The sequence below is a fragment of the Kogia breviceps genome, chromosome 2, assembly GCF_026419965.1.
Source record: "Kogia breviceps isolate mKogBre1 chromosome 2, mKogBre1 haplotype 1, whole genome shotgun sequence".
Taxonomy (NCBI): Eukaryota; Metazoa; Chordata; class Mammalia; order Artiodactyla; family Physeteridae; genus Kogia; species Kogia breviceps.
The window spans coordinates 130,466,140-130,604,465 of NC_081311.1; the positions used below are offsets into that span (position 1 = coordinate 130,466,140).

Genomic DNA, 138,326 nt, shown 5'->3' on the forward strand with positions numbered 1-138,326 from the left:
GGGAGGCGGCATTTAGCAGCCTACAGCCCACATTTAACATCCTACACCCCAAGTTTAATAGCCTACAGCCCACATTTAACAGCCTACACCCCACACTTAACAGCTACACCCATTTAACAGCTATACCCCACATTTAACAGCCTACAGTCCACATTTAACAGTGCACAGCCCACATTTAACAGCCCACAGACCACATTTAATGGCATACAGACCAGATTTAACAGCCTACAGTCCACATTTAACAGCGTACAGACCACATTTAACAGTGTACAGACCACATTTAACAGCATACAGCCCACATTTAACAGCCCACACCCCACATTTAACAGCCCACACCCCACATTTAATAGCCTACACCCCACATTTAACAGCCCACAGACCACATTTAACAGCGTACAGACCAGATTTAACAGCCTACAGTCCACATTTAACAGCCTACAGCTCACATTTAACAGTGTACAGACCACATTTAATAGCATACAGCCCACATTTAACAGCCCACACCCCACATTTAACAGCCCACACCCCACATTTAACAGCCTACAGTCCACATTTAACAGCCTACACCCCACATTTAACAGCCTACTGTCCACATTTAACAGCCTACAGCTCACATTTAACAGTGTACAGACCACATTTAATAGCATACAGCCCACATTTAAGAGCCTACACCCCACATTTAACAGCCTACAGTCCACATTTAACAGCCTACACCCCACATTTAACAGCCTACTGTCCACATTTAACAGCCTACAGTCCACAGCTCAGAAGACTTCATATGTTGGCCCAAGTAGTGACTATCTGACCACTGTCCACCATCCTGGTCTCATGTAAAACTATACTCATTTAGTACTAGAGCGTCCTAGCCCAGCTATTAAAAGAGGCCCTTACCACTTAAGTTCCCTTGCTGTTTAGCTGTGTTGGCTTGAGTCTGCTGCTGTATAATGAAATTTAATAAAAGGGAGAATTTCTATTTATCACATTTCATTTAATCCCTGTTTCTCATTCCCTCTGAATAAGGGGAATGAATAATGAGGTTTTTTTCCCAGTTAGATTTCCATAAAATGAGGCTGATATAAAATCATTATGAACAACATTTAAATAAATTTACCCTCTTGAGAGATCAACTTTCTCCTGGAGTTAAAGAATATTAGTGGTGGGATCGCTTCTCTCGTATCATGTCCCTTCAAGAAGTGCTGGAAGAGGGCTTCCCTGGTGGCGCAGTGGTTGAGAGTCCGCCTGCCGATGCAGGGATCACGGGTTCGTGCCCCGGTCCAGGAGGATCCCACGTGCCGCGGAGCGGCTGGGCCCGTGAGCCATGGCCGCTGAGCCTGCGCGTCCGGAGCCTGTGCTCCGCAATGGGAGAGGCCACAGCAGTGAGAGGCCCGTATACCACAAAAAAAAAAAAAAAAAAAAAAGAAGTGCTGGAAGAAATGGGTGTGGAGAGGTGAAGAGAGTGATTCAGAGGACTCTTGCTTGCTTTGGGAGGATTCGGGGTCTTCCATTTGGGGGGGTTTCACAAGAGTATTTCAGGGCACGACTGTTTCTGATGTTGAGGAGGGTTAAACCTGAACCAGATTAAATGCACCATGTGGGCTCAGCTGAAATCCCCATGGTGCTGGGCCTTCTCATTCTTGCCTTGGAGCCCTGCAGGATGCCTTCGTCAGGGGAACAGCAGGCCCCAAAGGATGAATACATTTAAAATGAACAGCCAACCACTCCCGCCCCCATGTATCTCATTCTCAATATCGCCCAGAGTTGCTGTCCCAAAAACTTTCTCTTCCCTTTCCCCCAAAACATCCTGCCTCTTCCCCAAACCTAGCTGGGTAAACATTTTGTTGCTTTCCCCTCCTCTTAATGGCTCAACTCAGATAGACTTATTCTTGCATTCTTCTTTTAACATTTCTGTTTTCTTAATTACCCAGGTTTAGCTGCCACTCTGGACTTGGGCACAGGACTTGTTGTGGCCCCCGACCCCTGGGGAGTTAGGTGGAAGCTGGGGCTCTACCCCAAAGGGAACTGTGTGAGTAGGTGTTGGAGCAACTCCCAGCTTAGATCCAGGGAACAGGTGGAGCCAAGGGGATCTGGGACGTGTGTAAACTGGATCCAGTACCCTGATAGTGTATACTTATTTGTTTATTTTCTTCTCCCTGACTTGGGAGCATAAGGATTGGATATTTTGTTCATCGCTGAATCCCTATTCATAAGAAATGTGTCTGGCATATATTAGGTACTCAACAATACTGATTGAATGAATTTATTGAGCCCCTGCTATGTGTTGGGGATTGTTATAGGTGCTAGAAAAGACAGGAACTGCCACCATCTAACAGATGGAAAAACTAAGGAGAAAAGTAACTTTCTCAGGGCTATTCAAAATGGAAGCAGTCTCTGGATTTCCAGACATCTGGCCTTTCGTCTACAAGAAACAGCTTGTTTCTGAATATTAGAACTCTTGACTTGACTTCCCCTGTCTTTTTGTAAAGAGACGGTCTTTCTGAGTGAAAGGATTTTTTCTAAGCTGACTCCTTTTGTGAGCATTTGGTCTTTCTCTGCTTAATTTTTCTGATTTGGAAAATGAGCATGGCATCATGGAGTCTATTGGGTTGGCAAAAATTTTCTTTCGGGTTTTTCGCATAGCATCTTACAGAAAAACCCAAATGAACTTTTTGGCCAACCCAATACAGATGGATGCTCAGGAAGACAGCACTACCTGACTGTATTAGTTTGCTGGGGCTGCCATAACAAAATACCACAGACTGGGGAACCTAAAAATAAGAAATTACTTTTCTCACAATTGTGGAGGCCAGAAGTCCAAGATCAAGTTGTTGGCAGGTTCTTCTGAGGTCTCTCTCCTTGGGCTGTAGATAGCCGTCTTCTCCCTCTGTCTTTATGTGATCTTCCCTTCCTGCATGTCTGTGACCTAATCTCTTCTTATAAGGACACCAATCATGCTGGATTAGGGTTACCTCATTGTAACTTAATTACCTCTTTAAATTTCTTATCTCCAAATGCAGTCATATTCTGAGGTACTAAAGGTTAATACTTCAGAATGTGAATTTTGGGGTGAGAATCACAGTTTGGCCCAAAACACTTACCCTAAAGAACTTGGTTTTAGGGCTTCCCTGGTGGTGCAGTGGTTGAGAATCCGCCTGCCGATGCAGGGGACGCGGGTTCGTGCCCCGGTCCGGGAGGATCCCACATGCCGCGGGGCGGCTGGGCCCGTGAGCCATGGCCGCTGGGGCCTGCGCGTCCGGAGCCTGTGCTCCACAACGGGAGAGGCCACAACAGTGAGAGGCCCGCATACCGCAAAAAAAAAAAAGAACTTGATTTTACAAAATGTGAGGTAATGTCCAGGCCTGTTTAAAAACCTTGTGATGTCAGTATTGTAAACATGCAGCAAATTACTGCCCATGCCCTGCTGTCTCCTGCCTTTGGTGGCTGCCTCTTTCTGCTCTTCTCCATGGCCCCAGACTGAGACGAGCAAGGCAGTCAGAACAGGTCACCCAGGGATCCAGAAATCCAAGAAGAGGGTTTTGTGTCACGTAAATAAAAGGAATTACCATTCATCTAAGGTTCATTGTTTAAATTACCATGTTTATTATGTCAACACAAAATACAATAAAACAACTTACAAAAAACCCATTTTATCATCACGTAACATAACTCTTCAGTGAACAGAAGTACTACTGTTAATGTTTTGGCCTTTTCAAGGTCCAGCCTTGGGTCAAAACAGTATTCAGAGAGATAGCAGATTCTTTTCTACCTTCCCCAATATACACGCAAAGGAAATTTATATATTCTAAAATCCCATTCCAGTAATAATATAAAAATATCACATGTAGAGATGAATACCACTATTGTGTCATTGGTATTGCAACTTCCTTCTTGCTCTAGATTTCCCACTGACCCTGAGCTTCAGTCAGAACGTATGGGTACATCAGCCCTTCAGGTTTCCCAAGTGATTAGTAATTCTTTTAGTATAACTGTATACTACCCAAGTGTCTAATTTACCTGAGTTATTTAGAAGCCTGAAAAACAAAGTCTCCAAGTGATCAAATGTGTACCAAGCTAACTGATAGAATTGAAGAGACTTACTGTAGATTAATCTGTGCCAGTTCAGTGGATAAATATGAAGCCTCCATTACCTAATGAAGTACTCACCTAGTAAAAGGCTTCATATTACAATTTACTCAAAGGTAATAAACATTGCACAAAAGTACAAGACCTCACCTACATTCCAGTAGTTTAAGTGCTATTTGCTTAGTCACTGACATTGTCAAACAAATGGTAGTTATCACTTACCTAACAAAATCTTTCTATCATTTCACTGACGAGAGTCAGTCTCACCCTGTGGAAAGAAGCAATGGCTTGGAGCTAGAAGACCTCAGTTCTGGACCAGTTCTACCCACTCTCTGAGGCTTAGTTTCCTTGTGAGGATCAAATGAGATGGAAGTGTTTTGTAAAGCAGTATTAACTATAAAAAATTATATTCTTCAGAGTTTATCTCTTCAGTTAACCTATGGATCCCTAATTACCCACATGTATTTTGCAAGTAAAATTTTACTTTTTAAAGTAACATATTCACCATATGCAACTGAGATGTGCAAGCTGTGTTATGCAAATGAGAAAAGAATATAGATTTAAATAAGCCTGTTACTCATGAGAGACTTGTGTACTCTTGATGTGTTTGATTTAAAACCACTAAAAATTTTATTCTGTTTAACCCATGGTCCTTTTGTATATTATTGGAGCTCTTTTTGAATAAGCTATCTAACCATTTAAGGTAAATTTTTTAACAAGAAATTAAAACTTTCACATGACATTTTACAGGGTTTACATGACTGTGAAACTGAGTAAAATGGGTTGAGAAATACAGGAGTAATGGTTTGAAAACTTAGGGTCAATAGGGAAACTGAGTATAGGAGTTTATTTTCAGGTAATTAAACATAATCTAATGATAGGCTTGTTATTTTTGTTTTTTACTGGTGACTTCCTAATTTATAAATTACTTCTTCTTCATCTGTAAAACAAAATACTTGACTTTTGGGTACATTCAAATCTGCAGAAATTATTAACACTTCATTTTCATTCTTACATGTGGGACATTTTTGGAAGAATTGCATCCTATGGCTGAAATAAAAGTCAGCATCTCATTTTTTCGTAAATTAACAAAAAATCCTCCTTTAGGAAAGGGCAGATTTACTAAAAGTTTAGAATTCATTGGCAAGTGTGAGTATATAATGTGAACGTATGGACTTTGTGACTTTGCTGAGATAAAGACGTCAGGTATTCCTGCAAGAAATGAGATTCTAATTTCAAACATTTTTCAAATGCAAATCAGGTCCCCATGAATCATTTTGATGATTTTTTGAGGCATTAATGCAACAGAGTTAGTATTCCTGAAATGATCCCCCAAATCACCCCTTTTTTAAGGATATGTCTCTTCTTGATCATTTTGAACCTGCCAACATAGTCTCTAATCTTCACACAGAGAATGACTGATCTCCAAATGACCTATTATTATCTTAAACCAACCTCATTTTGAAACAACAAAGAAACAAGAATTAAATAGTGCATTAACATTTCATATCAGTGAAACAGACTTTTTCCGTGCGTAAAGTAGTTCTATCCATCCGTGGAAAGGTCTACCTTTTGTTTTTCCCTGTGTTTATAGGTTACATTTTTAAAGGTACTGGTGGAGCCTCTGTACAGTGGATTGGTTCCCTAAAAAAAAAAAAAAAGGTCCAAATGAAAGTATGTATATTATGTTATTACATGGTTTTAATATAGCTAAATAATTTCATTGTATATTACAGATTGGAAGATGAGAGTCAGGCTCAATCTTGAAAGCCATTTGAATAGTTTTGATTAATTTGATATGTCATAATTCTAGCATTTAAAAATATATACATCTTTACTTTTTTTTATTATGAAGAACCAGTCCCATGCGTGCAACCTAGAAATCTTGCCCTTTTTGGAAATGCACTAAATCGTGACTAGAAAGCAAGACTTTGGCTGTTTTGGTCACTGCCGTTTTATCAGAGCTGAAAACAGTTCAGCTAGCTCACAGTAGGCACTCAGAATTTATTGGATGAATAGAATGAACCAATAGGGGACCCAAAAGTGAAATGTAAAAAATAAAAATGGTTGGTGTGGGGGAAAAAAAATAATAAAAATGGGAAAAGCGAACTGGTAGAAGCACACAAAGATGAACGACATAGTATCTGTCTTTAAGAAATGTGCTGCTGGTGAGAGGCATCAAACAAGGGCACAAATAATCTTGCTAAAATGAGATCAAAATTCAGAAAGAGTGACAACTAGCTGCTTGAGAGAAAGATCCCCAGGACAGCAAACACCTGATGTGGATAGTAAAAGAATTCAGTGGCTTTTCCTTACTAGAGAATAACAGTGTGGGAAGGAGGGAATCACAAGAGGCTGACATGTGGGATGCTTGGGCTCATGAAGGAGTACAGGTCCCAAGGCAGGCTGGGCAAGACAGCTTTGCCCTTGGGGCAATAGAAAGGTCGTGTGCCAAAGCCTGGATAATTCAGTTGTGCTATTTGGCTGTAGATGTGTTTCCAGGTGCCGTCACCAGGACCAGAAGGACCAAGGCTCTCTAGGTGTTTGGAGGAAAGCCCAGCCTCATCCTTCCACTTCTCTCCTTTGGTTTCATTGTTCCAGGCAGGAACAATGTCTGGGTAAGGAGCAGTTTCTCCCTTCCCATTTCCCAAGGTAGACCACACAGGCTGTGGCATCACACAGTCTGGGTTTCAGGCCAGCTCCACCACAAAACCTTACCTAAGCAATTCCGAGCTTTGGTATCCTCATCCATAAGAGAGATTACCAAAGTGCCCACCTGGTCCATGAGGTAACGTACTTCAGCAGGTGCCTGGCACATAGGAAGTGTTTAATAAATGCTGCCTCTCCTTATTAGTACTTACTTATAAGTCTTCTTCACATTTGGAATTTCCTTTTCTTTTAGGTCCTAGAGAGGGTACTAAAGATACTTCCCCCCAGGGCTTTGGGACTCAACATTTCCAAGCCCATTTCGGAGTAGTATGGAGTCTGGGTACCACCTCTAACCCTCCAAATTACTAAATGTTATGCATTGGTCTCCTTATCGCATGAACTGCAGAGATGGTAGCAATTTCTAGGCATAGATTTGAAAAAAACACAATTGTACTTGTCTCCTCAGTACGTTTCTCTTGCCTCTCAGAGGAACTGAATATAACTGAAAACCATTCCCTGGGCTCTCCCACTTGTTGCCCTTGGATTCACTGCAGTGTCTTCATTGTGAGGAGGAACCACACCTTCACCTGTTTCTACATTGCCCAGAGCCAGTGGCCTGACCTCTAACTGAGTAACACGTTACCTTTGTCCATGTGCCTTTGGAGAGAGATGCTATCTCAGTAATGAGGGCAAAAAGAGAAGAGGTTACCTGGTGGTGGATGATGAGTGAAGGCCAAGTCACCATATTGCTTCTACTCCTGAGGTCAGCCTGGATAATCATGAGGACCCTACAGTCCTTATTTAGTCTTACTACGATAAGAACTTAAGTTTTGGAGGGTGTAAGGCAGCCTGATGTGGTCTTAGATGCAAGGGGAGTCTTGTTTGCAAACAAAAATCATGGGTAGAAGTCTATTAACTTTAAGAGATTGCAAGCTATTACGTTTAAGTTGGCTACAGAAGAATAAAGGACTCAAAGAGGAAAGACGGAAAAAGTAAGATGTGTAGGCTGGGAATGATGGGTGGGGTACTGTCCTGGAGGAATAGAAGGACTTAGGAAACTGAAAGGACACTCGGTTAAGAGTAAATAGTCTGTGAGCAGGGTCAGAGAAGATCTTTGTAGGACTAGGAGTTCTGTTGTGGGCCCCATCCCAGATCATGTCAAACATCCCACACTAAAAATAATTTATATGCACGACAAAGGAGGTGCCTTGAGTTGCAATTGACTGAATACACCAATGCTATTTTGCAGACATTTAGCTGAATGTTTAATTTTGATTATGCAGTTTTCATTCTGTGTTTTGAAGCAACTTTGTTTATCAAGGTCTACAATATTTGTGGTGGGGGGAAAAGCTAGTTATAGGGCCTGGGCATGCTAATAGGATTGAGGGATAAAGCAGATCACACCACAGTAGGAGGGTAAGGTGGAAGCTTAAAGTGGGGAAAGAGCAAGTATACATTGTCAGGGGGCAGTAACGTTTCCTGTCCTCAGCTGATGATCAGAATTCAGGAGAATGAGCTCATACAGGATTTTGTTGGCAGGAGAAAGTGTGGCAATGTCCCACACAGCCTCCTCTAGTGCCACATAGGTGGCAACCTCCCTACCTAGGATTTCCAGCTGAGACACAGGTTTGGGTCTGGCTCCATTTCGGGTGGGTCTGCACTCCTGCACTGTTTAGACAAGGTCAGGTTTCCCTCAACCATCTGGGGTGACCAGGCTGATTCCCCCAGGAGTCTGGGGGTTGCTAATTTAGGCTGTGGATTTTACAAAGGCAATGGCACATTTTTAGAGCTTGAAAAAGTGGTATTAAGAAAGCTCTCTGTCACGACCCACAGCTCCCTTAATGATTGCTTAACTGCCAAACGCAGACCTGATTTGCTTAGCACAGTACAAAATCAATCCATGACTGCAACGAATGTCAGACTGAACATTTTTTGCCTCTAGTTAATGACTTGTCATCCTAGAAAAAATGTTTAATCAAAAATGGATTTAAATATCTTCCCTTTGTGTTTTCATAAAGAATATGGATGGGGGGGTTATTTCTAAAAGCATAATAAAAGGTAACCTTTCTTCATAGCTACGATGAATGAAATGTTTCAGGAGGCAAGAACAAAGCTCTTTCTCATCCTGAGCTCTGTCACCTTTAGAGTCTAATGGGGGCCTAGGGGTCAGAGGTCCCACTACTGTCCCCGGAGATCCCCAGGGGGTTGAAGACCAAATTCAGTTCTTCAAGAAGAAATAGGTTTTAGATAAAAACAAGATCAAATCGAGCACCCCAAAATGGATGCACTGAGCAATATTCTTTTTTTTCCAATAGGACATATTAGTGAAATTTGAATTGAGTTATTTGAATTAAACCTCTTTTGCATCCAAGTGAATAATTATGACCCAATCATTATCTAGTCCAGAACATCAAACACTTGTTATTCAAAGAAACTCGATTTAACAGGGAATAATATTTTTCTTTTATGCCTTTATCTGTTTAATGCATATTTTTGTTCCATTTTAGGTGAAGAGACAGCAAAAATTCAGCATTTGAATTTCAGTCATGTTCTACATCCTGAGGGAAAACAATTCGTGTTTTGGGGGAAATTAACTGTTAATTAAAATGTTATTTTAAAGATATTAATTATTTTTCAGTATTCATGCCTTTGTAGGAGAATATGAAAGTATGCTGGTTAGTAGATACACATCACATAATTGCCCGAGCGTTTGTTTGTGAACACCTACCTATTCCTTCCAGGAGGGTCAAGGCTGTGCTTGGAAGAGGCTGCAGTTAGGATTTTAGCTCCACTATGGACCAACAGTTTGAGAAGTCTCTTAACCTCTCTGAGCCTCAGTTTTCTTACATTCAAAGTGGGAGTGTCAAGACTACTTCACAGGGCTGGTGGTTGTTGAACTAACTGCTGCTATTGTGTTTTGTGCCAACTTAATCACATTCTTTTTTGTTTGTTTGCTTGCTTCTTTTTCAAATTATTTTCCCATTTAGGTTATTACAGAATATTGAGCCGAGTTCCCTGTGCTGTACAGTAGGTCCTTGTTGGTCATCTGTTTTATATATAGTAGTGTGTATGTTATCGTTACAAGGGGAAAGGGTGGGGTAGGGGAGGAACAGACTGGGAGTTTGGGATTGAGGAGTACACACTCATCAGATTGTTTTGCCTGGTTGCCTTCTGACCCCTGCCAGGCAGTGGTTGAGAGTTAAAAACAACATCTGTGGCCAGGGGGTCGGGTGAAGTTAATTGCTCCAACACTTTGGCCTCATAGTACTAGATTCTAAGTCACCAAACTAACCTGTCAGGTTACATTTTTACCTTGTTAGAGATGGATACATTATATCCTCATTGCAAATCCTCACTTGACATTCCTAAGGGTTTTGTTTAATTAGGAAAAATACACACACACACACACAAAAGAAGAGGAAAGCTGTATCAAGAACCTCTGTAAACACAGATTCAATAGTTATGAAGATGTTGCCACACTTGCTTAACTATTCCTCTCTCTCTCTCTCTCTCTCTTTTGGCTGAATTATTTAAAAGCAAGCCCAGCCTTCACTCCTTTTTCACTATAAACCTTAATTATTTTCTAGCAAAGCCTCATGCCATTATCATACCTAATTGAATTAACCATAATTCCTAGCTATCAGTCTAATAATCAGTCTATATTAACTTTTTTCCAGTTGTCCAAAAATATATATCAGAGTGTTCAAATCAGGATCAAAACAAGATCCATACATTGCATTTGGTTGTTCTGTCTAAAGGCATTTTTAATGGGAAGATAAAGTAGATAAAAATTTTCATCGTCCATTGTCCTGCACCATATATTATAGTTGTTTCAAAATAGCTGCACAAGATATAAACATGCCTTATCAAGATAAATTTATCCAAAACAGAAAATTCCATTTGCTTTAGGTATTGAAGATATTATAGACCTAGAGAAAAAAGTGTTAACATCAATTTACTTAGGGAGATGAACCCAGAGGAGCATTGTATTTGCCTGTATTGCCTCCAGTGATATTGCTGTTTTTAGAATCAGCAATGTAAGATAATTGCTATCAGATAGCTGGACACACCATTAGAGAGACAGAGATGAAATTAAAACCATGAAATTGTTTCTGTGGGCCTCTAGAAATGGAATTATCTCTCCTGTGGAAAAGAAACACGGAAAATTGGAGTCCTGTTTTGTGTTTGCCTGCTGTGAAGAGGAGACACATAAGTTACATTTATTGAGTACATATATTTAAAAGTTGATACTTTGGGGTTTTTTTTTCAGGTAGCTGTTTAAAATTTATGTTTTTCAGAAAAACTAACTGGATGGTATTTTAAAAATCTTCTTGACTTTGTAACTTATTATGAATAATGAGTATTTCCATGGAAATTGGCATGAACTGTCATACTACTGATGAACATCATTCCATTAGCTCTAACAACCGATTTATGGAAATATTTAGATACAGCACCTATACTTTATCAAATGGGGCCTGCGGGATCCTCCTGGTGGTAAAGAATAAAATGCATTTCCTTGATGTTCCTAAGTAGCTATACAGTGTAAGGAGTTTCACGAGACGCTTCAGAGTAGGGGAAATCCTCATTGCACTGAGAGACAAATGTATGCTGTGAGGGCTATCTGGGTCCCAGATAATGGACAGAGGTCCCTTTGTCCCCAAAGCAGAACAGAAATCAGCTGTTGGGGATGTGGTGAGAGGAGTAGAGAAAGAACATCACATTCTAACTCTCCCAGCGCAGAAGAAAGCCGACATCCCATCTTTTGCACAAGAAAAGGAGTAGCCCCTAATGTGCACATACCGTTTGCCACTTGGCCTTGGACCTTTCTGTTTCAAATTTGGCAACTTCTTTCCGATCATGAAATGACACCAGCAGCTTCCAAATGCACAGTAGGACGACTCCAATGAGAAGAATAGCCAGCGAAACCCCCAACATGATCATGGGAATATTCGGAGGTTTTGGACAGTCTGTGGAAACAAAGAAAATTATGTTAAGAAAATGGTACAATTAATGTTCTGATGTAGCGAAAACACTTCTCATGAAATTTTCCAACCATACTTTTTCTCCTTTTGTAACACCTTTTGTTTTGTTGAATAAAAAAAAAAGTTACTTGTTGAAGGGTAGCCCTATTCATTCAACGTATAACAAAAGATAAAGTAAGTTTGGTTATTCAAAGCAAATGGATAGACACTTGAAAGGCTGACTCAAAAAGAATTCAAATTCAAAATAGTGACAATTAACACACATGGAACATTTAAAGGATCAATAAAAAGACTATAGTTTACTAAAGATGGTCTCTTCTGGGTATATGATAAAGCAGAAATGGAACGTGTTCACACAAACACACACACACACTTTTTCATGGATTTTCTTGAACCGTATAGGAGATTATACTCTATATTAAATACAACCTACCCCTGGGAAATATACTACTTGCGCTTCCTTTTTTAATATATAGACAGAAGACAATCATGGCTTTCAGTTTTATTTCAACTCTAATGCAGTGCCCTGGTGTCCTGGAAAATTCCTGGACTGGGTTCAGGAGAGATGGGTTCCATTCCCATCTGATGGACAGTAGTTGCCTGAAACCATCAAGTCCCTCCCTCTCTCTGAGCCCCAGTGCCCTCATCTGTAAAACAAAGATGTGGGACTTTAGTGTTTCCTTAACTTCCTGATAAGTTTAAGCCCAGGTGCTCGTGCTTATTAAACCCACCCCTGGAGCTTCCCTGGTGGTGCAGTGGTTGGGGGTCCGCCTGCCGACGCAGGAGACGCGGGTTTGTGCCCCGGTCCGGGAGGATCCCACGTGCTACGGAGCGGCTGGGCCCGTGAGCCATGGCCGCTGAGCCTGCGCGTCTGGAGCCTGTGCTCCGCAACGGGAGAGGCTGCAACAATGAGCGGCCCGCGTACCGCAAAAAAAAACAAAAAACAAACAAAAAACCCCCCAGCCCTGAAATTGCTAGACCGAACCCCTGAGATTCTGATTCGGTGGGTCTGGATGGAGCCACAAATTTTTTATTATTAAAAGTATCCCAGGGCTTCCCTGGTGGCGCAGTGGTTGAGAATCCGCCTGCCGATGCAGGAGACACGGGTTCGTGCCCTGGTCCGGGAAGATCCCACATGCCGCGGAGCAACTAAGCCCGTGAGCCATGGCTGCTGAGCCTGTGCGTCCGGAGCCTGTGCTCCGCAACGGGAGAGGCCACAACAGTGAGAGGTCCGCATACCGAAAAAAAAAAAAAAAAAAAAAAAAAAAAAAAAAAAAAAAAAAGTATCCCAGATGATTCTTATCTTCAGGGAAGTTTGAGGAATTAGGTGTTCTGTATAGTCCTTTGTACTTGAACATTCTATGAAATGTTATTTTGACTCTATTGATGATAGTAATATAATTTTGCAATTACTCAGTACCTTCTCTCATTGACAGCAGAATGACTAATAATACTTGTAATATGCCTGGGAGATGATACATTTCTTAATGAAACATTATAATTAAGCTCCCCCTTTGCTTTCATGGGAGAAAAAAATCCCACACAAAAATTATCATTAAATATCTGTTTCCCTCTGCAAGAAGTGAGGCAAATCCATGGTATCTTGGGAGGAAATGAATCATGCTTAGTTTATCCTAACTCTTATTGCTTTTAGATATTTAAAAAGGAGGGTTATACACACAGGACTAGTCATGCTGCTTTCAAGGTAAGATCTATAGCTGATCTGAATTTGAGCGGAATTAATGGCCCCCTAACAGCATGATGCCTCGCCTCACACACTTGTTTTTGGCCAAAAAACCGTGTAAGGAGATTATGCAGAAATAAGTAAAGGAGCTAATAAAACAGGTACTACAGTATGAAGATCTAAAGACTGTTTCTAGCATAGCAAATGAACCATGGCTGCTTCTAATAAGTTAGCAACACTCCTGCAAAGAAAGTGGCAGGCCTGTGTCAATGAGAATATATACTGGCTACTGACTGTGAAATGTCTGGGGTGGGGCATAGGATGTTCTTGCTCGAAGCAAGATGAAGCTTGCTGAGACCCTGCAGTCAGAACATGAATTAGGAGAGCTCTCCAGTAGGGAATAAATAATGGAGAAACAGGCATGGCCTGGTGGAGATAATTATTTTAAGAACTTAGAGTCATTGGGAATTAAACACTTCTCAAGAAACGATTTTGGCCCAAGCTCCAGAGCAGGTATTACACAACAGAAATTTCCACTTTCCATACTGTCTTTAGTATTTCTTGATATGTCAGAAATATGTCAGACTAAAGACATGTTTTTAGGTGGGACAAAATGTTTTCTCCATTGTTTTCTCCATCCATCCATTGTTTTCTCCATCTCACTGTGTTCCGTCCAGGGTTGCCTATTGAGTCTGGGTCAGCGCTGCGCCTAATTCTAAGGTGCTGAGTTTCTAATGCTGCCAATCTGGTTGCACTGCCACATGTGGCTATTGCTCAATAGTCACTAGAAATGTGACTTTTCAGAATTAGGTTTTGTGTTAAGTGTGAAATACACACTGATTTTGAAGACGATATGAAAAAAATAAAATATCTCATTAATAATTTTATATTGATTGTACACTGAAATAACAATATTTTCGATGCAATGGATTAAATAAAACATTATTAAAATTAATTTATTTTATGTTTTTTAATGTGGTTACTAGAAAATTTTAAATTACAACGTGGCTTGCGTAACATTTCTATGGGAGAGTGCTGATCTGACATGGGAGTGCTGATCTGACCTATTTTGGGGATTCAGATATTTACGATACTCGTACAGCCAGTAAGAGGCAGTATAGCACAATAGTTAAGAGCACGGGCTCTGGGCCAAACTGCCGGAGAGCCCCAATCAGGGCTGGTACTTAATTGCCGCAGGAACTAGCAAATTATTAACTTCTCAATTTCCTTACCTGCAAAATGGAAATAATAGCAATGTCTGCTTTATAAGGTTGTTGAGGGTGTTAAATGAATCAATACATGTAAAACATATAGCATAACACCTGACATATGGTATTAGTAAGGGCTCAATACATGAGAGCTGCTGTTATTATTATTATTATTACAACAAATGCACCCTTCTCGCTTTTCTGTCCTCAAGACCTCAAGGGCTTGGAATCTCCAAATTGGAAACTGTGGGTGTAACATCCACACCCATATCCCTGCTAGGAAGGCTCCCCAACTATCAATCACTGACTGCGGCTCTCATGAATGTGGCTGAAAGTTCCTCCGGAAAAAAGACGAGTGAAGCTCTCCCTATGTTCACACACACTGATGGTGACCCTTCACTGGGTTTTTTCTATTTGTTTGAAGAATACTGGGCATCCTTAACCTTCACATCCTCTTTTCTCATTTTGCCTCTTTTCTCTCCTTGCTTCCAGCCAGCTGCCCTGGGATTCTCTGGTCTTAAAGCTGTGAGAGGGGATTACAGATTCCTGGGGACGGACTCTGTATTCAGGGCCCCTGGAAGCTCCGGGCCAATTGAGGAGTTCGAACATTTACCAGGAAAGAAGCATCCTTGAAGCCGTCAGGTGACTCCTGTTAAACTTCTGGGAGGTCATTTCCCCCTCACTTTTCCCTGCTACAAAAGCATAGGGAGAATTAAAAGCTTTAATAAAAAGATATCAGGGCATCTGAGGGCGCTCAGAAAGTTGGCGTGTTGATGCACCACTCATATTGTGTGGATGAATAAAAGAAGAAAAACCCAACAGTTCAGTAATGAGGAAGCATTTATCAACCAAAGGCATGTTTCACAAGAAAAAAAAAAAAATCAAAATCAAACCATCTAGATACAAAATCCCCTGAATTAAAAACAGAACCTACTCTGGAAGTTCATTTCTGTTTGGAACTTGCTTTTCCAATGGAATCAATATTATAAGGAATGGCTTTGATTTCAGGAGAACTTGCTAAAGCCACTGCCACGGTCACAAACAGAAGATGGGGGTGTAGTTGAAGAATCTGACTTTATAAAATACATAATGAGGAGGCCGGTTTTCGTACTGTAAAGTATTTCTTCCTTGTACAGCAGGATTCACCTTAGATTTTCTTAACTAATGACCTCTACAATGCCTTTTACATATGCATTTCGAAGAAGTCAATTTACAGAAGCTTTTCAAGAGCGAGTCTCCTGGTGCACTCTGCCCACCTGAGTGGCAAGGTCACCATCATACACTTGTCTCTTGCACTGTGCCCACCCCTCCCTCCCTGACCCTCAGCACTGCAATGTGATACTTTTCTAATCGTGTTTGCTTCGTTAGTTCATAATGTCTTGAACTTACTTTTTGGTAATTTTGTCACTGCTTTTCACACTCTTAAGTGATGGCAGCTTGGTACTCTTGGTTTCTAATTCAGGACTTAATACTTTGTCAGCCCACCGATAGACAAGCACACGCAACAAAACACATCTGTCTTCTAGCCTGTCCTTGCTGCTATTGTCTGGGCTGGAACTTAGGCCTCAAGCTTTTGAGGGAAGGAGGAGGGGGCTGCTGACGAGATCTGGAGAGGTCTGATTTAACGCAGCTGTCACTTCTGCCAGAAAGGTTTAGGGACACATCATTAACTGAAGAGAGAAAAGGTGAGGCACCTGTGCGTATCTGAGAAGGCAGCCAGGGCTTTTAGGGCAGAGTCACTCAGAGGAGGTCTGGAAGCCACCTGTATCCGAGTTGCCTGGAGAAGTGTTAAAATGCAGAGTCCTGGGCCACACATCCAGCCTGCTGACTCAGGAGGCTGGCAGTTTAACAAGCTCCCCAGGTGAAACTTACTAAAATTTAAGAACTTCTCAACAAAAGTATCAATACCTTCCCCACTATTTTATTTTCTACCTGCTACAAGTTTCCCTCTCCCCTTCACTGAAGATGAGATTTTTATTTGAGGGTTCCCTGAGTCCCAAGCCGACTCCATGAATTGGTACGAAGAAAAACTCACAGAAGCGACTCATAGACTCTCACTTCCTTTACAGATCACTTCCTTCCTTCCTTGTCGCTTCACATCTTTCCTGACTCAGCATTATCATTTAAAGACCCATTGGGTAGGTTATGAACTGGTACATATTTTACATGCATTATTTCATTTAATCCTTGACTCAACCCTTAGAAGAAAGTACTGTTATTTTTCCCATTTCACAGATGAGGACATAGAGACTCGGAGAGACAATTATCTTCCAGAATGTCAAGGAAGTGGTGGAGCAGGGTTTGAGCCAAGGTTTGCCTGAGTCAAAACTCGTTCTCTTAGACTGCTATTTTCCTCTTCCCTGTTAGTCTTTCCGAAAAACATACCTTTTGCTTTCATTGCATTTAATAGGTCCACCTTTCTACAGTTCATCAGCCAGCTTTCGGGCATTGGTACAAAAACACTTCTCTTGTTCTTTGGTCTTAATAAGAGACATTGGAACATATCAAACCTTTCAACAAGTATCTTTCAGTCATTGGGAAAGTAGAGGCACTCCATCAAAATTTGGAAATGTCTTTCCTGGCAAGCTACCCAGAGCATCTTTCTGGTTGTTTTCTCCTCTCCCATGTAATATCTCTTACCACTGGCAAGGGAAGGCATGCCACCCACCTTTCTCATTAATGCTGTGAATGATGGTTTTCCCTTCATTATCTGTAGTTATTAGGAATGTAATAAGACATTCATTTTCTCCTCGCCGAGAACAGGAAACAGAACTATCCTTTGAGAAATCTGTAGATAAAAGAGTCATTCATTAGGTTAAATGAGATTCCAAAGGAGATTTTTTTAAAAGCAAAGTAGCACTGAGTTTTATTATACAAATAGGAATTTTCAACATTGCAGAATAGGAATAGAAAAGACATAGAATTTTCCCTACCCACTGAGGTTTTAGTTTCTACTTCTGTTCCAGAAGAACAGTTCCAGGTGTGGTCAATCAGGACTGACCATCGAATGCACCCATCAAAATGATGGTGGTAGGATTTCAGTAGAGTGAAGTACTTCAAGGCAGGTACGCTTAGCTGTCTTGGGAATAGAATGGCTCTGATTACGGTAATGAGGAAGCTATTCGTTCTCCTTGGCTGAGAGCATTTGGGAGGAAGCTGAGATTATATTTCAGAAAGGGACTACACAGTCCTAACTGACCGTGGTATTTCTAAAGGGGCCTTTCTCACAATGGCATAGTCAAGATTGCTGGCCACGTAGTGTCAAAACAGTAAATATAAATTAATATGAGGAAATGGAAATTGAAGTGTTATGTAGCTCAGGGACCATCAGGACAGAGGTAAATCCCAGAATAAAAGGAGACCAGGATGACAGTTGGCCTACCACTCACTATAGCCCTTTTCTCAGTCAAAAAAAATTCAGTTTTCCCCAAATCTTTTCCAAGTAGAAGAAAAATTTTGAGCTTATTCAAGACGCAGGAAAGGAATGTCATGACAGAAATTGATAATATAGTAAAATGGTCAGTCTAAGATGCTGATACTATTTATGAGCCATTTTAGTGATCTGGCACCTATGCCAAAATTATGTAGGATTTTTCTAATTAAAAAAAAAAACCTGCTTGGGCTTCCCTGGTGGCGCAGTGGTTGAGAATCCGCCTGCCGATGCAGGAGACACGGGTTCGTGCCCCGGTCCGGGAAGATCCCACATGCCGCGGAGCGGCTAGGCCCGTGAGCCATGGCTGCTGAGCCTGCGCGTCCGGAGCCTGTGCTCCGCAACGGGAGAGACCACAACAGTGAGAGGCCCGCCTACCACAAAAAAAAAAAAAAAAAAAAAAAAAAACCTGCTTAAAGTTCTCCTATCTTCTAAGTTAGAGACTTTTCAATGATACTGTTACAAACGCTTTTTTTCAGAAACCTGTAAATAGAATGACCTTTTGCTCTTATCCTAAAATTTTAAGACATATGATCCAAAATTAGTGTATTATGACACAATGGGTCAGAATACAAAACTGGGACTGTCCCAGATAATCTCGGACAGTCTTGTTAGACCTATAACTTTTCTCATTAGCTTCAACATAAAAATATTTTAATAAAACAGAATCTATGTGTGTTCCTCTGATTCTAACAAAGAAATATTAAATAATAGTCTATTTTTTGGTTCAACAATGCTATAGCCATAGCAAGATAGAAAATTAAGTTGTTTTTGCATTTAATTTATAAGTTAAACATCTCATCAGAGTCTGTAAGAAGCATGCCTGTATTATCTATCACAACAAGGACTAGTAAAACATTTGGCATTATTAATAAGATTTCAGAGGATAAATTTAGGTGAACAAACTGTCTTTGAATCCATTAGAAGCATCTATTTACACATGAATATTAAGAAATCTAATTACAAATTATTCTCATCTGGTCCTAAATGTTTACCATCATCTAAATCACCTCAGAGTTCTGCAGTGATGGATTCCAGGGACCCACCCTGGCTATTCTGATTTGAGAAGTCTGTGGTTTGGACAGGAGCTTGCATTTTAGTGAATTGTTAGTAGTATTTTTAATGAGGTGATTCTGATGAAGAGGTTTGGGCACCTCTGGGCAGCACCTGATTAGTGAAATTTGTGTTATTTCATGTGTTTGACAGCAACAGAACTGTATATGTAATTCATACTTTGGTCATTTTTAGACGACCTCCACCACACATTCTCCTACCAAACCATCTAGTTAGCAAGGATTCATGAAGTCTCTGGGAATATGCTTTTTTTTGTTTTGGAGTGTTTTTTTCTTTCCCTCCCCGTCTCTGCCGTGACAGTGGACACCCGCCCTGCTCCTCTCAATCTTACTTAATGGAACATTTTATTCTCAGGTAGAAAATATGTGGACAGCTCATAATACTCCTTTCAGTAATATTAATCCTGCTTTTTTATTTTCCCTTAAAGAGCTACACTGAAGCACAGGGAGGCTTAATTTACTTGGCCAGGATTTTTAAAGTTTTAATGGAACTGCTAATATGACCTTTGAGTCACGACTCCCTTCTTGCTTTAATTACTTCACCACTCCTTTTCATGACTGTTATGACTCTAGATTTAGCCTGTTTTGTAGTGTTTGGGTATTAAAATGCATTATTGAATGTGCAGTGAAAAGGTCCAGCTTGGGCTGGAGATTTGCATAATTAGCTGCTAAGGTTTTCTTTTGCTGTTCATTAGAAATGGACCTTTCTTTTTTACCCACTTTTATGAGTGCTAGCAGTGCTGTTCTAGAATAATACGATGAAAATAAGATCTCAGGCAGTCCATGAAATCATACTTAGAAAAGGAAGAAATGTGAGAATGGAGGTGAAAAGGCTGGGGTCTGGGAAGGTCCAGAAAAGGTGTGGAAAATATAAACTGTCTGCACCATTGAATCAAGATAACTATGTGTTTAAGACCTCGCCTCTGGGGCTAAGGCAGTAGTTCTCAGAGAAAACAGTTTCCCAAGGGGGGAAAAAAAAAAGAGTTCTGTGGTCAAATAAATTTGGGAATCCCTCCTTACTCTAATTCCTCCCTTTGCTTCTCCTGTAAATTCACAATGCACATTTAATTTAATATACATGACAACTCTCAGTCTTGCAAAGAAAACAAAAAGCTTAGCTTTCCATTTACAAAATTTATATGACCATGGGTGCTTTTGTCCATTTAACACTTTCAGAACTAGTGTTCCATGGAACGCACTTTGAGTAACAATGCTCTGAGTACACGATTATTGGGGTAAATTAAAAACTTCTACTTCAGTAAAGTGGAATGAATAAAGTTAAACCACATGTCCTTAGAAATACTCACACTAGTCTCCATAGCATAGGTGAGGAATAATTTATTCAGATTATGAAGTTTATGATTATCTTACTTTACTCTCCATGTCCTTATTAGGGGAAGAATGGGCTGATAAAAGACCCCATGGAAGAGCAAATATGTTGTGATAATTTCAAGATGGTATGATCACTAACACAACTGGGTGAGTAACTTGAAATAGGACTTATAAAAAGGCCCATTAGAAGAGTGACTTTTTTAATTCACAGGCTGATAAAGATAGTTTTTCTCTCGAATTCATCAAGATTAGTGCTTTAAATGGTACTAGTAATCCAATTATTATTTTTGATTTCTGAGTTAGAAATAGTTGTAGTCCCCTATTTTGAAGGTAATTTAGTCAATTATACAAGAAGAACAATGTAAAAATTTTAAATGCCACTTGAGAATCCTGTCTTCCTCTCAAATCCAAGCATTTATGATAACCTATACTCAGAAAACTGTGTATTTAAATATAGTAATTCCCTGTTCATGATTTACATGTTTCCAAGGTTTACTTCTTTTTTCCCCTCAGCACATTAGATTTCTCACGCTGCTAGTCAATTCAGTTCTAGTCATTTGCAGGGCATTTTCTGCAATTTTTAGTCATTTCTTTAAAACACTTGGTAAATATCCCAACTGTTTGCTGTGAAATGAAGCCAGAAGGATATGCTGAGATTTTGTACTAGTTACTAATGTGGACAGGCCACAATGCCACTTTACTCGGTGCTTTTACCGCATCTTACCTTCGGTATTAGTGTAAGGTACATACCATCTTGTCCAATTTACGGCTATTTGGCATATTTATCTGAGGCACCAGAAAAGCACAGGCGAGGGGTTTCATAAGCACTAATCATGCCCCTGCATACAGGGTTTTTTAACTGTGTACAGTCAGAAACCTCAATTTTAAAACAATGTTGGTAAGTTTCAAAACAATATAAATATCACTAACTTATTTCACTTTGGAAATGGATTAATTTCTGTATTCTAGCTTCGTCTATTCAAGATACGTATCCTAGAGTGTCATAAATTATCGTCTTGGTTATTCCATTCCTGAGATGCACCGTGGCGGTGCCTCTGAGGTGTGCAGAACAAATCCTTACCTGAGCAGTGGAATAAGGCAGGGGGTTTGTGATGATGGAAAAACAAATCCCCCCAGATGGTCCCTTTGGGCGAAGTCAGTCATCGGCTTTGTTTTAAAGTTCACAAGTTATTTTTTAAACACCTTCCCAGCTAAAATACAACCAATTTACAGATTTGACCTAATATTTTGCCATTAGAAAGAATCTGATTTTAAGTAAGCAACTTCAAAAATGGCAGGTGGAGGGCTTCCCTGGTGGCGCAGTGGTTGAGAGTCCGCCTGCTGATGCAGGGGACGCGGGTTCGTGCCCCGGTCCGGGAAGATCCCACATGCCACGGAGCGGCTGGGCCCGTGAGCCATGGCCGCTGAGCCTGCGGTCTGGAGCCTGTGCTCCGCAACGGGAGAGGCCACAACAGTGAGAGGCCCGCGTACCTCAAAAAAAAAAAAAAAAAAAAAAAAAGAAAAGGCAGGTGGAAGCAAGAGCAGAGTTTGCTTAGTAGTTAAAGGTAACAGGCCCTTCTTGTAGTTTGGGACCAAGGCAACAGGGAATTAAGGATGACCATGTAATGCCCATGTTTGGAAAGCTGGGAGTAAAAGCATATGGAGGGGAGGGCAGGAAAAATGGCCACTAACCAGAAACTGCCTGGTGACTTGAGAGTTGCTATCAGAAAACCCACATTATACCTTACTTTGTCCTATCGTGAAATAAGGTAATCGGACGATAGAGGATGATTTCAGGTTTGGAGGTTAACATTTAGCTATTTCTTCAATTTTCCACTCTTCTAATTCAAAAAAATATAGCATTCTGGAATTCTCTCCAATTGCATGTGTTAAGCAGAGATGAATTTGCAACAGAGCAAATAGCATAGCCGGGACTTTAAACTGCTTGCTTCCCAAACCATCAAGTCTTTAGCTTTCTGGAATGCATTTACTCTTAAAAATGAATGCGAAGGAATTAACACCCTAGTACAAATGAGGTTGAGCTACTGAAAAACCCTCCACCGAGTTTCTGCCTCTCCAAAAGTGTGCAAAGGAAAGGAAAGCAATTTCAAACAAGGAGAACCTTCTTCTTCATTGATGGTCGCACCAGCTAATTTGCATTTGTCAACACAGTCTTCTCGGTCCTGGCCATCTGCAGACAGGTAGCATTCAATGCAGCTCCTGTGAACATTATTCAACAGAGTTGATCAGTTTGTGTTGGTGGAAAATAGATACGCAGTTGGGATATTGCTTTAATGCTGTTACTATGGTTCTGGCTATAGGAGTGTCTCAGAGAGGATATTGTGTTTCGTTACTTTCAGAAAGATGGTTGGCTGATGTCCAAGAGGAAACTCCTTTATTCTGAATTCCATTCAGTAATCAGTGTTCCATGAGCCAGCCTTGATAATAGCTACTATCCTCATTCATCTGTACTGATCGCTTCTGATTGGTTAGATTAAAATTGTTTTTCCCCAACAACAACAAAAAACCCAATTATTTTGGTATTTGATTTAGCTATATTTTCATTAAACATTTTCCTGGGAAGGATTTAGTCCCGCCCTTCTAAAATATGAAGCGTGGTACTAAAATATGATTAGAGACTAGACAAAGTGTGACTTTCTTAATAGAAATGGTCTGTGTTTTAATAAGAATTCCAAGAATTCTCATATGTCCTGAATGCCTATTTTAAAGATTCACTTTTCTGTAACTCTTTTGAATGCGTCCAAGCCTTGATAAGGATATTTTCAAAAGCTGAGGACTACAGCCTGGATCCTCATTAATGCAGGTTTTTAAATAAAGGATTTCTACTTATAGAAAAGTGTATTTCCAAGAACATAGCCCAGGAATTAAGCTGCTCTAAAGATGTCTATACAGGAAAGTAAAGCTTAGACCCTGAACTAATCTTGCGCTGAAAATCACTTTACAGCTGGATAGTGTTTGGAGTAACCCAAAGCTGCCAAAGTTTTCTTACTGTGGGCACACATTATGCTGCCCCAGGAAAGGTGTGCTCCTCTACGTGCTGGAAACATTCCCCAGGTCCACCATGCCTCATCAAATCTCAGCTGAAACAGCTCTTCCTTAGGCAAGCCTTCCCTAATCCTTACCAGTTAGTTCCCTTGTAGTGGAAGCCTCTGAATTCCTCTGCTGGAAGGGTTTAGGAGCAGCAATCTATGTGGAGTAGGGATAGCAGTCTTACCTGGAAGTTGCCTTTGCACTGCAACCACACTGCACTTATCTGGGTTATATATTTACTTGGAGTGGTTTTGCAGTGGGGCTGCTTGAGATTGCCGAAGCCCTTAAAAGCTCTACACCTTTGTGCATCCCACTGATGGCTGCCCGAGCTAGTCTGGTAGCTTAATCTCCTGCCATATAGTTCCACTGCACCCTCTCTATCACTTATTGTAACTGTTAGCCCAGATATCATTATAATTACTTTTTAAAATGTTCTGTCTTTCCCAGTAGATGCTCAGCAGCTGTGACAGCAGCAACTGTAACTGTTTCAGTATCACTGTATGTCTATGGCCTAACATGATTCCTGGCCTATAGTAAGTACTTAATACCTATTTGATAAATAAATGCATGAAAGAATAAATAGAATGGTTTCATCTCAAAACTAACAAACACCAGGGGGATCACTCTATCCGATTTCTCAAATTCAAACTCCTTGGACTACTAATTTCATGTCTTATAAACCTGATTTAAGATTGAATCATGTTTGACAAAGAAAACAAACTTCTGGTTACCAAAGGGGAAAGGGGAAGGGGAGAGATACATTAGGAAGTTGGAATTAACATACACACACTACTACATATAAGATAGATAAACAACAAGGATTTACCATATAGCACATGGAACTATATTCAATATCTTGTAATAACCTATAATGGAAAAGAATCTGAAGCTGAACACCTAAAACTAACACAATATTGTAAATCAACTGTAGTTAAATAAAAAAAATTTTCAAAGAAGATTGAATCATGTTTACAGAGAAGATAAAATAGAAAAATAATAGAAGAGATACCTTGAAATGACATTTTATATTAAATTCTATTCAAGTAAGTCTAAACTTGTGCCCGTGCTTCTCTTGGCATATGTCCAGGCACAGTGACAGAGAAGTTTTGACCCCTGAATAGTGAGCAACCACTGAATGAATACTGATACTGATTTTCTTACTTTGTTTACATTGGAAATGCACATGTCCCCATTTTAGGTACCAGAGTTAATGAAAGTATGAACTGCTTAAGCACGTTTGCTGTATAATACATTATACCTGCAATGTCCTAACACAGCCAATTTGGAGATTTGCTTCACTTAACCTGCAAATGTTGCCCCGCTTTCATTAAGAAGTTAGCTGCCAAGGAAAGAAACTTTTCTTTTTTTTTTACTGGAAAATAAAAACAATGTGGTTGTTTTTTTGCTGTTGTTCACATTGTATAAAAGAAAGTGTCAGTCACAATAGCTGTGTAGAATGACAACCAAAGAAAGGTGCCAAAGAGCATGAGTGGTAAAGAAGAGGGAACGAATGGAAAGCCAAGATCATCTTTCTGCCTCTTTGCCTTTATGAGTTTATAGATAGGAAAGAATCAGTAAGGTCAGGCTATAAACGTCTAGATAAGAAAGAAGCTTGTCTGTTTCCCTTAAAAAAGTACTGAATGTGAGTGTCCTCAGCCTACCCCCAGGGCATTCCTGATGTGTGGTTGGTACTGTAAGGGACAGACTATCGACGTTATCAGCGTGGGACATCAGCTCAGCTTCCCCGCTAGGCTCTCTTGCAGAAATATGACTTTGTGGCCCTGGATCATCAGCGCTGAGAGGCAAGGGAGAGGCTGACGTTCCAGGCTGAGGATTGCAGGGGCCCTGCGGGTTTGTGTGTTTTGATGGAGGCTTGGAGACCAAAGCCAGCAAGAAAAATCTGAGGTCTGAGTGTATAAAATGTCATTATAACTTTGATCACCATGAACCCTATGGACAGGAAGCACTGGTGAGCGTAGAGACATTACCATTTAGAGTTACAGGGATCGCCACAGGTGGGACAACGTTCGCAGGTGGGTCCCGAGGCTCCGGGGTTCGTGCAAACGCACTTGCCGCACACACAGCCCCCTCGCCCGCTGCAGAGCGCCCCGTCTTCGGAGATGCAGGGCTCCGTGCTGGTGGTGCAGTTACAGTACTCGCCCGTCCAGCCGCTCCTGCACACGCACTCGCCGCAGTCACAGTCGCCGTTATCTGCAAAACAAAGCCCTGGGTTTCTTAGGGCTAAAGCCATTTCCGGATCTTGGGGGCCATCTTTTCTCTTTGCCTTTGAACACCATCAAAAAGACTGAAGAAATAAAACGAGAAAAAAAGTGAGTGCGTGTGTGTGGGTGCGGGGGGAAGTGAGCGTAGATATATTTTATGGAACGTATTTTGCGAACTGTATATATTCATTGATCTGGTCTCTTAACTGAACCAACTTGGTTGCCTGATGTTATATCCAACAGAATTTATAACCAATTGAAATAAGATAATCCAGAAGCCTATAATAGCTACTTGGTGTGTGTGTGTGCAAGTATGTGTGTGTATATACAGTTGGCACTTGAACAACGCATGGGTTGGGGCACTGACAAACCCCCCCCCGCCCCACTCTCACCCGTCCCCCCAGGCCAAAATCTGAGGGTAACTTTGGACTCCCTCAACTCTTAACTACTTACAGCCTCCTGTTGACTGGAAGCCTTACTGATAATGTAAACAGTTGATTAACACATATTTTGTATGTTATATGTATTGTATACGTACAATAAAGTGAGCTAGAGAAAAGAAAATGTTAGTAAGAAAATCATAAGGAAGAGAAAATACATTTACAGTACTGTACTGTATTTATCAATGCCGTAAGTTTACAAGACGAATCGTCTGGCAGTACATACATCAATATTGTCTTATAACACTGTAGATATTATACAAATTACCAACATGAGACATAAAAAATGAAAAGATAATGTGAAAAGGAAATTCATATTTATTTACAGATATAGCTATTCATGCCTTGATAACAAAGAAGCAGCAATATGATTGCTTTATGGTAGCCTAGTATAATTGATATAATTGCTTCCCAGTAGCCTAGCCTATATACCAATGAATGAATTGTTAAAAATGCTTATGGCATACAGTATTATAGATATGTTCATATAGAAGCATGATTACATTGTCTAAAAAAACCACTTACCTGTAATGGTAGGCTGATATGCAGTTTCTCCAATTATGAGAAAGGCATACTGTACAGTAATGTAATGCTTTGAAAGCAAAGTTATAAAACAGTAAGAAAACTAACACATTATTAATTTTATATTAAATATCACTCACCTTATGCCTATGTAAGAATAGATTAGTATCTATATATACTGTATGCATTCATGACATACCTAAATATTTTTTGATATTTCTGGCTATGCAGTTCATCTGTGAGTATTTTCAAATTGTTGCAAATCTCCAAAAATTTTTCCAATATATTTATTGAAAAAAAATCTGCATATAAGTGGACCCATGCACTTCAAACCCGTGTTGTTCAAGGGCCAACTGTGTGTGTGTGTGTGTGTGTGTATAGATATATATATATATGTAGTTTTTTAAATTTTTTGCTTTCAATTAAGGTGCCGTAGGATAGAGATACAAGATAGACTTTAGTAGTCCCACCTCTACATCACTCAAGCTGAGTAATCATGAAAGCCTCATCTATAAAGTAGAGGGAATAAAAGCTGCTTCCAATGGTTGTGGTCAGATGAGATAATGTGTAAATCTCCTAGCTTTGTATTCACCAAATAGATGTCCTACAGGCATACAGTGAGTGCCCAACAAATTCACTTATTTAACAAATTTTAATTGAGCATATATCATGTGCCAAAGATTGTTTTAGGCTTGAGGATACAAAATTAAATAAGACAAGGTGGCTGAGCTTATAGCTTAGTCTAGGAGACAGGCAAATAGATACTACTGCTAATAAGTACAACGTGATAAGTGCAATACACACAGAGGAAGTTTCCAAATTAGACAAGAGATTTGGGGAAGTTTCCAGAGGAAGTGATGCTTGAGCTGAATTTGGAAGATAAGGATAGAAGATAGAAGAAGAGGGTTATGTGCATTATAAGCAGAGAAAAAAGCATAGGTAAATGACAGAAGTGTGTAATCATGTGACCTGCTTAATACCCATAGTAAAGTCACATGAATAAAGCCAAAGGTGAGTATGGGGTGTCCGTAAGGATAGGAGGAAAAGGTCAACAAAAATCAGAAATCACATCATGAAAAGCTTTATGGACTAAAGTAAGAGGTTTTATCTTGAAAGTTATGAAATTTTAAGTAAGGGAGAGACCTGAAGAGATAGCTATGTGTCTAGAAATGTCCTGGCATCAGTAGAGAGGGTCAAACTAGACACAGAAAAGCAAGTAAGGAGGTTCTCCCAGCAATAGAGGCAAGAAGATATGAGGCTCTGAACAGTGTCCATGGGAGTGGAAAGGAAAGGGGATGAAATTCATGGCATGGGATGCCCAGGGTGGCAGGGGAGGGGAAGAGAGAGGATGGAATCCTCCCCAGGTCACCCCCTTGGGCTGCTAGCTGGATGGGGCAGCTGTTTACTGCCTTGGAATGGAAGTAACTCATGCGGTGCCTTATCCCCAGTGCCTGGCACAGAGAGTGCTTAATTGTTAAATGAATAGATTGTTCTGAGGCAGAGGAGGAAGAGCAGCTTAGGATGGGGAAGACAATGAGTTCATTTTTGGTTTGAGTTTGAGGGACCCATGGGTGGTTGAATACGTATATATAGCCCTGAAGTTTGGGGTTTGGAATGCATCAGTGATAGATGGCGGTTGAAGCTGATGTCGATGAGATCATCTAGGGCAAGCAGATAGAGTGAGGAAATCCCTGGAGAGCATCAGCATTTAACATGTAATCAGATAATGGGATCCTCACAGAAGAGGCTGAGAGACAAGAGGGGCTCCTGAAGAGCTCCTGACGAAGTGGCCACAGAGTAGTGTCTGAACTACTATAAAATGTTAAATAAAGTGTTTCAGGTAATGGGCTTGTGTGTTCTTTCATAATATTTTTTGGGTGCCTGCCATGCCCAAGATTCTAAATTGACTTTTGCTATTCCAAACAAACAGCATTTACTTACAAATTTCGTAACTGACACTTTTCTTCAGAAAAGGAAATGCACACCAGCTATCACCTCCCAAGTTTTGCTCTTTGGCAACATTCCAAAGGCATGTGGGCATGGTGGTGGTGGTTGAGTACCTAATGGGTGAGTGCACAGGTGAGGAGCCAGACAGCACATGTTTGGGTCCTGGCTCTGGTACGGGCTGGGCCAAGTTGGGAAAATTACTCAACCTTTCTATGTCTCAGTTTCCTCATTGGTAAGGAGGGGTTATTAATAGCACTACTTCATCGGATTGTTATGATGATTACCTGAGATAATATATAACAATGTTTAGAACGGTGCTTGGCCCATAAATAAGCAATATATAAGTTATTATCATTACTCCTAAACACTATCCAGTAAGAAGAATCTGATAGCAAAATTATCCATCAGTATTAAAACTCCTGGAATTATACTGAAAACAAAACAGCTGTAAAAGAAATCACAAGTGAGGCAGGTTTCCATTTGTAGGAGGCACTGCCACGTTCATTGTAGAAAGAAGGATTCTGGGTTTTCTCTTGTAAACTTTGGTCTAGAAGGTCGTTACTTTTCTATCTTCATGACCTGGCCTTAAGAGACATAGAGTAGGAAATCACAGAACAGAGGATAAACCACAAAGATTTTGAAGCTGGATTCTGACTTCTCCTGGTGTATGTGTACCTGTATCTATACCTATATCTATATTTATATATCTACATCTGTATCTGTATCTATATCTGTATCATCTATATCTATATAGAGAGGGTAATATAGTAATTTGTACATATATATACTAAAAAGACTTACACTTCTCTAATGAAAGATGAGTTGAAATTTATCTGGATCCATGACATTAAGACTGCATTTCATAACCTATTTAATTCATAATTGAACTAATTAATTCAAAGCTAAGAATAGTTAGGTTATTTAGGCCAAAACCATTCATTTAATTTTTATATGTAAGCTAACCTCTAAAGTACAATTGCTTTTTGTTTCTTCCTCAGCAAAAGGGGAAACTTACTTTCATGATCGGGAGTGATTTCCATATTGGAGTTTATTCTGAAAAATGTATACAGTATATAAATATTGTCAAATGAAATGTGCATTTCCAAAGCCTTTGAGAATGCCCAAGTGTATCACTGCATATAAGAATTACTTGGCAGAAGTTTTAGAAAACCCTTCCAAGAGCTCCTTTCAGAACTTAGAAACACTCCCTTTCGGTGGGCCTTCCAGAACCATTAACCCAGTCACAAAAGTTGTTAATTGATATCCACAAACAACCAATTATCTAAGGTACCTGTTCATACAACAATAACAACAACAACAAAACTTCATAATGGCTTCATGTAGAGGCAAGATGATAACCAAAGATCAAGAAAAAATTATCAGACTCTTTTGAGAGGGAGAGATCTTTCTGGAATGCCATTGACTGATAACTAAGTGCACAATGGCAGGAAGTTTTTTTCTGTAGTGCTGTTTGCCTGTTAGAGTTTCCAGTCTCTTAGAATCAAAATTTAAAAGACTAATGGGGGCTTCCCTGGTGGCGCAGTGGTTGGGAGTCCGCCTGCCGATACAGGGGACACGGGTTCGTGCCCCGGTCCGGGAAGATCCCACTGCCGCGGAGCGGCTGGGCCCGTGAGCCATGGCCGCTGAGCCTGTGCGTCTGGAGCCTGTGCTCCGCAACGGGAGAGGCCACAACAGTGAGAGGCCCAAGTACCGAAAAAAAAATATAAATAAATAAAAGACTAATGGAATTTGGGCAAGGGAAAAATCAATGGAGCCCTCTATCTTTGAGTTTTTACAGATGGATGGAAGAAAGTGCATGAAAAGAACATTGTGATAATGGCCCTTCAGAGAAGCAGCACATTGCAGAGTATGTTAGTTGTAAAATAAGTGAGATTTACACGAGAAATGAGGCTGTAGCATAGTCAGGCCTCTGTGACAAACAACAGCAACAATAGCATGTGTGTTCACAAGGCCAGGATCAGTTTTATCCCTACGCTAAGCACAATGCCAGGCACATAGTAGGTGCTCCATTGCTCTTCACTGAATTTGAATGATTGTACTTTTATTATACCTTTTAAAAGAGAAAGTTACTAATAATAGAGGAACATCCCTTGAGATGTTACTGAACACAAAAACGCTTTTGAGAAACAGTCATGGTTGAGGATGGGAAAGTACCCCAATGTATGAAGGAAATGGGCATTGGTGAAGTTTTCTGAGTCCAAATGAAAAAAATTGTATTTTCGAAATAGAATTTCTTTAGCGATCACTGTATCTGATTCAAAGAGAGGCACTGTTGTCAGACCACCTGAACTACAAATGCACAGATCAAGTTGACTCTGAATTTATGTCCGTCCGCATGTGTGACACAAAAGCAACTGAAAGACCATTAAAAAACGGGAAGAACTGTGTTGCTGAACGTAACCCATCAATTTACACAGCCTTAGACCTCTGACTTCAGATCTAAAGGGTGAAATACAGGTGGGGTCATAATTGCTGTTATACTGTATTTGATTACACTTTGGAGTTCTTTCTTTTTGAAAGGCAATTTCAAATGTCTTAGGCACATATTCTATTAAAGATTTCTATTAGAAATGCAATCTGGGGTTCCGCTGAATAGATTCTTTTTGAGACTTGGTGATGGCCTCTGGCTTCAGGCTGTGTTCTGTCTGCATTGTGTGAAAAGAAGACCAATGTAGGTTTGGAAACACACCCATTAGATAAGAAAAAACACCTTTGAATGAAAGGGGAGAGAAATGTATCTCAATCTGGACAGACCCTAAACTTTTCACTCTTTGGTGGGGAAGAAAGAAGGCAGCCTCAGAAGAGTCTATTGGCAGCAACAGCAAGAGCCAAGAAATGAAACGGAGGTGCACTTCTAAGGGTATCAGATGGTTTTCAAAGGCCTTTTCCCCTGAAAATCAGTCTCTTTTATATGTTCCCGACACTGTGGTTTGAAAACGTAACTTGCTTAGTTTTCTGTAAAGATAATGGCTTTCTGTTTTGAAAAGCTATCTGCTCACACACTGTGAAAAAAAAAAAAGACATGAGCTTAAATTCAGCATTCGGTTACGATTTCAATTGTAACACAAATCTGTATCATTTAAAAGTATATTAACACATTTGTAATTCTTGTCTGACTAGATTGTACTTAAATATGTATGTGCATCTCTCAGAATGATTTTATAATAGTCATGTTATATGTAATATAGTTTTAAACTAAAGCGATTTTTACATCTACAAAGGATGTTAGAACATAAATATTTCTGCTACTTAAAATTTATCTCAGCCTCAAAAAATTCCAAGGACTTTTCATTTTTACCCTTTCCATAGCCTTCTTCGCATATGTCCTTATTCATCTTTATTATATCCTGTGCCTAACATAGTATCCGTTACATAACAGGTGTTTAATAAATATGCATGGAGTGAATGAAGGCCCTGAAAGTCCATTTAGAATTTTTGTGTCCCTCGTCCTTTGTAGTATACTCCTTAAGTAGCCTGGCTTTTTATCTTTCCAAAGTAATAAGCATTTAAGAGTTGAGTCAGATACCAAGAGCCTGATCCAGAATAGTCTGGAAGATAATGGAGTTCAATTACATGCAGTTTTGTGGCATCTGGGTAATAACCAGAGAAGGCATCCATCGTTTACCTCCTTACTCCCAGGGAAATAATAATAGAGATGTAAGTTCAGCTGGCAGAGATCTCACCCCTAAGGAATGTCAGAGCCAGAAAAAAACATAAGGGAGGATCAGTTACCTTAGCCTAAAGGTCAACCCACTCAACTGATCAGCAAACATTTATTGAGCATCTACTGTGCCCAGGTGGCTGTGGAAGGTGCAAAGGATGCAAAGCCCTTCCTAGATATGTGCACAGTCGCCCTGTAAGGTGGATTTGGACATGGCCTACCTCCACAGAGCAGCCCTCTGTGTCTCACGCAGGAGAAATTGTCACACTGGCAGTAAGGGCCGTAAATGTCTCCATAGGGGGACAAGTGACAGATGCACTGCCCGCAGTAGCAATCGCCTCTTCCACTGCACGCGGGGAGTCCTGGGGCCTCCTTGCAGGAGTCAGTGCTCAGCGTGTCCTCCCCACACTCGCAGTGAGGACCCATGTGGCCAGGGTGGCAGGCGCACACTCCACACTGGAAGGAGCCGTTCCCGTTGCTGCATCTGGAGCTGTTCACCTCCACTTCCTTCTCACAGTCACAGCTGCATTCCGGACTGACAAGGATCTCCAGGGCGTCCCCCAGCCCCACAGGCTTTATGATAATGTGCCTACTTCTTCTCTCACAGTTTGGTATACTCACAGTCACATTGAACGAAGCCTGGAAAAAAAGAAAATACTAATTATCTTCTTCTAGTCGCCAATATGCATGGGAAGGAACAAAGCTGCATGGGGATCAGCTTTGCGAAAGCATTTATTAGGAAATCTTTGAAAATCGCTTTTGAAATCCTTGAAAGGAAAAGTCCAGCTTCAGTGCACTAAGGTAACTTCTGACAGATCATCTAGATGTTTGTTCAGATGACCTATGGGACACCTACTTACTGTGTCTCCCACCTTCATGTGAGAGCATTTCTTTTGGTGTGGAAAGGGGGTCCCGGTATTGCAGACAGCTGTGAATGACAGGTTGAGTCCTTCTGTGTCTCCTAACACCTCCAGCTCCACCTCAGACCGGAGTTCCTTTAGATAAGACATAAAGAGTTGAACAAAGTCACAACCAAGAAATAGAGCCAGAAGAGAAGAATCTGTGAATCATGTTCATTAAACAACAAATAAATAAAATTAAATTGGGTCTAAAAGAAATTCACCGTATCACCAATCAAGCAAGAAAGCAAGCAACACACACACACACACACACACACACACACACACACACACACGTCATATTTTATAGAATCTAAGATGCCATCAATTATAACGTACACCATTATTTTATGACAATTAAACTATGACAAATTACCTTGAGATCGTTCGGCACTACATATGAATCAAACCTGTCTGTCTATCATTGCTTTAAAAATTATTTTATCCATTTTGAGGGTTTGACAAATTTCTCCAGTCCTGAATTGCATTGCTTGGCATATAAAAGTCAAATCTTTTGCTTGTATCTCAGTAACAAAATATAACAATAGCTTGCTTTACTTGTATTCTAAGTATCAACATTTTTAGGTCCCATAAAGCAGCTGGTTGTTACTTTATAAGGAATACAGATCATTCTCCAACAATGAATATTTGCTTCGCTGGTATCAGTACTTGCTTCCCTCTTATTCTGTTTTGTTACATTTCTGCACAAACAATAACTTTTCAGTGTTGAGTGCAAACCTGGAAGATATTTTAAAATAGCAATTGTACTCAACACTTACAGTACCAACAGTGTACTTAACAGTGTACAAATTGAAATGACAATAACACATACAGTTACTGCCAAATTTATACACGTGCAGACCATGGAAACTACATTGTGACTTCCATTCTGTTGAAAGCATTGGTAAGACATGACTAATTATAAAATGTATCCCAATTTTAGAGATGTTAAAATGTGAGAGAAACTGTGCCTTGAAATCAGTGCTGGAATTTATAGACTCCCTATTGTACATTTAGTATAGAGCCAGGTCTGGGGGAATGGGTGTAAGACAGGATTTCTGCCCTCAAGATGATCATCTTGCTGAAAAAAATAAGATGGAGCCAAGTGAAGCAGTTAACATACAACGTCAGTCAATGTACCATTAACTTAGAAAAAAAAATTGTGTAATACATAAGGGTTTGGGAGAGTTCAGGAAAGAGGGTGGTCAGTGAAGGCTGAAGTATTAGAAGACTGGTCCTCAATGGCTGTGTTGGATTTAGATGTGTGGAGGGGATGACAATGGTATTTCAGGAGAGGGGACCAAAAGAGAGAAAGCTCAGTGCTTTCTTTTCTTTTCTCAATGGAGAAAAGAGGCGCTCAGCCCAAGCCTGCACCCCTACTGTCCGGGGAGACACCAGACCACAAAGAACCCTGAGGTTTGGAGAGATGAGTTAACACCTGCGGGAAATATTCCATGAAGCTTTTAAGCAGCTGCCAGATTTACTGAAAAGGCAGCTCCAGGGAGGTTGTCTGGAAGTTATGTGCAGCACAGGCTAGAGGAGGGGACAGGAAGATTTAAGTCAAGGAGGCCGGCACGTTGCTGCATTCACCATGAGTGTCAAGGAAGGCGAAGGGAGAGCTGTTTTGCGGGGGGAAGCTAGTGTTATCATTCAGACCTTTATTCCTCTTTCTTTTATAGAAGAAAAGCCTGTATTGGGGGGATTTCAAAACCAAATTAATTTCAAATTAATTTCAAAACCAAATTATTTTTAAAAAACAGAATAAAAACAAATTGTAAAATACTAGGAATTAAGTTATACTTCATCTAAAAGGATTTGAGTCCCTATACCCATTTCATTGATAGAATTTTAAAAGCATATTCTGCTTCAAACTTTCCTGAAATATAATTTTGCCAACTTCATGGTACGATGACCCTGCCTTCCTCCTAATTCTAAGTTGCTGACTGTAAATTCTAAGTCACTCCTCTTCCCTGCTTTGTTATTTGACCCACATAGTCACTCCTTCCGTAAATGGGCACAGGCTGACTTTTCAGAATGTAGTCTTTGTCAGAGATTAAAGTGTCATTTCGCAGTCCTAAAGATTATTCCCATCGTGTCTTACGATTTCAATTTCTGCCAATTTAGCATTAAAATATACCCTTTAAATCTGTTTTCTCTCAACTAGTTACATTACCAGTTTATTCATTCAGAAAATATTTATTGAGTGTCCACTAGGTACCAGACACTGTTCTAGGTGCTTGGGAAACAAAAACGTCTAAAATAGCTTACTCCTTGATTGAGTTTATACTCCAGTGTGGGAAGACAGAAAGGCAACCACACAATAAATAAGAAAATTAGGTAGTACCAGGAAGGTGATAAATGCTATGGAAAAAAGTTAGGGTGGGATAATGAAGATTAAGAGAGTGTGAGCAGGGGTTGTAGGCTACAATTTTTAAAAAGTGGTCAGGGTAGGATTCATTAAGAGGGTCACATTTCAAGAAAGTGAGAGGAAATTAACCACGCAGATATACGTGAACAGAGTGTTTCAGGAAGAGGGTGCAGCCAATGCAGAGGCCTTAAGGCAGGACCATGTCTGGCTTGCTCTGGTAGCAGAAGAGCGAGGAGGGCAGGTTTGCTGCACTGGAGCAGAATTAGAGGAGAGTAACGGGAGGTGAAGTCAGAGGTGATGGGGTGGAGGGGAAAAGACCTGATAGGATCCTCGTAGGCTGTTATAAAGAATTCGGCTTTTATTCTACGTAAAATGAGAAAGCAATTAGGGTTACCAACAAAAGAGTAATAGGAGTTGACTTAACATGTTTCATGAAAATTCTGGCTGTTTTGTTGAAAACAGAATGTAGGAAACCAAAGGTGGAAACGGGAAATATCATTTAGGAGGCTTTTGCAATAATTCAGGTGAATGAGGATGGTGTCTCCAACTAGGATGAGGACAGTGGACGCAGCAATTGGATCAAACTCTAAATAAATTTGAGCGTAGAGTCAACAAGATTTCCTGATGGATTAAATGTACAGTGTGAAAGAAAGAGAGGGAGTCAAGGATCGTTTCAAGCTTTTTGGTGCTAGCAACATGAAGGATGGAATCACCATGAGTTGAGAAGGAGAAAACTATGGCAAAGTATGTTTGGGAGAGTCCAGGTTACTCTGCTGATTTGCCAACTAACATATCAACTGACTCCTAGATCTCTCCATTTGGATGTTTACTAGAGAAATATAGCATGGTTGCTGGGCAGCATTGAGGGCCAGCTTGAAGTCCGTGATCATGAATTTAAAGTGAGATCCGGTAGCATGATTGTATGTTTTTCCCATTCCCATTCAGCGGTGCAGAGTGGACAGTTGGATTTTACCAGGTCCACTATTGGCCAACCACCTCAAAGGAGTGATAAGGTGCAGGGGAGTTGAGAGTGTGTCTAAGGAGTGACCACAATGTTTGAATTTAAGCTGAGGGGCCAGATGAGAGAGGACCTCAAGGGGATGAGGAACTGTACACAGAGGACAGGGTCAATTAATTGGAGATCCTGATGGGTTGGAAGAAATATTAGGGGAACTAGCAAGAGTGAGGTGAAAAGATTGGAAATGGTGAGCAGAGAATGGAATGTATGTAACTGAGACTATTGGCAATGATAAGGTTTAAGGTATGACAAGAGTGTGAAGCTATGAGGAGGTAATTAAGAGGGAAGGGAACAAGATCATTTCAGAAGCAGAGTTCAAGAAACTGAGAGTCCAGGGTACGGGAAGGATCATATATATGTATACATATGGGCTGAAATCATCAAGAAATAAGACAGGAGTGGTGTTGGAGACAGTGGCACTGTGAACTAAACGAGAAATGAGGGATATGACCTGAAAGTTTGTAGCTGACAGCAATTAGGACTAGTGAGTGACATAATCTAACCAAAATGAAGGAAATCTCAGCAATGATCTAATTGGAATATCATATTGCAAAATTCACCAGGAATATTTTAATGTGAATTTCCCAAAGAAAGGACATAAATGTTTGTTTGTATATTTCATCTTTTCACTCATTCATTTATTGAGCATATACTATGAACCAGGCAAAACAAAACAAGTCACTTCCCTTCTGGAACTTAAATGCCAACAGAGGACTTCACCTTTGGGAGTATGGATATTTCAGCAGCTTTTATTATGTGGTTAGGGAAGGAAGGAAAGTAGTGAATGATGGCCAGGTGAATACACATCTGGTATTTAAGTCTTTTTAAATGTCAATACAGCACTGTAAAATACTGAGCTGAAGTTTATCATCACTAATCTTAAATACAAATTGTTTGCCTCTGCCCCACTACAGGTCAGAAGTGTTTTATGTTTTCTCTCAATATAGTCTCTTTACTTCTCTTTCTTTTTTATAGGTTGGAAAGAAATCTAGTCTATGGATCCCCGTATTTTAAGGTCCTTTTAGGACACATTTAAAAAATAACACAACAGATCTGTTGCATACTCACAGTGACTCACAGAGCTTCAATCATAACTCCAGAGCAAGATGGTTTGATATAAGAATAACAGACACTTCATATTTTTGAGACAGTAATATAAAGACACAAGATTCACTTCAAATGTTTGATGTCTTGATTTCAACTACTCTGTAAATTATGTGAGTGATTGGGGATGTAAAGTGAGACATAAACTCTGACAGAGCAAGCAGGGGCACAGACAGGGCTGGTCAGACAGGAGGGGAAATATTTTTGACAATTCACTGTTTTCTACTTTGCTTAACTCCTTTGAAAAGATTAGTGACCAGCACTTTTGAGAGTCCTGAGTTAAAGAAAATTGAGTGTGTTCTAATTCAGTGAAGAATTGCCATGTGATTTTACTTGATTCTACACATTAAAACTTTACTGCATGAGAGGGAGGAAGGTTTTTATAGTATTTTGTTGACAAGCTTTCCTGTCTGGAAGAATTTCAAGCATGAACTAGCATGGTGATTAAATTTTTATGTGAGCTAAGAAAACTGAAGTTTCTGAGGGTATGAATTAAAAAAAACCCCTCATCCTATAACTTTAATGGACCATGTGTATTTTCTTCTTTGAGAAAATGTATTCGAGAAAAAATAACTTGCTTTTCCCTATGAAGGTGAGTTTCAAAATTGGTGGGGTGATGTCAAAAACACTGGGTTTTTTTTCTCAAAATACGTGACTCTTCCTTCCCTTAAAATTCTACCAAGACATCTGTGAGAGGAATCTGGACACACCTATTTTTAAAAAACTTTCCAGATGATTCTGAAATGTCAAGGAACACTGGTTCAGTATATGCCAAGTATTGGCATAGAGTGCATATGGGTCATTTATTTGTCATTTTAAAGGATCAAAATTAGAATTTTATTCATTTGCTATTATGTAACTCTGTTTAGAGCAAATATTAGAGCTTTACTGCTTTATAAAAGTTTATTTTTTTCATTCCTGTCCTAATTTAGAGCTTCATCTTTGTGTGTGTGTGTGTGTGTGTGTGTGTGTGTGTGTGTGTGTGTGTGTGTTTCTTTGTAAGTAAAGGCAAAAAGTGGGGATGATAATGATATTTAGGAACCAAAATAAAAAAGAGTTGGCAACTGGTCATCCACTGTTGATTGAGTTATAAAACGGTGACATAGAGAGAAAACATGGCAACCCTGAAGGTATGTATCTTATTTTAAGGGAAGAACTCTGTCCTCAGGCACTAATTTACAAAGACAAGGCAAAAGAAAAAAAATGTATTTATGTACATATATGACATAAAACCAGTGGAAAATTTCCTTGGTTCTCAAAAGCAGAGAATCTACAAAGTGGTTCCTGGTGTGCTTTGGTGTTTTTTCCTTGTTATGATTTAGTCTCATTAAGCCTGTGGAGTTAGTTCTCATAGCTCTGTTACTCGTTGGCAATTTAAACTTAATTTTTTTTTCAGGCAGAGAAGAGGGAAGCTTAATTGTACCACTCATGAAGCCTTTTCAGTCAAATTAAAATTTTGCAGGTGACAGTGCTGTTGTTGGTTATTACTATAAAAACAACCTTTATGATCAGGTTTATGATTTTTCTACATTCTGCCCCACCTTCTGGGAAGAATATCTGCAAATAAGGTGAACAAAATTTATACTTTGGATATAATTTTTTATATCCATTAATGCAGAGAGATTTTCTTTGGATAAGCACTGTCTCTACCAACAAAGGAGAGTGCATTTAACAGCCTAAAACATATCTTAGATTTTAAATACCAAAGAAATGCAAAAAGAAAACCCAACAGTAAAATATCATACTTCATAAGCCGAGATGATCAGCTGGAGAATGTTTCCAGAGTCCTTCTGAAGGACCCCTACGGTAGCTCCAGGAATGAGTTTTGCATAATTCTGTAAACAAAAAAGAATAAGTCAATCTTTGCTCACTGTAATTGACAAGCATTAAGTGTGGGTTCAACCTGCTGGTTGAGATCACCTCTCTTTAACTGGCCAGGAGAAACAGGCTCTGGATAATAAACGGGTGTTTCTCCTGAAACTGTAGCCCTGTCTGGTGCTGCTTCCTGTTTTCAAGTGGAAAAATGAAAAGGCCAGAGCTGCTGCTAGGGAAATCTAGCACCTGTGGTGGCCTTGGTCTAGGGCTGTGATTTACATCACAATGGGAGTCAAATCTCAAATAGAAATAACACTTATATAACATCTTCCATTCGTAGAGTATCCTTTGTCTAAAAAGCTCTGAGCATACTACCAGGAACTGTCTTCTCTTTTTTGTAGCATTGCGGAAACTAAGGTTTGGGTCATGTGGGTCCCTCACTGCTCTCAGGTCACCCTGCAGGTCATTCAGTCCAGAGGTCTTAATTGTCAATCATTGTCAATCGCTTGGTGGAGCAAAGGAGTGAATTGTTTGGATGCTTACTGTTAACTGCCCCTTTCCTAGCAGTTATGAGTATGCTTTTAGGGATGTCAGCATGGTACTGGGGTTGGTTGGGATCGCTCCCCACACATCATGACCCTGTGAATCAGCACCTCCCTTTTTTTTTTTGCTGTACCTGTACGCGGGCCTCTCACTGTTCTGGCCTCTTCCGTTGCGGATCACAGGCTCCGGACGCGCAGGCTCAGCGGCCATGGCTTACGGGCCCAGCCGTTCCGCGGCATGTGGGATCTTCCCGGACTGGGGCACGAACCCGCGTCCCCTGCATTGGCAGGCAGACTCTCAACCACTGTGCCACCAGGGAAGCCCAGCACCTACCTTTAAACTATCTGCATTCTCCACCTACATTGCTTCCCCTGAGATGTTGTTCCTACCAGAGGAGAACTCACAATATTAGCTCATCCCTTCAAGTACCAAACATGGCCAAGGACTGAAGCATTTCAAAGAAGGCAACTTTCTAGACAGTTGAAAATTATCCCTTCCTTAAGTTTTATGTTTTAAAACTTTATTTTCAAACAAACTTTTTGAAAATGTACAGGACACATTCTTGTCTTCATAAATAAAGACATTCAAGCATACCTTGACTTTTTTCTTGAAGAAATAGTCATACATATCAATATTAACTATAACTCTATAATTGTCAAAGGCTTCTATCCATAGAATTTGCAGATAGATCACATCCTCACCAAGTGGACCCCAACTGCTATGCTTTTGTTTCATTTATTTGTTTTTAAATAGTTTCTGTCTTCTCCTTGTTAAGCTGTGAGGTATCACTCACCTACCAATTCACTCATTTATTCATTTACTGTTGCATTCACCAACATCTATTAAGTAGGCTTAATATGCTGTGCTACATCAAGAAGAAACAATCACTCATTTTGTCAGCTGTTCTCTTCTAAAGTTTCCGTGTATTGTGAAATCCGATGACTGAATTTATTACAATTGTAGGTAAAAAAAGAAAAATAAGCTTTGAGTGAAGAATTCAGGGCATCTCCTAAAGTTCAAGCATAATGATATCCTATCTTATTCCAAAGAAGATTTAAGTAGTTTAGAAAATGCACAAAACTAAATTAGAATTAATAATCATGATACTAAGTAAATAAATCAGGATGAGGGGAACCCAAGAGAGGAACAAACGAAGCCAGGGTGATGTGGGAACACCAACATGTTTGGGCAAGTCCTGGGCACTTGCAAGAGGTGGGCACCCGGCTCAAGTCCAAACCTACTCCTCATTTATGGAAAAATGGGCTTTGGTTTTAATTTGTGGGTTTTGCAATGTTCTACTTATTTCACCATTCATAATTGTGTTTAAGTTTGAAGTTGATGGAAAGCTGAACTGTTAAAAAAGTGTCAGTCGTCCGTCTGCCTTGACACTGTGTTTTATTATTGAAGGGGCTGTGGATAATAATCCAGGTAACATCCCTCCCGTTACTTTGGGCCCCTCCATCACTGCCTATTGATGTGGGTCCCCCAGTCAGATAGAACTTGTCAAATACGAGGAAGGCATCAGTTCATCAATTCACCTTTTCAAATAAACACATGTCAAAAGGGCCATGAAGCGTGAGACCTGTGGTTAACAGCAAATACCTAAATGGGAACTTGAATTTCACTCAAGTGGAACTGGAATGTGTGTAAATTTGACTGGTTCCAGAAGAGAAGGTGGAGGGAAACTTTAGAGTTTGACAAAGAAAGGTGTAGAGACTTTTGAAAAAGTATTTCGAGGCCCTTAGCTTTGTATGAAACTGCTATCCTTGAAAAATGTCCTGGTATCCCCAAGGCCAAGACATAATGGGTATTTTCCAGACACAATAGTTCAAGGGGCCTCCAGATTCTGGGTTAATTCTTTTTTTTTTTTTTTTTTGTGGTACGCGGGCCTTTCACTGTTGTGGCCTCTCCCGATGCGGAGCACTGGCTCCGGACGCGCAGGCTCAGTGGCCATGGCTCACGGGCCCAGACGCTCCGCGGCACGTGGGATCCCCCCAGACCGGGGCACGAACCCGCGTCCCCTGCATCGGCAGGCAGACTCTCAACCACTGCGCCACCAGGGAAGCCCTGGGTTAATTCTTGGTTAACAAAGCCAAATCCATCTACTTCCTAAAGCATAATTATGATCCTGCATGTGGTGTGACATTTGGCTTTTGGCTACTAGGACAAATGGTTTAAGATTAATCACATTTGTTGATTGTCACCGGAGTGAGGGTATAAAGTAGTTGGCATCTAGGAGCAGTACCCAGGGATGACACTGATCATTGTGGAGAGGAAGACTATTAATTAATTTCTGGATGCTGATTCCCCCCAAAAGCATTGCAAATAACTAACTAAGAACATGGACAATTTGGCTTCTTGATCTAACACTGTAAAAAATACACTTTAAATCTTGTAGTATTATGATTACTGTAAATATCGTGTGTCAAATTCATTTCTGTCACTAAAGCCCTAAAGTGTTATTATAAATTGTCCTGATTAAACATGTTTAATGTTAGAAAAAGGATGATTTTGCATGCCTGGATGTGATAAATTATAGTAGTGTGACTGGAAAAGAGAACTCTTGGATATTAGAAATGATGAACCCTGAAAACACGATGTGGCATGAGCTGATTAGAAATGCAAACTCCTATGCTTGGACTTGAATTTCTTGGGCCTATGCTCCCTGTTATCTGTCCATGGATTATCTTAATTATGGATTTTCTCACTTTCCTCCCCACCATGCCACCCAGGAGTTCCTGAGGTTGCTTTTCTCACTCCTGTTTGCAAGGTTGGCTTTTTCTGCTCACCTTCGTTTCCTTAACTTCCTTCATCAAGCCCTATTTTTTCGTTCACGTTGCCCCAACCTCAAAAAAGATTTTGTATTTGTCCAACAGTCTGCATTTGCTCCCTAGAAATCTCCTGTTTGTCAAGGGTAGAGGGTCAGAAGTGGAGAGGCCGTGATTTAGCCGGCAGGCATCGAAGGCTTCAGAAGATAGTGCCTGGATTCACACCTGCACACTTCAGGTTCCTCTGAGAGAGCATCTCTAAGTTCAGGGCCTCTGGGTGTCTGGCTGCCAGAAATCAGGGGTGCACTCCTGCTCGGCTGAGGGCAGAGGAGCTGCAGCCCCACACACCTGCAGCCCCAGGTAGCCGTGGACCGGCTGTTGGTTGGTTTTCTCTTTAAAGAGACTCAGGTTGAGGACCTTGGCAGCCTCTCGGCTGCTCTTGGTGCTATATTGCTGTTCTCCGCATGGAAGAGACAGCTCCCGACGGGCCTTCGTTTCTGCTTTGACTGCACTTCCTGCTGGGTTCACTCTCATCCTCAGGTTCAGAGTCTGGCTCTGTTCTGGGATACAGTTTATTATTAGCTGTATCCTTGCTGGGCATTGTGATTGGGTTTTTGCCTTGGATGGTGACTCGAACGTGCTCTCATGTCCTCCTCTGGTGACATTTCTGCTGTAGCATCATGGTTTCCTCACCACCTCAGACCACACGACTCATGTGCCTCGTCAGAGGGGGGGAAGTCAGAAGTCAACTGGCCCTATATCTGCTAGTAGCATTTTAATAAAGAATTTGTAAAACCAAATATTTAGAGCAACCTGCTGAGTCTCTTTCGGCTTTGTGCTTGCTTAACTCTTTCTGTGGGGCCTCACTGATGTGGAGGGATTTTATGCTCAGCGCCGTTTATTTTCAACATTATATGATTAACCAATGCCACTGTTCTTGTTCTTTAACTATACTTACTAAATGTTTTTTTGCAAAATATATTTATTAAAAGGTTGGCTTGTATAGATTAAGAACCTATGATCTTATGTAAGCTTCTCACAAATATTTTCTCTAATCTTTCACAGTATTTTTTTGGTCATCATCTTGTGATGACCCACCTTAGTTAGTGGCTCCTGTTTCTGCATTCTCCCTCTCTCTCTCTCTCTCTCTCTCTCTCTCTCTCTCAACTTTAGTAGCAGTATAACACACATTCACAATGTACAAGGAATAAGTATACCGTTCAATGAATATTTTAAAAGTAAACAAGCAAGTATAACCACCACCAAGATCAAGAAATAAAACACAATCAGCCCCTAGAATCCTCCCTTGTACTGCTTCCTAGTCTTTACTTTTCCTGTAAAAGCCTACCCATTATTTTAACTTTTATCACTGTAGAAGTCGGGGGAGATATCTTTGTTGCCTTAGGGATGACAAAAATGTCTTAAGTAGGACACCAAAGCACAACCTATAAAGGAAAAGACTGATAAATAAAATTAAGAATTTCTGCTCTGAAAAGATGCCTTTAAGAGACTGAGAAGAAGCCATTGAACGGGAGAAATATCTGTAACACATGCATCTGGATCAGCACCAGAATGTTCTAACAACTCCTACACACCAGCAAGGAAAAGACATCTCTTTATAAAAAATGGATATGTCAGAGGTGAAAGATTATGTGAAAAGTGTTCAACATCATTAATCATTAGAGAAATATACCTTGAAATCACAATGAGATGCCAGGGTGCACCCACTACAATGGCTACAATGGAAAAAAACTGATGATGCCCTTACACTCTTCCCGCTGGAGTCTAAATTGATACAACCACTTTGGAAAACTAGTAGTAGCTACTGCAGCTGAACTTGACCTAGCAGTTCCACTCTTAGGTGTATCCGCACAACAGAAATGAACCCACAGTGTATGGCTGTTCTGAGATGAGCAAATGTGCAGAGAGGCATTCATTCTTGTTGCCATCAAGAGGATGCTTCTCAGTAATCAAGATGTCACCTAAATCGGAAAAAGTGCCAGTAATTCTGAAACAGTCTCAGATCCTTCAGGTGTTTGGCCATAAGGAGTAATCATTTCCTACCTGGATGCCTTCTACCTGGGGGTGGACCCAGGGGAAGTGTATACTGGGCAAACTTCTCGGCATTCCCAGCACAGCCTGCCTCTTTCTTAATCTCACTCCTTCCACAGGAGCTGGTCCCAGGACCGAGTCCTCCTGAGCTGCAGTTACCAATTCAGGGAACCTCGTAACAGGGTAGAGAGGTCCTCATAAGCTTCCTGACATCTACAAGCACCTCCTGCTTTTCAACACCCGCATCCTCAGAAACCCAAGGCTCCTGGAGCATCTGTCGTGTGGAGACTCTGGGGCAGCACCAGGGAAGTGGCAGGAATGCTGAGGAGGGGATCACTTTGCTCTTTGTCTCCTCCATTCTACATCCACTCACTGGTCTGGTATGATGAGCACATCCTGCTGATAGGGCTAAAAGCACTAGAGCTCGCCTGATCTGCTGAACTACCATGATCTGGGAGAGAATAACTGGCACTGACATTCCTACCTGACAGTGTCATCTCTTTCATTCTCCACAGAAGTTCTATTTACTGTACTTAGGTACCATTATTATCCATAATAATATCCATTATTATACCAAGATACTGAGGCCAAGAGAGTTTAGGTAACTTGCCTGAAGTCAACCAGCTTGGAAGTAGTAGAGCTCGACCCACCTGCCATGCTCTGTCCTGGAGTTAGATCTCTTAACCAGGCCACTGACAGTAGGTGCCTGGAAATTGCTCTCCTGGTCTGGTGATATCATTGGTGAGCCAGAGAGAGGTTAATGAGTAAACCTAAGTTAACTGAATGTATTCGCTTCCTGGGGCTGCTGTAACTAAGTACCACAAACTGGGTGGCATACAACAAAAGAAATTAATTGTTTCACAGTTCTAGAGGCCAGAAGTCTGAGCGCAAGGTGCCTCAAGCTCCCTCTGAAACCAGTAAGGGAGGGTCTCTCCTTGCCACTTTCTCGCTTCTGGTGGTTTCTGGTAATCCATGGCTGTCCTTGGCTTGTAGATTGTCCTCCAGTCTCTGCCTCCATAGTCACATGGTGACCCCTTCTGTGTCTCTGTCTCTGTGTCTCTTCTAAGAACACCAGTCATAATGGATTAAGGGTCTACCCCGCTCAAGTATAACCTCATCTTAACTAATTACATCCACAAAGCCCTATTGCCAAACAAGGTCATGTTCTGAGGTTCTAGGTGTTAGGACTTTAACATATCTTTGGGGCAGGGTGGGGTGGGGCACAGGCACAATTCAACCCATAAGATTCTGCTAGGGCTCTTTTGATTTCTTTAACCTTTAAAGATACATATTTTTTGATTTATTTATTCGACTTAGTTTTGGCTGCATTGGGTCTTCGTTGCTGCACATGGGCTTTTCTCTAGTTGCGGTGAGCGGGGGCTACTCTTCTTTGCTGTGTGCAGACTTCTCATTGTGGTGGCTTCTCTTGTTACGGAGCGCAGGCTCTAGGTGCACGGGCTTCAGTAGCTGTGGAGCGCGGGCTCAGTAGTTGTGGCTCGCGGGCTTAGTTGCTCCGCGGCATGTGGGATCTTCCTGGACCAGGGCTTGAACGAGTGTCCCCTGCATTGGCAGGCGGATTCTTAACCACTGCGCCACCAGGGAAGCCCCTAACCTTTAAAGATTTTAAGCCTTCGTTTTACCTGGAAAAGTGAGTACCTTGCCCGGTCACAGGGCTAATAAGTGGTAGAAAGAGGTCTTGACTTTAAAGCAAGCGCTCACTTGGCTCTACCTGTTCACTGTGCAAATGCCAACAGCCATGGCGAGGGAGTCTCATTGGGAAGTTAAGGTAATAATGCCTGGTATTTATATATATATATAGGGGTTTAGAGATTACAGAACACTTTCCTACTCAAAGCAAAAAGAAAGGAAGAAAAAGCGTTGTGTCCGTAATCACTTTCACATTGAAAGGCTACATCTTGAAAGAAATGTAAGAAGTCGTGAAACCATAGAGGCAAAAACATTTTTTTTTCCTGGGGTACTGTACTGCACTTTTTATCTGGTCAAAGTAAAACAGCTCTTTGGAGGTGAAAGCCCACTTTTGTCAGGAAGTGTGCTTCTTGCAGAGCTGGGGGCCGGCTGGGTTGGCTGAAATAAGTCCTTCTGAACGTAATCAGAAGGCTTTCTTCCCCTGAGGTCTTTCATTCTTGTGAGGTTTTATTCTCCTGTTCATTATCGGTAAACGCAGGGCTCCCGGTATTATGCAAAAGTTTACCCCCAGGCTCGACTGTGTTACTAGGACTCCCAAGATTCCAAAAAGAATATGTAATTGTTTCTGGCACTAGGTAGCGTGAATGTCTGTCTCTGGGTTGCCTGATATCGGCTTTGCCTTCAGGCTTTTAATTGTCAGCATTCCACAGTCAGACGGGCAGCGATGGGGGTGTGCTAATTAGATCAGGTGCTTGATCTTGAAGTCTGTACCAGCGATGACTAGGTCGTCGGCTTCGGAACTTTTGAGCACTCCCTGTCTTTCTCCCAGTCTGCCCTGGAATGTAATTATCTTGTCAGCCGAGAAGCTGCAGCGCACAGCTGAACGAGTGCTCGGCAGCAGTCACAGCGCGATAAGGGAAGACAAATGGCCCACCGTGCGTGACTGTTCTGAGACAAACAAACGCACAGAGAGGCACTGGAGAATGGAGGCTGAGAGAACAAAGGGCCTACACTGTGTATTTGTTCCTGAAGATACTTCAGATCTTCTCTTAATAAGATTACCCTGCCTTTTGAGAGGGATTGCAGCCCTTTGCTGGTGAATGCAAGTCCCAAGGCTTTGGAAAGCTGCTTTCAAAATGGGAAGAAACCTTGGGCTCAGTAGCTAGCAACCTATGTGCTCTGCAGACCAAAAGTCAGGTAATAAACCTTTGAAGGATGACTGGTAGGAGCACAGTGAAGAGGACCAGAAAATAGAAAGCAGGTATCTAGGTGAGGACTGCTAAAGAGGTGATGGCCCTGCTACTCCAAGAGTGGGGGTGGACTAGTAGCATCAGTGTCATCTGGAAGCTCGCGAGAGATGAAAAATCTCATTTTTAACTTTTTGAGGTAACTCCATACTCTTTTCCATAGTGGCTGCACCAATTTACATTCTCACCAACAATGCACGAGAGTTCCCTTTTCTCCACCACCTTGCCACACTTGTCATTTCTTGTCTTTCTGACGATAGCTATTTCTAACAGGTGTGAGGTAATATCTTACTGTCGTTTAGATTTGCATTTTCCTGATAATGAGTGATGTTGAGCATCTTTTCATGTGCCTGTTGGCCATTTGTATGCCTTCTTTGGAAAACTGTCTCTTCAGGTTCCCTGTCCATTTTAAAATCAGATTTTTTTTGTTTTCTTTTGTTTTTGTACGGCCTCTCACTGTTGTGGCCTCTCCCGTTGCGGAGCACAGGCTCCGGACGCGCAGTCTCAGCGGCCATGGCTCACGGGCCCAGCCGCCCCGCGGCATGTGGGATCTTCCCGGACTGGGGCTCGAACCTGTATCCCCTGTATCAGCAAGCAGACTCTCAACCACTGCGCCACCAGGGAAGCCCAAATCAGATGTTTTTAAAACTATTGAATTGTATGAGTTTTTTGTATATTTTGGTTATTAACCCTTTATCGGGTTGCAAATATTTTCTCCTATTCTTTGGTTGCCTTTTCATTTTGTTGATGGTTTCCCTTGCTGTGCAGAGGTTTTTTAGTTTGATGTAGTCCCACTTATTCATTTTAACTTTTGTTACCTTTGCCTTTGGAGTCAGATTCAAACAATTACTGCCAAGACTGATGTCAAGAGGAACTTACCACCTATGTTTTCTTCTAGGAGTTTTACAGTCTTAGGTTTTACATTTAAGTCTTTAATCCATTTTGAGTTAATTTTTGTGTATTGTGGAAGATAGTGGTCTAGTTTCATTCTTTCACAGGTGCATATCCAGTTTTCCCAGCACCGTTTATTGAAGAGATGTTCCTTTTCCCATTGTATATTCTTGCCTCCTTCATTATAGTTTGATTGACCACACATGAGTGGGTTTATTTCTATCATATGATCCAGCAATTCTACTTCTGGGTATTTATCCAAAGAAAATGAAAACACTAATTTGACAAGATACATGCACTCTATGTTCATTGCAGCATTATTAAAATAGCCAAGATATGGAAGCAACCTAAGGGCCCATCAATGGCTGAATGGATAAAGAAGATACTGTATACATACACGATGGAATATTACTCAGTGATGAAAACGAAAGGAATCTTGCCATTTGCTACAAGAATGGACCTTGAGGGCATTATGCTAAGTTAAATAAGTCAGACAGAGAAAGACAAATACCTTATGATTTCACTTACACATGGAATCTAAAAACAAACAAACTAATCAAATCAGAACAAAATAAACAAACAGAAAAGCCAAGTTCATAGATTCAGGGAACAGATTGGTGGTTGCCAGGGGTGGGGAGGTGAGGGTGTGGGGAGGAAGTGTGAGTGAAATGAGTGAAGGAATCCAAAGGTATAAACTTTCAGTTATAAAATAAGTCATGGGATGTAATGTACAGCATGGTAACTATAGTTAATAATACTGTATTGCATATTTGAAAGTTGCTAAGGTAGTAAATCTTAAAAGTTCCCATCACAAGAAAAAAATTTTTTAACAGTGTGATGACAGGCAGTAACTAGACTTATTGTGGTGATCACTTTGGGCTGTGTATACAAATATTGAATTGTTATGTTGTACAGCCAAAACAGACATAATGTTATATGTCAATTATACCTCAATAAAAAAAATAGAAAAGAAAAAAATGCAAAATCTCAGGCCTCAGCCCAGACCTCCTAAATCAGAGTCCATATTTTAACAGACTCCCTGGGTGATTGGAGACACCAAGGGAGATTTTTAAAAATACTGATGCCTGGGTCTCAGCCCCCGAAGATACTGATTTAATTGGATCAGGGTGTGACCTGGGCCTTGAGTTTTTTAGAAAGCTTCTTAGGTGATTCTAATGAGCGCCAGAGTTTAAGAATGTCTGGTACAGAATGACCTGTCCACACCATTCTTGTTGTCAGGAGGATGCTTGCAGGAATAGCTCTGGCAATTTGGAAAATAAAGGTGTTATGTTTTTAAAACTATACACCTGTAATCCATACGGGGTCCTCAGTTTGTCATACACCTGTGACATCTATTTTCTACTCAACAGCAAAAGTGGTGTTTTCAAATGCCTTCTACCCATGGAATAGCACTATGCTTGCCTCCCTTGGCCTTCAAGACTGGGGGGGTCTTGTTTTAGCCTACCTTTCCCACTCCAACCCCTTCTATCCCGGCTCACATCAGGCTGACAAACCTCTTTTCAGTTTGTCAAACACACTGAGCACTGAGTATTTTGCTACCTCAGGGCCTTTGCACACTCCTTCTCCTCTTGACCACTCTTAACCTTCAGGTTGCTGCTTTATTCATCACTTCTTAAAAAGGGTCTTCCCTGAAGATACTATGGAAGTAAGGTCTCACACTCTCCTCTTCCATTATTCCCCATTGCTGTATACTCTTTTCCATTTTCTTAGTAATTCTTTCAAAGCTTTTAGTATGTGGCCCAAATATTTCATGAACATACTAAAACATAAAAAATTATTTGTCGTTTAGAAATTCAAATTTAATTGGACATCCTGTATTTTTATGTGCTAAATCTGGCAACCCTATAGAAGATGTATGCCAACCCCTGAATTAGTGAATAAAATGTGCCCAAATTGTTCAAGCTCAACGAAATTTTCTATTTCAAAAAATTTCTGTTTACTTTTTGAAGATTCAAGACTGTAAGGGCAACAAGATACTGAACTATGTTGTAACTAACAGTGGCCCCGTTGTAGCATAGTTTGAGCTCTTTCAGATAATGAGCCATAAAGTTAAAACATACAATACTCTCAAATTTCTCTTATGTTTGGGAGCTGTCAGTTTAACTTGTCCCTTGTGCCTTGATGTCCTCTGTAATTGTGTGAAAGGCTGTGCCATGTGGAGAATGCATGGGTACAGTTAAACTCTGCATGCTAGTCCAAGAAGGGGTGAGCTTCCTTTAATCATAGCTGTAATTTGGTCCAGCCTCACAGATACAGAGTGGCCACCTGCAGCCATAGGAAAGGCTTCAGGGGATAGATGGGCAACTGAGTCCCCTCACACTGTGGACCCTCCTAGGAAGGGAAGTGTAGGTACACAGCTTTGAGCACTTTGCAGCATGGAGAAGAGCCTTTGAAGGAACTGAGTTTGTTCACAGATGTCAGAGTCCTCACCAGTAGGGCACTTTCAGGGGATAAGAAAATGGGTACTAGAAATAATTTGTTGGTCCTATTAAAGATGTTGCATGAATGTATAAAAAAGTAACCAAGTATCATTGGAATATGTAAAAAAATTGACCTGGTAAGTAAAAGCGTAGTAATTGTGGATGTTCTGGGGCTGCTAGCGGTGGGCAGCAAGTTTTGCTTTCATTTTAAAACACACACCCTCTAAGTCTGGCAACCACAGATTCAGAATTCTGTAGAGTGACCCCGATTTCATCTAATGCTATTCTTATTAGTAAAAGTGGTTGTTCAACATATAACTAAGTGCAACTTAATTTTTATGCCCTTTTAAGACTGTAAATATATAAACACATTCCAAAAGTTTGAACATACTTAATGTGTACAATCTGATACCAGTTATGTTAAAACATGTAAATGCATGTAAAAACAAAAGAGAAGGCATTCTAAAATGTCAAGAATGGTTAGCTGTGTCTGAGTAGTGAGTTTATGAGTGATCTTTATTTTCTTCATTGTGCTTTTCTGTATCCCCCTCTTTTTTTTAAAAAAATAATGTATTAATTTTATCATCAGAAAAAGAGTAATTTAATGTGTGGTTTTTCTTTTTTCTGTTTTGTTTTTGGGGGTTTTATATTTCCACACTCCCATGTTTTTGATAGGAGAGTAACTGAGTAAGTGATACAACCACTTTGGAAAGCAACTTGGATATACCCGGGGGATTGAGGATGTCACTCCCCTGTGACCCAGGGGCTTCACTTCCAGACATGGATCCTCAACAGAGAACATGCCTGCAAGGATGTGCATGGCTGCAACCATTGTAATGCTGCAGGGTTGGAAATGATCTGAAGCCCTCAGGTACAAATGAACATGCTACAGTAAATACACGTAATGAAATACGTATAGCAGTGGAACAGAGTAAACAAGAGCTCTAAGTGTTTCCACGGATAAGCCTCAAAAACGTAACTTTGAGCACCACAGTGTGAATATACTTGATGCCACAGAACTATATACTTAACCTATAAAATGGTAAATTTTATGTTGTGTATATTTTACCATAATTTAAAAAAAACCCAAACATAACATTGAGTCAAAAAGTAAACTATAGCTGGGCCTGCGCGTCCGGAGCCTGTGCTCCACAACGGGAGAGGCCACAACAGTGAGAGGCCCGCATACCGCCCCCCCCCCAAAAAAAAGTAAACTATAGAAATAATACATACAGCATGAAATTAAACTTGTGAGCCCAAACTATGTAATTAGTTATGGGTAGACATATGTTTTAATGCTTCACATAATAAACATGGAGATGATAAACACTAAGTTCAGGATACTGGTTACTTCTATGGAAGGAAAGAGGGATGTGGGCAGTAACACAGCAGGCAACTGGATCTGAAATGTTCTATTTCTGTAAAATATCGGAAGCAAATATAGTAGCAAAATGTTAAGATTGGAGAAAGCTGGGCAGGAGGTACGTGGGTGTTCATTGTGTTTATTTTTCCATGTGCTTGAATGGTGTCATCATAAGGGGTCTACAGCCTGTGTCAGACCACGTGTCCCCTATTCCCCCTTTGGCCGAAACCTCGATAGCGGTCCCCTTAGAGACTAGCTGTTTTTGGTGGGTTGGCCAATGGCATAAGCTCCCTAACTGTGGGACCCGTTCTTACCGCTCAGGGCTTAAATACACACAAGGAAGAATCCAGCTGTGACTCTTCTCAAGTCCACACATATTCAGATTGCTCTATTTGTCTAAGTTAACAGCAACAGTAAGTAAAATCCAGTGTTTACTGGCCTTGAAGGACTCTGCCGTTTGCAGGGAATGCTCTGCGGCTCCCGTGGGCTCTGTGCTCTTACTGTTCAGTGACTTTCAAAAGTGGGTTACTTTGTGAAAAGGCTGCTTCTCTGCTGGCCTAGTGGTTAGGAATGGGCCTGCTCTTTCACTGCAGAAACTCAAGTTCAGTGGTGACTCAATTCAGTGTTTGGGGCTGTTGACTCAAACTGTCTGGGCTCAAATCCTGGCTCTCACATGAAACTTGCTTTTGGATTTTTGGGGGTGCTAAAAAGGAGATTAAAAGATAAAGTGAGTTAACCCCAGCTGCCACCTAATAAGCACTCAGCAAACCTTCCCTATTATTCTCATGGTCATACTTGCTGATTCTCTCTGGCCCTCAGTTTCCACCTCTATAAAGTGAAGAGCCAGCACCCTCAGCATCGAAGGTAGTTTTAAGATTGCCTATTAATTTGCTGCCCCTTCTAATAAGAATGGTGAATAGAAAAGAGTTAAAAACATTGACAGATGTGAAAACTCTGGCCCCTCAGTAAAACTTTGCCTTGGGGTCTCTAGAACATAACCTCTAAAATGTGTTCTTTAGGTAAATCATTGGCCTACAAGTTTGCTAATGCTCTTGAGGCAGACACTGTGTCTTCTCTCTAGTCACCAACCCTGGCCTGGCTCATGGATTTTTGATAAATGAATGAATGAATGAAGACTATGGTTAATAGCACCCTGGTTCTAATGATGTTAGACATTCTGGGTATTATGTAAATCTTGAAATATTTAGGCCTAGTACTGATGAAATCTCATTTTATATTTCTACATAGGTTGGCCTAAGAAGGCATCTCATTAAGACCCTGACTATAAATCTGTATCTTTTTTTCTGTGTGTTTATTTTCTGGATTATGAGTTCTTGTGTTCTTTAGAAGAAAAGTACTCTGTGTAACCTAGGGGGTAACTACTGATGATTTTTCATGTTTATGGTTTATTAATTAGTCTGGAAAATACTTCCAACCATTTTGCCCTGATAATCTGAGGACACGAGTTTTTTTTCCAAAATCTCCCTCTCTGAGAGGTGTTTTTATTAATGAGGAAAGTGCAGGCAGCTGGCTCTCCTCGGTCTTTATTCCCAGATACCAGCGAATAAAGAGAAATCAGGGCTTCCCTGGTGGCGCAGTGGTTGCGAGTCTGCCCCCTGGTGCAGGGGACACGGGTTCGTGCCCCGGTCCGGGAGAATCCCACATGCTGCGGAGCGGCTGGGCCCGTGAGCCATGACGGCTGAGCTTGCGCGTCCGGAGCGTGCGCTCCGCAACGGGAGAGGCCACAACAGTGAGAGGCCCGCGTACCACACACACACACACACACACAAAAAAAAAAGAGAAATCAAAATCCTTTTCCGTTGCACTTGAATTGAGAGCAATCTATTAACTCCATGGATGTTTCTACTAATCCAGAAGTTCTCTTTTTAATTCCTACATGATTTTATTTTCATTAAAAGCATAAATTTGGAATCCCCATAATTACAGGATGGGGTTCATAGATAAAGAACAATTTTTTAGACCGTGCCCTAAAATTAGCTATATTACAGCTAGCTATACTTTATCCGTGTGTAAATCATTGGAATTTCTGGTGATTTGTGCTCTCTCCAGGTCCAGAATCCTTGACTACCAAAGCTGGAGGTCATCCACTCCAGTCCTTTTATTCAGTAAAAACCGATCCCAGAGATAAAGGGATCTTCACTGGAAAAAATTGTTTTGGCCTTTTCCAACAGTAAACATTATAAAGCAAAACAGTAAGAGAATAGGCTTCAAATAGCAAAAGGGTCCAATATTTGTTTTATCTCCCTCCCTAATTTCTCTGCCTCCTTTCGGTTCCCTTGCTATGGTGAAAAGATCAAAAGATGAGGAAAAAGAGGAAAGAAAGGGTGAAATAAAAACTGGGTTTTTGATTCCTGAAAAATTGAAACTTGTATATGGTAGACAATTTCAGAAGCCACACTTCTGAAACATCAGGCTCATAGCATATTGCAGCAGCCTTTGTGTTTGTTTTTAGATTAATGACCGTCAAGTGGTTAATCACTCGGGTTTTCCTTTTACAGACTAGGAAGAAGGCTCTGGAGCTTATCCAGCTGGGTGATCCCAAGGCTGATGGCAGAGTGTTCCTTTCCTCTCTCGTGCCAACTGGATCCAAGTGGAGAAGAAACAGCCAAGGCTGCAGGTGACCATAATGGTAGGTCAGACTCCCCCACCTGCTCTTGGACATGGGCTCCCTTGACCTTGACAGGCGTTTGTCACACAAAACTCTGAATCCCAATTTAGAAACTTTGAACCCATTTGAGAGAATAATGAAGTGCTTGCATTGCAGTTTTTTTTAATTCATTCAACAAATCTTTACTGAGAATCTACTTTGTATTGAGAATTGGCCTAAACAGAAAGATGAGCGAGACACACCATGCTCTTTACAGAGTTAATAATAGAAGGTTTTTTACCTCCAGAGGGGAGGGCCTTTTGGTTGGTAGAACAACCTGCTTGGGTCCCTGTCCCCATGCTTTAGACACATCATTCTGTCCTAATAACCACAGGGACATCAATTAGTGGCCACAGATGTTAGTGAAGTGTCTTTTACCAATACATGTTGTTTACTTTCTAAGTGGTGTTTCAACATTACATCATAAACACCAGGTCATACAATTATTTTATATATATATATATATATATATATATATAATAATAATTAACATCATAAAACTCATCTTATCCAGCCAGAGGTAGAAATTTTGAAAGATAATGGGATATTTTTAAGTCTTGCAAATAATCCCAGGTGATTAAGAACAGGATTTGACAATGTAGTAAAAAATGCTAATTTAATTGCTTTTCTCTCAGTCTCTCATTAGGAAGGAAAGACTAGTCAAATTAGACAGTTGGGGCTTAGTAGCCTGACACTAAATTGATGTAAATTAACAATAAATATTTGAAAACAACAGAGGAGATAAAAAAATTTTTTTAAAGCTTGGGTAATTGAATCCTGATTCAAAATGGTATTTAGCAGTTGAATGTAATATACTACCTACTGCTCAGTCTATTATCTATCATTATCTTTTGAACCCTGTAATTGGACAAACAGGAAACTATCCATAATAATAAGTTTGTTCAAAATCATCTGTTTGCTGGAGTCTGGGGCACACACTGCAGACATACTGAACAGGAGGCAAAACTGCTCACTGTAGCCTTTCCATTGTTTGTTCATCTCTGTTACCACAAAGTACGGTAACATACACACCTGGGCAGTCCAAGACATCTTACCAAAACTACTTTTAAAAATAGTCACTTTTTCTTGAACGGGCAACATAACTCTTTATTTGCTGCAAGATGGGCACCATTGAACCTGACCTAGCTCCTGCCCCAGGTGTGTGCACATAACTGTGCTTAACACAGAACTGGGGCAAACAGTTTGCCTCCTGGAATTTCCATTAGATCCAACCACTTAGTTGCTTTATTTATCCTATCACTGGTTTTATTTTTCAGTGATTCTTTGGTCGTTATGCTGCCTCTATCATAGCTACCCAAACATCAGGTCACATAGGGCTCCTGCACACATAGGGCTCCTTCTAAGAGATTTAAATAGAAAGGCAACCCAAGCCATTACTGGTCTATTTTCAGTTTCCATTATCAATAAAACAAGAAATCAGCATTTTCATGCTGTGCAAAACCTTCAGGGAAGTGCAATGCTGCTGTCATTATCTTTAGACCAGGCTGCCATCTACTCCCACTAATGCAGAGGAAATGATGAGTCCATCAGAATGAAAATAAAATAATGAAAGGATCAGAGTCACAGAGCGGGCTGCTGGCCTGGTCCACTGCATGGCTCCCTGCAAATGTCCCTTTGAATTTAGTGGAGCCTAGATGGTAAAAACCACAGGTCACAACGGAACATAAATTCACCTCCTAATGAGATTAGTAGGCAGGCAAAATAAATGTCCTGCTATTACGTTAGAGGCAGGCTCTAATCTGGTGTTTTTCTTGGAAATGATCATTTCCTTTGCAACAGGGAACCGTGGATGCAACCTGTTTAAATCCGACAGATTCTGTTTTGCCACAGAGCTATTTTTCACCTTGCTCTGTCTTTTTAATAGCAATTTTGAGGAAGCATTTAAAGGAGTTGTGTCTTAAAGACTATTACCAAAGTGAGTTATGGGTGTCTCTGTTCATGATCATCAATCGTGTTTCCCAGATCCCATTTTTAAGAAAACTTTGTGCAACTCCTCCTCCCCTTTCTAAACAGGAGCCTTGCTTTGGAGGAGATGTGGTGACCCCGAGGGTCCTCTCACTCTAGCCTTACGAATCAAAGGCAGAATAGACTCACTATTGTATTTGGGGTACTTTTAAAAAATCTTTACCGCAACTCTACTACTTAAAACCACTGGAAACAAGTATCACATACTAAAAAGGCTTAAGAAAATGCCTAGATCAGGTGAACCCACATGGTCTCTGAGTAGAACAAAGCCCTCGAGTATGTAGCTTGATTGTAAGGGACTTCCTTGGTTTTCAGCAGAAGGCAATCTCACCTGGAGTACAATACCCTCCTCTCATTAAAAATGCAAGATAGGATCTCCTCCTGGATCCTTTCTACAGAACTTGATGCAAGTTCATGGATTGTACCGTCCTGAGCAGTGAGTGGCATTTAATCAGAGCCTTCTGTGAAATAATCTCAGTGTTTCCTGAGCCCTGTAAATTCACCAAGCGAGTTAAGAGGTCCTTTCAATAGGAATGGGAGATCAGACTTTGAATTTAGGAGTATTTGAAGCTTCTGCATAGAAGGTACAGACAATTTAATGGGCACATATTTTCTAGGACTCAAGCTAGAGATTCCTCCTCTGTGAAACTGCCCATTAAGAGTAATAGATCATTTGCTAGTACCCCCAGTGCATGCCATTTTGACGTATTGCTTTTTCTGAGGCTGGAAAGAAGCCACAGAAAACTTTTGCACTTGTAATATGTGCTTTACAGTGTATGCAGTGATTTATGAACATTTTTTTCATCTAACGAAACAATTTCCTTTCTGCCATTGGTGCTTCCATTCAAAAACTTGAACTGCAAATCCAACTACTTTAAGGGAGAAATTATTTTTTGGCCCAGGGTTTAACAAGTTTTTTTCTTTCAACTTTTCACTTCTCAATAGTTAGAGTTGTATCTCTACTTGTGTATTTTCTATGTATCGAATTTGCAAATGTCAAAGATTTAAGTCCAGTCTCCTCCCATTCTCATAATTTTCTCTGCTGTTAACTCTCCTCATCAGATGAAAGAGCTCGAGGGAAGATAGATTGATTTTCCATTAGATAGGTGGTCCTGTGTTTATTGGTACTCTCTTCCAACTTTTCATTTCCAAAACTGTTTCTTCCTTATCCCACCATATCAGTCCTCCACTCTCTGCTGCACCTCTGTGTTTATAATTTAAATTGCAAACAGTAACTGAATCCACTTTGCCAGTGTCCGGTATATCTGGTATGCGTTAACGATTACCTATTGGCCTCCCATGTATTAAATTCAGAGTTAAAGTTTCATGTCCAATAATCTCCCTGAAGGAATTTCCCAAATCATGTTTGCTTACCTCATACAAATGAACTTGTTCTTGGGTTACAGCAAAGATGAGTAACACGTTATTTTGCACCAGTTTATCAATGAGTTGTCCAATTGTTGGATATTCCTAAAATTTAACACAAAGATTTTAAGTATCTTCTTAACAAAAGTATGTAAAATAAAGGAATATTTCTTTCAAAGATATCTTACTGAGTTTGGCATTTTCAGTTCTCACAGGCATTATTGTGTCTATCACTCCAAGTAAACAAATACACAATTAGCATTATTTTCTTATTTGGTTTAGTAGTTGTTTCCTAGATATTGTAAGTCGATTTAATTCCTTAGGGTCAGTGCCTGTCAACGTGGTGTATTATGCTCTGTCACTTCCAAGGAGATCACTAAATTTATCTAAAGACTTACAGTGTGCCATCTTTTCAAGGGTAGAGATACATGTCTTTTTCTAAGTGCCATTTGCCTGCAGGCAAATATTTGAGGGAATGTTAGAATTGAGAGTGGGACTATGCCTATGATGAATGTGACAGAGGTGACTCTTGCAGTTCTGAAACTCTGACTGGAATTGGATGGTGCAGGATGAGGGTTGAGGAAGGACCAACCTGCAGAGGAAGCACATACTGCCACTCCTAAACCCCTCTGACCTGAGATATTCCTGTACCTGTTCTCCAGTTTGGTCTCACTGCCTTTTTGATGTCACAAATTGGTTTTATGGGATGCTGCAATATTTTTACAGGGCAGTTGAAAAGCCATTGTATTCAATTTACTTCTGTTCCATTGATACATTCATTCCTGAGTGATACAAGTACTTTAAAATATAAAGTCATTAATTATCATATTTGCAGATGACCTTTACTTTCCAAGCCTGGAAAACCTGGAGCACATTTGCCTGGCGTATGACTCCAAATGTGAATAATGTGCAAAAGAAACCTCAAATGAGGGAGTGGCCTGCAAAAAAGGGAACTAAAAATACCATGTTGGTTATGACTGCAGTCAGCCAAAGTGCAGGAACACTGACGAATAAGCCTTCTTGAACACGAATGTGGTGTGTTCCTATATTCTCAGCACTTCCGGAATATTTTTGTCTTCAGTCACAAAATTAAAGTTGAGGGAAAAGCATAGTTTTGCCTAACATACTCGGGTCAATTACCCAACTGCAAATCTGGCTGTGTAATGCGTGTTCTCTATCCCATTTGGATTTTTATTAGTGGATATTACCAGAATCCAGATACTATCTATAAAGCTTTCTGAGTCTGACATTCTCAGTCTCCTCTGTGTTTCAATTGCCCAAACATTAAGTATCCTTCAACCTTAAGCCTGAAGTCCTCCAATGCTGGTCCCTACTTATCTCCATGTGTTCTCCGAACTTTCAACTGCTGTGCCTGTGTAGTCAGGATGGCACCAGGTAGCCCTCCATAGGCGGGTGAATATGGTTTTCTATTTGATCCAGATCTATTGGTTTAATTCCCACAATTATATTATAAGTTTCTCAAGGCCAGGGATCATGTCCTGTTATTTTACGGCCCCAGGAGCCTGGCCCAGTGTTGAGAGCATAGAAAGTGCTCAGAGGACCCCGGGGGCTATGTTGCAAGCAGGGAAATAGGCCACGGCTCTGTGCATTGTAGCAACTTACTCAATAAGAATCACCTGAACATGTATTAGAGGAGAAGGTCATATTAGGCAACAGGCAGTATTTGCTTCTGTGATCCTGCTTTTTTCTGAGATGTCTATTATGGGGCATTTGAATAGTTGCAAGAAAAAAGTAACAAAAAAGGGATCCACTTCTCACAGTTTACTACCCCTCATTGGCTAAAAGACAAAATGTGGCTACCCTCACTAATCCTGTAATATGGAAGGACAACCGATACAATTAAAAATATATAAATTTGGTGAACACTATTGATCAAAAGTTAGGTAGAAACAGCCATGTTGAAGTTTAGAAATTTAGGTCAAGAAATGATAGCAGATAATTCATGAACCATTAGATTTTTTTAAAACTAATTGCCAGCACTGTAGTAAGCATTTCTGTACATTATCTCACTAAATTCTTTTTCTAGAGGATAGTTTTTCCAATCTGATATTAGAATCCTGGATTCTCTTCCCTCTTTCTTTCTCTCCCCTACACACACTTCTACAGCATTGTCATTTAAAAAAATCACTTAAATTCTCTGTACCATTTTTTCCCCAAGTGTTAAATGGGAATAATATGACCTTTCCAGGTTGCTGCTTCATAATTCAATTCTATTTTTAGTGTGTTCCAGGCACTGTGCTGTCAGCGAATAGAGATAATAAACCAGTTCTGGTACTGAGAATGTATGGTAAAGACAGACAGAAACCGACAAGCACAATTCCGTATGGCGATGGCCAAGAAGCCATCTATGTATAAGAGCCAGGGGAGAGATGATCCCTTGGGGGCCCAGTGGAGGTCAAACAGGGTCCTCCCCGTTCCCGGAGCAGTCACGATCGAGCTGGGTTTTAAAAGATCAGTAAGCGTTTCTCAGCAGCGTTGGAGGAAAGGGCATTCCAGACAGAGGGAATGACACGTGCACCAGAGTGGCAGCCTCATGGTCTGTTCAAGGGAAACAATTAGACACATAGGGTTCTGGTGAGGCTCAAATGAGATCATGTACATCAAAAGAGCTCTGAAATTTTTACCTTGTTTTACAAAAGTCAAGTGTTTTTTTTTTTTTCTTTGAATGTCATGAGCATTTTTTAAATGACAAAAATAAGCCAAATTTAATAAGCACCAGCCAAGCAGCACCTGACCAGTGGTTTCCCAGGGAGTCCCAGGGTCCATGAAAACATGGAATTATTGAGGCAGCATGACTCTGGGACCATCATTTAAAACAACTCCTAGGTGGCACTGTTCTGGTCTGAGCCTTCCTTTCCAGGGCTATGGTTCAAACAGAATGAGCTGACTGTATTACATTTTGCTGGCCTCGGGCTCTTTGAAAAATTGGGGAGGTTCTGGGATCATTCAAACTATAGCAAATCTGAACTTATCACACATCCCCACCACCCATCTGTGCTCTTGAGGGAACCTCTAAGGGCGATGAGGATTGAGAAAGGCCAGTGTGTTAATCTCAAGTCAGAAAATGTGCACTGCTTCTACCAAGGGTGGGTTACTCTGCTATGTATTACAGCAATTGTTGCTCCATTCACCTACTCGTAGCCCTGAAAACAGTGTAGAGCGTGGGTTACACACCAAGACTGTTGACATGGAGTATTCATTCTTGCTGTCCAAGTGACAGAGCCCATCGTTAGGAATGACGATGCCTGCCAGTTTGCTGTCCATTCCAAAATGAGAATCGGCATCGCTCACGAAGACCAGGAGATGGAGGGAGTCATTACGCCAGCCAATTTTTTCCTACGGTGAGAAAGAAGCATTTGGTTTGTATGGGAGAGGGGCAGACGTTTATTGAGAGTGGATCAGTTATGCTTGGACACATTCAGATTATTAAAATATACATTGCTGCTCAATCTATTTTAGACTTTTTCATCTATTGTGAGTTGGTAATATTAACATATTAAAAACATGAAATTCTGTGACCTTTGTTTTATCCTGGATTACATTTTCAGATGATTTATGCTTCAGAAAAAATGGTTTCACTACAATCAGTATCCAGTTGATCTTGACATTTACACAGTTAATTATTTTTACTGTCCAGTTTTCAGTTTACCAGAAAAATGACAGAAGGGAGTGAGGGAGGTCCTAGATTATCCCCAATCCAAGCTGAAGCAGAGCTAGTAAGAATGCAATGCAGAATGGACCCGAAGTAAGCCTGTTTTATTAAAATTTCACCCAACCTGTAGGCACCTATTTCTTTCTACTGATATCATCCAAAAATTATAAACGTAATACAAGGATAAAAACTGCTTATCAAAGTATGACTGTAGAGTACTGCTAATTAAGATGGCCTGTTTTCTGTCTCTTTGCAGAGCTCTCCCCTTTAATTAAGATTAGTCAAGGAACTAGTTGGACAGAAGCTCATCGTAGCTGCCCCATGGTACCTTACCTTTTTCCTTCCTTCCTTAATACTTTGGCCCTCCCACGTTCTAGGACCTTCGGCCCTATCTGTTTCCTGATATTTTCCATGAAGACTGTCATCTGAAGACAGGAGAATTGTTCCCATGGATATGGGTCTGATTGTCAGGGAGGAGAGGTATTCTTGCATTGTTGTAGAGACACTGTGGCTTCTGATGCTTATTTTGTTGTTCGAAACAATAGATATCTGATCATATGTAGATGTTTATTCTGAATCAGAGCATTTTAAACTTTTTTTCGTTAATTGCTGTCTTTGTTTTTTTCTTTTTTTTTTACCATGGTTAATTCAAAAGCTAATGAATATGATTTGGATCTTTGAAAATTAATCATACATGATTATTCTTTTAACCAATTTTTCCCAACAGTACTACAATGTTATTAGACTATTTGAATATTAGGCATAAAAAATTGTCCCCATTTCAACATGATGGAATTTAAAAATGGACAAAAATTTTAAGTATCTGTTGTAGAAATACGGTGACTAAAGGAAAGATAAAGTTAGCTAAGCTTTTCAAAGGAGATTTGTTCACAAGAGATGAAAATTGTGTTAACAGAATGAAACACTGCTCCCCTCAGCATACCTTACATACAGCAGCTTGCATAATTGCATCAAATCCACCTTCTGGGGTGTCAATATTAGCAGAAATTTTCTGATTCTTCACAATTTCATTGAATCTTTCCGCATCATTTGTCAACGGCAAAATGTGCTTGAATCCAAATGTAGGTAAACAAATGTATGGAATACTACTGCAAAAGGAAGATGTAAAATGTTCTTGAAATATGATACAACACACAATGAATGAGTTTAATAGCCTAACAGCATTTCCTTCAATGAAGATGCATTTTTCTAAAGTGCCCGACTCCATAACTTGGCTGTGAGTCTCACTGTTAAGGTGGTTTTCATCATCTCCCACCCAGCCCTTCCAAATTGGCCCCATTAGCTAACACTTAGAGCTTGCTGTGTGTCTTGCATTGGTTCAAACACAGAAAACAGATAATCAGGTGATCAGACTCCCCGTGTGTGTGTGTGTGTGTGTGTGTGTGTGTAATCACTACCTTCTATTTCCTCTCAAACAAAATCCACCATTAAGTTTACATGATGACAACAATTCCTTTGTATTTTGATAGCTTAAACGGTCCTCAAGGATGAGTCTCCCTGTAGCAAGACTGAGAGAGGAACCTGTCTACTTCGTCCTCTGCTCAGTCCTGCCTGCCCAGGGCCTGAAAATCAGAGCAAGGCTCTTGATTCTAGAGCCCGACTTTATTGTGATAGAACAGACTATTGTGGACAAGCCTGGGGTAAAACCACCATTAAAAACAGTTTACCTGGGAGGAAAATGCCATGTTAGGATGAGATCTGCCCTAGAGACATCACAGTAGAACAGAAATTGCTAATCCTGAATCAGCCACATTTTATTCTGAAAGCCAGCTAGTAGCTGTGCATGAGACTTTGGGCAAGTTACTCAACCCTTCTGAGCTTTAGGTTTTCCTTTGTAAAGTAGAGATAATAACATAGAGCAGAGATCCTCAAAGTGTGGTCCCTGGACCAGCCACGTGAGCATCACATGGGAACTTGTTATAAATGCAAAATCTGGTGTATGACTCCGGACCTGCTGAATCAGAAATGTTAGGTGTGGACTCAGAGACCTGTGTTGAGCCAAGTCTTCCTGATGCATTCCAAAGTTTGAGAAACATGGGTGTAGAAGCACAGAGACAAAAAGGAGTAGCCCCCGGTGAGGCTGTGGTATGCTTCCGAGGAGAGCTGGTTGACTTAGGTGAGCATCTATGCAAGTTCAACAGCCTGTCATGTCAGCATACAAGGAGCTGACGCATCTTTGAGGAGTAGGCTCTTTTTCACCATATTCATCTGCCTGAGGTATACAGTCAATTCTCATTATTTACAGATTCCATATCTTTGAAAATCCATATTGCTGAACTGTATTTGTAACCCCCAAATCAGTCCTTTCAGTACTTTCTCTGTCATTCGTGTATGTGCACAGAGTGACAAAAAAGTTGAGTCGGCTTCCCTGATGGCACAGTGGTTAAGAATCTGACTGGGACATGGGTTCGAGCCCTGGTCCAGGAAGATCCCACATGTCGCGGAGCAACCAGGCCCGTGCGCCACAACTACTGAGCCTGTGCTCTAGAGCCCATGGGGCACAGCTACTGAGGCCCATGTGTCTAGAGCCCGTTCTCCGCAACAGGAGAAGCCACAGCAATGAGAAGCCCGTGCACCGCAAGGAAGAATAGCTCCTGCTTGCTGCAACTAGAGAAAGCCTGCGCACAGTAACGAAGACCCAACACAGCCAAAAAAAAAAGTTGAGTCACCTGATATGATATATATGTTTCCAGCTGAGGTCAAATAATACAGCCTTCTTGTTCCAGCTCTCGTACTGTAAACAAATGTCCTTTTTGTGGTCTATCTGGTGCCATAGGTTTTTTTTTTTTTTTTTTTGCATTTTTGTGCTTTTTGGGTGATTTTGCTGTTTAGAGTGGCCCCCAAGTGTAGTGCTGAAGTGCTGTCTGGTATTACGTGCAGGACACTGTGATGTGTCTTATGGGGAAAATACACATGTTAGCTAAACTTTATTCTGGCATGAGTTATAGTGCTATTGGCTGTGATTTCAACATTAATAAATCAACAATATATATTAAATAAGATGTCTTTAAATAGAAACACACAGAAAACTAAGTTATGTATTGCTCAGTTGGTGAAATGTGACCAGAGACTTGTAGGAACCTAACCCTGTGTCTCCCCTAGGAGAAATGCTCATCATTCTCTAATGCAGTTGTTGAGGAGAATTTACAGAACAAGTCTTCCGTAAATGATGAGAATCAACTATATATATATATATATAAGTCAGAATGACTGGATTTGTTTACACTGAGAAATGAAGCTCTGCCAGAACCAGAATGCTGGTGTCTGCAAGGATAATCATTTACTTCCTGTCAGTAGATTTTCACAAAAAGTAGGTCATAATCTGATGCATCCTCAGATTTCAGAACAAGGGGGGGTTAAAGGTGCCCAGCACTGAATGGTACAGTCTGAGATGTCCCATTTCCTTAATGGGGTATTTTTTATTTTCTAATGATTTTAAGAACTCTATCTCTAAATAGTATTAAACTTTTGTCTGTGTAGTTTGTTTTTAAATTTTGTTTACAGTGTTTTTGGATATATACCTTAAAACTTTTTATGTAGTCGATTTCTTCCCACCTTCAAATATGAATGTATTTTGAAATGTGAAATGAGGAATTAAAAAAAAAAGTTAACCTATTAAATGATAATAATGTAGCATTTGTCTTCATTGCTTCTGTAGTATTTAAAGCAGCTACAGGGTAGAAGAAAATGCATTAGATTTAGAATAAAAAGACTAAGTAGTTATCTATCTTTGGGCAAGTTACTTACCCCGGACCTCAGTGTCCTCATCTATAAAATGAGGGTGATAATAATAGTTACTTCACAAGGTTGTTGTAAAAATTACATTTAAAGTATTTTATAAAAAGTATATAACTGTGTGACGTATACCATTGTCCCTGGAGCCCAACTAGTCTTGGAAATTTTTTGTTTAATCTTTTATTTGGGGGTGTTGCTTCACAGTATACCAAAATGGCATTTGAGCATCTTCTGAAGCCAGAAAACTAGTATTCCTATCTTTCGGTAAGAAATTTGCATTTTTGTTGGTTAGAGTTATTTGCTATGTAATTCTTACTAGAACTCTAACCTTTTGGAAAGGGGAATACATTTATTTAATTCAATAAACATATTCATGTGCTGGGAGATGAATGTAGCTAAAGCAAAGCAGAATGTCAGAGCTGAGTCACACCAGAAAATTTTGAGTGGAGGCTGCCTATTTTGGTCAGAGTTCTTCCTCTAACAAATGCTTATATTTGCTTGTTATTTTCTAAGACAGAAATTGAAGGAGCTACTCATTGCTGAATAACTTGATTTTGAGTCCCTAGACAACAATAGATTTGCATTTAAAATGCATTCAAATTTAAAATTGTAAAACACAATATAAATAAAAGTGCTACTTATATTTTTATTAAAACTTTAAATAAAATTCATAAAATAAGACTATAATGATATATACTAAAAGGTTAACACCATCTTTTTTGAGTGGGATTAGAAATGATTTCAATTTTCTTCCTTTTGTCTGTATTCTCACTTGGGCTTGTTATTAAAAATTATATTATATACTCATATTTTTTGTGTGTGTACATATAGGAAATCTAAGCATTTCATGGTTCAGTTATCTCTTTTGCAAAACTGCAATGAATTCCTCACTGTTCATGTCTTCAAAAACAAAACAACACACCAAATCAAATGTGAAATGATGTTAAAAAAATCCCTCAAAATGTTCGATGGAGAAAATTTTATCTTTGTGCTGTTAAATATTTTTAAATGCATATTACAATTCATTACAAATAGGAAAATGGAGAAAATATGGTTTTTCTTGATGTTTCTTAGACAGCAGCATAAGAGTAACTTCTTTCAAAAACGTAAACCATTTAGTTTTCCTACGTGGTGAAACGAATTTTTAGTGACTTTCCGTCTGACGAAGATAAAGAAAGCAAGCTACTTCAAAAAGCACTAGAGACTAGGTTAAAACTGAGGTTTTAAAAGTGTGGTGTGCAGACCCACAGATGTCCCTGAGACCTTTTCAGAGAGTTTTTCAGGTCAAACGTTTTTCATAATAAAAAGAGATGTTATTCGTCTTTTTCACTGTTGACATTTTCACCGATGATGCAAAGCAGTGGTGAATAAAACTGCTGGTGCCTTAGCACAGATCAAGGCAGTGGCACCAAACTGCCTAGTATTCCTTATAATTTTTTTTTTAATGCTAGTTTCACTTGATTGTCCTTGATGAAGCGGTAAAAGATATTAATTTTATTAAGTCTACACCCTTGGATACACATGTTTTTAAAAAAATATTTCTGTGTGACCACATGGGGAATATGTATACAGCATTACTGCTGCACATTGAAATACATGTTTATAGTGGAAAAACACTTGAGATTGTTTGAACTGAACTGGCCTATTTTATGGAAAAATCATTTGACCTGAAAGCCAAACTATGATTCCAACTTCAGTTTTTGGCAGATATGTTCTTAAAAATGAAGAAAGTAAGCCTGCTACTTCCAGGAAAACGACTATCAGTATTTGTTGCCAATGATGAAATCTGAAGTAACTAGAAAATTAGAACTTCAGAAAATTATCATCTGCCAGCCATGGCTTAACGGCTTCCCGATACTTCAAGATTTATCTGATGGGATTAATGATGATATTAACAAATATGATTTTTTTAGATATTATATCATGAAATTTGGAAGATCTGCATAACTCACTGAAACTTCATTTTCCAAATGACCAAAGCATTATATTACAAAACCACACGCATGCACACACACACACACACACACACACACACACACACACACCAGTAAGAGAGCAATTCAAAGTGCAAAACAGACCAATGGTTTTTAATGTAACAAAATATGAAGTTCATTGATATTTTTTCAGATTCCACATTGAAAATAAATTTACCTCTTGTACAGTTTGAATGTAATATCAAAGAAGAACGTCTACAGTTATTGGAAAAATCTATTAACTGCTTCTCCCTTTTCCAGCTATATATCTGTGTGAAGTTTGACTTTCTTCATGGAATTCAACAAAAACAAAATATTACAACAGATTAAATGGAGAAGCAGGTATGAGAATCCAGTTGTCTTCTTTTAAATCAGATATTTTAAGAGATTTGTAAAAATGTAAAACAGTGCCACTCATCTTGTTAACTTTTGTTCTGTTTTGGAAAATGTAGTTATTTTTCCTAAAGCTGTGTTATTATAGTAATATGCAGTGTATTTTTCATTGTCATTATTAAATAAATTGATAAATAATTACTTTTATATTTTCTTAGTTTTACATTCTAAGACACTGAATCTTGGTAGATATAAAGCTTTTTTGGAGGTCTTAATTTTTAAGAGTGTAAGAGAGTCCTGAGATCTAAAAGTGTGAGAACCATTAGACAAATATAACTAGAGAAAATAAGTGTTAATGAGAGAAAAAAAATTAAAACTGGTTTTGAAAGTCTGTTATGTTCTGAGACTATTCAGCTCTCATGATTAGCCCAGGAAGTGAATATTATTATCCTCATTTATAAATGAAGAGGTGGGAGCTCCAAGGTTATGATCTAACCCCAGGTCTGGAAAGCGCCATGGTCTTTTCTCTTACCCCTCATTGCCTTTGTACTAAAGAACATTTTATTCCATAATTATAAGGTTTGGATTGATCAAAGGATTGACTTCTGTGTTTGGTGTTTGGGTTCTTGGTGTGTAAATGTGTGGAGAGTGGAATCTGGACAGAGAAACTGGGAGAATTAAGGACGTGATTAGAAAGGAAAAAATATAATGTTGCAGCAAAAAAGAACTCATTATTTATAACTTTAGCTAATGGTAAATTTTGCCAACAAGAATAAGAGAAAAACCTCTATGAAATAGGAAGACGCTGACCTTTCAAGAGCTCAGATATGTGATCCTCCTTTGGGTTCCCGTTCACCGAAACTTGGGCAGTGCTCTGGCCTCCCTTTACCCCACTCTGTTGGTGTTGATAGTAGCTACCTCCTACTGAGTGCTTCATGGTCAAGCCCAATATCAAATTCTTCCTTTCATTATCTCACCCACTCCTTACAACCCCTCTGTGTGATTGGTATTGTTATTCCAAGCTAAAGCTCTGAGAAGTGAAGCAGTTTCCCTAAGGTGACATTATGAGTGAGTAGATGAATGGGTACCTGGTAACATGGGTGTATTCAATGGATCAATGGAACAGAACAAAATGTCCAGAATTAGACACACATACAGTCAATTGCTTTTTAACAAAGGCTTCAAGATAATTCAATGGGGAAAGGAAAATCCTGCTTAACAAATAGTGCTGAAACAATTGGATACTTGCATGTAGACAAAAGATAAACCTAGACTTTTTCCTCTTTCCAAATAGAAACACTAATTTGAGATCATAGACCTAAGTGTAAAAGCTTCAACCACAAAGCTTCTAGAAGAAAACAGAGGAGGAATCTTTGAGACGTTAGGATAGGCAAAGATGTCTCAGGACAAAAAAATACACTAATCATAAAATTAAAAATTGATTAATTGGACTTCATCAAAATTAAAAACTTGCTTGACCAAAGACATTGATAGAAAAATAAAAATACAATCCACTGCCTGGGAGGAGATATCGGCAAAATATATTTGACAAATAACTTTTGTCCAAATATACAAAGAACCTATACAATACAATATTAAGAAGAGAATCTAATTTTTAGAAATAGGAAAAAGATTTGAAAAGATACTTCACAAAATAAGATATGAGAATGGGAAAAAAATACATGAAAAGATGTTCAACATCAGTTGTCATTAGGGAAATGAAAAGTAAAGCTACAATGAGATACACACCTATTAGAATGGTTAAAACTAAAAAGACTGAAGTTACCAAGTATTAACAAGGATTTGAAATAAATGGAACCCTTACACATTGCTGATGGAAATGCAGAATGGTACATCCACTTTGGAAAACAATTTGATAGTTTCTTTAAAAAATTAAAACTATACTTATCATACAATTCAGCAATTCTAATTCTAGGTATCTACCCAAGAGAAACAAAAACATACACCCACACAAAGACTTATATGCAAATGATCATAGCAGTATTTTTTCATGATCACCAGAAATTGGGAAACAATCCAAATGTCCATCAATAGATGAATAAATAAAGTGTAGTATAATAAATTCATACAAGGGACTATTACTTAAAACAAAAAGGAACAAACTCCTGGTAAACACAAAATCAGGGAAGAATCTCAAAAACATTATGTTGAGCAAAAGAGCCAAGCACAAAAGGTATATACCATTTTTTCCATTCATATGAAATCCAAGAATAGGCAAAACCAATCTAACTGATAGAAATCAGAAAGTGGTTGCCTCTGGGGAAGCAGAACTGACTGTAATGGGGCATAAGGAAACTTTCTGTGGTGATGGAAATGTTCTATGTCATGTTTTAAGTGGTGCTTACATTGGTATATTCAACTGTCAAAACTCATGAAACTGAACATTTCTGCTGTGTGTATTTTAGTACCTGTCAATTATACCTCAAGAAGGGGGATTGGGAACAGATATTATCTCTGATATTTGCAACCAAACACAATTCCTAAGAGTTGCAATCAGTGATGAATTCTTTTCAAGGTCAAAATATTTTTGACTGTCAGATTCTAGTTGGGAACCGCATTGAAATGTCTTAAAATGATACTATAAAAACTGTCTTCTATAGAGATTGATTCCTTGGGTGTATAGTAGTGTTCAAAGTCAATATATGTTTGGAAAGCCATTTCACATATACTATATTTATAGGAGTAAAGGGCTTGGCTTTGGATCAGCCGGATCTTGGTACAGATCACTGATTAGTCAGGTGGCCTCAGGCAAATTACTAACCTCTCAGAGCCTCTGTTACTTCCTCTGAGTATAGGGATGATGAAGCCTGCTTTGACCTGAAGTTATTATGAAGATTGAATGAGGTCATCTATGTAAAATCTTTAGCATAGGGTCTGGCACAGAGCAAATGGAAGCTGTTTTTCAATAGAAGGATATCAAATAATTTTATTTTGACCATGTCATTGACATGTACAGGTAAGTCATCTCAAAGCAACTTGCCCTTGACCATCACCTGGATAATACCTCGTTTTAGTAGCCGATCAGAGCATATTATAATGGAGTCATTGCCTAATTTCCTAATGAATTTGACAACAGTGAAGGCTACAAAGGGCTTTTCCAAGCAATAAGAGAAATTCACATTTCCCAAAGTATATCAGAGGTAGCTACAAAAGCTGTTATTTTGGCAGCAATCATTGGAGTGGAGACATGTACTCTGAGAAAGTGTGGGTTACTGTCAAATAGCCTCAGGGAGTGGTGGTCATTGAGGATAGAAGGCCTCTGAGGGGCTGGGGAAGGGCTCAGGCCAGTGGAACCTGCAGTGAAAGACTTGGTCCACTTGTCTGCAGAGCACAAAGCCAAATTTGTCACAGACTGACCTCCACAGTGAGACAGATGCTGCAGATGCTGTGAGGACCCAGGCTAGAACCAGGTATTAAGTTGACTTCCCCTTGGCTCTGAAAACCCAGGCAACTGAGAGCTGCAGAGATCCAACCAGATGGGAGGGAACTGCCAGCCACTTAGCAAGCTCCTGCAGCTCAGAGCAGGGCCAGCTCTACAGGATATCAGTGTTCAAAGATGCCAGAAAATCGTTTACTTACCTGCAAGGGTTGGCAATTTCTTCTGGTGTTGTTTTCACAAAAGGGGAGATGGGTTTTTCTACAAAAGAGCCGAAGCCCAGTCTAAAGTTGCTAGTTAATTTAGACATCTCCTTGGAAAGCAGGGAGCCTAGCTCTTTGATTGTGTTGAGGTCATCGTCCATGGAGGCTGAGAGGTCCATGAGGTAATACAAGTCCACTGGGTAATCCTCCGTCTGGCGAACTTGAACTTGCAGAGTCTGTTCACTGCCTGCAACACCCGCGCAAGAAAAGCAAATCATAAAAACACATGGAGACTTCTTTGTGACTAGGCAATCACTGGCTATTTCATTTCAATAAGAACTTACTGAAGATACCTACAATTTCATACACTGTGTGGTAAAGTTTTTAAATGAACAAACCCATGAAAATCTTTCAGCAGTGAATTTAGAGTAACTGAAGGAGATGAAAGTTAGGATACTTTATATCTCCTTGGAGAACTAGCATCCATTTAGATGGAAGATAAGCTGAATTGTGTGTGTGTGTGTGTGTGTGTGTGTGTGTGTGTGTGTGTGTGTGTTTAGAAAAGGAGAAGAAAATAAAGAGGAGTTTAAAGCTACATTACAACTCTTGAAGAAATGTGAGGTAAGCCTTAGCAACATTTGAGTAATTCAGATGGTTACTATTAGATAAGGCTCTTTTTGGTAACACTTTTGGAGTGCAAAGTGACCAATGTGAATAAAGAAAAGTGTTAGCCTAGCAACTCTCTATTTCCTTAAGAATGGGAAATCTGAGTCATCACAAACAATGATATGTAATATGGTACAAGGTGCATTAATGGAATAGCAGTATTAGTACATGTAATGTTAGATTTATTTACACAAGCCAGTGATTGTATAAATCATAACATACCTGGTCTCAGTTTAAGAGCCAAGTTTTGAGGGGCAATCTGAACGATGCTGGAACTATTTTTCTGTCTGCCTACACTGAGAGGCTTATTTATAAGTATTTCTACTTGGGAGACAGGGTTTTCGATGAAGGTTAGTTGACATCCTTTAGCTAAAAGATTTGCTGGAGTATCACACCTTTCTCCAACTCCAGATAGATGGGTAAAATTCTAAAAAAGAAAAGAAAACCAATAAAGACAAAAAAGAAGACATTTCTTATGATTACTTTTTGCTTGCTTTCTAGTTAGGCATCTTGTCATAGTATACCATATCCCCACATGCCTGACATTGATTGTAGATCTAAAGTTATAGCAGAATAACCAGAGAATTCTGCCAGTAAAATTCTGAGTAAAATTGGAGTTTCCTTGAATTATATTCAAGTGAAATCACTTAACAGGTGTTTTCTTTTCTTTTCTTTTCTTTCTTTCTTTTTTTTTTTTTAAATGCTCACTCCTTTACAACGTCTCCTGTGCTGTGACCAGATCCTTGAAATAGCTGGGTCATAGAGTTGACATCATCGTGTGAATTATCTGTTCAGGATAACCTGTAGGTTTGTGGAATCTCGGGACTGTCCAGACTCTCAGGGTGTCTATTACCAAATCCAGTGACAAAGAGCTTTTTCTGTGGCTTCCTAAAGGGCAAAGACTGTGACATCTCCCTATCTACTCTCTGTCCCAGTTTAATTTATGGATATATTTACCCTTCTATTATAGTATTATTTCACTAAAGTTGACCTCTTGGGGACTTTAAACTCAGGGTCTTAAAGTGTTCCAGTTTAAGGTCTTTTAGAAATTTCTCCAACATTTGGTTGTGGGGAAGGGAAGTGAAAGAGAAATTGTGTAAAAGACTGCTTTTCTGTGTAGGACTCGGAAGTTTCCCAGTTCCCCTCTGATCCACCTGGGTATCTGGAGGCAGTGAGATGAAGTGTTTTCAGGCAGAAATGTGGCCATCCAACCCTGGAACACCCAGAACAGAGAGATGCAGTTAAGAGATAAATACCTATCTCACCTAATAGCCACGGCTGCTCTAGAGCAGGTGAGGCTCTGGGCAAGGTTGAACTTGAGGCCCGTTGATTCTCATACTTGGAGAGAAGCAAACAAAGCTCATATTGTTTTTCCCATTCAGAATTCTAAGCCACTCTTGCTGTTTCACCAACTAAGAAAGTTACATTTCTTCTGAAATTGATTTTTTGAGTATATCAGCAAGGCCTGTGTATATTTGAGGCCTTAGAGAGGGGTAGCAAATTCTGTAACTTCCCATGATGCATCCAAAGCAAACCATGGCTTGACAAGACCTCAGAATCCTTCTTAACACAGTGTCACTGCTACCACCTGTAATCACTCTGTCTGCCAAAAGGTCAGAGGCAGTGTTAACCCTGGAACCTATTTTCTATCTGCTCTAAACAGAAGCCTAATTTACTTTTTGCTCCATCTGTCTCTACTGATATCACTACTTCTACTATTAGTTATATCAGTGAGTGACTTCTCAGAATAATCTGGCCTTCAAATTTGATGAAACTTTGACTGCAGAGTATTATCCACAGCAAAGCTATCCATAGTAACTTAAAAGCCTCTCTTCAATAAGTGCTAAAGAAGCACGTAAGTGAAAATTCTAGAGATGGGCATTTTGTTAGACTGATTTGTTGTTTTATGTCTCTATCATGAAACTAACATTGACTTCTTCAGAGAGTCAATGTCAAAAAGTGTGGGGTTTTCCCTCTTTGTATATTCCCAAACATTCTTTAGACACGTGAGCTCCAAATGGCATAACTGTCTGCCCTTCTGCTTGAGCCCCCTCAGCAGAGGCGATAGCAGGAATGTGAACTGTGTCTGTGCTCTGGTCTGGGAGCCCCTCCACGGACACATGTAACCGAAATGTGGGTTTTAACAGTGACAGCCTGGATCTGAGTTAGGCGACCAGGTTTGTTCTCCTTGAACAGGCTACTCAATTCTTGCTGAACTTGGCATTCATATGGTTGGATTTGTGTTTAGATTCTCTTTATGAGATTCAGCAGAGAACTGCTTTCATTCCAGAAAGAGCTAAGGCAGCTCCTTCTTACCAGGAATCATTTAGATTGCCCAGTCATGTCACAGGAGACACTGATTCTGGATGGCTTGTTATGCATTCCCCAATCCCCTTCTGCTACCTTCACATAGTTTTGTTTTGGAATGTTTTGTTAAGGAATGTCAGTTTCGGGTTTTGTCATCAGTGTGGTACAGAGTCACCAAGCTCATGTAGTTTTTAAAAGAACTGGATAATGTCTGAACAGTAAAGTTTACCCCAAGCCTAGAACACTTCCCTCAGATCCTAGTAATGATTCAGAAAGGATGCTGGTCCACAGATGGAATATAACTATGATATTGAAATCAAATGTATGTTTGAAAATTATCAACTTCATGATCTCTGGTTACCCAGAGCCTCAGCATTTTACATGTAAGCAATTAGAAATGGCTTTAAAATCAGAGGAGGCATCAGGTTAAATAAAGAATCTTGAGTTACTTATACTTCAGAATAATTTGACATTCACTCCGTCCTCAAATTGCTTTTGAATGTAATCACACGAAGGACACTTGGAATCACAAATGCTTCCTGATCTGTTTTACTTCTATAACCCTAGAGAAAGCAGGAAGCTATCAGAACACTCAGGGATGGAATTACGTGAATGTAAGTGCACTTTTTACCAACAGGCTGAGGTCATTTGTTTTACCTCCTGAGAACACCAGGCACACTGAGGTCCAATGAGTAAGCAGTCCTCACAGGTCTCTGCATCCCCCATGGCACAGCCACCTGTTTTTAAACCCAGCAAGACACAAGGGATTCAGCACACTCTCCGCCACTCCATTCATGAGATCTACGGCTCTTAAAGTACTTGAACAAAACAATACCAAAGTTCATTTTTCAGTCTTCAAAGATCAGCCCTCAAAATGTGAGCAATCCATAGTAAAGTTCATATTTTACATCTATCACGTTGAAAATAGGCATGTCTTAGTAGCCAAAAATAATCATTCTCTTTTTTCTTAAAATAGGAAAATATCTCAACATTCACAAATACAGGATCATCATATTTATCGTCCGCATTCAGTATCATCCCCCTTTAACTTTTCAAAAATTATTGGCACCCATTAAAGAATGCTTAAATGTACTGTATATTTATTTAAAAACTAAGTCCTTTTTCTCTCTCAAGGTTATCACTCTCAAGTGGAAGGCCCTGTTGTACGATAAGGTAGCTAGAAAAGTTACCAAAATGGTTGTCACAAGAGTGTTAAGAAGTCCTCTTGTGCATTAGTGCTGTTTAATTCTCTCATTAAGCTGCCCACGCAACCTTTGTATTTATTTATCTTAAGCCCGGAGCATTAGCTGTGGGAACAGCCTTGCGTCTGCCTGTAATTTGTTAAAGTGTTCGTTCAATGGCAAAAGAGCAATTGAACAGATCAAATAAAAAATGACTTCTGATCTAGTTTCTGAATCACACAACAGGTTTGTCAAGCACAGTACGAAAGCAATATATTGGAGAACTAACGTCTTACCTTGTACGTGATCATTCCTTCCTAGAAATAGAAAGAACAGGCAAAGCAGTTCAATCCCCATCCGTTTCAGTTCTCGCTGTGCAGACAGAGTAAAAAATGAATTACCTTCAACATTACAAGACTAAAGCTGAACATCGTTAAAAGTCTTTCTTTCTCGAAGTGTAAAATTGTAAGTACTACTTACACTGCTTTGAAAAGAAACTTGAGATGTAAATAAAAAAGTTTTCATTAAGACTGAAATGAAAACAGAAGCTACCTGAACAGGTAAAGAAGAAAAGCTGTGCTTAAGAGCAACTTCAGCATGATTTACTTCCTTGTTCTCCTTATAAGGAAGGCAGGTGTACAATCACCAAGAAGGTGGGGAAAATTCATTCAGTAGAAATTTTTGTGTAAATTCTATTAGTCTCTCTGCACCCTAGAGAAAGTTGACACCTTTAGTAAAATATTGATCGATGAAATGTCAAAAGAGCAATTGAAATAGGATCTAAAGTTGTTTCTAAAATAATTATAATTTAATGTAAACAATAAAGATGAGAAATAAAACACAAATATGTAAGTTATGTATAAGGAGGGTTTAAAAAATGAGCTAAAGGAAAATACCTGAGATTTTTATGTTCCATTGTTAAATCCTTTCAGAGAATTGAGATGAACTCTGAAAAATAAAAATCATTATTTTATAATTTAGAAGGCAGTCTAGGGAAAGCAAAATACTGTGTTCCCTTGTTTGTTAAGTTGGATGAAAGATATTTTTCCTAAGTATAAAATTCCTATTTAAATGCATTATTAGACAAAATATAATATTTCAAAATTATTCTCAAACAATAACAGTGGAAACAGAAACAATGGTGCCCAAGATTCTGAATCCCTCTCCTCTGCATAGCGACCAAGTTCTCTTTCTCATGTACAGTCCCTGCTCCCAGCTCACTACTTGGCACATAGAAGATACTTATTTGTTGAACAGAAAAGTGACACATTTAAAATATAACAATCTATGGCTAATTTCAGGAGTTTGATTATGAATTTTTCCTAATATATTCCAGACAGTGCTTGGGGTTTGCAGATACTGCAAACAAATATTTATTTTGTTACTCTACAAACTGCTTGACCTTAGACAGGCTTCTCTGTGGCTTGCTTATGTCCTGAGAGATTATCTTTTAAAAGTATATTTCTAGGCAAGCATGTGGAACTTGTGAAGAGAGAAAACTAATTATAGTCTGCTCAGGTTCTTCTCAGAAAGCTATGTTCAATTTTGAACTCCATCATACACAGGAATCTGCAAGAACATGGCAAGAATCCTTCAGAAAGAAACCAGAATTATTAAAGACTTGGGAGGATACCTTTGGGGAGAAAAATACAGTTATATGAAATCAGTTGATTTACCTTGAAGAAGAAAGATTAAGGCACAGATATCTGTGTCCCTCATATTACCTCTGGTTAATACTGGTATCCTGTATTAGCTGTCATTCATTTATTCATTCATTCATCCATTATTCAATAAATATTTATTGAGCATCTACTTTGCGCTAAGTATTGTTCTAGAAGCAGAGGATACGTCAGTGAACAAAGCCAAGCTCTTGGCCTGTGAAGCACATATTCTAGGCTGGGGAACAGATTCTTAAAATCAGGCTGTCCTAAGGGCTATAAAAAATGATAAATCTGGGATCAAGAGGAAAGAGGGGTAGGCAGGGTGTGTTATTTTGCCAGCCTACGTACAGACTTCCACCCCAGCCCTAAAATCCTAGTTGTGCTGCTTTATTTACTATCTGTCCTCAGTCACAGCCCCCGCGATGCTCACTCCCTCCCCTGCCTCCAAGGCTGAGCACACACCATTTGTGCTGTCTGCAGGCATGTGCTTCCCCCTTATTTTTCTCACTTGGCTGACTCAACTCACTGTCCAGGTCTCAGCACAGACATCAATGCCCTTTGGGAGAACTTTTAGGTCTTGCCAGGCCTCCCTTCCTGTGGATTTTCCCCAGGATGGCCCTTTCCAATCTGCTTGTAATTGCCAAAATCCTTGCCTCTCTCCCCCAGTAGACTGTGAAGTTCTTTAAGGCATTGATTTATTCAACAAGTATTTATTGAATTCTTTACTATGTCTCAGGCAGGGACTGTGTCTCAGTTATCTTTATATTCCCAGCAAGTAGCATAATGCCAGACTTTGTAAGTAGTCAATTAATATTCATCAGGTAAATGGATAAATTTTATGTCTTGGCTGTCTAGTATTTTACCTGTGCCAAAGCAGCTACTCCACGAATATTGAGTAAACAGATGTGTAAATGAATAAATGTTTTTAGAGGACACACAATGCAGTTAGGAGAGAGGAAAGACGTCCCCTGCTTGGGTTGTGAGGAAACTGAGTAAAGACTTAAAATGCAGGGTGGAGGACAGGGGCAGAATTTAAGAAAACATACAAAGTAGAACAACGCCTACAAGAAAACCTCCATCCACTCTGTTTCTATCTTGGCACCACTGTGGAGAATCCGTACCAGGCTATTAGGCGCAGGGGAAGTATTCTTGCTTCCTGAAGATGTGGTGCCTGGTGCCCTCTCTTGGAAAGTACCCATCCACGTCCCTGGGGGTGCAGGGAGCCTACTTGTTCCATAAACTGGCCAGCACTGCATAAACCCTCCCGAATGAAAACTCTGTCCCCTTAGCCAAGCCAACCAGATTAATTACCTCTGTTTCTGTATATACACGGAATTTAAACTAGGAAATAACAGACTAAAACTGGGGTTCAATAATGGGAGCTGAAGCTGGCAGAGAGAGGACCTCAGGTGGAAGGAAAAGTGATGCCTCTGGAGTGAGTCCATATTAGGAAGAATTGGCAGCTACGAGGAGACAGAAGCCCAAGGCAGAGGAAAACTATAATGAGTAGACAAGGGGGTGGGTTGAGAGTATCACTAGTCAAAGCAGTCGAGAAGGGCCCCTGAGCCACATGAATGGAAAACACTAGAGTTAAACCCACAAACTTACTTTGCCGAGGGGAAGGAACACGGCCCAGGCCGACAGCTGCCATGATCCCAAATACCCTTCCAGATTGGATCTTTCTGAGGCCCGGCCCTTCCTGGGTTTCCCCAGGATCTTGTCTCTTGGAACAATGTGTATTCTTAGAACAAATTCCCATTGCTTATGGGTTGTTGAGGGTGTCTCTGTATTTTTTAAAATCGAGAGATCCTAAGTCACACCATTTAGATTTTCAGACAGGCTGCTTGGGCCCATAGGATAGAATCCTACTATCCTCAGAGCCCCCGCCAGGGACTCTGACTCCATCTGGGGGCCTGACTCTCTTCAGGATGTCAGAGCTGAGGTGTGGGTGGAATAGCAGAGCACCACACAGCCCAGGGAAGCAACGTCGCCTGCACTCCACTCTTCAGCTGCCTTTTGCTTCTGAGATTGTCTTCAGTGGAACCCTGACCTCAGGAACCCATCTGACTCACTGTATTTGGCTTGGGTCTCTCCCGGACCCAGCCCATCATTCACATCAGAGAATAACCATCTAGGGTCAGCTGGGCCAGCCCCAGGGCACCTGAAAACACTCCTGGGAGAGTAAACACTGAGTAAACCTGGCTGGGAGCCAATTTGAACCGTAGGGACCCTAGTAATGACTGCCAGCTCTTGGGATGGCCTTGCTATGTTACCGGCTTTCTTTCAAGTACCAGTGACAAGTCTCCCTCCAGTTGTCTTTCTATGAAGCATTTCATAGTGAGTAGCTGAAAGGAAACATAGAAATGAATGCTATCCCTTTGTGTCTGGCACTGCTGTAACTGTGTGTGTGAGATACACTGCATGGCGGGCCGTTCACAGGATGCTATGGCTGACCTCAGATGTGTGTAACTCGGGGGCACAGAATCTGGAAGTGGATACCTTCATTTCACATTTCAAGATCTTCAGAAAAATTCTTTTAAAGAAGGATGTGTCACAGTTTCCTGTCACCTTAGTGTGTAATGCCCACAACATGCTAAGTGCTAGAGAACTTTTTTGTGGCCTGGGACTTACATTCTAGTCTGGAGTTTACTTTTTAAAATTTGATAAAATATACATAACATACAATTTATCATTATACCTGTTTTCAGGTGTATCATTCATTGGCATCAAGTACATTTACATTGTTGTGCAACCTTCACTGTCCATCTCCAGAAAGTTTTCATCATTCCAAACCAAAGCTCTGTATTCATTAAGCAATAACTTCCCATTTCCCCCACCCCCTAGCCCCCGGAAACTACCGTTCATTCTATTTTCTGTCTCTATGAATTTGAGTGTTCTAGGTACCTCATATAAGTGGAATCATACAATGAAGCCTTTTTTGTCTTATTTCCCTTAGCTTAATGTTTTCAAGGTTTATCTACATTGTAGCATGTAGCAGAATTCCATTCCTTTTTAAGGCTGAACAATATTCCATTGTGTGGATATACCACATTTTATCTATCATTCATCTGTCACTGGACATTTGGGGTGTTTTCACCTTTTGACTATTGTGAATAATGCTGCTATGAATACTGGTGTACCAGTATCTGAGTCTAGTCCTATTGTATGTCCTTGGGGATAGCATGTATCTCTCGGCACTTTAGTTTCTAGTCTGTGAAATAGTGATAATATCCACTTTTCAGGATTATGGTGAAGATTTAATTATACCATTCTGGGATGAATCCAGATTGGGTAGGGCCTGAAGATTGTATCATTTGGGGGAACCTGTTTAAGAAAAGGAATGCAAAAAAAATAAAAATAAAAAAATAAAAAAAATTAAAAAAAAGAAAAGGAATGCAAATGGGAAATAAATTGGATATAAAGGTGTATATTTATTTAAAGTGAGAAAGAGAGGGGGGAAAAAAAACAAAACATGACAACAAATTACTGAAGCCTCCAGAAATGCTTATCCAGAAATGCTTCCTGGTGGTAATCTGGCTTCCCATCCCCACCTGGAGCCACCTGCAGCCCCCAGGCACCTGGGCAAGCTAGGGGCTGGGACTGAGGCTCCATCTGTTTATGGTAAATCCCCATCTGACTTCACTCAGGATTTGTGTTTACTGTAGATAGCTTTATTGGGCACTTCCTTTGTGTCAGGCATTGTTCAATATTTTACTAGTATTGACCTATTTCATTCTCACAATACCCCTGAGAAGTAGGAACTATTTGACCTCCATTTACCAGATGAGGAAACTGAGGCAGGAGAAGCTATGGAACTTGCCCACCGTTGCAACACTGCTCAGGCAGCAGAGCCCTGGAGACGGATTTCTGCCCCCAGTCCGAGCTCCACATCACCGTGCAAACTGCCTCCTGGTAGATAAGAGATGTTCGGAGAATCCTAAAGCAGCTGTCAGCAAGAAATGATATTCCCCAAGGAACCTTTAGATAAGTCTGTCTCTCCACCTCTAGACCCCTCGTTCCAGCTCTAGCTCTGTATCCAGCTGTCTCCTTTTTGGTTTGTTTGTTGTTCATCCTATGGATCATTCGCCACCAAAAATGAGACAGAAATGTGGTCCTGGATTGTACAACATTTTTCTTATTCCTCCTTTGATTTACATCCCATGAAATCACTTAAAAGCAAAGGAAACAAAACCTGTTGCCCTTCAGGGGAAGGTGACAGCGCTGGGCCTGGCATTGTGTCCAGGAGAGGGCAGTGGCCGGCATTTCCTGTGGGCCGGCGATGACTCAGGATTGATCGACTCCTGGGCCTCCGGTGGCAGCCACCCTGCACCTCACTCTGGAGTGCAGGAGTCAGTCACCTACTAGGAAAAGGAGGACGGTTCTCCCTCGGCAAGTCTGATGCCAATCTTGTATGTCAGACCTGCTTGGGAAAAGCACTCAAGGAAATTGTTAGGGAACTTATTTTGAAATCCTGAAAGAACTGAGCTCCTTCTGTCTTTGAGCTGTGGAATAAATCCACAGATGAGATTTTCCATAAAATATCAGAGAATATGAGTTTAATCTGCTTTGACTCTCAGAACGACTCTCTCTTTGATGCCCGTCTCCCCATCTATGAAGCAAATGGTGCAGTCCATGTGAACAGACGGAAATGTTGATTGCAGAGTAATTCACTCATTCACAGCTTGCAAAACTGCTGAGCACTCTTTTCTCTTTTCTTTTCAAAAGATAACTCTAGCAGTTTAACCCGACATTAAGATTCCTTCGTTTTAAGCAAATTTCTTCTTTTTTTTCTGATGAGCACCATCTCTTATGTCTGGGGTTGCCATGGGGTGGACATTATTAGCAAAAATAAGCTCTGAATCATTCATTCACTCACTCACTCATTCAGAAAGTATCTACTGAGATCCTACTATGTGCCAGGCACTATTCTGGGAACACAGTGTTGATTAAAACTAACAAGGTCTCTGACTCGTGGAGTTCCTGTAGGAGAGACATACAATAAACACCCAAACCAATAAAGATGTCAGATGGTGATCCGTGCTAAACAAAACAAAGAATGATAAGAGGTCAGAGAGTGAGCAGGTGTGGTGCCCAGGGAAGCCTCTGATAAGGTGACATTAGTACAAGGCCCCCCTGGCAGGAGTGTCTGGGGACAAGCAAGGCAAGGTGGCTGGTGAGACTGGAGAGGAGTGAGGGGTAAGCACAAGGAGATAACAGGGGACCAGCCAGAGAGGCACAGACAGGGACAGTGAAGAGCTGTCATGAGAGCCCCATGGGCCACGGTCAGGACTCTGGATTCATATTCTGGGTGTGAAGGGAAGTTTTTATGGGGTTATGGGGTTTCAGTGGGTCATGATATAGCTTATGTTTTGTTTTTTGTTTTTTTGGTACGCGGGCCTCTCACTGTTGTGGCCTCTCCCGTTGTGGAGCACAGGCTCCGGACGCGCAGGCTCAGCGGCCATGGCTCACGGGCCCAGCCGCTCCGCGGCACGTGGGATCCTCCCGGACCGGGGCACGAACCCGTGTCCCCTGCATCGGCAGGCAGACTCTCAACCACTGCACCACCAGGGAAGCCCATAACTTATGTTTTGAAAGGATCACTCTGAGCAGACTATCAACGCTTCAAGGATGAAGCAGGGAGACCTATCAGAGGCCATTTCAGCCTTTGAGGCCAAAGATGAAGGCTTGGACGAGGAAAGTTGTGAGAAGTGATTGGTTTCTGGATATACTTCCAGGGCAGGCAGGATTTACAAATGGCTTGCTTGTAGGGAAGGAGAGAAATTGGGGGCTCAAGGATGACTCCAAGAGTAATGGAGGCTCCCACGTGGTAACCCCACCATCACCAACAGGTTTCTCCAGATGTGTCAGAGAGACGTGGTCTAGTGCATGCCCATCAAAAGAGTCACAGTGAGCTCTAGTCGACTCTCATAACCCATGAAGTGATAATTGTGCAAGAGGTGTTCTGTGGCAGAACAGCAAATGCCAGAACTATGCAGGAAGTGCTCTAGGGTGAGACCGTCTACATGCTTGTGTTGTCAGCATTCCTTCAGTCCAGTGAAAGTGTGATTAGCTGGCTTCTTCTATTCTGGAATTCACCATGACTTGGTTTGCGGGAGCAAAAGAAAACCTGCAATATCCCCGTGGTCCTGCAGCCCTCTCTGGCTGCACAGGTAGACTATTGGGGTCAGCTTCAGTAGCAAAAGAGTCTGTCCTAACAGATTTTTTAAAAAGCACATTCCTCATTAGGCCACTGTAGGAAGGCAGGTGAGATGGACATATTTTACATTAAAATAAAATCTTGCAGGGCTTCCCTCATGGCGCAGTGGTTGAGAATCTGCCTGCCGATGCAGGGGACGTGGGGTCGTGCCCCGGTCCGGGAAGATCCCACATGCCGCGGAGCTGCTGGGCCCGTGAGCCATGGCCGCTGAGCCTGCGCGTCCGGAGCCTGTGCTCCGCAACGGGAGAGGCCACAGCAGTGAGAGGCCCGCGTACCACAAAAAAAAAAAAAAAAAATCTTGCAAAGTAGGATTTCAGACTTCTTTTCACCTTAAAGATGCAGTTTATGAAGCTGCAACACTAAGGAAGCTTGTTATTCTTTAAAAAGCTGGGGAAAATGGTGACCTATGAGTACGTTTGAGGAATATCCTGAGGAGGTCCATGGATGATTTATTTCAACTGCCATTTTAGGGACCTCTCTGATTATAGCTGATGCCCACTTACTGAATCCTATCAGTACGTTTACACAAAATCGGATAGGGAAAAGGATTGAGTGTGATGCAAACACCCTAAAGGTTAAAAAGACTAAACAGTAAATTATTCTAAAAAGCTATTGAAAATTAACTGGATTAGAAGAGGTGAAAGAAGAAAAACCTTAAAAAGAAAACTCTGCTGGAATCTAATTAAAAGGTAAGTTGGATGTTTATACAACAGAAGCAATGAATCTATATATTGCTGGGCATAATTACTTTCAGACAAAAAGTGGCTCCAATGAGCTGTCAGATGTGAGAGGCTAGTTTGAGGGAGTATGACAGCTGCTCGCCTGTCCTGCGACCTGTCGTCTCAGCACCACTCTGGGTGAAGCTGTGTTTGCAGATGGCCCTTCCAGATGTCACGTAGCTGACGGGAGAGTGACAGGGTTTCAACCCATGCCTGGTGCAGCGAACGGCTCAACCGTAGTTTCAACATTTATTAAGAATTTTCTTGGGACTTCCCTGGTGGTCCAGTGGTAAACAATCCGCCTTGCAATGCAGGGGATGTGGGTTCAATCCCTGGTTGGGGAACTAAGATCCCACATGCCGCGGGGCAACTAAGTTCACACGCCGCAACTACTGAGCTCGCGCCCCTCAACTAGAGAGCCCATGCACCCTGGAGCACGTGCGCCACAACTAGAGAGAGAAAAGCCACATAGCACAACTAGAGAGAAGCCCACATGCTGCAATGAAGAGCTTGCGCCACAGGGAAAAACCCCACGTGCCACAACTGACCCAACGCAGCCAAAAAAAAAAAAAGAATTTTCTTCATATTGCGTTCAAAGTTTTAAAGTTCCGACCCAAACACATATAGTGAAAAATTTTTGACAGGAGAAAACTGCTGTTAGTCGCATATATTTTGGGAGGTTTGGGGGGCAAATATTACTTACACGTGGATGAAGTTATTATATCTTGGACACCAATAGAGTCGTGTCCAATAGCATGGAAAATGCAGCTGTGAGCCCTTGTCTCAGTCCAGACCTTGGTGGATTACTGGTCATTTGCTGCATGGTATAATCTATAGAAATGGTTTGGAGCCTAAACTTCAGGCAATCAAAGGTGAGGAAGACAGGATTTAAATATTAACCAACAGAATGACTTATTTTTATGCATGTCCCTAGAGGAAGAGCACTGAATAAATATGGACTTTAGATAATAATGATGTATCAATATTATTTCCCAAACTGTACTCCTTGCCCTAAAAATGAAATGTGTCAATAGTTTAGTTCATATAGACTATTAAATTTCCCCTATAAGAAATTGGTGATACACACTCATCTAGTAAACACCCAAAGAAGCCCCTCAGTGAAAAATTTGCTTACCTTTGTTTAACAATTAAACAAAAAGTATTTGCTTAGAGAAAGCCTTTTTTTCCTCCATGTACTTATTAGCATTTCTACCTGATATAGCTTCAGGGGTGCTCGAAGAGAGTACAGATGTACTGAAAGTTTTATGAAATTTTACCTATCCTGCTGTCAAGGAGACCCAGAATCAAATTTTAAAATTGTAGCCAGATTTCTTAAGAAAATCCTGATGTGAATTCATTTGTTTCCTGCTGCATTGTGAATGCATTATCCAATTCAAAGACCTTGCAAGATGGATTTTCTTGGAGAAAATTCTTTTTTCTGAGGGAAGTCCAGAGGGCAGTTCCATATAGATGATAGTTCAGATGAAGTACTTGGAGTAGTGATGACTCATCTCTAAACTCATACCCAGGCCTTGACCTTGATTACTTAAAAGCCCAAACATTATAGTCTTAAGCTAGGCTAGTTTCCCTTGTGAAATGGATTCAAGGACCACTGTATGTTGCTGTCCTATGATACACTCTCACCTGAGCAGAGGGCTCCCCATTGCTGCATGAGTCGATCCTTTGCCTATTCCTTTTTGAGCTGTTGAGCTCATCTTCAAGTGCTCATCTGTCTGTCTATCAACCAGCCCATCTTGCTTGCAGAAGGTCTAGAAGAGTAGTCCCCTTAAGACAACAGCATTCTCTCCTTTGGGTAGGAAGCTTCTCTTCATGTGAGAAAGCGTGCAACAATTTGCTACAAATCTGTTTCCTTTCCTGCTTTCTCAGGGTCTTAGGACCCATGGCTTCAGGCAAGGTGGGAACAGTCTGCTTGAGTCTGGATCTCTGCTCTTGATGTCATCATTCTCCTGAAAAACCTCTCTTCTTTCAATGGTTAGTTTCATGTCCTTCTTTAACAATAAAAGTGCTATTCTTTCATTGAGATGGGAATCTAAGTGAATATATAAGAAACATAATTTGTCTACCTTGTGGGATGTCAAAATAGCAGTCATTGTAACTCATCCTGCTTGATTTGCCAAAAAAGAACGTAAAATACAATGTAGGTGTTTAAAAAAAATTGAATCTAGTAGCAGATTTTGGACAACCTTACCCTAAAAATATAGCATCAAAATATAGCATCTAGGACTTCCCTGGTGGCGCAGTGGTTAAGAATCAGCCTGTGAATGCAGGGGACATGGGTTCGATCTCTGGGCAGGGAATATCCCACATGCCGTGGAGCAACTGAGCCTGTGCGCCTGCGCTCTAGAGCCCGTGAGCCACAACTACTGAGCCTGCATGCCACAACTACTGAAGCCCACGTGCCTAGAGCCCGTGCTCTGCAACAAGAGAAGCCACCACAACGAGAAGCCCGCGCACCACGTGGAAGAGTAGCCTCCGCTCTCTGCGACTAGAGAAAGCCCGTGAGCAGCAATGAAGACCCAACGCAGGAAAAATAAATAAATAAAATAAATTTTTAAAAAAAGTTTGTTTAATAAAGGTTCTTGATTTATAAATATATATATATAGCATCTAAAAAATATAGCATCATCTTACTTTAAAAATAATATTTAGCCTATTTCATGGAACACTGCAAATACTAATTCCTTGGTCTTGATACTGGCTGTAAAACAATAATTGCTAACAATGGCTCTTACAATGTGCCAAGCAGTGTTCTAAATCTTTATCACACTGTGAGGTACTGAAATTTTCCCCATTTAAAAAATAATATTTACTGTAAATTAAATTTAATTTAATATTTTAAAAGAGTTTTAGATTAGTACGGAGAGTTCCCATATACCTCACACCAGTCTTCTCTATTTTTCCCTATTAGTAACATCTTACATTAGTATAGTACATTTGTTACAGTTAATAAACCAATACATTATTATTATCTGAAGTCCAGACTTTATTTAAATTTCCTTAGTTTTTACTTAATGTCCTTTTTTGATTGAAGAATCCAATCCATGAATAAAAAACACGGACCTACTGTATAGCACAGGGAACTATATTCAATATCTTGTAACAACCTGTAATGAAAAAGAATCTGAAGAAAAAAAACCATCCTATCCAGGAAACCACATTACATCTGTTGTCGCGTCTCCTCAGGCTCCTCTTGAATTCTCTCCATCATACAAAAGGAAAAAATGTGGCCCGGAGAGAGGCTGAATAACTTGCCCATGGTCTCATAGTTACTAAGTGGAAAAGTTGGCCTCAAATCTAGGCAGTCTGACTCCAGGCATGTGGTTATCCTTTGTCTATTGTTACCCTAGTAGTATTATTTCAGCATGAATTTCTTAAGTTATTTGTCAGTTCAGGCAGCAGAGAGGTGAGCATAACTGATCCAGGTGTCCCTAGTCTGGGGCTGGCCATAGTCACGTGGGCAGTTTTCAGTAATAGGACAATAGCTCCCTGATTCTCAGAGCCTTGAGTAGATAGATTCTGGAGAAAGCCAGGTGGCTTAAGACAACTGAAATTTATTCTCTCACAGTTCAAAAGGTCAGAAGTCCAAAATCAAGGTGTTGGCAGGGTTGCTTCCTTCTGGAGGCTCTGAGGGAGAATCCGTTCCATGCCTCTCTCGCCACTCCTGGTGGCTGCCAGCAACCCTTGGCATTCCTTGACTTGTAGACTCATCACTCCAATGCCTTCTCTTCACATGACCTTCTCCTCTGTGTGTTCTCCTTCTCTGTGTCTTTTCCTCTTCTTATGAAGACGCTTGTCGTTGGTTTTAGGGCCCACCCAATAATCCAAGATAATCTCATCTCAAAATCCTTCACTTAATTACAACTGCAAAGACCCTTTTCCAAATAAGATCACAGATTCTGGGTGGACATATCTTTTGATGGGACCACTATTCAAACCACTATAGGAGCCGGTAATGCGCACAGCGTTGTTGTGAGGATGAAATGAGATAAAATTACATTAGATACCTGATGCTGGCTTTGACATGTTTCAAAAACAGCCGCCCTTTTTATTATTACTCTTTTCCACAATACGAGACCCCCATTACAAAAGTGTTAACTTAGGTAAATGTCTCAACTGAAATAAATTCATTCATCTATGTCTAGTTTATATGACTATTATTATCCTTAATAATTGCTTCATATTATAGTCTTCTTAGTTTCTAACATATAGCCCTGCCAGGAACTTCACAAGGTTGAATTCAGCCTTTTGTATACGTTTTCTACATGCTAAGGAGTGAGGGGCATGCTCAGTCAACACTTTTTAGCTAATGACACTTGTCAGAAACACTAAAGGACATTAAGCTTATAAATAATCTCTTCTTCAAGAGAATTATGAGCCAGGGTGCTGATGAATGAATTTCCTGTCCGTTGCCCAGGCTGATAGACATGAAGCGGAAAGAACAGCTGGGAAGTCTCAGCTGTTTCTCTGCCCTTTGGTTACCCTCTGCAGTCACTGCATGCAGCAACCCCACTTTCTGATCTGGATCTTTATCTTGGGGACAGAGTTACAACTCACTCCAACCCCACTTCATTGCATTGCTTCTCCACCCCCCCGCCTGCACTGTCTCCTGCGGTCACTTCTGGCAGCCACAGGGCTCCGAGCTGGCTTCGCTGAATTCCTTCTGCATTTGTCAGAGAGCCACAGAGTCTCAGAATGTTAGGGCAGCAGGAAGGGTCTTTAGAAAGCCAAGTCCAACCCCACTCCATTGTCTCTCCGACCTTTTCTTCAGTCAGTCAATAGATTTGTACTGAGCATCTACCCTGGGTAAGGCATGATGCTAGATGTTAGTTACAGAGCAGCTTTCCAGAGCGACAGTGGGTCACCTCCACTTTTCTGAGTAGGCATCCAGATGATCTCCCATCACTGATAGCTTATGTTTTACTTAGAAACAATTCTTTAATATATGTGTTCTTCACCTGAGGTCTATCTATTAACAGCACCTTTGTGGGTGAGGGGAGGTCCATGACCTTGGAAGGGGAAATAAGTTGTATCTTCATTTGCACTATCCCAAACTGAAATTAAACATTTCCTTCATTATAAATGTAGACAAGAAACCACTGTCATTAGCAGTACCTGTAATTCTCACCAAGAGGAATCACACATATTTTTCATATCACTTTATAGTTGTTGCAGGTATCGCAAAATGTTGCCAACGCTTATCATTGTGTCCAAATCACAGTAGTCACTAGACCTGCCATTGGGCTTTGATAAAGTGTTAATAAAGAGGTATGTGTGTTACTGTAACAAAAATTTGTTTTTCAGTATTTTGATAGCTATTTTTCAATCTAATTGGCTTTCTTTCTAATTGTATGTATTTTATTTCAGAAATTTTCAGACATTTTTTTTTTCTGAAAAGGGGTCCATAGGTTTAATTAGATAGTCAAAGAGGTTCATGTCACACTAAAAAAATTCAGAACCCCTAAGTAAGGAAAGGGAACTAGTCATGCTGGCTAAAGACTCTTTTTCTAGACCTTCAAAAATCCACTGCAATGTTCTTCATCACTTTATCCCTGAAATGAGATTGAGACATCAGATATACAGATGCAGGCCACACAGTTGTTCTTGGATCACCCAATTAAATGTATAAGTTGGCCCTGTGAAAGGTAAAACAAGCATGACCTGAATAAGGTATAGTATTTGCGAGTTATGTGGTCAATTTTGACTACCATTGATGTTGGTTAGGCCAATACTTCCAGATCCTCCTGAGCCCCAAAGTTAAGAGAGACCCTGAGTTTTGAGAGGCGCCAGAGAGGAGTCTCAACAATGATTCCAGGGTTGAAAACAAAAAGTTCTTAAAGAAAGTTTTAAAGAAATGTATGCCAATAATTAATGCATTGATTTATACGTCTTAAATTCAACATTTATTCAACCTTCATTGTGGGTATAACATCCCTACCCTACCTACTGATTCCCATTCAGGCAACAAATTGAATATTTTGTTAAATTAAGTAAATTTGGCTCCTTTAGTTTTCAAAGAATTGGATAGAAAAAAACAAAGTTGCTGATAATATCTATAAGAAGAAGAAATATCGTGAATTTAGAAGCCATTAGGTAGAAAGCAGCACATATTTAGCCTCATATGGATGCTCGCTGAACTGTGGGTTTACTTACGAAAGAAAAGAGCCAAATTAAATATGTATTAGAAGCACACCACTGAAGACCATGCAGAGGATAGGTAGAATGGGATTGTGGGTATAAATCTTTTTAACTCTCTGGGAACAGAATCTCCCTCCCCGCCTTTCAAGGAATTATTTTGATTAGCTTTTATACCCTTAACTTCCATACATGTTTTCAGGAAAACAGGACTGTCTGCTTTTAAATAAACAACTTAAAATATTTATATTTCACGTTGCCAACTCCCACCTCCACAAACAACAGTAATAACTCCAGTACCAATAATATTATTTCCATCATCTTCCAAACCTGCTCCCTATGCCAGGCTTCTCAGTTAGAGTTAACGATTAAAATAATCTTTAACCCACTTTATGATGTCTTTAAGTAATCTCTTATTTCCCAGTCCTTTTTCCTCCCTTTACCCATTACACAACTGGCTAAAACACGACTTTTGTATGTCAGCTATCTTTGGTGATTCCCCATAACCTACAGAATAAATTCTAAATACCTTAACCTGACATTCAAAGCCTTCCATAACTTTGCCCTGATCTATTGTTATAACTTATTGTGCATGACTCTCCTATGAAAACTATGGCTTCTGCCAAACAGGTTTTTCCCTATTTCCAAGCAACCCAGTTTTACCAATTTCTGCTCACTCCCTTACCCTTGTTGCAAATGCCTGCACTCATCCACCACATCTTATTAGATTAAACATATCCTGTGCATTCTTAATTCCCAAGCTCAAGTCCAATCTCTTTCTAAGTATCTTGGCCACAATGCCTGCCTTACATGAATTTCCATAGTCCTAAATACATTACTCATTTGGGATTTGTTATGAACTGTATTGAAGTTGTGGCATTTATTTTTTAAGTAAATTGTATTTCTTTTTTCTTTTTTTTTGAAGTGAGAACTAGCACAATTTCAAGCACACAGTAAGTGTTCAATAAACCCTGACTTTTTAATTTACTGATGATTTAATCTTGGGTTCATAACTTGACTTATCTAGCCCTTAGTCTTCTCACTGGTAAAAGAAGAATAATTGCCACCCGGCAATGTTGTTGTTAGAATTAGAGATAATATATGTCAAGGGCCTTTTATAACAGATAATTAATGAGACTTCCCCACCCTAAAGCAAGTTATCATCTTGTTGGAGAAATAGATATAAATTTTAAAAGGCAAATTGATATGGGGAAGAATAGTAACAAGGAGCTAGATGACTTAATTTTCCTCCAAACTTAGCCTCCCCTTTCCCCTTTGGTAACTGTAAGTTTGTTTTCTACGTCTGTGAGTCTGTTTCCGTTTTGTAAATAATCTGTTTTGTGCTTTAGACGCCACATATAAGGGATGTCATATAATATTTGTCTTTCTCTGTTTGACTTACTTCACTTAGTATGATAATCTCTAAATTGGAATTATTTGTTACTGCAGCTTATGTTAGCCTTAGCTGACGATGCAGATAACAATAAAAGAAGACTTCATTAAAGAGAACACAGGGAGAAGGGATTTGCTAATTTAATGAGGGAAAGAACAGCAGCATCTCAGGGGCTTCAGGCATTAGGATGTCATCTCAGCCATGACAAGGAAGTTACTAAAGTTGTCCTGCTCTGACATTCTGAATTAGAGCTGACATTAGGGCAACCGGAGGGAGATTCCTCAGGTGTCAGACCAAACCTGACTTCCTTCCCACTCCTCACTTTTCTAATTTGACCCTGACATGGGGAGGGCAGCACTAGATCCAATGGAAAGTAGTATTTCCGGGGCTCCCACCAGATCACTGAGTGTGTTAAATGTCAATCACAGGAATTTGGCTTTTCATGTGCAGGTGATGGGAGTCTAATGAGATGACAACAGTGCAGGAAGAATGACTGTTGGACCCAGAGCCATGATTTAGATGGACTTGAGGTGGGAGAAGGGCATTAATGAAGCTGGGCAAGAGGTGAGGGTATCTGATCTAGTGCAGGGCATTGCAAGTGAAGAGGGATGGACATTTTAGAGATCAAATTCATATGACTGATTTACAGACTTCCTACTATTTGAGGTCACTCTTGGCCTTTATATTACACCTGAAATCATTGAACCTTCCAAAAAGGAATCCAAAATTATCTCCACTCTCACTGCCAACTCATCACAGAGTCTGCTTATGCTCCATCTAATTGCCAAGCCCACTTTTCTATCATCATAATAAATGATAATAGTAGTTACTTAGCAACTACTATGCCTGGCATTGTGCTAAGCATCTTGTATACAGTAGACCCCCTTATCCATGGCGGATATATTTCAAGACCCCCAGTGGATGCCTGAAACCACAGATTGTACTGTCCCTTATATGTACTGTGTTTTTTCCTAAACACACATACATATGATAAAGTTTAATTTATAAATTAGGCACGGTAAGAGATTAACAACAATAACTAATAACAAAGTAGAACAATTATAACAATATACTGCAGTAAAAGTTATGTGCATGTGGTCTCTCTCTTTCTCAAAATATCTTGTACAAATTTAATGCATTTTCTGACTTAACTAAGCACTTATTACACACTGAGGCCATAACTTTTCAGTTTAAAGTGTGACAATAAAACTAGCACAATGTTTTTTCTTCTTCACAGCTTCTTGGATAGAAGATTCCTTCTTACCATATATCCTAACTACCCCAGCATGTGATTTTTTTTTTCTTTCCTTGTTAAGTTGAGAACTTTCACCTTTTCACTTAGAGGAGGGACTCTGCGGCATCTCCTTGGTGTATCCGAATTGCCAGCGTCACTACTCTCGAGTTTGGGGGCCATTATTAAGTAAAATAAGGGTTACTTGAACACAAGCACTGTGATACCTCCACAGTTGATCTGATCTGATAACCAAGACGGCTAATAAATGACTAACGGTTGGGATGTGCTGGACAAAGGGATGATTCGCATCCCAGGCGGGACAGAGCAGAACAGAATGAGATTTCATCACGCTACTCAGAAGAGCACATAATTTAAAACTGAGGAATGGTTTATTTCTGAAATTTTCCATCTAACATTTTCAGACTGGGATTGACCACGGGCAACTGAAACTGTGGAGAGCAAAACTGGGAATAAGGGGGGATGATTGTACATTTTTTCATTTAATCCTGTGAATGGGCCATTTGTTAAACTAATGTCTCTGAACTCCAGACCCAGCCCTCTAGACCCTGCTTTGCAATGCTGAAACCAGGACTCTGCAAACCACATTTCTGCTTTGCCAGCTGCTTCGTGTCAGGCTCTGCCAACAGGAGCCGTGGAGGGAGGCTGCAAGGCCGGGGGAGAGACAAGGGACCTGCCTTTTCTTGTCTGATTCCTGTTCCAGAGTCTCCCAGACAGCACTTCCCAGCCCTGGCAGTGGAGTTCGTTGCAATTATGAGGGTTGAATCCATTTTGCTGTTTTTTCAACACTCAGAACCAGGAGGCAGAACCAGCCTTCTCATGCTCACCCAGAGACCCCAGTGCCAGCCCAGCAATGCCCTCCTCAGAGCTCTGAGTCTCGGCCCTTTGAGAACCCTCCTTAAATTTCTAAATGAATAATTCCAGATCCCTCCTTTTTTTCTCCCAATCGTAAGGGTGGGAGTTACTTCCTGCAGTTGCTACCTCAGTGATACTGTAGTATCTTTTTACCCTCTCCGATGTCTAGGTAGAAACTCTGTACCCAGTCAACAATTTCTTATAGTTATTTCTTTCTGTTGAAATAACTGGTGTAGTTTCTGTCTCCTGCTGGGACTCCACGTGGTACAGTGAGGTAAATGTTCTCCTTCTTTCCTTTCATAAATAAGATAGCTGATGCTTGGTATTAAGAGCCATTAAGTAACTTGCCCAATGTCATGCTGATAATAATTGAATTCAAGTCAGGATTCAGACCCCCCTTTTAACTCCAGAGCCCTGGTCGTAACTCCCACTCTGGGTCTTATTATCTTGCTCCCTCTTGGGAGCACTTCTCTCCTTTGTATCCCCGTGGGCCATCACTCAGAAGCCTGCTCTTGACCCCTCTCCCGCCACTCCGGGTGCAGGGTAGCAGGGCCAGGGAGTGGGTGGTGTAGACGGCACGAGTGCAGCCCTGTCTGGGACCAGAGAGATGGCCCGTCCGGCTGCTGCTGGTGCCGACACCTGCCGTGTCGAGAGTTCAAGACTTGGCATCCCATCAGGCACTTTGCAGCCGTGCCTGAGAGTTCTCTCTGCTTCACGTGAAGAGAAATGGAGCACCAGGGTGTGCAGTCAGGGCAGCCAGGAGCCCGGGGCGGGGGCAGGGGGCACGCGGGGCGATCGGTCATCTGCAGACAGCTGAGAATTGTGGGAAGGGCCAGGTTGTTGACTGTGTTCTTGATGTCGATGGACATGATTAATTGAAGAATCCAAAGGTTGCTTACAGTGTTTCAGGCACTGGATCAAGGTGCCTACTTAATTCAGGTAACTCACATAGTGGGGCATTTGGGCAAACAATTCCGTTGTTGACATTGTAGATTTGTCTAATAATTACGACAATTTCCTAAGAGATAAAAGTAAAGTGTCTTGAGGAATGGCTAGCTTCTAATTACGCATAAAGGTACCACATGGATACTATCAGTCTCCTCGGATCACGCCCCTCCTCACACACATGCCCCGCTACTGATTTCTGTTTGCGTCTATCGGTGTCTATATACAGTAGTTGCACAGAGCTCTTTTCTTTCCTCTTGGGGAGGGAAATTGGGGAAGAAGCTTCTGGAGGAGGGAACTGGTGTGTTCTTTATCCTCCTCCTGCTTAGAGGACTCCGAACTCTGGTCATGGGGGTGGTGGGAGGTGGCCAAAGGCGATAGAGGCTGCTCAGGAAGCCTCGGGAGGTGAAGTGTGGTCAGTGAACTGCCTCGGGCCCAGTGACAGCCACTGGGGAAGGAGTCCCCCTCCTCTCTGTCTGGCGCCCGGGACTCTTCTGCCCCCGAGGACTGCGGGCTTCAGGATCGGCTGGCTGTTGCGCCCTTGACAGGAACCCTGCCCACCCCAGGATGGCTGGTGGCAGAGAGAGGTTGCCCGTAGCTTTGTGAGTGAGGAACAGGGACCAGGGGGCCCCCGGGATGAGAGACGCTAATTGTCTTTGTGGCCATAACTACACACCTCACAGATTTAGAAGCCAACCCCTGGGCAATATCTGGGAGAACTTTGGGCAATGCTGAGATCCTGCCGTTTTTCAGGCACCAAATTTTCAGGGAGTGTTGTGGAAGTTTATCCAGTGTGGTCAGGGTGATCTTCTCTAAGGAGGTGACATTTTATCTCAAATGACCCTAGAGGAGGAGTGCACGGGGGTAAGGGGCATTTCAGGAGGAGAGAACAAGTTTGAAGGCCTTGAGGCTGGAGCACGCAGGCTGCTGTGTGTGCCAGGACCGTCAGGTGGGCTGGGTCCATGGGTTCGGGGAGAGTGATGGAGGTGGGGCAGAGAGCTAGCAGGGGACCAGACCTTGAAGGTCGGAGAGAGCACGTGGGTTTCCCTCTCGATGCGACAGAAAGCTTTAGAGGGTTTTGAGCAGAGGAGTAATGTGAGATTCGATGTATGCAGATAAGGCTTTTAAATCAGCAGCCATTTGAGGTCTGCTGATAGCAACCTTTGGTGGAGATATTTGGGATTTGAACCCAAGCTGAATGAGCCATGCTTTTTATCACCAATGGTTTCTGCCTCTCCACTGTGGAAAAAACTCATTATGCCACAAGAACCTTTCCCTTCTAGCCTAGTCATAGATGTGACAGCACCTTCCATACCTGCCAAGTCCTTTCTGCCCTCCCAGGAATGTATTTCACTGCAATCATCCTTCCCACTTTCTGGAGCGCCCACCTGTCTGCATCCTCTAGGGGATGCAAATGCCTCTGGGTTAAGGATCTTATCTCAGTTTATTGGGAGACCCTCCAGGTTTCCAGAGATCCAGTCCGATTAAAGCCTGCACATTTATTTAATTAAAAACAAGTCCAAATGCTGGGGCTTGGGAGATTGCCTGCCTGGTAATACAAATCTATAAATCCCTCTCTTCCTCCTGCTTCCAGGCTGACTGTAAATACCCTGAAAATTCAGCTTCTTTGGAAATGTTTTGACCATTCTGCTTCTGGCTCAATGGGTAGTAATAAATAAAAATGAACAGTGGTGGGAGAAAAACTGGATTCCATTTATTTAAAGCTTAACGTGGCTCAGCTCCGAGAGGGTGGCTAAGGACTGCTGGCTGGTTCCTGTCGTGTCTGACTCACTCTTCTCACCCTTAACCCAGGCCCTCAGGGTCTGGACAGCCATCTCCGGCCTCCGTGATGATTCACCTTCAGCTCCGAAGGTGGTGGGGACACATGCATCACCATCGTTTCCGAAGGAACAGCTGATGGAAAGAAGCTAGGTTTGTGATCTGACTAGGGCAATTATACATTCCCAACCCATAGGAAGCGCCGGCATTCACAAAGTGTACCCAGCCTGCAAGGGAGCGGGATATCAGAGGTTGGGGGTATTCTAGGAAACCTGGATGTATGGCTGCCAAAAGTCATATGAATTTGAAGTCAGGGTCTTAGGATAGGCTGAACTCTCTAAAAGGAGGGCTACCCTACAAGGACTGATATGTTTCCTAAAGGATACATGGCCTTCCTGGTAACAGCAGCTGTAGTGATGCAACAATAATGATTGCAGTGCACCAAATAGCCCCGAGGTGCTGAAGTCCAAGGCCTTCGCCTGACAATCCCGGGGAGGTCCATTTGTGAAGTCCGCTCTGAGACAGGCAGACTTCCCAGAGCTGGTGGCCACGCTGCCTGGATTCCACGTGGGACCAAAGTGACCAGATGGTCCGCTGAGCGGCCCCAGGGAGGCCCATCTAAGGAGGGGTAAATGAGGTGTAGCTGTGAGCTCCTTATTCAGCTGCAGCAGACATCTGCCACTCTGTGACCATTTTCATCCTCTTTGGTCACAAAAACCAACCCCCCCCTCTACCCCACACTGACCCAGGGCTTTCTTTTCTGAGGTTCAGAGGTCCCTGGGCTACTCAACGATGGCTGTAGCCCATTGATTTTAGGCTAGCTTTTAAGTGTCCATCCTGCCCACTGATGAACTTAGCGGTGGCATTTGCAGGGCTCACCACTGTGGCCCTAGGCTGTCTTGATTTCTATCCTGTGGTAACTTAACACACAAACACGCGTGGGCGTACACACCCCACTGACCGTATACACACTCAGAGGTTCCCCATCGATGGGACAAAACCAAATGTGGGAATCTTTTCTTGAGTGGGGACAGCTAGACCACCACAAAAGGTAGAGTTGTTGCATTAACTTCTTATTGTACTTCGAATTCAGCTCTGTTTAAGTAACATTGTTTCCTTTTTCCTGGGGGTGTCGATGGGAAAGGACCTGGTTCTCTCCATGTCATTAGGAACGTGCCTCCTGCACACGGCACTCCAGGGCTTTACCTCTGGAGGTGCGCTTCAAAGTTAGAAAGAACACTCCATTCTTGTTAGCTTTCACTTCTTTCATGCAACAGATGTTCAGCACCTACTATGTGCAAGATCCCCGTGAGGCTTCGGAAGATGTAAAAATGCATAATCCTATTAAGTGAAGTAAGTCAGACAGAAAAAGACAAATATCATATGATATTGCTTATATGCAGAATCTTAAAAGAAAATGATACAAATGAACTTATTTACAAAACAGAAGCAGACTCACAGACTTAGAGAACGAACTTATGGTTACCATGGGGGGAGAAGGGGAGAGGGATAGACTGGGAGTTTGGGTTGACATGTACACACTGCTATATTTAAGATAGATAACCACTTGATCCCAGCTTCCTCCTTCCCCCTCGTGTCCTCAAGTCCATTCTCTATGTCTAGGGTAGCATCGACATATACACACTACCAAATGTAAAATAGATAGCTAGTGGGAAACAGCAGCATAGCACAGGGAGATCAGCTCCGTGCTTTGTGACCACCTAGAGGGGTGGGATAGGGAGGGTGGGAGGGAGGGAGACGCAAGAGGGAGGAGATATGGGGATATATGTATACGTATAGCTGATTCACTTTGTTATAAAGCAGAAACTAACACACCATTGTAAAGCAATTATACTCCAATAAAGATGTTAAAAAAAATAGATAATGAACAAGGACCTACTGTATTGCACAGGGAAACTCTCCTCAATATTCTGTAATAACCTAAATGGAAAAAGAATTTGGAAAAGAACAGATACCTGTATATGTAAACTGAATCACTTTGCTGTACACCTGAAACCAACACAACATTGTTAATCGACTGTGCTCCAATATAAAATTAAAATTAAAATAAATATAAATGAATAAATATGCATAAGTTCCAGTCTCTGCCCCCTAAGGAAGAAAGCTGAGTTTCTTTGTTAGTGATGCGGAAGGCAGTTACATACATTTATAGTTAACCCCTTAGTAAGTGACTTCACAGACCCAATCTGAACGGAACCCTTTTGGTCAATCTGGGGCACTTTCTGTGGGAGTTAACGGTGCCATGGCAGGGCAGGAAACTCTTTTCCATAGTTTGCAAACTTAGGCAGAAATGATTACAATTAGCTCTTGTTACTAATTATGTCTATTTAAGTGCAGAAGTAGAGCAGCTGGCAGGCTTGGAGCGCCATCCCAGCAGCCCACGGAGGGCTGGATGCCACAACAGGGCCGTTGTCCTGCCCATCATTGCCTCTGGCTCCCCCTTGGCCTTGGTACTTAACTGCCTCCCAGTTGAGTAGGTCTGAACCTGTTTACTGAGCTCCTTGGCAGAGATGTAACCAAATGTCCCCAGGACTCACCAGCCAGTGAGGCCAATTAAATCACATCTTCACCCAAATTTTGCTAGCTGAATGCTCCACCTCCATAATGCCAGCCCTCCATGCCTCCCCTTTCTCAAAATCTCTTTACTTATTTGGGGAGGGTCCACAGGGTGCATTGAGCATGCTCAAAAAACAGTTTACAGCTCGTGCATGGTCATGGCTCGTTGGTCACTGGAAACTGCCACTCTGCTGGTACCCTGTGTGCCAACGCCTCTACCGGGGATCCAAGTCTTGGCTTTGACCCTACCTGTCCCAGGGGACAGCTGCTGGCTGGGGCCTCTGTGAGCTTTCAGTGCCAAGGCCATGCAGACCTCTTCAGTGTCCTCGGGATGCTTTTAGTGGACCTGGGACTCTGGTGCTGCTCAGAGCAGAGTGCCGTGATATTCCCTATGGAAACGTCCTCACTCGGCCTGATTTCCAGTGCCACAAAGCTGCGCCTTGGCCCCTGGCCCTCCTGCAAGCACCCCGACTCTGTGTCTCCTGTGATCCCTTCTTATGCTGCGACCACACCACATTCCTTGCAGAGGTAAGGAAAACGCCCTCACCTGCCCCGTGTGGTTTTCTATATCCTGCATCCCAAAGCCCCTCTGCTTCTGCCTGAGCACCCAAAACTCCCTCTCCTGCCAACAGCTCCTCAGCTTCTGGCTCTGGCCTTGTCCTCCCTCAGGGCTCAAGCCCGGCTAGGCCTCCCTCCCTGTCTTGCATACCCTTCCTCTTTCCCCCACTGCTCCCTTAGCCTCCATCCCTCATTCATTAAACTCTTCCTTGTTCCCTCAGCTGAAAAACAAGATGATGCAGCTCAGCTGTGCAAATAAATGCTTGGAAACTATGCGTGGGTCCTGGTCTCACGTGCCTGATCTCCACTGAGGCTCAGTGGGTCCTGCTGAGCCTCTAACAAGCAAAGCACTACACGTCTAACATGCATATTCCTTTTTCTGCCATTAGAAAGCAGCTTATAGCTTCTTGGCAGCAAGGTCCTGTGATTCCTTTTCATTAATTTCCACACAGTTTCCCACAAGGATCAAACGAGACAATGTGGAGAAAGCTATACCTAAATTGCAACTGGCCACGTCATCGTAATATGAGGTTACGGCCCTGCCTACTGTAGATGCTCAATAGATACCATTACAGAATGGCCACTGGCCCATGACACTTACTGTTTATCTAGTCATTCATTCAAAAAGTACATATTAAGTACCCCCTATGTGACAGGCTCTGTTGTAGACACTGGAGATATAAGGGTGAGTAAGAAAAAATATCCTAATGGAGAAAGATGAATGCTAAATACATTTAAGGTGATACATAAGAAAATATCAGATTATGATACGTGATCTGCAGAGAATTGATTTAGGGTGATGAGGAGCTTCTGTTACAGTGGGACACCAGGGAAGGCTTCCATGAGGAGATAACAGTAAATTGAGCTTAGAAAGAAGGATGAACCATCAGTGCAGAGATCAGAGGAAAGAGGATTCCAGGCAGAGCAGCAGCCAAGGAAAGTGGGCAGAGGCGAGCTCTGTGGGATCTGGTGATGGAAAGAATCTAGGGTGTCCAGGGAGGGGACAGTGGTGCCAGAAGAGGTCGGTCCTGTCTGCACGAGAGGACCAGATGGCAGATGGCTCTGTAAGGCAGGAGAGACATTCATATTTTGCTTCAGGCATAATGGAAACAGTTGGAGTTTGAAACAGGGGAGCCACATAATCTGATTATGCTCTCAAAGGATGACTTAGGCTGCTGTGGGAAGAATGGATTTTAGTGGAGCAGGGAGACGGGGCAGGGTTTGATATGGGAGGACAGATGCGGTCGGACGGTGATTGGGTGACTGAATCAGACCTGGAAAGCCGACAGATTTGGGGTCTTTGGAAGTAGAGCTGACATCAGTTGCTGATTCTTTAGATCAGCAGCTCATGGAGAGTGAGGAACTGAGGGACATCAGAAGGATTCCTAGACTGGCAAGGGAAGCCCCTCACAGCGTGGAATATGGGTGGACTGGACCTGGGTGATTGTCAGAGTATCTGGAGGGTGGCTGATTCTGTAAGAGGAAAAAGGGGCACCAGCACTCTCTCTCTCTCTCTCTCTCTCTCATTCTCTCTCTCTGTCTTCTCAGAAGAGAACCTGCTAGAAGAAATCATTTGGTTTCTGATTTTTTTTTTTTCTGAAAGCAAACCAAAGCCCCAGTTCCAGAGGCTAGAAAGTCAAATAACTTTAACATAGCCCAAGGCAGGTAGAGTGTGTTAAAGTAGCCAGTGGTTCTGCTTACCTGTTGAAATATCCATGACAGCTGGAGGGAGAGTTCAGGGTTTGGACTTGGCTTAGGGACTGCTGATAAATTAGGAATTGAATTGTATTACTCAAAGGTAAACCCGTGTGTCTGTTCTCATGAAGGCTGCCAGCCCGGTCTATTCTCCAAGGACCTGAAAACCCAGACCCCAAAGGAACATTTGGCTTTACCTGTGTCCTGGTGTTTGCTGACTTCACAACACAACTCAATGAAAATATGAAAAGCCCCACAAAAGGGTAAATGAAATAAGGACCCCCTGGACCTCAAGGAATTTACAGATGCCTGAATTTTATCACTGTACTTATTTTTTAATTCGAGACAATAACATTTCCTTACAGGTTCTTATTGACAAACAAGAACACTGATGTCCCTAAAGCCTCTGATATGATCATCTTTTCCAGAACTGGAAGTACCCAGTTATCTAGCTAGCCAGGGGAACTTTTTTCTTTCCCAAGGTCTGAGACTTTCTCCTAATCCTGTCTTAGTCACACACAGTTACTCATTACCTGGAAGGGCACTAAGAGTTTATTCACGGCCACTGTACATTCTGTGCTGTTTTGTTAAACCAGGAAAAATGCAGGTAGCTGAGTCATAGTTTTCAATTAGTTTTTCCATTTCACCTGGAGCAAAGTTTTTCTATATCCATACTAATTTTATTGCTTTCCATATTACTCTGATCATATACTTCACAAGATAATTCAGTCTTTTGCTGGAGGATATTAATAACACATATTGTAAGTGGGGAGTAGCATTATCAAAGTACTCTTAAATAGATGTAAAAAATGGAAAGATCGCAAGATTTAGTATCTCACCTTCAAGAGATGGGCAGAGAGGGAAGGAGAATGAGACAATTAAGAACCTTGACATCATGGCAGAGCTTTGTAACCACTGAAAGAATTCACTATTCTACATGGTTTTCTAATTTAATTCAGCAGATCTTATTTAATTCAGCAGATCTTACACACCTCTTATAACCCAGCACCATTATACAGAATAAGTATATTCAGGGGGGTCAGTAAATAAAATATTTTAGGTGCTGCTGAAGTGTAAAACACTGTACATAGGGGGGGGCCTGTCTTCAAGGAATCTTCATCTCATTGGGTAAAAACATACACACGAACTACTTCAGTGACAAAACACAGTGGAGCAAGAGATGGGCTAAAATGAGAGGTACAGGCAATATGTGCTTGGAAGTGAAAGATATAGGAACAATGCAGCTGGAAATCATCGGATTCCTGGCCTCAGCTGAGTGCTCCTTGAAGGACAGACTTCTTTGGATGAGACAAACTGAGGGACATGGCACTCCAGGCGGTGGGGGCCGCGCATACAAGGGGAACTCATTGGGGAGGATTAGTGTGTATGCAGGAGAGGGGCCCACCTGGTGAGAAGGTTTGGCGGGGATGCATTGAAAAAAATGTAGACTAACACCAGTCACATCATTTGCTGTGATAAAAACAATATCCTTTTGGAGTCAATAATGCCTCAGCTCACACTGAGTCTGCGCGCAATTGTGGAGGAAGTTCAACACAAGTGATCTTTCTTATCTATATTTGCATAAGTCAGGCTGGAGCTGGAAATATTGATGATAAATCATCTCATTATAGAAGGGGTAACTCACCTCCCGGGAAGTAGGAAGAATTGGGATGGACTGGTATTATTGAAGTCACTTGAGCAAAGAAGAGGCAGAATCAACAAATGATAATGAATTTACCTGCCGGGCCCATGCATTCATTTCCTCCACTGAAGAGGTTCGACCTCAAAGGGGTTAGCTCTTCATTTTTGGAATTAAAAATAATCTCAAAAATCAGGAGATTCCTTTGGCTCAGAAGGTTCAGTGGACTTAAAACCAGAATGAAAGCTCTAGATATTGTTCAATTCTAAATTACCAGGGCCATTAATTTGCTGCGTGTGTGATCTGAATATAATTATAAAGCCCAGTTTCTTCATCTTGAAAACACTTAAGAAAGTGAAAGGTAAGATTCATTCTTTCTCTCACCACTCTCTCTCTAACTAGAGTAATACCGTGAGTATAATCCAGCCTATTTTCAAAGCCATAGTTGGCTCTGCCACTCACCACCTGTGTGACTTTGCACAGATACTTAATTTCTACAAACTTCAGCTTCTTCTTTTTAAAGTCTGCATAATAATATCATTTGGTAAGGGTATTATAAAGATTACAATGATGTGCAAAGTGTTAGCACAGAGGCTAACATTCAATACAATATAGCTATTTTTCTTTTTATTAAACCTGTATAGCTATTTACTGTTTGTAAAGCACTCTCATGAATTTTTCAGTAATCTTTTTTTTTTTTTTTTTTTTTTTTTTTTTTTGTGGTATGCGGGCCTCACTGTTGTGGCCTCTCCCTTGCGGAGCACAGGCTCCGGACGCGCAGGCTCAGCGGAGCACAGGCTCCGGACGCGCAGGCTCAGCGGCCATGGCTCACGGGCCCAGCCGCTCCGCGGCATGTGGGATCTTCCCAGACCGGGGCACGAACCCGTGTCCCCTGCATCGGCAGGCGGATTCTCAACCACTGCGCCACCAGGGAAGCCCACATTTCTTTTTTATTTTTTATTTTTTTGTGGTACGCGGGCCTCTCACTGTTGTGGCCTCTCCCGTTGCGGAGCACAGGCTCCGGACGCGCAGGCTCAGCGGCCATGGCTCACGGGCCCAGCCGCTTCCCGGACCAGGGCACGAACCCGTATCCCCTGCATCGGCAGGCGGATTCTCAACCACTGCGCCACCAGGGAAGCCCTTCAGTAATCTTTTAAGGTAAATACAATCATTACCAACTTTAGAGATGAGAAAACTGAAGCTAAAAAATACTAAGTCCAGGGACATGCAATGGTAGGAGACAGAGTTGGGTACCAGTTGTAATACCATTTCAATGGTGTTTCCCTGGGCTCTAGCTATCTTTTTTAGTGAGACACACAAACTAAAAGAAAGCAAGTCATATTTGTATTTTGTATAGTGCATAGTGAACGCTTATACATGAGGTTCCCTTTTGAATCCCATTCGGTAGCTAGCAAGAGCTCTGGGCAACAATGGGAAGGGGGTTCCTTGCCTCAGTGCTGTCCGCTATGGTGGCCACTCCCACATGCGGTTATAAACACTTGGAATGTGGCTAGTCTGAACCGAGAAGAGATGCAAGTATAAAATACACACTGGATTTCAGAGACTTAGTGTGAAAAATATGTAAAATATCTCGATAATTTTTTTAAATTGAAGTATAGTTAATTTACAATGTTGTGTTAGTTTCAAGTGTACAGCTAAGTGATTCAGTTATACATATATATGTGTGTGTGTATATATATAATCTTTTTCAGATTCTTTTCCACTGTAGGTTATTATGAGATATTGAGTATAGTTCCCTGCACTATACAGTAGGTCTTTCTCATTAATAATTTTTAAATTGATTACATGATGCAATGAAAATACTTTGGGTATGTTCAGTTAAATGTTTCACCTATTTCTTTTTACTTCCTTCTAAGGTGGCTACTAGAAATTTTCCGTTGCATATCTGGCTTGCATTTGTGACTTGCATGATATTTCTATTGTAAAGAGCTGCTCTACCTAACTCTTTGCCCTTCCACAGGTATCCCTGGGCCTCTCAGCCCTTCTCCCTCCTCACCAAGACTCTGAGATCCTCCTGTCTGGAGAGCAGTGATCTGCTCACCTACTTTATGCCAGAGAGTTAATGAGCTCTCTCTCTCTCTTGCCCCCCTCTCTCAATCTGCAGAAAATCTCCTGTTAGAAAAGGTACTGAAAGTGGAAGTTAATACATCTGGGATAGGGAGAGATATTAGGGCAACTATTACTATTTCAAAATGTCTACAGGAGTCAGAAAGGTACCATAAGGTAGACCATGGGTAGGTGGCAATAGAGAGTGGTAGGGACTGTGGCAAAATGAAGAGCATGTGCCTGATCCAAAGGGAACAGCCACCTCTCAGCTTCAGCTAATGCTTTCTATTTTGGAATCTGGGCCCAATGTGGCCAGATCTTTTGATTTTTCAAGAGCAACCAGAAATCTAGATTCTTATAGGAGGTCTCCTGATTTTCAAAGATTTGCAACAAAATAAAACTTTTAATAAGCATTATAAACGGCCTATAAAATCTGCCTTAGATCTCTATTTGGCCCATTCGGCCTCAGTTTTCTACCTCTTGATTTACCTGTATATGTAGGGGCCAGCTGGTGAGATGTGTAGTAAACTGGACAGGTAGTGCTTATAACATTGACTTTGCCTCTTGACATTTGTAGAGCTGGAAGAGTCCTCTCCCTTTATAGATGAGATACTGAAGCACAGAGAGGACAAGGGGCTCATCTACAGTCACACTGTCACTTGCTCAGGACAAGGATGTTGGGCTCCTGATTCTCTGCCCACTGACCCTTTAAAACATCACACAGTATCTTCTGTCTGCACCAAGGTTTGCCTCCGACAAAGGATCTTGATAAGCTGAAACACTCTGCCAGGTGTGTAAGTGAGTCTTAGAGCAAAAGATGCCATACCCATACTGGTCTCTGGCTGGCTAGGAAATGGTACAAATGGCTTGTGTCCTAATGAAGCACTCTCATACACCATAGCATTTATTCGACAAGGACACACACTCATCATTTACCCAGAGTGAACTGAAATCCCCAAACAACCCAGCGGAGAAAAATAATCACAAAGCTGAATACTCCTGTTATGTATGAGCAAGTATACATTCTAGACACCTGAGTCAGGCCCCAGGGGAAGAAAGGCTCCTGAGATTCAACTGCAGATTCAGCTGACACAGGAAGATTTTCACCTAGGGCATATTCTAAATGCTTGTGCCTGCTTCCCAATTCTGAAGTGGGAATGGCCCAACCCAGTTAGTAGAAAAAAATGCAGGTATGAAATTTAGCGTTCACTCAACATAGCATTTATTCTTCCTGGCCTCTCCTTTTGCAAATACATTTCATAGCACTTAAGACTGAAACTGCCTGCTTGTGTAATTGATAATGGTTCCAAAACAAATACCAGATCCTGAGTAATTTCTTGCGTAAAACCTGGGACTTCCCTGGGTGAGGTCAGAGGCTGAGACTTTCCAAATTATCCAGGTTATCATAATGTTGCAGAGATGGCCAGAGTTAACTTTTTGATAATTTATAATACCATGGTTTCTAGGTTTTTCAAGTCTTAAAGAACAATTTCATTTCAACTGGGCTATCTGTTCCTGTCAACAGTCTAATGAGATCGGAAGTACAGGTTTACTATCCACGTTTTAAAGATAAGGAAGTGGAGTCCTAGGAAACTGACCCTATGACTCACCTAGATAATGACGGGACCAGGTGTCTCCTGGTCCCTGTAAAAGTTTCTTTCTATGAGAGCGGAAGCAGTGAGGACCTATGACATCTTTAGCTTTTCTTCCTGAGAAGAGCTGAACCCCATTACAACATAGTACATTATTACGTTGCCTTGAACATTATGCAGGCGAAAAATAGATATAAACCTTCATACTCTTTTGATTCTATCCCCTGGCTTAAGTCATGAAGATTATTTATAACATGAATTTAAGAAATCAGAAAAGCAAAAAACAACAAAAAACCACCAAAAGTATTGAATTTGCCACGGTTTTTGAAGGACCTGGAGAACATTTCTCTCTCTCTCTCTCTCTCTCTCTCTCTCTCTCTCTCTCTCTCTCTCTCTCTCGGAATCCAGATGAAAGACCACATCCTTCCAAACAGGTGATCTTGATAGGCTTTCTTCCTGTGGCCCTTTTTCTATTGTAAGGGGAAAAAAAGGGAGGAGATTTTACTAAGGCCGTATGCTCAGTAAAGAGGTGGGAGAGGCATCAACCTTCAGAGAGAGAGAAGACAGAGAAAAATAAAGATGTACACAGCCAGCCAAAGGGAAAGGGAAAGAAAAGACGAAGGAAAAGTCAAGAGAGGGGAGGAATGGGGGAAAAGGGCACTGGCTCAGGATGAGACATCCAATGTGAGGTCACCAAATTAAAATCCAGAGTTCAGCTTCCCTTGAGGAAGCCAAAGATTTTCTTCAACATCTTCGAATGCTTTTCTCAAGTGTGGCCACCCAACATACATAACAACAAAGTTTCTAACTCAAGTTATATTTTGTTTAGTAATCCAACAATATTCTTTTCTACAGTTTTTCATCTTGAATTTATGGTATGTCAATTGCATTATTCTTAAATGCGATTTTGTAGCCCAGCCTGTGAAACTCTCCTCCATTGATCATGCAGGTTCTATAAGACAATGTATTCCAAGTTCCATCAGTTGAATTAAAAGTGAGTCTTTTTTAAGAACGCAACCTGTTTGTCAGTTGGAGGCTGTCTGTAAGTACAGTGACTGCGGGAGTGAGCTGCAGACGTAGGTTATGCATCTTAGAATTGCTTGAAGAAATTGCATGTTTTACCAAATTCACTCATCATTGCACCCCAGTGCCTAGCACAGTACTGGCCACTGGGTATTTCTGGGGAAATGTTTGTCAAAAGAAGTTTCACATCTTCAAGTGGACTACCATACCCCTTGTTTAGCATACGTTTTGTATTTTTAACAAATCAGGGAATAAAATAATGATTCTCTGATCACCACCATGGCCCACAATAAATGTTTTGCTGCCTTAAAAAAATATATAAGTAACAAGTCCTTTGTATTAAATTATTTAACTGGTTCCAGACCCTGTGACAGTTACTCATGCAAGGAAAAATCCTTCCTTCACTCCATAAGTCTCTATGAAACTTCCATTATGTGAAATACTATGCTGGCCTTGGGGACATTAAATAGGCAGAGGTCCCTGCTCTCAGAGAGCTTATATCCTAAATAAGAGGAGAGAGACAATATAAGATATTGAAAAATTAACTATAGAGTTCATTAGACACTAAAAAGTGCTAAGGAATAAAGAAAACAAAGCAGGGAAAGGAGCTAGGAACTGTCAAGGAGATAGAGTGGACATGAAAGCCCTCATTGAGATGTGATATTTGAGTGAAACCTGAAGGCAGTGAAGGCTCAGCCTTCACTCAGCCTTCAGATTTCTGAAGTGGAGCCTCCAAGGCAGAAAGGACAATAGATGCAAAGGGCCTGAGGCAGGAGCATGTCTGATGTAGTCAAGGAGGACGGAGGAGGCCAACCAAGCTGGCAAAAATGATGGGAAAATGGAAGATAATAAAACTCAAGAGGCAATTTTTAAAAAATATTTGAATTTTATTTTATTTTATTTTTTTATACAGCAGGTTCTTATTAGTTATCAATTTTATACATATTGGTGTCTATTTGTCAATCCCAATCTCCCAGTTCATCCCACCACCACCCCCAGTGTTCATACGTTTGTTCTCTACATCTGTGTCTCTATTTCTGCCTTGCAAACCCGTTCATCTGTACCATTTTTCTAGATTCCACATGTATGCATTAATATACGATATTTGTTTTTCTCTTTTTGACTTACTTCACTCTGTATGACAGTCTCTAGGTCCATCCACGTCTCTACAAATGACACAATTTCATTCCTTTATGTGGCTGAGTAATATTCCATTGTATATATGTACCACAACTTCTTTATCCATTCATCTGTCAATGGGCATTTAGGTTGCTTCCATGACCTGGCTATGGTAAATACTGCTGCAATGAACATTGGGGTGCATGTGTCTTTTGAATTATGGTTTTTTCTGCATATATGCTCAGTAGTGGGATTGCTGGGTTATATGGTAATTCTATTTTTAGTTTTTTAAGTAACTTCCATGCTGTTCTCCATAGTGACTTTATCAGTTTACATTCCCACCAACAGTGCAAGAGGGTTCCCTTTCCTTCACACCCTCTCCAGCATTTGTTGTTTGTAGATTTTCTGATGATGCCCATTCTAACTGGTGTGAGGTGATACCTCATTGTAGTTTTGATTTTCATTCCTCTAATAATTAGTGATGTTGAGCAGATTTTTATGTGCCCCTTGGTCATCTGTATTTCTTCTTTGGAGAAATGTCTATTTAGGTCTTCTGCCCATTTTTAAAAAAATTAATTAATTAATTTTATTTTTGGCTGTGTTGGGTCTTTGTTGCCGTGTGCAGGCTTTCTCTAGTTGTGGTGAGCAGGGGCTACTCTTCGTTGTGGTGCACGGGCTTCTCATTGTTGTGGCTCTTCTTGTTGCCAAGCATGGGCTCTAGGCGCACAGGCTTCAGTAGTTGTGGCACATGGGCTCAGTAGTTGTGGCTTGCAGGCTCTAGAGCTCAGGCTCAGTAGTTGTGGTGCACAGGCTTAGTTGCTCCACAGCATGTGGGATCTTCCCAGACCAGGGGTCGAACCCATGTCTCCTGCATTGTCAGGCGGATTCTTAACCACTGTTGATTGGGTTGTTTGTTTTTTAAATATTGAGCTGCATGAGCTGTTTATATATTTTGGAGATTAATCCTTTGTTGATTTGTTTGCAAATATTTTCTCCCATTCTGAGGGTTGTCTTTTCATCTTGTTTTATAATTTCCTCTGCTGTGCAAAAGCTTTTAAGTTTCATTAGGTCTCATTTGTTAATTTTTGTTTTTATTTCATTACTCTAGGAGGCGGGTCAAAAAAGATCTTGCTGTGATTTATGTCAAAGAGTGTTCTTCCTATGTTTTCCTCTAAGAGTTTTATAGTGTCCAGTCTTACATTTAGGTCTCTAATTCATTTCGAGTTTATTTTTGTGTATGGTGTTAGGGAGTGTTCTAATTTCATACTTTTACATGTAGCTGTCCAGTTTTCCCAGCACCACTTATTGAAGAGACTGTCTTTTCCCCATTGTATATCCTTGCCTCCTTTGTCATAGATTAGTTGACCATAGGTGCGTGGGCTTATCTCTGGCTATATTGTTCTATTGATCTATATTTCTGGTTTTGTGCCAGTATCATATTGTCTTGATTACTGTGGCTTTGTAATATAGTCTGAAGTCAGGGCGTCTGATTCCTCCAGCTCTGTTTTTTTCCCTCAAGACTGGTTTGGCTATTCGGGGTCTTTTGTGTCTCCATAGAAATTTTAAAGATTTTTTGTTCTAGTTCTGTAAAAAATGCCAGTGGTAGTTTGATAGGGATTGCATTGAATCTGTAGATTGCTTTGGGTAGTATAGTCATTTTCACAATATTGATTCTTCCAATCCAAGAACATGGTATATCTCGCCATCTGTTTGTGTCATCTTTGATTTCTCCAAGAGGAAATATTTAATATTTGCCTTATATGGGGAGAGGGAAGAGGAGACCATTCCAACCATCTGATAGTATCCTCCCAACGAGTAGAAATTACTCTGCAGCTTCCCTCATCTCTGTGCAGACCACTCATCCAGAAAAAAACCATCCCTGCCAAATCCTAAAGATGGTCATCTCTTTGGCATGTATATGCTTATTTCTTACCTGTGCACAGCATGCACAGCACATTAGCTGAGAGGGGCAAGCAGAATAGACCAGATTCGCTTCATCAACTCTGCTCCATTTCTACTCCCTTTACCCCAGCCTCTCTTCTCTGGGTTATTTCAGAAGCCTCAAGCTCTTGTCCTGCCTCCAGTGTCTGTAGCTCATAGGCATTCCACACACCTGGCCCAGCCACCCCACCGATACCAAGTTCTGAGGGTACCACGGGGTCCTTGGGGAAGGCAAGAGAAGGAGGCAGTGGTTGGGGCTCTGGACTCCCATCCCCACTTCAGTCGGAGTGTCCCTTGATTTCAGACTGAAGTATGACATCTCTGTGTGAGATTTCTTCTTGCCCTTCAAACTGGAAAACCACTGACCTAAAACAACAGCTCATATCATATCACTCTGTCACCCTTTTGCTCCAAGACCTTCAACACCCCAATTGCCAATAAAATAAAGCCCAAGATCCCATTACACCTTGAATAAAATGCAGGGTTCTTGCAGTGACCCATCTGGCCTCAGTGATGTCCTTGCCTCCTGACCCCTCACACAGCCTACTCCAGCCACCCATGGGACTTGCTCCAGGACTCTCCATTTACCCACTGCCTCAGACCTCTGTGCTGACTGTTCCCTCTGCTGGGAACATAATTCCTCTGCTTATTTGCTTGGCTGACCCCCTCTTTTCATTCAGGAATTCAGTCAGGTTTCTGTTCGAATGTCATCTCCTTTTAGCCACCCCTGGCCACCCTGTCTAAAATAGTACCTCATTCACTCTCTATTTTCCAGTCTTGCTTTATTTTGCTTTATAGCACTTATTGCTACCTGATGTTGTGTTATATGTTTATTTGTTTACTGTTTAATCCACTTATAATCCACACCAGGATTATAAGTTCTAGGAGAACAGGAGCTTTGTTGTGTCCCTGTTCTATCCCTAAGCACTTAGGATGGTGCCTGGCCCATAGTAGGTGCTCAATAAATATTTGCTGAATGAATGAATGAATGAGGCATGTAAGCGTGGCCTTCATGGCACTCCACAATCTTGTCTGGACAATATTCTTCAGCCTGAATTTGTGGCTGTCCTTGCCCTGTCCCTACACACCCTAACCAAGTTCACGGTGCATCTGTCGCCAAATCCAGCCAGTATTGTTTCATTTTTGCTCAAGGGACCTCTTATACCTGAAACACCACTCTTATCATTTCCTGCTGACATAATAAGCCTTTTTCTAGACTCAGCTCAAAGAACATCCTTTTGGAGGCCTTTCTCCAACCCCCTGCCTGGAGCATGTTCCCCTCCCAAGCTCCCAGAGTTCTTTATCCTTTGCTCTTTCCATAGAGCCTGTCTCCCTCCCTGCTGGCTCCATTCATGAGTGTGCCACCCTCCTGGGAACGCAGGGCATTCCGCTTCAAGGACAGTGTGTGAGGTACAGTATGTGCTCAATAAAAAGTTGATTTTGGAGTTAGGAGAAAGAATGAAGTGATAGCTCACACAACCTTCTTGTCCCCCTTACTTTTAAATTTTACTTGTTCTGAGCTACAGCCTGCTTTATCTTTAGGTGTTGCTAACTCCCAGCAATGTAACTTTCATCCTTCCCAGGCTAGTTCTGCCATGTTCTTCCCAGCCTGGCTTTTCCTGATGCTTAGACTCTCTGCTGTTTCCGACAGCACCTTTCATATGTCCCTACCTGCTATACTTACAGCCAGAGAAGCTTATTGATTTACTTTTTACCTGATCCTAGGCCAGCACTTCTAAAAGTGTGTTCTGGTGACACCAGACCTGGGAGGCACTGTGGGAGAAAAGGCTTCTGTGTGGAGTGTGTTCAGCATGTTAAGTGTTCTGTGAATCCTGCAGTAAAAATACCTGTTTAGCATCATTAAGCCAAAGGATCACATATTTATTTGCCAAACTACATGTTTTCCCCACAAAGCACCTATTAATACCCTGAAAAATTGTAATCCTGCAGCACATAATTTTACAATGTTATCTTGGACGCGTGCAAGAATATTTGTGAAATAAGGAATGAACTGCGATGACTTAGCAACTCATGCACACACAGAAATGGAATAATCATCAGTAGCGTAATAACACAGTAAAAGAGCCATCAACGTATGTATATGCTTCCTTCCGTACCTGGCACTGCTCTAGAATTCACTTAATCCGGCAGACGAGGGCTTTGAGCTCAGGGTTCTGTCCCCAGGAACCCTGCTTTTAGCCCCCCCCCCACTCTAGTGACGCATGCCACATGGGCCTCTCTGTCGCTTGGCTTTATATGAAACTTTGCTAAGAGTGAAAACAGTGCTCATTTTGTACCCACTGTGCACCAAGCACTTCAAGTACCTCGTCTCATTTAAAGTTCTCAAGAAACTTTATGAAGCAGGAATTATGATTGACATCTCAAATCACCCAGTTAGTGAGCAATTCACCTCGCTGTTGCCTTTCCATTCGTGATGATGCTCAAAAATCGTATCGGGACCCATTAGCGCTCTCCCAGCCACTTGTTAAGCCTTTCATGTGGCTACTCCTTTGCAGCAATTCCTTCCAGAAGCCTGGGGGAAGGCCCCTCCTGGGAGTGAGTTGAAAGCACAGAAAACAGCTTTATGTATTTGGAGAGAGAAGGCGGCAGCATTTTGCGAGGGCACGCATGCATCCAGGTAGCTTTTCTTTTCCTTTTACTAAGAAGCCTGTCAGGCCAGGAATAGAAGGCAATACAGGGGAGAACTGTGGATAATCAAAGACTCAGTAGTTGGAAAGAGGGGTAAGTTTGGTGGTGACCTGTCTGCAGAGCTCCCAGAAAGGGGCCCCCTTAACACCGAGTGGAGTCTTTCTGGAGCTGTGATAGGCATCCTTCTCCACCTCACATCACATAAATGGGCATCGGTAACAGAGGGTGGGGTGAGGACCACGTGAGCGCCCTTTTTCTCTCTCAGAAGGAGAACGGTGACAGGGTCCAGGCTGATCAAGTCAAGGCTGAGAGGAAGGTATCTCTGGGCCTGTGTCCTCAGCACTGAGACCGCTGGAGGCCAGTGGAGTCTAAGTGGCTCGTCCACAGCAGGAGCCTTTGTCTGGAGCGTGACTCACCCACCATTTGCATCCCCAGGATGAGCCCCTGAAGAGGGAGTGGATCAGGGACACCCGGTCTGCCTGTCACCGTTCTGGGCTTCACCCTGGGCTGACATGGCTCCATCAAAATTAGCAGCATCTTTTTCAGCCGAGGAGGTGTTAAGTTTTTTGAGATTCTCAGATAAATAACTATGCTGGGAAGATAGAAGAAGCACTTGCAAGCAAGAGTAAGATGATTGTGGGAACCTGGAAAATTCTACCACAGGTTGCCAGGTGGGTAGCACCGACGTCCTCAGCCTCAGGGAAAGCCGTGGAGGATTGAGTCCCCTTTAAGGAGAGATCTGGGCTTGTGGATGCCTCTTCGTTAAATCGGGCAAGCCCCCAAATACAGCAGCTCCCTGAGGTAAAGGAAACCACAATGGCTCGAGGCTAGAGCTCCCAAGAAGAAGCCTAGATGGTCCCAGGGCCAGGTGAATGGTTGTGCCTTGCAGAACTCTAAAGATGATCTTTCAGTCCTCTGCCTCGTAGATTTGTATTTTTTTTTTTTTTAATTTTTTTATTTTTTGCGGTACGCTGGCCTCTCACTGTTGTGGCCTCTCCCATTGCGGAGCGCAGGCTCCGGACGCGCAGGCTCAGCAGCCATGACTCACGGGCCCAGCCGCTCCGCGGCACGTGGGATCTTCCCGGACAGGGGCACGAATCTGTGTCCCCCGCATCGGCAGGCAGACTCTCAACCACTGCGCCACCAGGGAAGCCCCTGGTGGATTTGTAGATTTGTATATTGATGGAGACCATTTTATGGCAGACAACAGTCAAGTGCCTGGAGGAAGGTGTCATTTTTTTCTCATTCATAAACACTGCTCTGCGGGCTCACTCAGTACTGCCTGAACCCTGAACTGCTCACAGGAGCAGCGATGCCTAATCTGAGCCTTGCCTTTGCTTATTGCTACTAGCCCCTAGGGTGAGGAGGAAAAATGTGCCATGTTCTCCCTGTGGAGAGAGACCTGGGGCTGGCAGGGCATAAACCTGGTCAGAGCAGGACCTGGCTCATCAAAAGGCTAACACACCTCTGAGTACCTTTTCTCTGAACTTTCTGGCTGGTCCTGTGCTCACTCTGCTTTCTCCTACATCTTCTGAGACTCACGAACATCAGGCTTGCATATTCTTTCCAAGGTTCATTTAAAAGGTGCCACTTTTGGAGAAGCTGCAAAGAGCTGAGGCCGTTCCTCTGGGCCAAAGGTGTAATGACTGAGCCCAAAGCCAGCCCTTCCCGGAAGCTTCTGGGCTGATGAGAAATCCCCGGGGGTCCTGGAAAGGAAGTGAGGTCATCGCATTGCGGCAGGAAGGGAAATTCTTGGGAATTGGTGCTGGTAGGGAGGAAAGTTTTTTCAGCTTCAAGTTTGCCTGTAGCAAGAAAAAGCACTCAGAACATCTTTCCCTCCCCCTGACTTGGTGTCTTTTCTTCCCTTTTTGGCACCACAAAACCAGGTGCCCTGGATGCCTGGGCAAATGTGTTTTGTTCCCTCTTGGCTCTGTGCCAGTCCAGGCTGTCCCTGCCCCAGGCCAAGGCGGCTGCAGGTGACTCACTGAGTCCAGTTCCTGCAGATTCTAGGCTGGGTTTGTTTCTTTAGGAAACCTCCAGCACAGCCCTGGACTTGCCTTAAATCAAACCATTTTTTTGAGTTCAGGGACGGTCTCTTCCTACCATTATTCTTAGGGCTGAGCACAATACCTAGAGCGTGGCAAGCACTCAAAAAATATTTGTCGAGTGACCCAAATAAATAGATAGATAGATAGATAGATAGATAGATAGATAGATAGACAGATAGATAAATGGTGTGTTTTACATGAACTTATGTGTATTATATGTATCAGTCGGGGTTCTCCGGAGAAACAGAACCAATAGGAGATTTTATTTATTTAGATAACGATACTTATATTAAGGAATTGCCTCACACAGTTGTGGAGCCTGACTAGTCCAAATCCACAGGGCAGGCTGGTGGCTTGGAAACGCAAGCAGGACTGGATGCTGCCGTCTTAAGTCAGAATTTCTTTCCCAGGAAACCTCAGTATTTACTCTTAAGGCTGGCTGGCTAGGTCTACCCACATTATTGAGAACAATTTCTTTTATTTAAAGTCAACTGGTTGTAGATGATAATTCCGTCTACAAAATATCTTCATAGAAACACCGACATTAGTGTCTGATTAAATCACTGGGTACTATAGTCTAGCAAGTTGACACACAAAACTAACCATTACATCCTGTGTCAAATTATGTTCATTGAAACAAACAACCACCACCACTACCACCAAAAAACCTGCCACCAAACAAACACATACTATATAATAAAAGCCCAGTAAAACAGAGTTAACCTGAAACCTGTACCCCATGTCCAGCTAGGAGCTGGCAGCACCAAGAGGCTTAAAACACATTCATTGCCCTCAGGAGGTAACTCTCTAGTTGGGGAGAGAGTCAGGTAGAAAGATAGTTTACAAAGGAGTGTAATAAATGCTGTAATCAAGATGTGGACAAAACTTGCTACTGCTATTTAAAGTTGGATAACCTCTAAGTGTTCAGAATACCCTTGGTAACCCAAGAGAGGGTCTGATGTCAGCCAGGCTAATATTATAACCTTAGCTGCTCTGCAGAGAGAATTTCAAATACCTTAAATAAATGGACTGTGAAATGGCCAAAGGGTCTTAATGCCAGTAAATATCAAACCACTCAAAGCAAACTGGGTATTTGGGGAAAGGCCTGCCAGGAAGCCACTCTCATCCTGCCACCCGTGGCTCTTCCTGAATGCCAATCAGATACCCAAGGCCCTCCACGGCTTGAGATCTGAAGTCATCTGGATAAACCCCCCAAGAAATTGATGCCTGAAAGGGCAGATTAGAGACGAGGCTCTGCCTGCTGCCTTACCGAGGATACCGGAGGCCCCCGGGCTAACTTCACTACATTTCTATTTCTGGAAGACCAGCACTGCGTCCTGTTTCCCCTCCCCCAGTGGATGTGAGCAGACCGCTGGCATCTGTTCCCATCAACAGGGCTGACAGCTTTTATAATGCGCATTGCTCTTCTACTTTCTTTCCAACAGTATCTGTGGTCAAATTAAAGACTGGGCTCAACAGATTGAGTTAGGATGCCTTGCTAACACTGCAGTCGGGTTGTCAGATTTACCATTTGTCTCCTGCGTAGAAACATTAAGATCATACAAATAAGAACCAAAGTCTCTGCATTCTTAGACAGTCCATGCAGTGAAATCCAATGGCAAGACTCCCAAACCGGGATTCCCTTATGTTAAATCTGTCACTGAGTCTTGTGGAAGCAGAGAAATTGAGGATAATAAGGAGTCCTGGGGGTGCAGGAGAAGCAGCAGAGGTGCTGAGGTGTTGTACCCGTACCGAGTTGTAGGGATCTGGCTCGTCAGAGGAGGGTTCAAAGGCTGCAACCTGAAGCGGAGGAAAAGCCTGCAAAAAAATGTCTCAAACCTCATCGGGCTGCTCTCAGGAGGGTGGGCTGGGAAGGGGGCAGAGAGGAGCCCTCCGTTTTTACGGGTACACTTCTACAGTGCTTGAATTTGATATGAAGGATGTATATACTTTTAATTACTTCTGTAATTAAAAAATTAAGAACAATTCAAGTTGTTTTTTAAGACGATTGATTACTCAACCCTGCAACAGCAATGGTAACAGCAGCCACAACCCAAGTGCACCAGTTGACCTTGACCTGAACTTCCCTCGACCCCCACCACCCCACCCAAACATATACTTTGTAAGAGCAGATTGTAGGTAACTTTGATCTTACATTTCCTCTCTTTTTTTTTGGAAATTTTTTTTTAAACATCTTTATTGGAGTATAATTGCTTTACAATGGTGTGTTAGTTTCTGCTTTATAAAAAAGTGAATCAGCTATACATATACGTATATCCCCATATCTCCTCCCTCTTGCATCTCCCTCCCACCCCCCTATCCCACCCCTCTAGGTAGTCACAAAGCACGGAGCTGATCTCCCTGTGCTATGCGGCTGCTTCCCACTAGCTATTTATTTTACATTTGGTAGTGTATATATGTCCATGCCACTCTCTCACTTCATCCCAGTTTATCCTTCCCCCTCCCCGTGTCTTCAAATCCATTCTCTATGTCTGCGTCTTTATTCCTGTCCTGCCCCTAGGTTCTTCATGACCATTTTTTTTTAAGATTCCATATATATGTGTTAGCATACGGTATTTGCTTTTCTCTTTCTGACTTACTTCACTCTGTATGACAGACTCTAAGTCCATCCACCTCACTACAAATAACTCAATTTCGTTTCTTTTTATGGCTGACTAATATACCATTGTATACATGTGCCACATCTTTATCCATTCATCTGTCGCTGGACGCTTAGGTTGCTTCCATGTACTGGCTATTGGAAATAGAGCTGCAATGAACATTGTGGTACATGACTCTTTTGGAATTATGGTTTTCTCAGGATATATGCCCAGTAGTGGGATTGCTGGGTCATATGATAGTTCCATTTTTCATTTTTTAAGGAACCTCCATACTGTTCTCCATAGTGGCTGTATCAATTTACATTCCCACCAACAGTGCCAAGAGGGTTCCCTCTTCTCCACACCTCTCCAGCATTTATTGTTTGTAAATTTTTTGATGATGGCCATTCTGACCGGTGTGAGGTGATACCTCATTGTAGTTTTGATTTGCATTTCTCTAATGATTAATGATGTTGAGCATTCTTTCATGTGTTTGTTGGCTATATGTATATCTTCTTTGGAGAAATGTCTATTTAGGTCTTCTGCCCATTTTTTGATTGGGTTGTTTGTTTTTTTTGATATTGAGTTGCATGAGCTGCTTATAAATTTTGGAGATTAATCCTTTGTCAGTTGCTTCATTTGCAAATATTTCTCCCATTCTGAGGGTTGTCTTTTCGCCTTGTTTATGGTTTCCTTTGCTGATCTTATGTTTCTTGATGTGGATTTAAAAGCACTACCTATCCAGGGCAATCCATTCAGAACAGTGTCAGCCTCCTGGTGCCCCTGTGCCAGGAAGTCCCATGACACCCACTAAACCTGAGGGGTGGGGGATGGCAGTGGCTATCCCAGGGTTTATTTGCCAGCCCAGATAGAGCTTAGGACTGACATGCAGTTTAATTATCATGCAGAGCTGCAGCTGGAAGTGGCTGGAGTGAGTTGGCATCTGCTTTTGCAGAGCACAATTTCTGCAAATAATTAACCACCAGAACTCTTGATTCTCTCTAATTAATGAAGAGGAAGCCTGGAATCTTCAAAGTCCACGAATGTCATGCTGCCATTGTGTCAGGATTGATCTCCTTTGTTCTAAACCGAAGAGCATGCCTCTCCTGCCTCTCCTAATTCTTTATAAATTGAATTTTTCTATTACTAGTTGTGACAGCTAAGTAACATGACTTCAGAAATTCACCCGCAATTCTTGCCAGTATTAGAAGCCTGAATAATAATAATTTTTAAAAAAAGAACTATAATGGAACAAGCTTTCTGTCTCTGACCCAGAATTAATCATCATGAAGAGACACCTCCTGAAAGGAGGGTCATTAATTAGCTCTAATGGATCTTGCTAGGTGGAGCTGGAATTATTGAGAAGTCGGCAAACAGAGGGGAAGAGAAGATTCTTCCATTTCTTTGTCCATCTCCATGTGATGCTGAGATGTAATATGCTGGGACTGTGCTTCCAGGGGGCGGGGAATCATGGTGGAGGCCACAGAAAAGCTCAGTTCATGGGGGATGCTGATGTATCAGCATGGAAATCCACCAGCTTGGAACATCTTTGAGAAAAAGAGGTAAAAGTGGGCAAAGGCCCTATCCCTGACCTTAACTGAGCACTTAATGAAGACACCACACAGGAGCCAGAGTGGGATCCTATTAAAACCCAAAGCAGGCAGTGTTACACCCCTTCTCCAAAGGCCCCAGTGACTCCATCTCTCTAAAGGAAAGCAAAGTTTACATATGAGCCTACAGGGTTCCACTTATCTGGCCACTATTTCCTCTGTGACTTCATTTCCTCTGTTCTATTCCTCACCCACTTCATTCCAAACAAACCAGGTTCTTTGATGTTCTACCAACACTTCAGCTCCTACCTCAGGACCTTTGCCCTGGCTACTCTTATCTGTCTATAGCACTGCTTTCCAGATGTCCACTTGGCTGCCTTCTTTTCCTTTAGGTCTTTGTTAAAATTTCACCCTCTTATTAAGGCCAACATTGACCACCCCATGTAAAATAGGACTCCTCACCCCCAACAGTCCTTATTCCTCTTATCCTACTATATTTTTCTTTTGCCTCCTAACATACTATATAATTTCCTTATTTGTTGTGTTGTTATATGTTTGCCCCCTCTCCAGCATGTATTATTTGTAGACTTTTTGATGATGGTCATTCTGAATGGTGTGAGGTGATACCTCATTGTAGTTTTGATTTGCATTTCTCTAATAATTAGCAATGTCGAGCATCTTTTCATGTGCCTATTGGCCATATGTATGTCTACAAATAATACATTCTGGACCTGGTGTAGAGAAAAGGGAACCCTCCTACACTGTTGGCGCAAATATAAATTGGTGCAGCCACTAAGGGAAACAATATGGAGGTTCCTTAAAAAACTAAAAATAGAGCTACCATTTTATCCAGCAATCCCACTCCTGGGCATATATCCGGAAAATACAAAAACTCTAATTTGAAAAGATACATGCACCCCAATGTTCATAGCAGCACTATTTACAATAGCCAAGACACAGAAGCAAGCTGATGTCCATCGACAGATGAATGGATAAAGAAGATGTGGTACATACACACAATGGAATACTACTCAACCATAAAAAAGAATGAAATAATGTCATTTGCAGCAACATGGATGGACCTAGAGATTATCATACTAAGTGAAGTAAGTCAGACACAGAAAGACAAATATTATATCACTTACATGTGGAATCTAAAAAGAAATACAAATGAATCTATATACAAAACAGAAATAGCCTCACAGGCATAGAAAACAAACCTATGGTTACTGAAGGGGAAAGGGGGATAGGGATAAATTAGGGGCATGGGATTAACAGATACACACAGTCACATATAAAATAGATAAGCAACAAGAATTTACTGTCGAGCATATGGAACTATATTCAATATCTTGTAATAACCTATAATGGAAAAGAATCTGAAAAAGAATAGATATATATTACTCACTTTGCTGTACACCTGAAACTAACACAATATTGTAAATCAACTATACTTCCAGTAAGAAATGTGCCTCCTCTACCTCTCACTAGAATATAAGCTCCACAAGAGCAGGGATTCTTGTCTGCTTTGTTCTCTGATATATTCCCGGCACCTACAACAGTGCCAGTTCAATAAATATTTGCAGAGTGAATGAATCAGTCATCCCACTTTGGAGCGTTTGCTGGTATGTATGAAGACTGCATGTGCCCATTCAAAGTGATTCCTCAAACATAAAGACCAGGGTATGAGCTGTTCCTTTTTCTTTCTTAAGTGTCTGGATGAAGTGCTGTTGTTTGTTTCCTTTGGCTGCCAAATGTTAATAATTAAAACAAATAGTGTGATCAGAGTTAAATATTACTTGAGGTCTTTCTTTCCCAGTGGCTTCTGTAAGAAGAAGCGAGGGTGGAACTCACCAAGAATGATGCTTTTATGGAAGGGGGGGTTGTTTTTTGTCTCCAGGGATCTCAGTTTTTCCTCTTTAACTCCACAAAGAGTGAGAAATATTGTGCAATAACAATGGTGGTGGGGGAGAGATGTCTCTTGCGTAATTCAGTAGTGACCCTACTGAGGGGAAGCATTCATAGCATACAGGGCAGGGGCCAGAGCAGGAGCTTTAGGCAGGGAGTTGCAATGGTGTCCACATCTATGGATTGCATCTATTTGTGTGGATTGTTTCCAAATCCCCCAGTCCCCTCCTCACTCATGCTTCCCGACCATGGGGCCCTAATAAATTCCTGCATTCGATTCTTTCCATCAGAGAATGCCTACTAAGTCATGCATTGGTCTGTGACTTGCCAGGGGTTAGGTAAATCTGGCAGTAGTTGCAGTCTACACATGAGGGCCCTCGGAAGTGGGTTGATCCATCCTTCTATGCTCTACTTAATTTGTGCCTCTTACCAATCCCTCCTTAGCTTAGAGGGACTGATCTCAGAGGGAGACATATTTGCATTCAGTTAACAAACCAGCTGCTGCTAGGTGAGTGCTGGGTCATGAAACAGATTCCAACCTTTATCCTGCAGCTGCCGGTTGAGTGACTTGAACCATTTATCTCCCCGCACCATGGTTTCTAACTCCATTTTCTTAACACTTAAAAAAAAAATCTTTCTCATTTATTCCTCTGAATAGCTCTGTCTCTTAATTTTAGAGATAAAGAAGGAAAGGCCCAGAGAGGTCAAGGTACTTGCCTAAGACCACACTGTTATTAAGAGATAGGATCAATAAAATAAAAAATAGAATTACCTTATAATCCAGCAATCCCACTTCTGCATACTTATCCAAAGGAAATGAAAACAGGACATCGAAAAGATATCTGCACCCTCCGTGTTCACTTCAGCATTATTCACAATAGCCAAGATGTGGAAACAACCCGAGTGTCTATCAATAGATAAATGGATAAAGAAGATGTGGTCTATATAAACAATGGAATATTATTCAGCTATGAGAAGGAAGGAACCCTGCCATAGGCCACACCATGGATGGACCTTGAGGCTATTACGCTAAGTGAAATAAGCCAGACAGAAAAAGACAAATACTGCAAGGCATCTCCTATACGTGGAATCTTAAAAAAAAAAAAAGTCAAACTCATAAAGGTAGAAATGTGGCTGCCAGGGGCTTGTGGGGTAGGGAAAAAGGGAAATAAGAAGAGACTGGTTAAAAAAAAAAAAAAAAAAAAAAAAAAAAGAGGTAGGGCCAAACCTGAACTCTCCCAGCAAATTCAGTTTCTGTTCGTAATGCCTTTCAGATCAGAAAGACATCCACTCTATTTTCCTCTTGGAGCTACAAATAAAACTCTTCTTACACCTAAAAAGGGATTTTACCAATCCAAAATGGATTATTATTAAAGTGGCCTCCCAAATTCAGAGGATGCTCAGAGGTCAGAACTGAGAACCTGAACTAAGCCACATGGGGGTAAAAGTATGAATTGTGTTTTAAGATATTCTAAATTCAAATTCCAAGGCTGACATTTAGAGCCTCCCTTCGAAGCCAAGTTTGGCATAGTGCTCCGATTCTAAATAGCAAAATTGACCTTCCCTCTTAGACTCAGATTCTAAATTATTCTGAAGATTCTTCCCCTTAGACTGTTCCTGACAGCCAACCTGAAGCAGCCTCCAGGACACTGTTGCTGATTTACAACTGCAATCTTGCTAAAAGGAATGGGAAAAAGCCAAGATGAGTTTCTGTTGGACAGAATTACTGGCATGAAATACTAACATCGCTACAACGTGGCATATAACTGACTGGCTGACTGCATGGCTGCCCTCCCTTTCTTATTTCACTGAAATAGGTCATTTGTTACAAAACGGAGGGAGCCTTGTTCCTCAGCCCTTGGCCCCCAAAGGAGGAAAGGAGAAGGATGCTTATAGCGCTCCTTGGTGTGTGCCTGCATGTGGTTCCCCAAAGCCAACACTGGGCCAGTGAGGCTGTCCTTATTAAGTGCCCATGTCAGTGGTTTGTCTCTGATGAGGGTCTGTGACTGCTGTGTGCAGAGAGCCCTGCTGTTTCCTGCCTTTATTGAAGGAATAAAGACTGGGCAGGATGCAAGCAGTAAGCTCCAGCTGTCCCTGTTTAAAATACACTGATGAGATAGGAACTGGCCATTTAGGTTTGACAAAATATTCTCTAAATGAGGAAGGGGGTACCTTGCCCTCAAATTTATTCTCTCCCAGAAACTTGACCCACCCTATCAGTTAATCAATCAAATATTTGCGGGCAGCGCTCACCTCCTCCCATCTTTTACAAAGGGTGAGGTGCAGCCAGAAGTAAATCCCTGCAAGTTATTAAAGACTTAGCTTGGAAGAGTGGAAAATTCAAATGAGAACAGGCCAGGTGGGCAACATGAATGAATGAGTGAATGAATGATGCTGTTTCATAATAGCATCTTAAGATACTTTTTTATACACATCGGTTTTCCTTGTATATTTAATACACAAGAATATTCTTTCCCTCACAAAGTCAGAGCCCTGTTGGTCTACCTTGGGTTTTCATATTTTTAAAAGAGACAGGGATATCTTCCTCAACCCTTCTATAAGAGGACAATAGGGTAAATACCCATTGAATTGGCAACCAACAGCAGATTCAGTGTTGAGACGATTGGAGATGCTACAAGGCAGTGTGAGGACTGAGTCCAGTTAGAGATTATGGGTTATCACAAGAGAGCAGCTGATTACTAAGCGTCCTGTTGCCTTATTGCTAAGTGAAAATGGGAGCCCAGAGTATATTTTCAAATTCTTCTGTACTTCCCTGGTGGTGCAGTGGTTAAGAATCCACCTGCCAACTCAGGGGACACAGGTTCAAGCCCTGGCCCGGGAAGATCCTACATGCCGCGGAGCAACTGAGCCCGTGCACCACAACTACTGAGCCTGCACTCTAGAACCCGTGAGTCACAACTACTGAGCCCATGTGCTGCAGCTACTGAAGCCTGCGCACCTGGAGCCCGTGCTCCGCAACAAGAGAAGCCACTGCAATGAAAAGCCCGTGCACTGCAACGAAGAGTAGCCCCTGTTCGCCACAACTAGAGAAAGCCCACGCATAGCAACGAAGACCCAGTGCAGCCAAAAATAAAATTAATTATTTAATTTAAAAAAAATCTTCTAAAGCGCTGTTCTTCCCCCTACATGACATGGAGTATGTTGCCATTTCTCTCCTTGGATTTCTTCAGGCTCATCTTGTCCTTCCATTTCCCCCAAGTGGATGCGAGGCTCCCCAGTGAAGGCTGAGGGGTTTCCCTCTTTGTCCACTCACAGGGATAGTCTGAGTTCTTTGCACTAGAGAAACTGTGAGATAATAAACGTTTGTTGTTTTAAGCTCCTCGGTTATGGTATGATTTGCTGTGTGGCAAGAGATAACTAATACATCTTGATTCTGTGGCTGGATATCATCCTTCCCATCCAAATTCATGTTGTTCACATAAGTAGTAAGCGTGTACTTTCTACGTATATCAAAACCTCCAAATGATACAAATTATAGGTATGACGGAGCCCTTGGAGGTACTTCTAGAAGCCTCCTTAGAATCAGCATTGGTTCTGCGCACAGCATCCTTAGATATGGTCCTTTAATCAGTTCATAATATCCACTTCGCTGTAAGAGAGAGGCTGCACAGGACATTGGTAGGAAGACTTGAAGGAGCCTTGATGAATTACAAGGATTCACACAGGCCCAGAGGGATGGCATGTAGGAACATATTCAAGGCAAACAGAAGAGTCCTTTATAAAGGTAGGATTCAAGGGACAATGGAGAGATGGTTGGACTGCAAGATTTGTGGGAGAAGGATTGTGTTTGTCTTGTTCACTGTCTCCATCCCTGGTCTGGCAAATAAAGGCTCAGTAATTTTTTTTTTAATGATATAATGAAAAAATAGGGAGTTTGTATAGATGAAGAATTAGAGAGGTTTGGATATGAAGGCTAGCCAGATTTGTGAGGAAATATATGGTTGACATATTTTTCTGGGAGTCAATCTTTCTCAGCTGGTGAGGGATCAACATCTGCCTGAGCTTTGAGCAGAACTTAAGCAGAGCCAATACTTGGTGTGATAAGGAGATGCCAAGAAGACTGTAGGTCATGAACTGTGGTTGCCAAATGTCACCACGATAGGCATGATTAATTAAACCTCGGAAACCTCTTAAAGAAGTATTCATCTTGGGGAAAACTGCATGGGGGAAATGACTAACCTAGAATGGCAAAGGTAGAAACTGTGCTGGTAATTGATCTTGAAGTCAAGGTTACCAGGTTAAACCTGAGATCCAAGCTGGGAATGTGCATAGATGAGCAGAGAGTGTAGAGATGTTAAGTGAAGAAGAGACAACCTAGAGGCACTCCATGGATAAGACACATGCATGATGTCTGTCTCAATTTTAACAGCCTCTTAGGTTCCTAAGTCTTCCAGGATTGGACAGTCCACATCAGGTGACAAGCCCCAGCCCCACACATCCTTGTTCCTTCCTCTTTTTCTCTGACCTAATACCCTGGCCCCCAAGACTTTTCTAGGTCATCTCTTGGTAGAAGCATCCATTTTTCTGTAATGCAGATATAGGTCCTTAGACTATGACCCAACTTCAAACCTGGTAAGTCAAGTTCTGTTTAGTGAGGGGCATAGGTTAAGATGGGCCTTGGATTCAGATATACTTTCTTGAAGGCAACTGGCTGATTTGTTCATGAGATTTATATTTTTATTAATTAATATAACAAAATGTATTTACTGATTCAATTGAGGTATGGCTCTAAATGATGAGAACACAAAAATCAATAATATAAGGTGCCTACCTTAAAAGCCTCATAGTCTAACTGGTGAGTCCAAAATGTTTGTGTGAGCTCTCTGTGTGTGTGTGTGTGTGTGTGTGTGTGTGTGTGTGTGTGTGTATCTGTAGCTTTGGAAGAGTGTCAGGGAAAGCTCCATCAAAAAGGTAATTCTCGAACTGAATCTTGATGGAAGAAAACTAGAAAATCATTAGGTAGATAAGATCACTAGGCAGATCTGGAGACACAGAAGAGCATGGTAGGTTTAGGGAAGAGTAAATACTTAGTTTGGTCAAAGCATAGAGTATATTTATGTGATGAAGGGAGAGATGGAAAGATGGCATGAAGGAAATGATAAGGAATGAGCTGGAAAAGTAGGCAGGAGCTTCTGGATCTTGAAGGATCTTGAATACTGGTCTAGGGAGTTTGAAATTTATCTCATAGGTGATGAGGAACCATGGAAGGATTTTAAACAGAAGAGTGATGCATTCTGATGTGTGATTTTGAAAGATAACAAAGGGTAGAATATTGGTGAATTGGAGGCAGGGAGATTGGCTAGGAGGCTATTACAGAAGTCTAGGCAAACGTGGGTGAAATGTAATGACAGTAAACACGGAAGGGGAGAGGATCAACAACAGATCCTTAGGAATCTGAATGGACCAGGCCTGGCAGTGACGGGAGGTGGCGGATGGCTGTAGAAATGAAGGAGGCTAAATAAGGCTGAGGTCTCCTGCTCAGGCACTTGGTGGAAGTAATTTGATATAGTAGAGCTATCTGTGTGGGTGAGCTTTGTGCTGTTTAAGCAAAAGATCAGTGTTAATATTAAAATTTGACGTATCTATCAACCTGCTATGGGGGGGTCTCAAAAAGGGAGGATGTTGTGAAGGAGAGAAGAGATCAGATTATGGTTCAGAATAGTTAAGTATAAAACTAGATGCCGGTGGCATGAAGGACAGTCCAGAGCCTTTTAGCTGGGAAGGCCAGCTGAAAATAGCTCTCCGGGCCGGACTGGCTGAACTGGCAGGCAAGGTGTGGGTGACATTCCTGTGAGCAGTGTGGATCCCCAGATGACCTTGGCCTATAGTTAGGTCTCACAATCAGCTGCGGCTGGTTTCCAAAGTAGCAGCAACAGCAGCTGACAGGTTTTCTTCTCTGTCAAGTATATTTTCTTCTCTGTCAAGAAAAAGTGCTCATAAGCAATACATTTCTCAAGTAGCTACTTTTCTGGTTTGACTAAGGGCTTCTATGGCAGAAAATATGCCCATGGTTTCCGTAAAACCATTTAAAAAAAATTCATCACTTTTTTCTTAAGTCAAAATACCTTGAACCTCTTGGGTAGCTTAGGAGAATTCAGTGTAAGTTCTACCCCTGGAAAATAGGTCGAAGAAATGCCTGCTTGTATGTTTTAGTTCAGTACCGAATCTCCCCCCAACTCTCCCTACTGCCTCCCCACATGTTTCAATAAAAGTAAATTAGAATATAAGGATTCAAAGGCATGGAAGGAATCCAACCTTAACAGAGTAGAAATCAATGTCTCCTTTTGGGATCTGAAGTTGGAATACAAGAATCTAACTTTGAGACGCTCAGATGAAAAATTCTGGCAATCACTTAAAGTTCACGTCAAAACATCTGGTGGTAAGTTTGTTTTAGTGTGTGGTAACTGGGGATAATATTGCGAGACTCTGCAATAATGTTTTTTGTTGGTTTGTAAATTGAGCTTTAGCTTCTGTACTTCATCTAGGAAACGCTAGGGGGAGTACGTCAGATAGAGGAAAAAGGCTACCATGAGAATGAAAGGAATGAAGAGGAGAGATGGCTGGGGAGGAAGGCATTTCTCCATTTCACCGAGGCTCAGAATTTTACTTAGGTAGACGCTAATCTTTATACTATCACCAAGTGACTTGAAACCCTGTACCCCAAAACTTTAACTGTGATCTGCTGAGCCTGTTCAGAATCCAAAACAGTAAAGAACAGCCATTATTCTCTGACCAGAATCTATATTCTGTCCATTTTAGGAATCTCGAAAGCCAATATGACATAGCTCTATCTGTGAGGCTTTAACTTTAGAGGACATGTCATTTGGATGAATAACCTTTCACAGATATTGGATTTTTTTTTTACAGCACTGATACTTCCAAGTGCTCAAAGTGAATAGTAATGGTACAAAAGTGAATAGGAATGACACCAGGCATTTTCAGACACTTGTAGGAGTAAAATGTGCTCTTTGTAGACATCCTAGATTGAAGGATTTCCCCTTCATTTTCTCCATAGTTCTCATGAACTAGCTCTACATTTAAACACCATTGTACAATCCAGAAACATTGAAGTTAACTGGCCCAACTTAAAGCACGTGTCAATGAGAACTGTTATTTTTCTTGTTTAAATTTCCAGTTCCTTAGTTCCTTTGTGCCTATTGAAAATGCTAAAAGAACTAGTGAGGGCTAGAGTCAAACCACCTATTGTTTTAAAAATGTTAACAATTAATCACTCTAATCAGAAACAAATATCTTAAAAAGCTTCTTAAGAGACTAATCAACTGAATGTTAAAGTATTTTAATAAGTGATGAACTAATAATTCTGTGAAATATTATCCTTAAACCATAGCAGATTTTTGAAGCACAACTGTTAAAAACATGTGTGAATATAAGAAACATCACAATAAAGCATGCTAAGTTAATAAGGATCTGCCCTTTTACAAACCATGGGGTCAGCCTCACCTGGACGTTAAGATAAAGAGAATAGAAATCACATTATGAACTTTCTAAGGCAGCGTCTGCTCAAAACGATCAGTTACACTGACAAGGAAAACTTAGCTCCGAAATTTGGGTTTGCTTTTGTTAGTCATGCATTATCCTACTTACCTCTCAGGGCAGACCTTTAATCTCAGAAAGTGCTGAGATGCATTACTGCACCCGTTATCAAAAGTCTTTGGCAGAAATACCACTTATCCTTGTTGTGGTAATGAACAGATTTATAACATTCTGGTGTCACTATTCCTGAAAAAGCACATTCATTTGAATGTTTCTTCCACAAACATAGTGAACTAGTTCATGAAGGCACATGGGTGTAGAACACTATGGAGAGATATTGCTGGTGAATGACAGAACGTCTGGTTGATTTACACGAAACCCCAAGTGCTTGTATGAGAATAGGTTAGGTTTAGATTGACGAGCAAATGTGTAACCAGACTTCTGGCTGACAAATGGCAGAGCTATGCCAGTGTGTTAGCTTCTCTGGAGAGAGACCAAAAGTAAGGCGGATCAAGTTCATTCCATAAAGGACATTCAAACCTCATGGATGGCAGAGTGGTGGGGTATTAAGCACATATAGATTTTAATACCCCAAAATAGTACTGGGCAAATTTAGAGTTGAGCTGGCATTCAAGCTGATGACCAAACGCCTATCAAATTTTCCTGTATTGACTCAGAGACATAGAGAACAGACTTGTGGTTGCCAAGGGGGAGGGGGATTGGGGAGGGTTTGGGGTTAGCAGATGCAAACTATTACATATAGAATGGATAAACAACAAGGTCCTCCTACTGTATAGCACAGGGAACTACATTCAACATTCTGTAATAAACCATAATAGAAAAGGATATGAAAAAGAATATATGTATATACATATATATATATGGCTGAATCACTTTGCTGTACACCAGAAGATAGCACAACATAGTAAATCAACTATACTTCAATAAAGAATAAATTAAAAAAAAAATTTTCCCTGTATTGTGTGTGTTTATATTTATATTCCCTCAGAAGGATCCTGGTGTTTTCAAGATGAGTCTAATTTATTGGCAACCTTGGTTTAAAGTCACTAGCCTCTACAAATGGCTGGTTTGGGTAAAGTAGGAAATGAAAATAAAAACTAACGAAGTTAGTATCAAAAATGGTGACAAGCACTAAATGGTCTAGATTGCATTTGATTTATTCCTGGTGGGCACAAAGGAGGACAAGAGACATCCATACAGCTTTTGTGAAGAAGGATGAAGGGTTTAGACCACATTCTTCCTCTGTGGCTGAGCTGACTGTTCAGGGCTTTGGGTCTGCCTTCAAGGACAGGGGTAGGATAGTAATGACAGATACTGTTCATTGAGTCCCTGTGGTGGTCCAAACCCCCTGTTCAGTGCTTGAGGTGCATTATCTCACTAAATTCTTCCCACCACACTGTGGGGTTGGCTTTATGATCTTGCTTTATAGATGAGCCTGACGTTCAGAGAGATGACTTGCCCAAGGTCACGCACTAGTCAGTGACAGAGTTAAGGTTTAAACTCCAGTCTGACTCCAAAGCACTTGCCATGGTGCTACACTGCTTCTTGAAAGTCTGATGAACAGTACTGGTGGCCGTTTGGCAGACCGCAAGCCCTGTGGTATTTGAGTAGTGTAGAAGCCAGAGAAGCAGAGAGCCAGGAGACTTGGATTTGAATCCTGACTGTACCATTTACTGGCTGTGTGATTTCGGAAAAACTTCTAACCTCTTCCAACTGTCTCCTCATCTATGTGTGTCTTGTGTGTGGTGGAGTATTAATACTGTTCATTTCTAGCCTTCTGTGATCCCATGAGCCTTCAAGGGGCTTTTCCTTTCCTGTAATTGAGGTGCAAGTTTGTTCTTTGGCTCTTTAGGTGAACTCAGCAGTGAGGAAACACTTCTATTTGAAATTCAAGGAATGAGTTAATTTCTGCCCTAGAGATATTATTCCTTCTCTGAAAAATTCATTTCCTCTGTGGACTGCCCCAACACAGGCTAGGACAACTCCATTGTATGCTGAGCCTGGCGCTCTGTTCCCAAAGGAGCCATAGAGAGGCCCATAGGACGTGCTAGAAATACAAAATGGTATTTTATAATGTTATTTCAAAAGAAAGCCACTAAAGGTGGCTCTCATCTGAAGGCAATAAATGTTACTTCCCGTGGCTCGAGAACCGAATATTCATGTAGTTGCCTGTTTTGGATGCTTTGGTTCTATTTCCGTAAATTAATGAGGTTTCATTTATTGCATTCCCTCCTTGTGCATAACTCACTATGATAATGCTAATAAACTTTCTCTGAAAACTGCTGTCTACACTTAAAGTGTCCCCCATTCCACGCCCCCCCCCACCGCCCCGCTTGTTAGGCTTGCACCCATTTTCCTGTTGAGGGAAACATATACATTGGCTCCCCTGCTATGAGCGGTCACCACCCGCTGCACACTGCTTGGCATTCTTTAGGATCAAGTGACATGGGCCCAGCTGTATGTGGGGAGCAATGTTGGAAAATTCCTTTGATGTTGCGCCTTGTGACACTCAATGACTGAATCCAAGCTTTTGCTATTTGACCAAATGCCAATGTGCTAGTTCCTGAATATCTATGATCTTACAGATAGCTGGATGGAAAAATAAGAACAAACCACCAGAAAAAAATATTTCAAAACTATTTTGCAGGGCTAATTAAGGTAAAGCTTTGATTAATTGGAAAGTTAGTTGAGCCGAGTGTTCTAGTTAATTAGGAGCTAAGGTATAATACTTAAAAAAAATTCATTTACTATGTACAGAGTGTCATCTATGTATAAGGTATTACGAATGCAAAGAGGGGCAAAAGTTCATACAGTGCTCTTATCCAAAGCATCTTCTGGTTTTCTTCTACCCATTATTGTTGGAAATTTTGTCCGATTTCCTTCCAGTCCTTTTTAATGCTTATGTTTTCTTGGTACAAATGATTCTGTATGTGATCATTTAAGTATCATCTAAGCATGTAATGATGTACTTAAACATTTCCTTATTTATTTAAAATCTAAGTTGCTTCCACTTATTTCCCATGATAAGAAGAAAATGCTGTGAAGAAAAGCTTTACACACAAAGATTTCCCCTTATTTATTTATTTTTTGTATTTCCAATGACAAATTCTCATATGTGGAATTATTGGATCAAAGAAGACAATTTTATCTGCTTAGTGGTATCGGTATGCATTGCAACTACTTTCCAAAGGAGTTATACCAATCTATGCTTGCCCTACCATTGTTTGACCATAAGTCAGTCTCTCCTTACTATCTCCATAATTATTGGGCTTTTGTTTATTAGTTTACATATTTTGCCTTTATATCAAGCAAAATACTTTTGAATGAAAAACAAACTTAACACCCATTATTTATTTAATTCATACAATAACCTTGTAAATTCAACAGTCTACAGATGAATAGATGTTGGGAAAGATTAAGTGACTTGCCCAAGTCCGTACAATATTAACAGAGCTGGAATTTGATCTTGCCTATTTTGAGTCCAGACCTGTCGTGTGCTTCATTCTACCACAGCTGCCCCTTAAATAACCAGATGGGTCTGGGCTAATGAGGCCTCCAAGAGAAGCTTGGAGGGGCTCCGTGGTTGGTATGTACAATGATGGAATTGATTAGCGGGATTGTCCAAATGGCTTTGTTTCCTTAAGAGACCAAACATTACCTAGAACGGAGTGAATTTTTGATTAATTTCCACTGTGCTGTTTCACTCTCCCACATGCACATTAAAGCAATTAAACAAGAAGAAGAATGTTTTTCAATAGTGCCCAAGTGTTGGAGTATTTTAACTAAACTCAGAGATACATGAGTAACTCCAGTGGAAGTTGTTCATGCATATCTGAGGCAGAATGCGGCCTTTTGACGTGAGCCTATTAAACACAAGGAAATTCATAGTTAAAATTCCACTCTTAGCTCTCCAGCCAAGATAGGAATTGGCCCTGGCCACAAAACATGAAGGATAAGGTTGCCACAAGGCCCAGTAATCTGTTGGCATTATAAAGCAGGGCAGGCAAACCACAGTAAATCAAGGTCTCAGCTTCATTCTTCCAAAAGTCGACTGGATGAAAATATGTGCTTCATTCTTCAAGGTGAGAAGTCTGGTTTTGCTGGAGCATGGTGTGTGGAGAAAATGAAAGACACCTCCCGGTAGGAGGGAGTTTGGAGGCCCCAGGTATCCATTTGGAAGGTCATCTTCGAAAATAATTTGGGACCATGTGGCCTTCTTATTCTTTGTCAGAGTGAAGAGAAGGAAAATCCAGTTTGGAGGGTGCAGTCATGGAACATGGCAGCATCTGCCAGCTTTGGCACCACCGAGTGTGGCTCGGGGCAGAGCGTTCGTGCTTCCATTCAGCTGGAGGCTCTTGGGGTTTAGAAGGTCCCCTGTGAGCTGGGCAGGAGGCTGAATAGTAGAGTTGAGCAAAACTCAGAAATGAGCTCACCTCACTTAGATTACAAAATCCCATTAATCTCTACTCAGACCACCACTGAATGGACTTAAAAGTACAACAAATCACCAGTATCTAAGACACAAAGCTACAGCTCTGAATGTGGGCAGCAGAAAGAATGTCTTGTTAGCATCACCTGACTTCTTTTGGATAACTGTAAAGAAGAATGGCTTCTTCAAGCATTCAGATAATCTCCTCTAGAGACTTCTACAGGGAGATGAAACTGCTTTGGTGCATCCTTCAGTGCTGAGAAGCCGATTTAAATTCACCCTGCCTTTAAGGAGAAAAGCTGGAAACAGCAGGATGCATTTGAAGGAATGCAGAGAAATGAACAGCTCTCTGGGGCCCTTGTTCTGTAACCACATTTTAATTTTAATCACTGAGGCATCCTGTAAAAACAGTAACAAAAAACAGCTGGGAAGTGGCATTGATTTCAAAATCACATAATGACATCTCCACTCCATCAATGTATTTTCATAGCCTTTTTCCTGAAAGGCCAGGTAATAAATATACATATGGTCCAGAGCTCTGCCTGGAGCTGGGTTCTTGTTTTGCTGCTGGCATTTGAGAGAAGGCATGCTGAGTTGAGTGCCAGGGGCATTTTCCCGCAGTCTAGTCTAAACGGCTATTTTCTCTAACGTGACTAGGATGTTTTCTGTCACCTCCAAACATTGCAACTGTGATAGCATTATTTCCAAGGTTCGTAGCCTCTGTGACAGTCAGGAATGCAGGAAGATGGACTGCTCCCGCCCGGGCCTGGCCAGGAGGTGGAACTGGGGAGGAGCTACCCTCATTCTGCCCCCTGTTGTTTTTGGAAGGCTTTCCTCGGGGGTTTTTACTACTGGGTGGTCCCTTGGGCCTCCCACTACATTCCAAATATTTCCAAACTCTCTGAGAGGTGGCAGTTCTACCCTAGGAGCGGACTCCCCTGCCTCGGGCGGGAGGCTGGGTGGCGCTGGCTGTCCCTCGGGCACAGCATTCCTTTGTGCTTTCCCCCTTCGCTGGCTTTGAAGTCAGTTTGAACAAGATAGAACTGTGAACCTGAAGTTCTAAGATTCCAGATACAGTGGATTTTTCTTTTGCAGCCCCTTATGCTTGAATGCTCAGTGGTCTCCAACTTTTTGGATGACTCACCAGAATCAGTAAAAGATGTTAAGCAGATACTCCCAATATTGTTATTTGTTTATAGATACACATGTACTATTGAACGAATACATTATTAATTAAAAACAAACAAAGAGAATGCTTTTTAAGGTGAGACAATATTAAGTTCTTTGTTTTCTGGATGGCAAAAAAAGCCCTTTTTGCTTTCACTAGCTATTAACATTGTACGCTCATTTTTTATTTATATGCTTCACTCGAAAAGCTTGCATTACCACTTTGTGATTTGATTCAAAAGTCTGATTCTAAGCACAGTTTATTTTGGTACCTGATTAGTGACTACCGTGTCTAAAAGCAATGCTACAAAGACATGCAAGAAGCACATTGTTGTCTGTAATGACTTCATCTTGACATGTTCTTGGCCACATCCACTAACTAGGCAAAGATTCTGATGCAAGTTTATTAATAAATTTCCATCTTTTTTGGCGTCTATCAATTGCTCTTATAATCTAATGAAAAAGTGCTTCCAATTGGCCAAACCCAGAGAAAGTCAGAAGGCAAGGAAGCCTCATTGAAGCACCATTTTTGCAGATAGCAGATAGATAGATAGAGATATGCTCAAAGCTCTCTGAAATTATACATTTGAAAGGTTTTTAAATAATTTCTTTAAGTCCTACTTCCAAGTTTTTAAAATGAGTATTTATCGGAATTTTTAACAGAGAAAACATTGTTTTCAGAAACGATTTACACAATGGTGGAAACTCACTCCCTGGTACAACGATGTCAGCATTTCCTGGGCTAGATGGATTTGGCGTCTTTATTTATGAAGAGCTCACCACTAGGTTGCATATTCTAATAGCTTCTTGTCGCCGTTGGAAATTTCAGAAAATGTTTTTCACATGGTAAGATGGCAGAAGGGTTCATCTCACCTGATGAACCGTTCTGGTCTGGGTCTGCTGGGTAGGATTACATTTTAGGAACAACTCAGACAAATTGCTGGAAACAGGTGGATGAGTCTAAGCTCCGTCAAATAACTGCTGATGCACACAAATGGGGTAACTGAAGAGGGTTTACTAAAGATGGCATATTATATTATATTATATTATATTATATTATATTATATTATATTATATTATATTATATTATATTATATTACATTACATTATATCATATCATAATAAAAGCAAAGGGAAACCAGCCATGATAGAGCAGCAACAGCAGGGAGCCCTTTTTTCCTTCCCCTAAGCCTGGAGTCCAGGGAGGGAACAGTGACACAAGCCAGGGAGAGAACTGTGGCTCTAGGACAGGGAGTGTTGTCTGCACCTGTGACTTTGGTAGAAGGCCCTAACAAAGTACCATGATTGGGCAGCTTAAACAATGGAAATTTATTTTCTCACAATTTTAGAGGCTAGAAGTCCAAGATCAAGGTGTTGGCAGTGTTGGTTTCTTCTGAGGTGTCTCTTCTTGGTTTATAGATGGCTGTCTTCTTCCTGTGTTTTCACATGGTCTTCCCTTTGTGCATGTGTCTGTCCAAATCTCTTCTTATAGAGACATCAGTCATATTTGATTAGGGCCCATCCTAATGACCTCATTTTAACTTAATTACCTCTCTAAAGGCCCTATTTCTTTTTTTAAAAAAAAATTATTTATTTATTTATTTTATTTGTTATTTGTTTATTATTTTTGGCTGTGCTGGGTCCCCGTCGCTGCACGCGGGCTCCCCCCAGCTGCAGTGAGCGGGGGCCACCCCTCGTTGCTGTGCGCGGGCTTCTCCTTACGGTGGTCCCTCTTGTTGCGCAGCACGGGCTCCAGGCGTGAGGGCCTCAGCAGTTGTGGCGCGGGAGCTCAGTAGTTGTGGCCCATGGGTCCAGCTGCCCCACGGCATGCGGGATCTTCCCGGACCAGGCCTCGAACTCGTGTCCCCTGCACTGGCAGGTGGACTCTCAACCACTGCGCCACCAGGGAAGCCCCTAAAGGCCCTATTTCTAAATATAGTTACATGCTGAGGTCCTGGGGATCAGGCCTTCACATATGGATTTAGGAGAGACACGCTTCAACCCGTGATTGGGACACTGCCAATCTGCGGGCCACAGGGAGAAAGCCTGGGTGATAAACCTTGATTAATCATCCCTCCAGCCCACTGGTTGCAGGTACCTCACATTGACCAACCCCAGATGGAAGCCAGAGGCAAGGGAGCCAGCTTGATGCTGTTCTGAAGGTCAGTCTCCTGAGACGCAGAGAGTTAAAAAGAGTAATCTGGAGGAGCAAACAGAGAACACCCGGCTAGCAGTGCTGAACTTAGAAAACACAGGTTTCGTTGACCTATAGTGTTATAAATAATTTAACATAGAAAGAAGGAAAGAAGCCAGATAAACCAGGGTGTTTGGCCTTGTGGATTGCAAAAGAGATGCTAGCTTCACAGAAACGCTGTTATGAGGCTTGGGTTTGTGGAAACAGTTTGAAAATCTTACACAGCACTAGTCCTTGCAAAAATTATCAAAAGACATCCCTGTGGGCAGACAAATTGGAGAAAGGAGGCTTCAGCTGGACTGAGCGGTCCTTTTATGAGCTCACCATTTGCCGTCCTCAGCGAAGCACCCCCTGCAGGACCCTGGGAAGCCACTCTTATCACAGACTCAGATTCAGAGTCGACAAGCCATCAGCCCTTCGTTTCAGCCCCTCATCATGAAGAAATGGAAGGAGAGATTTTGATGTCGTGTCTGCTATACCCTGAGAACTTGTTTCCCTCTAGTTCACATGGGAAGAATCATTAAGCTACAGAAGAATTTATCACTGCCTCTTTTATTAAATCAATCAATTCCCCTTTGCTGGCATTTTCTGGCTGACTTGAACTTAAATAACAATTTGGTGGATCTTCCACCTAAAGGGAGCCATTAATGTCATTTAGATCATCGTTCCTTGTTAGCACTCTGGTAACCCCATTTTAAGAGTTTGGGATTACTGACAAACATGAGATTTGCATATAAGCATCGGATTTTATTTATCCATCAGCCAGAATGCGGCTTACTGCGAGAAAGCTGTGCTCTACACAACTCCGGGGGCGCCATTCGCATAGTCATTGTAGATTTGTATGGCCATTTTGACCATTTTCTGGCAGGTCCAGTACGGAGTTCTAGGAACAGTTTACCTCCTGTGTCCTCAGTTGTTGCTGCTGGTTGGGTAAGTGACCAATTTAGGTTAGGTAGATGTGTGTGAGGCACTTTGCTGGGCACTGGAGTGGTCTGGGGAAAGGGAAGGACCCAGTGAAGACTAAGACATGGTCCCAACTTCTCCATACAGTGAAGAGGAGGACACCTGGTTAGCCCCTCAGCCTCAGCTTC

At 41.3% G+C, this 138,326-nt stretch overlaps 1 protein-coding gene across 1 annotated transcript; it reads right to left on the reverse strand.

Moving 5' to 3' along the window:
* Nucleotides 1-3,569: 3,569 nt before the first annotated feature.
* On the reverse strand, nt 3,570-76,557 carry ITGB6 (integrin subunit beta 6). The gene is made up of 16 exons (XM_067027519.1): nt 76,450-76,557; nt 76,266-76,341; nt 75,446-75,525; nt 72,704-72,908; nt 71,816-72,062; nt 63,097-63,262; nt 61,676-61,837; nt 58,490-58,585; nt 39,440-39,529; nt 33,166-33,300; nt 32,527-32,944; nt 25,481-25,703; nt 22,564-22,661; nt 17,275-17,394; nt 11,533-11,699; nt 3,570-5,724 (listed from the first exon to the last, which is right to left on the reverse strand). The coding sequence occupies exons 1-16, from the start codon at nt 76,492-76,494 to the stop codon at nt 5,626-5,628; spliced, it is 2,427 nt and encodes an 808-aa protein (XP_066883620.1). The 5' UTR covers nt 76,495-76,557; the 3' UTR covers nt 3,570-5,625.
* Between the last annotated feature and the right edge of the window lie 61,769 nt (nt 76,558-138,326).

Bases quoted from the DNA above. Each gene is read 5' to 3' on its own strand.
- ITGB6 (XM_067027519.1), bottom strand. From the start codon at position 76,494: ATGAAAACTTTTTTATTTACATCTCAAGTTTCTTTTCAAAGCAGT. The intron at 75,526-76,265 runs GTAAGACGTTAG...GTTTAAAAACAG, and splicing joins AAGGAATGATCACGTACAAG to GTGGCTGTGCCATGGGGGAT. The intron at 72,909-75,445 runs GTAAAACAAATG...TTTCTTTTTTAG, and splicing joins GTGCCTGGTGTTCTCAGGAG to AATTTTACCCATCTATCTGG.